The 121,896-nt window shown below is 44.1% G+C and overlaps 3 protein-coding genes across 5 annotated transcripts in view; all 3 read left to right on the top strand.

Moving 5' to 3' along the window:
- Positions 1-209: 209 nt before the first annotated feature.
- On the top strand, positions 210-11,188 carry LOC102282497 (RAD52 motif-containing protein 1). The gene is made up of 7 exons (XM_005905957.2): positions 210-335; positions 720-899; positions 3,586-3,708; positions 4,079-4,250; positions 5,111-5,209; positions 8,017-8,102; positions 10,837-11,188. Exons 1-7 carry the CDS (start codon positions 240-242, stop codon positions 10,936-10,938), a joined length of 858 nt encoding a protein of 285 aa, XP_005906019.2. The 5' UTR covers positions 210-239; the 3' UTR covers positions 10,939-11,188.
- Positions 11,189-11,313: 125 nt separating this feature from the next.
- Positions 11,314-60,677, top strand: LOC102283429 (leucine-rich repeat-containing protein 37A). The gene is made up of 13 exons (XM_070357330.1): positions 11,314-16,241; positions 18,603-18,674; positions 25,615-25,686; positions 30,639-30,710; positions 31,315-31,395; positions 40,544-40,615; positions 43,888-43,962; positions 50,401-50,519; positions 53,023-53,300; positions 53,565-54,830; positions 55,224-55,328; positions 58,871-58,914; positions 60,274-60,677. Exons 1-13 carry the CDS (start codon positions 11,398-11,400, stop codon positions 60,554-60,556), a joined length of 7,383 nt encoding a protein of 2,460 aa, XP_070213431.1. The 5' UTR covers positions 11,314-11,397; the 3' UTR covers positions 60,557-60,677.
- A 23,469-nt stretch (positions 60,678-84,146) lies between these two features.
- The window catches only part of PLEKHM1 (pleckstrin homology and RUN domain containing M1), a 55,450-nt gene continuing 17,700 nt past the window's right edge, over positions 84,147-121,896 (top strand). For 2 of the 3 annotated variants that reach the window (XR_011468010.1, XM_070389982.1), the window contains exons 1-7: positions 84,147-84,281; positions 87,132-87,294; positions 90,779-90,867; positions 94,085-94,329; positions 96,060-96,686; positions 105,739-106,144; positions 119,228-119,492. Coding sequence is in view for 2 of the 3 variants with exons in the window: in XM_070389982.1 (XP_070246083.1) it covers positions 90,820-90,867; positions 94,085-94,329; positions 96,060-96,686; positions 105,739-106,144; positions 119,228-119,492 (1,591 nt within the window). In the remaining variant the exon portion in view is untranslated. The remainder of the gene's footprint in view (positions 84,282-87,131; positions 87,295-90,778; positions 90,868-94,084; positions 94,330-96,059; positions 96,687-105,738; positions 106,145-119,227; positions 119,493-121,896) is intronic. The other variant, XM_070389983.1, reaches the window with a different exon arrangement.

Raw genomic sequence — 121,896 nt, 5'->3', positions numbered from 1 at the left:
CACTGGTGTAGACTCACTAAACTCCAACGTCTCCCCGGCGACGGAGCTGCGGAAGGGGAACTAGAGGCGGAGACCCGCCAGGAGAGGGCGGGCGAAGGAGAGGTCCGAGCACCGCCCTCGTCTCACTCCCCCATAGCTGGCCCCGCCCCCTCACGCGCTCCTTTTAAAAAAGCGCGGGCGCGCCGTGCGCAGGCGCAGTGCGGCTTGCTCTCGAGCCGCGCACGCGCGGTGACCGTAGGATGGCGGAGTTGGTACCTTTTGCGGTTCCCACAGGGAGTGACAAAACCTTGCTTGTGTGGGAACTGAGCTCTGGACCCACGGCCGAGGCCTTGCAAGTGAGCCAGGCCGGGATGGAGGGAGGGATGGAGAAAGTCGCCTCGCGTCCTAGTAATTGGGAGCCCCGGGGGCGCTGCTTCAGCACCTAGCCCGCCTGTGGTCTTTGCTGAGAGGAATCTTAGCTCTAGAGCCGACCGGAGCAGTCAACTCGTCCTTACAGATTTTTGAGAGAGAGCTCCCAGCAGGCCTCACACTGCCTCCTAATGCTTCTCGAAGCTTAGCAGTTCAGAGGGAAACTTGTTTGTGAAATGAGAAGTGTTTGGAGTTGGAGGCTCACCACCGTCGCCTGTGGCGAAGGGCTGGGGGGAATATAAGGGAATGGGCAATTTTGTTTCCTGGGCTTGAAATTTCCTGCTCTTACTTAGCGTGGGACCACCCTACAGCATTCTCTGTTCACAGTCTTCTCCCATTTCGGCCTTCTGTATTCGGTCCGAGTCTTCCAAAACGCAGCCGTGGCCGGTCCTGGATTTTATGCCGTCATCAAGTTTTATTCAGCGAGGGATGCTCACAGAGCCCAAAAGGCATGCAACCAGAAGCAGCTTTTCCAGAAATCTCCAGTGAAGGTGGGTCCAAATGTGGAATTCCTCGCTCCGCTGGGATGAAGTGCTGAATTTAAAACGAATAGGCCAACGTTTGTAAAGCACTCAAAGCATTTACAGAATGCTTTGAGATGCATTGCTCCACTTACCGCCCCCCACAGCTCCCCATTTCTTCCCCTCACCCCCATTTCTTTTCTCTTCTTTTTTAAAGAAACTCGAACTCAGGATGGTTAACTGACTTACTTAAGGTTCATGACAATAAATATGGAAACTAGAGGTCAAACCCAAACTTACTGATGTTAAACCCCATGTCATTTCATGCTGCCCCTTAATTTAAATCTTCACAAGAGTTCTTTATAGTTTTATATGAATTTTAAATATGTGAGCTTGACAAAGTCTTTAGTCAGTTGTAACATAAAGGATGCTTTATCATCATCATCATCATTCTCAAACTGCCTATTCAGAACTCCCTTCAGTTTCCAGAAAATGGTTAAAATATTCTTTAGTGCATGATTATTCTAATAATATGGCTCCATAGTAACATGCCAGCCAGTTTTACTTCCCCAGAGCCCCAGAATGAAAATTTCATTATATCCCTCCACTCAGCCACCATTCCTTTTCCAAGGATTTTTTCAATTCCTCTGAATAAGTGAGTAAGGCTTAGATTTCCCAAGCCTTTCACTTTATAACTGTATGTCTCCTCTGGTTGGCTGCTTCTTCTTTTTAAAAATATTTATTTATTTATTTGGCTGGGTCGAGTCTTAGTTGTGGCGCCGGGGCGTGTGGGATCTTAATTCCCTGACCAAGGATTGAACCCACGTCCCCTGCTTTGCACAGTGGAGTCTTAACCACTGGATCACCAGGGAAGACCCTGTGGTTGGTTTTTTGATCTGGCTACTTCCCACTGACCTTGCTGCCTATTCTTACCCATATTTCTTTCCTCACTGGTTTAACCTTGATAGAATCTGATAACTCTCCTCAGACGTGACTCTAGGTACAGTACTTCCCACTTTTGTACCCTGTTTCATACCCTCTTCAATCTGGGCTCTCCTCACTATGATTGAAGTGATTTCCTGTCAGACATTCTTTAATTTGGAGACTATGATCTGCCTGCTACTGGCTGCGACCATTTCATGTACCCACTTAGATATTACTGGAAAGATTATGAAACGATTACTTGGTATCAGTTGTGAGTAATGAGCTCTTTTTCTTATATTGACCATTAAGACCATTCCGTAAGCTTAGGTTTTGAGATTTGCAGACCATAAAACCCATCACTGATAGAGAAATGAAGAAAATATTCTATAAGTCACTATATAGTTGAGAGGAAAGGGCATTCATATTAGATTTCTTTATGTAATGCAGAACCTTGAGTTTTTACCCCCCTCCCAGTTGTTTCCTAGTTTAATTATATGTTGTTTGCCAGTGAGAACTGTGGCAAAGTTATCCCAGATGTAGACTGTCTCTACTACGCTCAGAGCTCTTCTGAGGCTTCCTTATTGTCCAGGACAGCTGAATTATGACTCACCATACAGGGCCTAGCCTCCCACAAGACACTCAACATTTAACAATTAGTCTTCATTTCTCCTTCCCAGCAGGCAGCTTCAGTTGGAAAAAGTAATTTCATTTTCTTATTTACTCATTCTTTCATTCGTTCACTGAGTCAACAGACCCTCAGCCCTCTATTATATGCCAAGAATTATGCTTGTTCCTGGTAACAAGATATGGTTCCTTCCAGCACTTAAGAAGTTCATAAACTAGTGATAGAGGAAGATCCACAAACAGAGCAATAAAGAATTAATAATGCTTTGACTTTATTTGAATTTTTATTAATATATTTATATACTACACCCTGTTTAAAATGGAAATAGACATTTAACAAAGTGCTAGTGATGTAAAAAATCCACAGTAATGTGATACTGTGTAAGTTATTTGGAGAGTTAATGCTGGAAATATTTATACTCTCAAAGAAGCTTGTTAATGTAGATGAATCTCTAATTCTTTTGGTTACTTATAAAATTTATAGAGGTATGTGTATTCCCTCTTCTAACAGGGGTTAGTAACTTGGGGAGGGGGTGCTACAGATTAAGGTCCTACTTCAGTGGCAGGTCTACCTTATCTCCCCTTCAGGTCATATTCTCAAGCAGGATAAGATGGGGATAAGATGACTAAAAGTTTTCTTCCTTTGCTTACCCACAGCCCTATAATAGGCTTCTGCTGGGCTTCCTTGGTTCCTTTCATCATCACTTTCACCACCAGAGGTCAGGGAAACCTTCCGATGAATCAGGGGTTCTGGAAATGATGCAGAAAAATACTGACTTATTAAAAATAATAAAGAACACTTATTTAGGGCTCACTGTGAACTCATTGCTTAAAATGTCATATATAATCTTTACAACCACTCTGAAATTGGTTGGGGTTTCCCAGGTGGCTCAGTGATAAAGAATCTGGCTGCAATTCAGGAGACGAGGGTTAACTCCCTGGGTGGGAAGATCCCCCAGAGGAGGAAATGGCAACCCACTCCAGTATTCTTGCCTGGGAAATCCTATGGACAGAGGAACCTGGAAGGCTACAGTCTATGGGGTCACAAGAGTCGGACACAACTCAGCAACTAAACAACACAAGAACGTGAAACTGGTATTGACAAACAGGTATATTCAAAATAAGTCTATGTCAGATTGTGATATTTTTAGGGTTCTTATGTCTTTAGATTCGTCTTGGCACCCAACATAAGGCGGTTCAACACAACGCCCTTGCCCTAAACAGCTCCAGATGCCAAGAATTGGCAAATTACTACTTTGGTTTCAATGGATGGTCAAAAAGGATCATCAAGGTAAGCTCTAGATTTTCTTTGACCAGCCAGGCCCCTTTCAACATTGAACTCCTTGACTTTAGAAAGAAAACTAGAACTGGGCTACAGGGAGGAGATGGAAAAGACTTCCATGTGGAAGTATCTGAGCATGGACATGCCACCTAGAATTCGTGATCATCTCAGTGACTTAAATGGCAGTGTCCATAATTTTCTCCAGTATTTGTGTGATGTATAATAAAAAATAGTTCTCTGTACCTAGTAATTCATTTGCAAATCTCACTTGATTTTGAAGCTATATGACACCTCAACTATTAACTGGGATTGATAGGAGTTTTTTAGTTTTCAAAACAGAATATTTTGAAGTATAATCTTTAATTCAAAATCCTAACAGCTTCAGGATCTTTCTGACCCTGAAGAAGAAACGGAAAATGAAGATATGGTGGCACCTCTTCAGAGGCAAAGCCTGAAGTTCTTCTGTGCTTTAGAGGTGGTGTTGCCATCCTATGAGTGCAGAAGTCCAGGAGTTGGCATGGCTGAGGAACCTTTGGATAACTTGGAAGAAGGTCTGTTTTCCTTTCTTTCTGAAACACGCCTTTTCAGATACATCATCACCTTTGCCAAGCAGCTGAAGTCCTGGGCAGAGTTTCTCTCCTTTGCCACATAGGATTTTAACTTAGGCAATACCTGACAGGACCTTAAACTTTAGAGTTTTAGAACTGACTGCCTGCCAGGGAGGAGGGAAAATTAAGGTGTTTTTTTTTTTCCCCATTTTTGGTTAATTGTTTTCTGCTAAAATAGTCCTTCAAATACAGATCTCTTGTGGCCTTCAGTTATCCCAACAAAATCATTGTCTAAAGATTTAAATAAACTCTTGTGTAAAGGTTCAGTCCTTTGCCTCCTATGGAAGGGCTTGAGTGGAGAAAGTCAAATGTAGATCCCTGGAAAGGGGATTCCCATTGGTATGGATTCCCATAGCACTTGGGCTTCAGTCAGAAGTAGGGCTGTTAGCAAAGGGAGTGGAGGAGGCCCCACCATCCACCTAAGAGTGATGCCTGGGGAGAGGCCAGAGCATCTGTCTCACTGTGTGAATCCAGCCCTCTCAACGCAGGAGTCTGCAGGAGCATGGCTGTAGCTTGTCCATGTGGAATCTGTGAGAAATGAGAGATTTGTGTCATGTTCTTGGTTTGCATCTCCCATCCAGTATTTCAGGAACTTCAAGAATAGATGTGAGCAGGGAAAACCTGCCCTGCCGGAATATAACTGCATCGTAGTCATTCAACCATACCCTAGTGTTGTGTTCACCCTTAATCACTAAGATAATGATCTAAGAATCACAGGTGCATTTTAAAATTTTTAAACATATAACCTAGAAATCAGTTATCCAGATAAGCATTTTAAATTCATTTGTTTTGGTTGGATTTAGGGCCATTATCACTCCTTATGAAAAGGAAGAAAACCCAGAAGCTTGCTATTCAGAAGGCTATGACGGATGCATTCCAGAAACTGCAGATTGTGGTTTTAGGTAAGACTTTTTTTGATTCTCCTTAAAGTACTTCAGTTTCAATGAGCAATTAAACTTATTTGAAAAGTTATTTGGATGAAAATAATGGTTATCTAAAACACGACATAGGGATTTCCCTGGTGGTCTAGTGGCTAAGACCCTGTGCTCCCAGTACAGGGGGCCTGGGTTTGATCTCTCATCAGTGAAGTAGCATGTGGCTCCCACATGCCACAACTAAAGATTCTGCATGTCACATAGCTAAGACCTGGCACAGCCAAGTAAATAGGTAAATAAAAAGTAAAAAAAAGAATGTTTAAAAATAAATAAAACACTACATATTCTTTCATTTACCAAATGCTTTCACAACAACAGTCTCAAATTTGTTCTTTGTGGCGTTTATGAGAAAAATGACACAAATATTATTGTCCCCACTGTTTAGATGTAGACTGACTTGCCTCAGTTCATATAGAAAGTGTTTGATCCGGTTCTTGTTTCTCGATTGCTGACATATCATACAGAATAGTATAGTGACTATAAGCCTTGGACACCTGTGTTTGAGTCCTGACTTTGTCTCTTAGATTTTTGTTGTTGTTGCAATTTTAGGTTTTCTAGCCAGAGAGATTTGAAGGTATTAAATATCTCTAAGCTGCAATTTCTTTATCTATAAGTAGGGTTAGTATTTCAGCTTACCTTGTGGGGGATATTGTAAGAGTAAATAAGATGATGAATGTAAAGTCTTAGAACCATGCCTGGAACATAGTAAACACAAAATATTTTGGCTATTATTATTATCGTCATTTTATTGAAGAGTTGATTAGATTATGTTTTTGGAATCAGTTTCAGTTTTCATTTCTGATATATTGGGTGAATACGATTCTTATATATACATTTTTTGTGAGCCTTGAGTGTGATCATGCTATTGAATAGATTGATTATGTACCCTATTGAGTTATATAGGGTGAGAATGTCACAGGCTGTGCCCAAAGGAAAGTTCATGGTTGGTATATCCCTGGAACAGAATTGCTCCCCTGTTTCACAGCCCTGCAGGCTTAGGGACTGAGAAATGCTAGCTAAGTTGTCAGAGACCTTATTTGCTTGTCAGAGACCTTATTTGCTTGTCAGAGTTGGCCTTGGACTGGTGTCAGCCTTCCGGCCTGGGCAGTTGTTCCAGTGAAGTTTGACTTCCCTGGTCACCAGGCAGAATCTCCATCTGTCAATTCCAGTAACAACCTTTGAGAACCAAACTAACTGTCTAGGTTGTTTGCCTATCCCTAATATGCAAATGCATTTGGCTCCATTGCTCAGGGGTTAGAGTTAGAACTGGACATGGAACAACAGACTGGTTCCAAATAGGAAAAGGAGTACGTCAAGGCTATATATTGTCACCCTGCTTATTTAACTTATATGCAGAGTACATCATGAGAAATGCTGGGCTGGAAGAAGCTCAAGCTGGAATCAAGATTGCCGGGAGAAATATCAATAACCTCAGATATGCAGATGACACCACCCTTATGGCAGAAAGTGAAGAGGAACTCAAAAGCCTCTTGATGAAAGTAAAAGAGGAGAGTGAAAAAGTTGGCTTAAAGCTCAACATTCAGAAAATGAAGATCATGGCATCTGGTCCCATCACTTTATGGGAAATAGATGGGGAAACAGTGGAAACAGTGTCAGACTTTATTTTGGGGGGCTCCAAAATCACTGCAGATGGTGATTGCAACCATCAAAGTAAAAGACGCTTACTCCTTGGAAGGAAAACTATGACCAGCCTAGATAGCATATTCAAAAGCAGAGACATTACTTTGCCAACAAAGGTCCATCTAGTCAAGGCTATGGTTTTTCCAGTGGTCATGTATGGATGTGAAAGTTGGACTGTGAAGAAAGCTGAGCGCCAAAGAATTGATGCTTTTGAACTGTGGTGTTGGAGAAGACTCTTGAGAGTCCCTTGGACTGCAAGGAGATCCAACCAGTCCATTCTAAAGGAGATCAGTCCTGGGTGTTCTTGGGAAGGAATGATGCTAAAGCTGAAACTCCAGTACTTTGGCCACCTGATGTGAAGAGTTGACTCATTGGAAAAGACTCTGATGCTGGGAGGGATTGGGGGCAGGAGGAGAAGGGGATGCCAGAGGATGAGATGGCTGGATGGCATCACCGACTCAATGGACGTGAGTTTGAGTGAACTCTGGGAGTTGGTGATGGACAGGGAGGCCTGGTGTGCTGCGGTTCATGGGGTTGCAAAGAGTCGGACATGACTGAGCGACTGAACTGAACTGAACTGAATATGCAAATGGTGTTCCTTATATGCACTCAGAATTCCTTAAACTGAAAAGCCTGGTGGCTGTAGTTTGCCTTGAGGGAAGCTGTGTAGTCCAAAAGGTACATAGGCCAGTAAAATTCTCTCCAAAGCTTTGTTCATTGTATCTGGTAGAATTTTGGTCCCAAGTAATAGACACTTGCCTCGCTTCTAATATGACATTTCCTGTATAGTCCAGTGGTATCTATCCCTGGTTTGAACTCACTTTGACCCCTCCTTAATGCCTTCCTATTGAATCATATTGTGATTGAACAGTTTTGTTTCCACAGCTTTTACTACATCATTCCTTAGTTCTTATTTCTAAGATCATAAAGGTTTTTGAACCAAAATTGATACTTCTCTTACATATTTTTTCACAAATAGTAATGATATGTGTCGAATGAGGGAACTGCTAGGAAAATGCTCTTGTTTTCTGCTTTTAGAAATAAAAAGAATGTCTAATTATTGGATGCTACCATTGTGCACAGGAAGTTTTGGAACAAAATTTCTGAATTGATATTTGTTAACTCTATTTCAGAAAGTGGTAAAATAGCTGTGGCGTATAGATCCTGTGAAGAGGTCACAGATGCTAGAACTGAAGAGGAACTACAGGATTTAATTCAAGTATGTGGAGAGAAAGACTGAAGGGATTCAAAGCCAGGGTAGCCATAATTCAAAACAGCCAGAAGATTCTTGGCATGTCTATGTCTGCTCAGCTCCATCATCCTTAGGGAAATGATAAACTCTGAAACTGCTTTTGAGGCAGGAAGTTTCTAGGAATTTTCCTGATGTCTGAGCCTTCTCTCTGACCCCTTATTTAAATTTGGAGAGCAGGGTTGAGGACCATGAGGTACTTGTACAGTTGTGGACACAGGAGAAGACACAGGCCTCTTAGAACTCCCCTCAAACAGAATTGTGGGCATTTGGGAACAAAGTAATTATGGCTTTAATTTGTTGTGATTATGCTACAGTGTGTGAAAACTGTATTAATGCCTTTCAAATAAGGTGTTCTACCCAGATTTCATATGTATTTTGTGTGAAATATTTTGCTGAAGGACCTTTCTGTAAACCAATTATATGAATGCCTCAAATCAGGGATTAAGTTGTCAAAGTAATTTCTAAAAGAAAACATTAATGTACTGCATATAGGATTTTAAAAAAAAGAGCAAAAAATGTGTTTCATGTCATTGAGAACTTAATTTGGGGCTAGATTTCTGATTATTTAACCCACCCCAATGTTGCAAAGTGTGTTTTGAAGAGAAGAAAGTAGAGAAAGAAAAGGTGGTTATATCCTGAAAAACAAAAATTTTGAAAGTTTTTTCTTTACAAAATAATTATTTTAATTCAATTTAAATCAAATAAGTCAAGGAAACTTCAAACATACCCAAGTTTGGGCTTTTAGAAGGCTAACTTCCTATGAAATGAGAGAGGAAAGGATTCGGTATTGATGCTAAAGATTTTGGAAACCTGATTATAAAAACAAATCTGTTCCCAAATGAGGCCAATCTTTGAATCAGTTCCATTTAAAAAGCATTAGGTTGGACAGTGGGAATAAGATGAAGCTCTGCCGGGAGCCAGCACGGGAGTTCCCACCCTGACAAAGGTCATGCCAAGAGGCCTGATATACAAAGGCGAGTCAGGGCTCAAGGGGCCCCACTGGACCTGCCCGAGCATCTACCCCAAAACCAAAATTTGTCTGTTTTACTATTTCACGACTTTCACCAACTCTTCTGACATTAACAGGGGGCTATCCCCAACCACCTTTCTCTATAAGAAAATCAACTTAAAATTCTAGTTAATAAGTCTCCTGGGCATAATAGGAGTGTTTCAATTCAAACCCCTCTGATGACTTTCTAGCTTGCCTGACACGTTTGTTTGGACTCTTGCAGCTATGCTTGTGATTGTTCACAGCCTCCCAACCACGAGAGGCACAGGAAGCTTAAGATATTCTAACAATGCAGAGCTTCTCAGAGAGTTAAAATCGTTAGAATAGAACTAGTAGAGGATTTCTTTGTTGAGCTAATGCTTGCTGCCAAGTTTCCATATCCCTTACCTACTGTGTCCCTGGGAGTGTATTGATTAATATAGTTGGTATATAGAAATATAAGTAGTAGCTTTAATGTTTGTAACCTTGGACCCTTGAGTTAATTCTTTTCTTGTTATAGCCCACCACACTTTTGCCCTATAGGAATGCAACTTTATCTAATGCTTTCAGAGGGTGGCGCCTGACTTAGAATAATCACCTTTAGAGAAAAATAAGTTTTCTGAAGAAAGGGTCATAAAATGTTAACAGGTCTCCTGACCAGAAGATGATGTAAAGCACCTAAAAGCTTTTGCATATGATAAGTTTGCAGAAAGAAAGCCTGGCTTCGATAAGGATCAAGGACTGCTGACCTTGCATGACTCTACCTGCCCCCCTCCCCCACATTATCCTCTATGCACAACTTAAGGTATAAAAACTACTTTGGAAAATAAAGTGTGGGCCTTGCTCACCAAAGCTTGGTCTCCCCATGTGGTTCTTTCTCTTTCCTTTTCAGGCTGATTCCCTGGAGTGCAGGGGCCCTCTGCGTTCACTTTCCTGCCTGGGCTTCTAAGACCCACTCGAGAAGGTGCCTAAGGTGGGGCACCTTCAGCTATTCGAGAGGGCGCCTGCGGCCTACGTGAACAGAGCAAGTCCCATGCTGGGGCTTTATTGGCTTTCTGCATAAACCAAGGAATATCAGCCTCTTTTCTCTCCTCTATTTTCTTAACTGAAAAATTCTTTCCTTATCTCTTTCTTTATTTCTCTCAGTCGCCGATGCCGTCCTCCCGAGGGAACCCCTGGATCCAATCGGGGCTGAACCCCAGTAAAGCTTTTCTTTTGGAGTTTAAATGTTAGAGGTCTTGCCAAACAAAAAGGACTACATTATTTAAAAGGACTGTGAAGAAAGTAAACTGTGTGCTTAGTTACAGTATTTCAAGAAAATTACTAAAACAGGCTGACTTTTAACATCTTCAGTGTTTTGTCCAGGTGTGTACACAGAGCAGGACTCTATAAAGTGACACTGCAATTTTTGTAGATTAATGGCTGTGTTGAAACGAGGTGGGATGGGGCAAGTTTTCCCATGGTAATGTAAAGGGCCATTCACTTGGTTAGACATTCTTTCCCAGAATGACTTGCTCACTTGCCCAAAGCCTCTCCTACAGAAATTTCAAAGTCATCACTGATTTGGTGGTAACCCTTAACAGCAAAGTGGTGAATTAATGACCAGACTTGAGTACTGAAAGTTTAGAGGAAAGAGCAACATTTTTGAATAACTTAAAAATTATAAGGTGTGTTCCCCTCCCGCCAGCCTAACTTGCCCTGCTCATTTTGCAGGTCAGCTGCTTTTCCCGGAAGCCGTGTGGCCAAGGGGAGGAAGAATGCCTCTCAGACTTCAGCTTTGAGGAGCAAGAGTTCACAGTGCCAGAACTGGACTAGCACTTCTGAATTTCCCAGAATGCTTGGCCTCTGGGGCTTCCTTGGGAAGCTCTGCATCCCCTTCCACTCCTCCCCCAACCCCTGGGCTGTCAGCGTCCAGGGCCATTTACGTCTGCAGCCCAAATCCTGCCTGGTTGCGCAGAGCCAGGGAGGGGCTGGGGTAGGCTGGGGAGAGGGCCCGACCGGAGGTCACTGTGCGAGAGGAAGGACGGCTTGGTTGGCGCCCTGGTGACTCTGGGAAAAAGGCGCACTCAGATAGCGCAGATTGGTTCGAACCTAATAAAGGTGTCGTAACTAAAGGTGTCGTAACTAAAGGGCTAGACGCGGGGCGGGGGAGGGGCGCGCGGTTGCTAACGGTGCGCGCTCGTTGCGGGCTCACATAACGGTTCGGCTCCCGCTCAGGGGCGGCGCCGGCGCCCCACTGGCCTGGGTCGCTGCGCCCGGGAGCCTCCGCATGTCATGTCCCCGCTGCGCCGCTGGCTCCTCCTTACCTGGCAACCGTTGTGGCTTTTGGTTCAGGCAGCTCAGCTTCTGGAGTGGGCCCAGGGCCCTGTCCAGTTGACCTCGGACCCCCCAGGGCTGACTGAGCCCTGGTCTTCACACTCCTCTGACCTCCTGCCCGAATTGCCCCATGCACTCACACCCCTGGCAGAGCCGGGGGGCTTTAATTACTTGACTTCCTCCTCTCCAGACCACATGTTGGCCCTGCCTCATGAGGATTTGAGTGAGACTCTGGTTCCATACCTAGACTCGGATTCAGCCGGAGAGCTGTTGGCAGAGCCAGATAAGTTTGCTATTCTACACGAGGATCTGGATGACAAGCTAACCCAGCATCAAAAGCTCCCAGTAGCAGTTCCAGTGCTAGATTGGGATCAGAATCAAGCCTTGGTTCTGCCTCCTCAACACAAAAGTAAGACTAAAACTATAGATCAGGCTGAAAATCACCAATCATTTGAAATACTTGTTCCACCTCTAGGTAGTAAGAGCTCAAAACCAACGAAGTTTATTGTTTCACCTTCAAACCTGAAGAAAGATCTTGTTAAGCATCGACCTCTTGCCAAAGTTGTTGTTGGAACTACAAGACAACTTGGAAAAAAAAATCAGGGTCTAGAAGAACTGCAGGATGATTATTTAGATTCCAGTATGGATGCCTTTTATCCTGAGGAGAGCCTACCTACGGATTTTCTGGGGAGCCCAGATCAACCTCCAGAGCCCCCTGAGGCTGAAATTTCTTCATCTCAGCAGGTGCACCACACTCGCCGACCGTTGCCCACTGAGCAGTTGGAATCTTTATCCCAAGAAGAGATGCCTGAGGAGGCTGAATCTTTTTCATCCCAGGAGGAGGCCCAGGCTCAGCATCTGGAGCCCACTGAAGAGGTAGAACTACCTCTACTTCAGCAGGAGGCTCTGTCTCAGTCTTCAGAGGCACCCAAGGAAGTGGAAACCTCAAGCCCTCAGGAGGCACTAGCCCAGCCTTTGGAGACACCTAAGGAGACTGTAGCTGGACCAGTAGCGCATCATAAAGTTCAGCAGTCACACTTGCACAATGTCACTGTTAAACCTCTGGATCTGGTGCTTACCTTGACTCCAGAGGTCACTAAAGAGGTGGAACCTTCTCCAGTTCAGCAGGAGATCCTATCTCAGCCTCCAGAGCACTTTGAGGGGTTAGAACCTCTTCCAGCCCAACAGGAGGCCCCATCTGAGTTTCCAGAGCAACAATATGGGGTTGAAACTCCTCCAGTGCAGCCGGAGGATCTATCTCAGCCTGCAAAGCATCCTGAGACGGCTGCATCTCTACTCCATCAAGAGACCCCAACTCAAGCTCCAGGGTTCCCTACTGAGTATGAATTCCAAGTTCCAATTAGCGATGAGGTAATAGTTCGACCTGGCATTGAACATCAGGTTCATTCAAACCTGCACAGTGTTACATTTCAACCTCCTGATTTGGGACTTACCATCACTCCTACGCTCACTAAGCAAACTAAATTTCCTGCAACTCAGCAGAAGCCTCCAGAGACCCTGGGGGAGGTTGAACTTTCAAGTGAGCAGGAGCAACCGGCTCAGCCTTCTGAGGTTACCGGGGAAGTTGAAGCTTTTCCAAGCCAGCAGGAGACCACAGGCCAGGCCCCCGAGGAAGTGGAGCCTTCTTCAAGTGAACAGGAGCAACTAACTCAGCCTTCTGAGCCTACTGGGGAAGTTGAACCCTCTCTCACCCAGCAGGAGACCCTGACTCAGCTGTCAGACTCTCTTGGAGTAGCTGAATCTTCTCCAGTCCAGGAGGAAGATGCTGCTCCGTCTCCAGAGTCCCCTAATGAGGCTGAATCTTTTCCCACCCAGCAGGAGACCCTAGCTCTGTCTCCAGTGGAGACAGAATCTGCTGCAACCCTGGTGGAGCAACCTGGTCAACATTCAGGCATATCCAATATCACTGTCAAACCTGCAGATCTAGAGCTTACCATAACCACAGAACCCACTCCAGTGGCAGGACTTTCTCCAAGTCAGCAGATACCTTTGGCTCAGTCCTCAGTGCCCCTTACTAATGCAGAATTTTCTGCATCCCCGCCAGAGGCCCCCACGCTGCTTTCACAGTTGCCTGAGGAAGTTGAACCTTTGCCAGTTCAAGTGCCAGCTCCAGTCCCATCTCCAGAAGCTGTTACCCAAATTACACCTTCAGAACAACAGGAGACCCCAGCTCAGGATCCTCAGGCTCATGAGATTGTACCTTCTCCACCCCAGCAGGAGGCCACAGCTCAGCGTCCAGAGCTATCTAATGAAATTATAGTTATCTCTCCAGAACATCATGTGACAACAGTTTCTTCTCTAGGTCAGCTTCTGCAGCAGCCCAGCGCCACTATCAAACCTGTGGATCTTGCACTCACCATCACTCCAGCATTCACTAATAAGGTCAAAACGTCTCCACCCCAAAAGGAAACCTTAGCTCAGTCTACAGTGTCCCCTGGGCAGTTAAAACCTTTGTCAGTCCAGCAAGAGGTTTCAAATCAGCCACTGACTGCCTCTGAAAATGAACTTTTTGTGGCCCAGCATGAGCAACCAGCTCAGCCTCCAAAGGACACCGATGATGCTGCTACTCAATCTTTAGTAGAGAATGAGGTAACAGACTCACCTCTGGGTCTAGTGTTGCCTCATATCACTGCAAAATCCGTGGATCTGGCAGTTGCCCTAACTCCAGGCCCCACTAAAGAGCTTGAACATTCTCCAGTGCAGCTGGAGAACTCTGCTCATACTCCAGATCCCCCTGGGGGGATAGAGCTTCCGTTAGCCCAGGGGGGACACCCAGCTCAGTCTCCGGTTCCCCAGGGGAGCTCAACTGTATCTCTCAAGCCCCCCAAGGAGGTGGTGTCTTCTCCCACACAGCAGGTGCTTCAGACTCAGACATCAGAATCCCCTGCAAAAATGGAACCACTTCCAGCCCCTCAGGGGACCCTTCCTCAGCTTCTACGGCCCCCTCAGAATGTAGGGTCTTCTCCAAACCAAGAGGAGTTCCCAGCCCCACCCCTTAAAGAGACAGAACCTTCTCCAGCCCAGCAGGGCGCCCCATCTCAGACTCCAGTGCCACCTACAGAAGTTGTAGCACAAACTCCAATGCTTTATGAGGTGACAGTTTCAACATCAGGACAGGATCAGACTCATCATTCAAACTTAACCAGTGCCACAGTCAAACCTTTGGCCCAGAAGCCTACCATAACTCCAGAACCTACACCCCTGGAGGCGACAATTCCTAATCCAGAGCAGGTTCAAGTTCAACATCCAACCTTGACTGAGGTCACAGTTCAACCTTTGGACCTTGAACTGACCATAAGGCCAGAGCCTACCAAGGAGGAAGAACCTTCTCCAACCATGCAGGAGCTACCACCTCAGCCTGTAAAGCCACCTAAGGAGGTTGTGGCTGATTCAACTCCAGGCCAGTATCAAGCTCAGAATCCAGCACTGCCCAGCATCACAGTTCAGCCTCTTAACCCGGAGCCTACTGTAACTCCAGAGCCTACTGTAGAAGCTGAATCCTCTACAGCTCTTCGCCCCAAACCCCCTGAGGTGACGCTTCCAAATCCAGAGCAAGTTCAGTCTCAGTTGACGGAGTTCGCAGTTCAACCTTTGGACCTGGAACTTACCATAACTCCAGAATCCACAAATGAGGCTGAATCTTCTCCAGCCACGCAGGAGACCCCAGCTCAGCATCCAGTGCAGCAAGAGGTGACTGTTCCAATGCCAGCTCAGAGCCAACTGCCGCCCAGTGTCACAGTTCAACCATCGGACCAGAGGCCTAACACAACTCCAGAACCTACGACAGAGGCTGAATATTCCACAGGCCTGCATCAGACTGCAGCTATTCCACCATACCCCGAGTTAACACTGCCACATCCAAAGCCAGTCCAGTCTCAGCGCCCAGCCTTGAGTGAGGTCACCTTTCAATCTTTGGACCTGGAACTTACACTAACTCCAGAATCCACTGTGGAGGTCGAACCTTCTCCAACTGTGCAGCAGACCCAAGCTCAGCCTCCAAAACCCATTAAGGAAGTTGTAGCTCAGCCTCCATTGTATTCCGAGGTGACAGGTCCAGCACTCGAGGCGGCGTCGCCCGCTGTCACCGCTTATCACGTGGACCTGGAGCTTACCGTAACTCCAGAAACTGCTACATCTGAACCTTCTACTTCCCTGCCACAGACCACAGTGTCTCCTTCAGAACAGCCTGAGGGGACACCTGCCCATCCAAACCTGACTGAAGTCACGGTTCAACCTATGGATGTGGAAGTTAACGTTACCGCAGTGAATAATACAGAGACTGAACCTCCTCCAACCCTGCAGGAGACCCCAAGTAAGGATCAAAGTCAGCCTCCAACATCACCCAGCGTCACAACTCATCATGCAAACCTGGAGCTTACCATAACTCCGGAACCTGCTATGGTGTCTGAATATTCTACCACCCTGCAGCAGACCACGGCTCCCCCAGAGGTGACACTTCCACCACCAAACCTGACTCAAGCCACAGTCCCAACTGTGGACCTGGGAGTTAGCATATCTCAGCAACCGAGGCCATCTGAGATGATATCTCAGGTGGTGCTTTTTCCTTTGACTCCATTTTCGAAACCCAAAAGTCCCCCTGGTGTAAAACGTATCCTAGGAAAGAAGCAACCAGTACAGAATGCCCCCACAACCATCAACGTATGTAAGCTCTGTACCTGCAAAGACGAGACGCTGTCGTGTGTTGGTCTGAGTGCAAAGCAGAAGCTCCACAGAGTGCCTGAGCCAGGGCCCAACTCCTACAATGGCACCTTCACCATCTTGTAAGAATGGCCTTTATTTGTTCTCTGCATCCTGCCTAACATGGCAGCCCCTCTTCCAGGTTTTCCTGGGTCTTTCTCATCTCCCCAACCCATATTGACTGACTTGCTATTTTTAACCTTTCATTTGTCAACGATTCCTTATATTCATTCTCCTCCTTACTATTGTTCCCTCTTCTCCAGTCTTTTACTTATAATCACCCCTATTCTTTTTCCTTCTCTATTTTTTTACCCCATTATTTAATTCCTCCACATCTACTCTTCTCCCATCTTTGCTCCATCCTCTTTACAGCAACATGTCCCTCTCCCCACCTCCTTGGTGGTGAAACAACAAATGGTTAAGAGTAGAGATTCTAGAGCTGAACTGCCTGGGTTTGAACCCACATCTGTAATTTGTTAGCTTTGTGACTCAATTTCCGCATCTGTAAAGTGGGAATGATGATAGTCGTCATCTCATAGGATTGTTGTGAGATTTAGATGAGTTAATACATGTAAAGTTCTTATATCAGTGCCTAACATATATGGGCTTTCCTGGTGCCTCAAATGGTTAAGAATCTGCCTGCAATGGGGGAGACCCAGGTTCGATCCCTGGGTCAGGAAGATCCCCTGGAGAAGGAAATTGCCATTCCCAGTATTCTTGCCTAGAGGATTCCATGGACAGAGGAGCCTGGCAGGTTCCATAGGGTCTCAAAGAGTCAGACCCAACTGAGCGACTTAACACACACAATACCTGTAAAACAAAATACATGCAAAATACATGTAAAACATCAGTGCCTAGCATATATGTTAGTGTTAGCTATTATTATATTCAGTTCCTCAGTTATATCTAGAACTCATCTTTGTCACCTGACTTTCTATGTATAACACCCATTTTGTGCCCAACACAAGGCTAAGTACTCTGGGCACCACAAAAGTATGACATTGTCTACAGAACATGACAATGATAGGTGAGAAGAAAGGGGATGTGCTTTAAAAGGGAGATAATATGCAGTTAAGCATTAAAAGAGATACAGATATCTGCTGTAGTTCACCAGAACCTGTAATCATTAGGGTGTGGAGGTCAGGGAAAGCTGCATGGATAAGTTAAAACTTCAGCTGGGACTAAAACACTGGCTGTGATTTGTTAGAGAAGAAACAGAGAGCATGGTCTAGGCAAATGTATGCCTGTGAGGATGATCAGGATTTCATAGATTAGTCTGGCTGTAAAAAGAAGTGGGTCGGTGGTGGTGGTTTAGTAGCTAAGTCATATCTGACTCTTTGTGACCTCATGGACTGTACCCCACCAGGCACTGCCACCAATGGGATTTCCCAGGCAAGAATTCTGGAATGGATTGCTGTTTCCTTCTCCAAGGGATCTTCCTGACCTAGGGATCAAACACACATCTGCATTGGCAAGTGAATTCCTTATCGCTGAGCCACCAGGGAAGCCCAAAAGATTGGGTTAGAGAACAATGAAAGCTATGATTATGAAAAACCTTGGCTATCCTAATGGAGGTTTGAAAGCAATGATGTAAGACATGCGGAGCCACTGAAAGTTTTCAAGCAAGAAAGACAAATGATTAAAACAAGAGGATTATTAAGGCCAAATAGAATGGTCTAGCAAAATCTAGGGGTAAAGTGAGAAAGGGCTGAATTAGAGTGGTTGTGAGAGGAGTAGAAAGAAAATCATGAGAGCGTGACAAAGGCAAAACCAACTAGATGCAGTCATTGACTAGCACTGGGGGACTTGGGTATGTGGGAAAGAGAAAAATTGCATATGTTGATGGGGCTTCCCAGGTGGTGCTAGTGGTAAAGAACCCACCTGCCAAAGCAGGAGACATAAGAGACATGGGTTGATTCCCTGGGTTGGGAAGATCCCCTGGAGAAGGAAATGGCAACCCATTCCAATATTCTTGCCTGGAGAATTCCATGGAGAGAGGAGCCTGGCAGGTTACAGTCCATGGAGTTGCAAAGAGTTGGACACAATTGAAGCGACTTAGCATGCATGCACGATGGGGAGAATGATGGTGGTATAACAAGTGGAAATATAGCAGTTGGGAAGGAGAGCTAGTTTGAGGAAGATGAGTTCCGTTTTAAGCATTTAAGGTTTGATCCCTGGGTTGGGAAGATCACCCAGAAAAGGGAATGGCTACTCACTCCAGTATTCTTGCCTGGAGAATCTCATGAACAGAGGAGCCTGGCGGGTTTATAGTCCAGAAGGTCACAAAGAGATGGACTAAGCACACACATTGGGAAGCTGTGGGAATTAAAAATCTGTTTTTCTTCTGCATTTGAATATTCCCCATAAGGTGGCCATGGTTCTTTTACATATTTTCTTCATTCTTTTCCTGCCTATTCAAGGATATAACCTCTGTTTCTCCACAGAAATTTCCAAGGAAACTATATTTCTTACATTGATGAAAATATATGGAAGGCATATCGTTGGGCTGAGAAACTGTGAGTATATTCTCTCCAAATGTGAATACAAACTGCTAACTGTCTTATAAGAGTTTAGTATATATCTTTCCAGACTCTTTCATATACATTTGAATACATATATATTTCCAGATAACCAAATAGGTTTGTTGTATGATTTTCTTATCTTTTTTACACAAATGAAAAATCCTGCAACTTGACTCTTTCATTTCATGATGTCTTAGATTACTTTCATTCGTAGTACATAGAGGGTTAACCCATTCATTTCAACTCCTGAATAATATTGCATAGTATAAATGTATCACAGTTTAATAATGCCCCTATGGAAGGATGTTTGTATGTCCAGTTTTCTTGTTGCATGCATTGCTGCAATGAATATCCTCATACAGGCACCTCTGTGAATCTGGTCAGGTATTTCTGTAGAATAGATATCTAGAAATGGGATTATTGGGGCAAAGACTATGTAGATATAAATTTTTCAGTTCAGTTCAGTCTCTCAGTCATGTCCAACTCTGTGACCCCATAAACCGCAGCACAGCAGGCCTCCCTGTCCATCACCAGCTCCCAAAATCATGTCCATTGAGTTGGTGATGCCATCTAACCATCTCATCCTCTGTCATCCCCTTCTCCTTCTGCCCTCAATCTTTCCCAACATCAGGGTTATTTCAAATGAGTCAGCTCTTCTCATGAGGTGGCCAAAATATTGGAGTTTCAGCTTCAACATCAGTCCTTCCAATGAACACCCAGGACTGATCTCCTTTAGGATGGACTGGTTGGATCTCCTTGCAGTCCAAGGGACGCTCAAGAGTCTTCTCCAACACCACAGTTCAAAAGGATCAATTCTTCTGTGCTCAGCTTTCTTTATAGTCCAACTCTCACATCCATACATGACTACTGGAAAAACCATAGTCTTGACTAGACAGACCTTTGTTGGTAAAGTAATGTCTCTGCTTTTGAATATGCTGTCTAGGTTGGTCATAACTTTCCTTCCAAGGAGTAAGCGTCTTGTAATTTCATGGCTGCAATCACCATCTGCAGTGATTTTGGAGCCCAAAAAAATAGTCTGACACTGTTTCCACTGTTTCCCCATCTATTTCCCATGAAGTGATGGGACCAGATGCCATGATCTTAGTTATCTGAATGTTGAGCTTTAAGCCAACTTTTTCACTCTCCTCTTTCACTTTCATCAAGAGGCTCTTTAGTTCCTCTTCACTTTCTGCCATAAGAGTGATGTCATCTGCATATCTGAGGTTATTGATATTTCTCCCAGCAATCTTGATTCCAGTTTGTGCTTCTTCCAGCCCAGCATTTCTCATGATGTACTCTGCATATAAGTTAAATAAGCAGGGTGACAATATACAGCCTTGACGTACTCCTTTTCCTATTTGGAACCAGTCTGTTGTTCCATGTCCAGTTCTAACTGTTGCTTCCTGACCTGCGTATAGGTTTCTCAAGAGGCAGGTCACGTGGTCTGGTATGCCCATCTCTTTCAGAATTTTCCACAATTTATTGTGATCCACACAGTCAAAGGCTTTGGCATAGTCAATAAAGCAGAAATAGATGTTTTTCTGGAACTCTCTTGCTTTTTCCATGATCCAGCGGATGTTGGCAATTTGATCTCTGGTTCCTCTGCCTTTTCTAAAACCAGCTTGAACATCTGGAAGTTCACAGGTCACGTATTGCTGAAGCCTGGCTTGGAGAATTTTGAGCATTACTTTACTAGTGTGTGAGATGAGTGCAGTTGTGCGGTAGTTTGAGCATTCTTGGCATTGCCTTTCTTTGGGATTGGAATGAAAACTGACCTTTTCCAGTCCTGTGGCCACTGCTGAGTTTTCCATTTGCTGGCATATTGAGTGCAGCACTTTCACAGCATCATCTTTCAGGATTTGAAATAGCTCCACTGGAATTCCATCACCTCTGCTAGCTTTGTTCGTAGTGATGCTTTCTAAGGCCCACTTGACTTCACATTCCAGGATGTCTGGCTCTAGGTCAGTGATCACATCATCGTGATTATCTTGGTCGTGAAGATCTTTTTTGTACAGTTCTTCTGTGTATTCTTGCCACCTCTTCTTAATATCTTCTGCTTCTGTTAGGTCCCTACCATTTCTGTCCTTTATCGAGCCCATCTTTGCATGAAATGTTCCCTTAGTATCTCTAATTTTCTTGAAGAGAACTCTAGTCTTTCCCATTCTGTTGTTTTCCTCTATTTCTTTGCGTTGATCGCTGAGGAAGGCTTTCTTATCTCTCCTTGCTATTCTTTGGAACTCTGCATTCAGATGCTTTTATCTTTCCTTTTCTCCTTTGCTTTTTGCTTCTCTTCTTTTCACAGCTATTTGTAAGGCCTCCCCAGACAGCAATTTTGCTTTTTTTGCATTTCTTTTCCATGAGGATGGTCTTGATCCCTGTCTCCTGTACAGTGTCACGAACCTCATTCCATAGTTCATCAGGCACTCTATCTATCAGATCTAGTCCCTTAAATCTATTTCTTACTTGCACTGTATAATCATAAGGGATTTGATTTAGGTCATACCTGAATGGTGTAGTGGTTTTCCCTACTTTCTTCAATTTAAGTCTGAATTTGGCAATGAGTTCATGATCTGAGCCACAGTCAGATCCTGGTCTTGTTTTTGTTGACTATATAGAGCTTCTCCATCTTTGGCTGCAAAGAATATAATCACTCTGATTTCGGTGTTGACCATCTGGTGATGTCCATGTGTAGAGTCTTCTCTTGTGTTGTTGGAAGAGGGTGTTTGTTATGACCAGTGCATTTTCTTGGCAAAACTCTGTTAGTCTTTGCCCTGCTTCATTCCGTATTCCAAGGCCAAATTTGCCTGTTACTCCAGGTGTTTCTTGACTTCTTACTTTTGCATTCCAGTCCCCTATAATGAAAAGGACATCTTTTTTGGGTGTTAGTTCTAAAAGGTCTTGTAGGTCTTCATAGAACCGTTCAACTTCAGCTTCTTCAGCATTACTGGTTGGGGCATAGACTTGTATTACTGTGATATTGAATGATTTGCCTTGGAAACAAACAGAGACCATTCTGTCATTTTTGAGATCGCATCCAAGTACTGCATTTCAGACTCTTTTGTTGACCATGATGGCTACTCCATTTCTTCTGAGGGATTCCTGCCTGCAGTAGTAGATATAATGGTCATCTGAGTTAAATTCACCCATTCCAGTCCATTTCAGCTCACTGATTCCTAGAATGTCGACATTCACTCTTGCCATCTCTTGTTTGACCACTTCCAATTTGCCTTGATTCATTGACCTGACATTCCAGGTTCCTACGCAATATTGCTCTTTACAGCATCGGACCTTGCTTCTATCACCAGTCACATCCACAGCTGGGTATTGTTTTTGCTTTGGCTCCATCCCTTCATTCTTTCTGGAGTTATTACTCCACTGATCTCCAGTAGCATATTGGGCACCTACTGACCTGGGGAGTTCCTCTTTCAGTATCCTATCATTTTGCCTTTTCATACTGTTCATGGGGTTCTCAAGGCAAGAATACTGAAGTGGTTTGCCATTCCCTTCTCCAGTGGACCACATTCTGTCAGATCTCTCCACCATGACCTGCCTGTCTTGGGTTGCCCCACGGGCATGGCTTAGTTTCATTGAGTTAGAAAAGGCTGTGGTCCTAGTGTGATTAGATTGACTAGTTTTCTGTGAGTATGGTTTCAGTGTGTCTGCCCTCTGATGCCCTCTTGCAACATCTACCGTCTTACTTGGGTTTCTCTTACCTTGGGCGTGGGGTATCTCTTCACGGCTTCTCCAGCAAAGTGCAGCTGCTGCTCCTTCCCTTGCACCAGGGGTATCTCCTCACCACCTTTCTTCCTGACCTTCAATGTGGGATAGCTCCTCTAGGCCCTCCTGCGCCCCGCGCAGCCACTGCTCCTTGGACGTGGGGTTGGTCCTCCCTGCCGCCACCCCTGGCCTCGGGCATGGGGTAGCTCCTCCCGGCCGCCATCCCTGACCTCAGACGCGGGGTAGCTCCTCTCGGCCGCCGCCCCTGGCCTCGGGCATGGGGTTGCTCCTCCCGGCCACCACCCCTGGCCTCGGGTGTCGGGTAGCTCCTCTCGGCTGCCGCCCCTGACCTTGGACGCAGGGTAGCTCTTCTCGGCCATTTCTGTGCCGTCGCAGCCTGGCACTCTCGGCCGCTGCCCCTGACCTCGGACGTGGGGTAGCTCCTTTTGGCCGCCGCCCTTCAGGCATGGGGTCCTCCTGGCTTCTGCCCCTGACCTCGGACGTAGGGTAGCTCCTCTCGGCTGCAGCTGCCCGCGCTTACCCTCATGAATGATGGTAAATGGATGATTTGTTTTAAATAAAAGTATCAGATAGTTGATAACCCATCACTTTTTGAATTCATTCAATAAATATTTTTTTGAGTGTCTTCTATGTGCCAGGAACTGTTTTACATGCTGGGAGACAGGCCCCAAAACAAAAAAGACCAAGTATTCCAGTTCTTAGGGGGGTTACAAATATATAAAAATAAGTAAGTATAGTAAATAAATAGATATAATTTTAAGTTTGATGAATACTTTGGAGAGAAAGAAAGCAAAGTCCAGTAAATCACTTCTAGAATGGCCTAGTATTTGCATTATACGTATAGTTGAGTCAAAGAAACACTGAGCCCTCTCAGTTTTCTAGAAGTTGCAGAATGGAGAGAAGGATAATTGTCTATAAATATAGAATCAAGAATGAATGTGAAACTTAGAAGATTGCCTTAGATAAGAACCCTGGTCAGAAGTAAAACATGGATGTTTCTTAAACATTACTTCATGCCTGGTTTTGATATTTTCATGACGTGAGAAAGTTTTCGATCTGGCTTGATTCCCCATAGTTTTAAATTTCTTGCCTCAGAATGAATGTTTGGAGTTCTACAGATCAGTAGATTTTATTTCAGTTAGTTGCTTATTTGAAGCTCTTTTTGGGGGTACTTTTTGGCGACTGACACTCTCAGTCTAAACTTTACTTCTAGGTTGCATTTATTACTGTTATTTTTTAAAATTTTAATATCCTGCCATCCAAACAAGTCCACAAAAAGAAACCCCATTAATTTAAAATACATATTCTTGGTTACTCTCTGTCCTCCCACAATATTCAAACTCCAACTAGTCTGCTATGGGCATCAGCCAATCAAAGAAGACAGTGCAGTGAAGAGTTGATGATCAGCCCCATCTCTTCACTGTCCTGATTGAGTCCTTGTCAGTGTTCAGACTTATAACTAGTACATACGAGTTTCACTTCTGTCTCAACCTTTTTCATATATCATTATTTCCTGTGACTTTTGTAAATCACCTATGGTGTACACAGTTTTTTTACACGATGCGGGGAGGTAGAGTTCTTTCCAACTTTCGAAGTTATGAAAAGGGTTACTATAAATGTCGTTGGGCATATTGATTTGAGCTTCCCAGGTGGAGCTAGTAGTAAAGAACCTGCCTACCAATGCAGGAGACATAAGAGATGCAGGTTTGATCCCTGGATTAGGAAGATCCCCTGGAGGAGGAAATGGCAACTTACTCCAGTATTCTTGCCTGGGAAATCCCATGGATAGAGGAACCTGGCAGGCTACAGTAAGTGGAGTTGCTTCTGTCTTGAACTTTTTCATATATCATTGTTTCCTGTGACTTTTGTATATCACCTATGGTTTTGTTATGTGATGTGGGGAGGTAGAGTTCTTTCCAACTTCTGAAGTTATGGAAAGGGTTACTATAAACGTCGTTGGACATACTGATTTGTTTTTTCTTTTCGAATCATTTCCATGGAAATATGAAACCACTACGTAACCGAGGTGAGGAAAGAGTCAGTCTTAGCACCATCTGTTGACCATTCCCCCTTCACCTGTCCATCACTGCTGTTCTTTCTAACATGGTGAATTTCAAATTGAGATCAGGATCTTTGAAGCATTTTCAGGACTCCGAGAGTTCTTTGTGGAAATTCTGTGGGAATAAAGTCTTCTGTGTTTTTGTTTTAGTGATCCTTTGTATATGCCTTTGAAAATGTATATGCCTGTATTCTATATAATATGAAGCATCTTATAACTGAGTTACAGAGTTTCCAGGTAGTAATACTTTAATTCTCATAAGCTATGAGTAAAGAATTAATTTATGAGATGGAATCAAGCTATGAGGTGGAATTAATATAAATATGTGACCAAGATACACTGTGAGTGAAAAACAATGTTTTAAATGCAGAAATCAGTGAAAATATTCACAAGGCAACATAGCATGTGCTCAGATCCCCAAGACTCTTGAAGAATGTACCACTGTTAATATTGCAAGGAAGGGGATTCTTGCAGGCAAGAGAAACTGACCTCTGATATCTTTATAGAGTTTCTTCTGTACTAAAGTCAGAGAGAAAGCTGTGATTGGAAAGGTCTGCCCAGGGACTCCTCAGATGCTGACAGGATTCTTTTCTGACATGAGTGGTATCACACAGGGATTTGTTTCATAATTATTAAACTGAACAATTGTATATATTTTATGCGTATTTTTAAATATGCAAATAATTTTCAAAAAAGTTTTACTAGAGGGAAAAAATCAAATGGCTTCATTTGCAGCCCTGATACAGTTCTGTGTGGAACTTCCCAATAAGGTTTGGGAAAAGAGAAGAGGGAAGGATACCTTTGCAATGTTGGTGCTGCCCAGAGTTGGATTCTAAGAGAAATCCTGTGATCTAGGGAGTGGGCATTAACTGAATGATCTGTATGATTTGGTGGGAAGAGTGGAAGGAGTGTGTGTGTATGTGTGTGTGTGTGTGTGATGGAGAGAGATGGACACAGCAAAGAATGTGAGGAGAAAGGTTTAAATGGAAACAGAGCAGAAGTTGCCACCCCTAAATTAAATAAAAATTAGGGTGTTTAGATGGCACCATTACTTAGCTTCCTCCGCTTACAGGAGTACTATGTGGTAAATGGTTATAGTTATTCTGCATTTTGATTGAGAACCTTTTCATTTTTCAGAATTCTCAGTGAAAATTCGTTGACTGAATTACACAAGGACTCATTTGAAGGCTTGCTATCCCTCCAATATTTGTAAGTTAATTAGTAAATCATATTTATTTTTGAGATCTTCTCTATAAAATAACTATGGGATTCAAATTAGATAATCTCTTCAATTTCTTCCACCCATACAATTCTACAATTTTGTAAGTCTGTGTAGGGCCCAAGCCCACCTCTACCATTAAATACCTCCTAATCATTTTTTAACTTAATTATTTAGACAAGATATAGATAGGAAAATACCCTTTAGTTGTAGAGGAAAAGTGGTAATGGGATCTGAGCAATTATAGACTCCCATGTCTATAACATTATATATAAATGTTCATATACTATCTGCTTATATTTTGTTCATGACTCAAATCTGACCCATGGTCCATTTTTATACAGCCCATAAGTTTAAAATGATTTTTAAAGGGTTGTAAATGAAAAAAAAGAGAGAGAGAAATAAAGAAATATATGTGACAGAGACTGTGTGGCCTGCAAAGCCTAAGATATTTACTCCCTGGCCTTTTTGGAAAAGGTTTGAAAAATTTGTTTTAGGAAAATGAGAGAAATTAAAGTTAACTTCAAATTGTCACCCATGGAAAGAAAATATAGAGCACTTACATTAGTGTGAATGCCATTAACTCATAATTTTGATAATTTAATCTAAGCTAAAACTGGATCAGTTCAGTTCAGTCGCTCAGTCGTGTCCAACTCTTTGCGGACACGAAAGAGTCCCCATGAATCGCAGCACACCAGGCCTCCCTGTCCATCACCGATTCCCAGAGTTCACTCAGACTCACATCCATTGAGTCGGTGATGCCATCCAGCCATCTCATCCTCTGGCATCCCCTTCTCCTCCTGCCCCCAATCCTTCTCAGCATCAGAGTCTTTTCCAGTGAGTCAACTCTTCGCATCAGGTGGCCAAAGTACTGGAGTTTCAGCTTTAGCATCATTCCTTCCAAAGAACACCCAGGACTGATCTCCTTTAGAATGGACTGGTTGGATCTCCTTGCAGTCCAAGGGACTCTCAAGAGTCTTCTCCAACACCACAGTTCAAAAGCATCAATTCTTTGGCACTCAGCTTTCTTTAGAGTCCAACTCTCACATCCATACATGACCACTGGAAAAACATAGCCTTGACTAAATGGACCTTTGCTGGCAAAGTAATGTCTTTGCTTTTGAATATGCTATCTAAGCTGGTCAAAACTTTCCTTCCAAGGAGTAAGCGTCTTGTAATTTCATGGCTGCAATCACCATCTGCAGTGATTTTGGAGCCCCCCAAAATAAAATCGGACACTGTTTCCCCATCTATTTCCCATGAAGTGATGGGACCAGATGCCATGATCTTCATTTTCTGAATGTTGAGCTTTAAGCCAACTTTTTCACTCTCCTCTTTCAATTTCATCAAGAGGCTTTTGAGTTCCTCTTCACTTTGTGCCATAAAGGTGGTGTCATCTGCATATCTGAGGTTATTGATATTTCTCCCAGCAATCTTGATTCCAGTTTGTGCTTCTTCCAGCCCAGCGTTCCTCATGATGTACTCTGCATATAAGTTAAATAAGCAGGGTGACAATATACAGCCTTGACGTACTCCTTTTCCTATTTGGAACCAGTCTGTTGTTCCATGTCCAGTTCTAACTGTTGCTTCCTGACCTGCATATAGGTTTCTCAAGAGGCAGGTCACGTGGTCTGGTATGCCCATCTCTTTCAGAATTTTCCACAATTTATTGTGATCCACACAGTCAAAGGCTTTGGCATAGTCAATAAAGCAGAAATAGATGTTTTTCTGGAACTCTCTTGCTTTTTCCATGATCCAGCAGATGTTGGCAATTTGATCTCTGGTTCCTCTGCCTTTTCTAAAACCAGCTTGAACATCTGGAAGTTCGTGGTTCACGTATTGCTGAAGCTGGCTTGGAGAATTTTGAGCATTACTTTACTAGCATGTGAGGTGAGTGCAATTGTGTGGTAGTTTGAGCATTCTTGGCATTGCCTTTCTTTGGGATTGGAATGAAAACTGACCTTTTCCAGTCCTGTGGCTACTGCTGAGTTTTCCAGATTTGCTGGCATATTGAGTGCAGCACTTTCACAGCATCATCTTTCAGGATTTGAAATAGCTTAACTGGAATTCCATCACCTCCGCTAGCTTTGTTCATAGTGATGCTTTCTAAGGCCCACTTGACTTCACATTCCAGGATGTCTGGCTCTAGGTCAGTGATCACACCATTGTGATTATCTTGGTCGTGAAGATCTTTTTTGTATAGTTCTTCTGTGTATTCTTGCCACTTCTTCTTAATATCTTCTGCTTCTGTTAGGTCCATACCATTTCTGTCCTTTATTGAGCCCATCTTTGCATGAAATGTTCCCTTGGTATCTCTAATTTTCTTGAAGAGATCTCTAGTCTTTCTCATTCTGTTGTTTTCCTCTATTGCTTTGCATTGATCGCTGAGGAAGGCTTTCTTATCTCTCCTTGCTATTCTTTGGAACTCTGCATTCAGATGCTTTTATCTTTCCTTTTCTCCTTTGCTTTTTGCTTCTCTTCTTTTCACAGCTATTTGTAAGGCCTCCCCAGACAGCCATTTTGCTTTTTTGCATTTCTTTTCCATGGGGATGGTCTTGATCCCTGTCTCCTGTACAATGTCACGAACCTCCATCCATAGTTTATCAGATGCTATTGAAGCAATGCTGTTCAAATGGAACCTTGAGAAAAACTCAGTGAATTAGGCCCTTCATTACTTCTATGAAATACTTTATAAGCTGATTATTTTATGTTAGCATCCATATGCTCATTCTTTTTTAAAAATGCCAATCAATAAAAAAGCTAAAAAGCAATATGCCAAGATTGGGGGCAAGAGGAGAAGGGGACGACAGAGGATGAGATGGCTGGATGGCATCACTGACTCGCTGGACGTGAGTTTGAGTGAACTCCAGGAGTTGGTGATGGACAGGGAGGCCTGGCGTGCTGCAATTCATGGGGTCACAAAGAGTCGGACATGACTGAGCGACTGATCTGATCTGACCTGATCTGAAGCCTAGTGTTGGAAACACAAAGGTGGTTAAGCTAGGATTCCTTCTAGCAATTCATGATCTCACAGAGAAAATAAACATAGAAACTTAAACCATAATGACAAAGTGCAGTAGAGGCACAGAAGAGGGAACCGTGAAGGAATAAAGCTACATTTATTTTAAAACAGTCATTTTCTTCTTATTCACTCCCTACTTGTTGATTTTATAAATATTTGAGTTTGCTTTATGTCCATGTGTTGGCTGCAAACATGATAGACAATGTGCATAAACAGGATCTAACCCATACATTCAAGGAGTTTTATGCTGAGAGAAAATGGGATGCAAAAATAGCTTTCTTTTTTTTAAAAAAAGAAATGAATAAGGGTAATGAGAGCTGTAAGTTGGTGTTGGAGCATAGAAGAGGGAAAAAAGACTTCTAACTGGATCAGGGAAGATGTTGCTAAAGCAATGCTGTTCAAACGGAACCTTGAAGGGCCATTGGTATCATCATCAGATAGACATCTTGGGAAGAGTAAGCTTGCAAAAGAAAATTGGGAGAAAGAAAAAACACAGGAAAAACACTTTGAGTACCCATAGAGTTCCAGTGGGGAGAGTAGGAGATGAGAGCCAGGTTATCAAGGGCACTGGGGCCAAGCCCAGAATATCATGCCAAGCGACCGTGTTACCACAGCAGTACTCTAGGACAGACTTGAGCCTGCAGCAGAATTAGTCACTTGGAGGGCTTGTTGAAACACAAGCTCCACCTCTGTAGTTAATGATTCAATCAGTCCAGAATAGGGCTGAGTATTTGTAGCTTCAGTAAGTTCACAAATGGTGCTGGTATTTAAGGACTACTTCTGGAAATTGGCTCAGATGGTAAAGAATCCGCCTGCAATGTGGGAGACCTTGGTTCGATCCCTGGGTTGGGAAGAGCCCCTGGAGAAGGGAACGGCTACCCACTCCAGTATTCTGGCCTAGAGAATGCCATGGCCCAAGGAGCCTGACAGGCTACAGTCCATGGGTTCGAAAAGAGTCGGACACAACTGAGCGACTTTCACTTTCTAAAGAGTTAAACTAATGATCATGTAGAGGCTGGCTTAGGAATGGAAAGAGCAGAGATAGAAACACCAGTCAGAAGACAGTTATACCCATCCAGGTGAAATGAGACACAAGGTGATATCAATGGAAACAGGATAGTCAGCTATAGTCAAGAGTGGGTATTTTCAAATAAAAATCAATATGATAGAAAGTGTAATACTGAATTAGGTAAAGTTATATATCAATGAGGGGAGTAACTTCCTTTCAGGTTGTATGAAAATATATCTTTTATTTCTGCTAGTACTGAATTGGCCTAGAAAAACAGAACTAAATTGGGAGGTGTGTAAATATAAGAAAATTCCTTTTAATGTTAGAAACTGTAATTGGAGAATAAAAAGTTTGAGCTCACAATCTAGAATTTGAAGAGACTACGAAAGGTGGGAATCTAATCAATTCTGCTGTCAGGAAAGATTACCTCCAAAGTCTATCAAGATCCATAGTTGTAGCTCAAAGGGTAGAGAATCTGCCTGCAAGGCGGGAGACCAAGGTTAGATCCCTGGGTTGGGAAGATCCTCTGGAGAAGGGAATGGCAATCCACTCCAGTATTCTTGCCTGGAGAATTCCATGGACAGAGAGGCCTGGCAGGCTACAGTCCATGGGGTCGAAAAGAGTTGGACACGACTGAGCGACTAACAGTCCATAGTGATACCTGCCTTCCAGGTGATTATGATATAAACTTTAAAAAAGTTCTATAGTTATATATTTTATTTATAGATATTTCTTGAGAGAGGTGAAGGCAGGGTTAGGGACGCTGGAAGGTTCAAATAACAATTCCTAAGGTTTGGAGTTTAGACCAAAGCTATGTATTTGTTACTATCATTCTAACCTCTACTAGTTATTCCTATTAAATAGATATCTAATAGCTAATTGAGGCAATATTTTCCTTTTACTTTTCCTAGAGATTTATCCTGCAATAAAATACAGTCTATTGAAAGACGTTCATTTGAACCACTTCCTTTTTTGCAGTTTATGTAAGTTACAAATATAGCTTCATTATATTTGGAATTTTAGAAAACTTAATTTTTATCAAATTAATTTGTTACTCATTTTGAAATATTATTAATATTATATAACAAGTATTTTTTGTCTCTGGCAAATATGAGTGTGAGAATTATTATACAGATCAGAGTGTATCGTTATAGAACAGTGGTTCCCAACCAGGGTGATTTTGCATGAAGTGACATTTGGCAGTCTGGAGACGTTTTTGGTTGTTAGAACTGTATGTGCTACTGACATCTAGTGGACAGAGGCCAGAGATGCAGCTAAACATTCAACAGTGTACAGGAGAGCCCCAGCACAAGATAGAATTATCCAGTCTCAAATGTCAATAGTGCTGCTTTTCTAGAGAAATAAATATCACCCAACACAAGCATTTATTGAGCATTTACTAAATGCACCACATATATAATCATTAAAATGTAAATCATATTATCTTCCACATTGAGATTTCTTTGGTGTATGGAGGGAGTACTGATGTTATTTTCATCATATATAAGTTAGATTTACTGTCAAAGGATAAGTGTTTTGAAAGAATATATATTTTTCTTCTTCTTTTGCTTGTGTCTTTTTTTGTAGAAATCTTGGTTGCAATTTACTCACAGAACTGAGCTTTGGAACATTTCAGGCCTGGCATGGAATGCAGTTTTTACACAAGTTGTAAGTGAAATAGAAGATGAATACATGTATAAAACTATGTGTTAAAAACATCATACAGTTATTGGTTACCTGGGTGTAAGCCTAGTATGAATCCTGAAAAGTATGTCCTGAGATCCTTTTTTTTTTTTCTCTCAAATGAGGAAACTAAGGTACAAAGAGGTCAAGAGACTTGTCCAACTCCTATGTATGAAACGGTCTGGTTTCCATAGTACCGATCTTTTGCACAGGCAATAAAAGGCACCAAGCAAAAACATTCAAATTAGCACTGTCATGGAATCCCACCGATGCTGCTCCAATATGGGAAGGGTCCATGAAGTTCCATTTTTGAATTTCTTTGATTCCTGCTCGTGTGCAAAGTTCCTAACTGCTTAAAATCTATGCAATGCAAAGCTGCAAAGATCTCAGTTTAGCACACATTTCTTCATGGAACAAAAGGTGTGGATGCTTCCTCAACCATTAGCTTCTTTTAAATGGCAAAGGAAAAGGAATTCCTGAACATCCACCACAGGCTCTCCCCCATCACCCAGATCCTTGTTTTCCAAAAAGTATGCCTCTGAAGTGAATTATCTGTGGCCAGTAGGAACCTTTCAGTTATGGAAAAAGATGATGTTTTTGTTCAGCTGTAGTGTGAAAAATATAAAGAAAATACATTGCTGTAGCCTAATTCTACAGACTTTTCCTTTATACTTGTCAATAACAAGTGTGGGTTTTACACCCCTTCTGCTCAAAAATTCTGTGATTTCTCTGTGACACAAGCAAATCATAGTACATTTCATGACCAGAAGGGGATTTTCAAGTCAAGGTAAAGAGCTTTGTCTATGCCTGGCTTTGGTAAAGACTCTCTTACTGTCTTGTGGCTCAGAAATCCAGTTTCACACAGTTCCTTTCTAGTTAATGAAGGTATTGACGATGTGTCCAGAGCTACAGATTCCTGTCTTGGGTGGCCTCCCCCCCATATCTGCCCCTCATGAGTTTCCTGATGCCTACTTTGGGGAAAGAGCACCCAGGGTCAGTTTTTCTTTGGCCAGAGAGCCAGAGAGCAGGCTCCTAAGGTCCCTCCACCAGGAGGTTTCAGTAGCATCAATACACTGTCTTAAACTCACCACCTTTTCTAAACATTTTATAATGCCAAGAGTCCCTAATAAGAATCAGAGTTTCACTGTGGTTATGCAGGCAACAGGAAAATAAATTGTGGAATCACAGTTGACAAAAATTAATGAATTCATTCAAAAACATTCACAGAGTGCCATGCCCACTGTGTGTCAACACTGCTCTAAGTGCTGTGTTGGGGACACAAAGAAGAATAGGACAAGGACTTTGTCCCCAAGAAGCTTTCACACTGGAAAGAGGAAGATGGATGTTGATGGGAAAATACATGAGAGCCATGCTAGCGTCTATGCAGCTGGGTAACAAGGTGGCAGGGGCAACAAAGTAGAAAGTGGGGGATGGGTCAGAAAAGATTCTTAAGGGAAGAGACACCAACCTGTTCCTTTTGAACTTCTGTGTTTATCATAAATGACAGGAAAAGGTAATGAAAGAATGTGAGCTGTCTGGTGTTGGAAATAAATTAATACTATACTCCTAAAACTCATTCAAAGTTTTACCATCGAAAGATTGTCACAATATAGTAAGTGTGAGTTGGGGGTAAGGCTCTTTGTTTTATGCCAAGTCTTTCTACTAGACAAAGCTAATTTGGTTCAGGCAACATTTGCCATGGTGAGATATAAACTTTATTGCATCTCTTTCCAAAGGCAAGATGCCAAGAGAAGATGCTACCCCTCGAGTTAAGTCATTTTATTACCTATAATGACTAGGGTGTTTATAAGTTGAAATATTTTCCCTTGCATTAAGTAAGTTTGGTAAAGGGCCCCAGTTGAGGTGGATTTATGATGAATTAAATGAAGCTTAAGCTGCAGGGCTCCTTACTTGCATAAGTCCCTTCCAAAGTCTTGGGAGTGGTCCTAGAAATTTTTGTATTCTTATCTTTTTGTGCTTTTATTAAAATTTCCCAAAGTAGATACGGTTCAGGCCCTACAAAAACTTGATTCTTCACTGGCTTTCAGGTAATTATAACTGTAGGTTTCTTAAATGAAGCCTGTATGTTATTGACAAACACCAGATAACCAGGTTAGCAGTGTGGTAGTCTATTCTGAATCTGAAATTCACCTCAAAGTTGAACCAAGGGCTTTTTAATTAAGTACAACTTTGTGAATGGCAGTAATAATCGTATCTTTTTCAGATGAAATCAGGAATGAAATGTATTATGGAAAACCAGCAGTGGTTGATAATCCTAAATGTTAAGTATACTTTTTTTTTCTGACTTTAAAGTGCTTCTCCTTCATTCACCTACACAGGTCCAGACTGATGGCTTTTTTTTTTTTTTTTTTTATTCTTTTAGTCACTTCATTGTTTTTAACAATACAAGCTCCATGATTTTAGAAACTGAAGGACTGTCCAATGTAGAAAGGCTATCTAATTATCCAGACAGAGCATGTTCACATGCTGGCTTGTCTGTGGTACATCAATATTGTACCAAGAACATAAGCATTATGAGAGAATTAGAGGAAAACCAAAGCCTTATCCCTATTGAATTATTTACCCCACTGTTGAGAATATTGATGAGAGGGATGTGGTCATACCATGAAGGCAAATTGAGCTGTGGTCACCAAGCCTCCCAGTCAGCTGGCCTTGGTTTTCTTTAGATAGCTGTGTACACACAAAAGTTAGCACACTGGAGGGTGTTGTCATCACTTTTTGGTATGTACTGGAATCCTGGCAGCTTCTCAGATTCAGAAAGGCATCAACATTAAAAATGAAAAAGAACTCACTTGGGTCTGTCCTCTGGGATGATTTAGGGTGGCTTTTTTTTTTTTTTTTTTTTTTTTGTAATAGTTCAAAAATTTGAGATTGTCACACCTAGCAACTACTCTATTTTTCTTCTCCCAACTGCATCTTATTCTTACCACCTATATTACAACATTTCTTCTGTCTGTCAAAAGCATTGTAATTCTTCCTCTGCCTTATAACATTTCTTTAATACCTACATCTCTTAGATACTTATTATGTTCCAGGCACTATACTTACTATACAAGTAAGATAGTGTGCCTAAAGCTTTTACCATAGTGCTTGATACATGGTAAATACTAAATACATATTACCTCACACTTTTATTCTCCCAACAACTCTTATTATCCCCATTTTGGGGATGAGGAAATTGAAACTCAGAGACATTGGATAATTTGCCTAGATTCACACTGTTAATAAGAGGCAAAACTGCTTATGAGCTTTGCAAGTAATTTTCTACGGAGCTCTTCATTTCCTTGTAGTAAGAACTAAATGATGACAATTTGGCTCTTTGTACCTTGTATCTTGAAGTTGGCTTCTAACTTGAATAGCGCCTTTAGAGCAGAGAGCTCTGGTTTCCCTGTGATAATTCCACACTTCTAGAGCTCTTGGCCAGGCCACCTCTGGGCATCCCCAGGGTTTCTGGCCAGTGCAAATATGACATCATCACTTCTGAGCACCTACTCTGTGCCCAGTCTATGCTGGGTGCTTTGCATATGCTCTTTCACTTAATCCTCAAGCTGCCTTACGAGGCAAATGGTACTAAGACAGAGATGTTCATTATTCAAGTCACTGTACCAGAAAGTGACAATCAGAATTCAAACTCAGGTCTGCCCGATTCCCTTGTTTCTTTCTCTGTTCCTCACTGCCAGGGACTTTTCTTCAAGGCTATTCTCAGAACTTGGATGGAAAGACAGATTCACCACTTCAAATTATTTAGGCTGCCCCCAGCCCACCCGAAGAAAGGGTTTATGTGGTGCAGCTGGAGGTCTTGTATTGAGGAGGTTCACGTGGGGTATCATGTTCTCATGGCTCATGGACCTATGTAGATGAATAAGGGAAAGGGGGTCAGCCCATCCCCAAGTACTTCAAATATATTGGAACAGGGTCCAGGTCACTCTGCTCATTTCTCTGACTGCCTTCCTCCAAGGAACCAGTTTGCCCTGCCTGCCTTGGGATTCTAGCATAGACAGTTGTGGAGTTTGTCCTATTTGAAATCTGTTTTCACTGCCTGCTTTGGACATTTTTTCAGCTAAAGCTGTTAGGATTTCAGTACACTCAGGACAGTGATGACAAGCTTCAGTCCTCAATTCTCCTGTCTCCTCAGTTAATAGAAAGCAAACATAGTCCATCTGTCTGGACCTGTATAGAAGAATTTGGAGAAAAAAATAATAGGTAGGAAATGTTCCCTATTTTGTGTTCTGCAGCAGAAGGCTGATGCGAAAACATCTGAACTTTATTCTTCAAGTAAGATATATTTTTCAAAACCATTTAGGACAGCATTCCTTAAACTTTGACTCTGAGATGGTCTTTGAGGCTAATAAAAACTGTTGCCTAGGGGAATCTGGGTAAAAATATACACATATTCCTTGATCTGTTTGTTTTGATAACATTTTATAAGTTTGAAATTATTCAAATAAAACTTTTAAAAAAGTTGCCCAAAAAAAACTGTTCCCATGTTTTGTTCCATAAAGATAAGCTCATGAATCAAAAAGGTCATGGACTAGAAGTTGGCGTACCTTTTATGTGTAAAAAGAGAGAATCAGGCCAAAATGGAAATGATCTGTAGTACAGTGTCCATTGTGAATCTAAAATCATTTGTCCTTTGGTTTGTGGGAAAGCAGGTGCGGTAGGAGCCCCCACATTGAGTTGTTGACTCATTCTCACTCATTCTCCCCTTTGCCCAGACACAAGCTTAGTGAATAAAAGGCTGCATTAAAGGCAGGAGAAAAAAAACAGGGTAACTTAGAGTGGCCGCACACTTTTATTTCACTAGGGATGAACACAAGGATGTTAATCTCAGAGAAGGGCTGCTTGGTTAAGAAAAAACAGTGAGCCCATGGAACCAAGACCATGGGCAAGCTATTAAGAAAAAGTGAAGGGTTGGAGAATTGAGAGAATTCTGGAGAAGGATAACAAACTTTGCCAAACTGTTTTGGCTACCTATTGCTTTATAACATTCTATTTATATACAGGCATTCGTGATGACTAGGAAAAGTGCACAGGAGAAGATGCAAAAGGGAAGGAATTCACTGTCACAGGATCTCACCAGTGATCTGATAGGTTTTAATGCCAACAGTTTGTTTTTCAGCTCCTCAAAAGCTTGAGGAACTGTGCTTAACCAAACATATGACACTCACATTTTTTCTTTTTCTGACGTGTACACGCTGCTCTATTTATTTCTTATTTATTTATTTTTGGCTATGCTGGGTCTTCGTTGCTACACACAGACTGTCTCTAGTTGCAGTGCACAGGCTTCTCATTGCAGAGGCTTCTCTCGTGGAGCATAAGCTCTAGGGCGCGAAGGTTTCAGTAGTTGTGGAACAGGGCTCATTAGTTGTGGCTCGAGGGCCCTAGAACATGCAGCCTTCAGCAGTTGTGGCTCTAGAGTGTGGGCTCAGTAGTTGTGGCACAGGGGCTTAGTTGCCCACAGGGGCATGTGGAAGCCTCCTGGACCAGGGATTGAACCTGTCTCCTGCATTGGAAGTGTGGACTTTTGGGAAGTGCTATCTTTTTTCACTTTCTTGATAGTGTCTTCTGAAGCACAAACATTTTTAATTTTTATAAAGTCCAGTTCATCTATTTTTCCTCTGATTGTTTATGCTTTGGGTATCAGGTAGCTTAGTGGTAAAGAATCTGCCTACCAGTGCAGGAGATACAAGAGATGTGGGTTTGATCCCTGGATCAGGAAGATCCCCTGGAGTAGGAAGTGGCAACCCACTCTATTATTCTTGCCTGGAAAATTCCATGGACAGAGGAGCCTGGTGGGCTATAGTCCATGGGGTCAAAAAAGAGTCAGACCTGACTGAGTAACTGAACACAGCACATACACAATGCAAGGTCATAAAAACTTACTCCTTTGTTCTCTTCCAAGAGTTTTAGAGCTTTAGCTCTTACTTTTGGATGTTTGATCCATTTGGAGTTAATTTTCTTATATGGTGTGACATATAGAGTCCAGCTTCATTATTTTGTGTGTGGAGGTACAGTTGTCCCAGCACCATTTGAAAAGACTACTCTTTCCACATTGAGTTGCTTGGCACCCTTGTTGAAAATCAATAGACCATAAATATAAGGCTTTATTTCTGTACTGTCAATTCTGTTCCATTAATTTAACATGTCTATTCTTATGCCAGCCCCACACTGTGATTGTAGTAGCCTTAAGCTGGGTTTTGATACCACCAACATTGTTTCAGTTTTTCTTTTTCCTTGAATTGCCATGCAAATTTTAGAATTAGGTTGGCAATTTCTGGAAAGAAGTCAACTGGGATTTTGACAGACATTGCCCTGAAACATGAGGTCAGTTTGGGAAGTGGTGAAATTTTAATCATGTTTCTTTCCTATCCATTTTACTTAGACCTTCTTTAATTTCTTTCAACAATGTTTCGTACTTTACAGTGTGAATCTTGCACTTATTTGGTTAAAATTTTTCCCAAGTATTTTATTTGTTTTGATGCTGTTACTCATGGAATTGTTTTCTTAATTTCATGTTTGTAGTATTCATTGCTGCTTTCACTTTTCACTTTCATGTATTGGAGAAGGAAATGGCAACCCACTCCAGTGTTCTTGCCTGGAGAATCCCAGGGACGGGGGAGCCTGGTGGGCTTCCGTCTATGGGGTCGCACAGAGTTGGACACGACTGAAGTGACTTAGCAGCAGCAGCAGCAGCAGCAGAAATATAACTAATTTTTGTATATTTATCTTACATTCTGTAACTTTGCTGAACTCTTTATTCAAGGCTAATAGTTATTTTTAGATTCCCAAGAATATGTCTTGTGGTCTTCTAGTTTCCCAGGAATGTGTTGGAAGATTTCAAAGTCTCTGTGGGCATCTCATTCCTCAGCTTTTCTTTCTTCCTTCATTTTTGGCAGTGGGTCTTCTTTGCTGTGAAGGCTTTTCTCTAGTTGCAGTCAGGAGCTACCCTCTCGCTGTGGGGCACAGGTTTCTCATTCCAGTGGGTTCTCTTGTTGCAGAGCACTGGCCCTAGGGTGCATGGGCTCAGGAGTTGCAGCTCCCAGGTTCTAGAGCACAGGCTAAATAGTTGTGGCACAGGGGCATGTGGGATCTTCCTGGACCAGGGATCGAACCCGTGTCTCCTGCTTTGGTAGGTGGATTCTTTACCAGTGAGCCACCAGGGAAGTCCCTCAGCTTTTCTTTTTAAGCTTTTTGGTTAGGCTGTTTTTTGCCTCAAACTGTTATCCACGGCCTCATACAACTGTCTTGTTAAAATATTTACCTGAAAATATTTTCCAAAAATACCACCTGAAAAGAGGCCTTTTACATTAGGTAGCTTCCAGTCAGGTCAAAGGCAAACCTTTCAAGTAAGGTCTTCCAGGGAACCACCAAACATATAAAATAATGATAGTGCTTTGGAAGTGAGGCTTTGAAGGCCCTCCCAGTCTGTTCTGCTTCCTCTGGTACCAGAAGTGTGGGCTATTTTTCAAGGCATGGAGAGCAAAGGTCTGGAACAAGTGAACAGTTTCCTCATTTGTAAAGTGGGGCAACACAGATCTCATGATTGTTACAGAAATTAATTTATTTTCCTTGAATAAATGGTTCCCTGGTTTGCTGAAAGCCTGTTGGTTAAATTTCCAGAGTTCAGGAAAAGTTGATTCTGACCATTTTTTGGTCAGTTTTGTTGTCATTACTTTTATTGGGGGATGAATTTTCAGATGTCCTTACTCCATCAGTTTTACTGATTTGCCTACAACATTGTTTAAAATCTCAGTGACCATAGGCTAATTAAATATTTGATCATGGGAGATGATTAGGGAAAAGAAAGAAAAAGAGAACGTACAGTTCTCATAGAGGCTTTCCCAGGTGGATAGATGAAGTTTGGAAAGGTATTTCTATATTTAGTGTTCTCACAATTAAGGTTAGCATAACAGATACTTTAATCCCTCATTTTTTTTCCCACACAGGTTAAACACAGGCTTTAGAGTCAGAACTGAGTACAAATTCCGGTTTTGCTTACTAGGTTGATGACTTAGAACAAGTTATATAACTTCTCTGTGCCTCAGTTTCCTCATTTGTAAAATAGGGTAATAAGTTGATCATGTAAGATTACTATGAGGATTAAATGTTAAATGCCAATCACAGATGCCTAGCAACCCAACAGATGTTAGTTGTGATAATTAGCTTTGTTATATGTTAGCTTTATAATATTCTGATATGTTAGCTTTGTATGTTAGCTATGATATGTTAGCTTTATAATATTCTGCAAAAATATGTTAGTGATTCTTGGGTGAAGTTACCCTAAAGACAGATTTTCTTTCCTTTCTGTTTCTTCTTGGTTTTCCTTTTCCTTATTTGTTTTAAAGAACTAAGAAGAAAATCTATTCTAGTATTTTGGAATAAAACTTTGTTCCAAAAAAATTAATTTTTTCATTTTTTTGATATATACACAAATGTTATTTATTTATTCAACAAACATTTATTAACTACCTAGTAAATATTAGGCACTCTGTCAGGCACAGGGATAACAATGACAATATAGTGTTGTCACTGCTTTCAAATTGTTGACCACCTATGAGACTGACAAACGGGATTACATACATTGTAGCAAAGGCTGTGATCCTAGGATACACATGGGACCACGTCATAGGATGTGACTTTCACCAGTTCCTCTTGTATTTATCTCTTCTTCTTTGGCTCCAAAATCAAGGAACTGTCCTATTTTTGTCTTTAATTGGGTAGTTTAAACTATGAAATATAAAAAAATTTTCTAGAAATGAAAAACACCTTGAATTATGGAGGACCCTAGAAATAGTATTTCTTATGGAGCAAGGGCTTCCTACCAGCATAGTCACTTCTAGGGTTTTTGACCTGAAAGGTTCTTTGGTGTATTTTTTTCTTTGCTATCCACTATTTTTCTATTTTTTCCCTCTTTTTCTCTTCTCCTTCTTACCATCTAGAGACTTGGGTAATTCCCAAAGGAATAGTGCTTTACGGATTCTGAGGGTGATTTATAGGTAAAGACAGAAAAAGATTATTTTTTTACCAAATTCCATATGCCCTAAAAATGAATGTAAACTTTCTTGGATGTCATTGAAAATGTGGACAATTTTAATTCCATTCCATTTTTCAGAATTCTCAATCGTAATCCTTTGACAGCAGTGGAAGATTCGTATCTTTTTAAATTGCCAGCATTAAAATATTTGTGAGTATTGCAGCATTTTCATGGCCCTTGAGAAGATTTCTGCTCTTTCTTACTTTTGTTACAGGTTGAGTATTTTGGGTAAAAAGTCATACTTTAAATTTTAACTAGGTTATTGATATAAGAGTTATTGGCAAGGAAAAAAGTTAAAGAATGTGTATGAGTAAGACAGCCAGCAGAGGAAGAGAGCAGTGTTGAAGAACACACATAGATATGGAACATGGAGATGCATGTAGGAATATTATTTATCCCAGAAAGCAAAAAGGAATAAGGGGTACATTATTTAAAAAAAAAAAAGTTATCACGAGAGGTAGATGCAATTGAAAATGAGAAGTCAGGGTAATAAAGATTTTACTGTTCAGCACCAGGGTCATTAATTTGATGATGCAAATTTAAATTTCTCCAATAAGAGTTCTCTAGAATTATCTAGGACATATCAGTCAGTTCAGTTCAGTTCAGTCACTCAGTCATGTCCGACTCTTTGCGACCCCATGAATTGCAGCATGCCAGGCCTCCCATCACCAACTCTCGGAGTTCACTCAGACTCACGTCCATCGAGTCAGTGATGCCATCCAGCCATCTCATCCTCTGTCGTCCCCTTCTCCTCCTGCCCCCAATCCCTCTCAGCATCAGAGTCTTTTCCAATGAGTCAACTCTCTTCACATGAGGTGGCCAAAGTACTGGAGTTTCAGCTTCAGCATCATTCCTTCCAAAGAAATCCCAGGGCTGATCTCCTTCAGAATGGACTGGTTGGATCTCCTTGCAGTCCAAGGGACTCACAAGAGTCTTCTCCAACACCACAGTTCAAAAGCATCAATTCTTTGGCGCTCAGCTTTCTTCACAGTCCAACTCTCACATCCATACATGACCACTGGAAAAGCCATAGCCTTGACTAGACGGACGTTTGTTGGCAAAGTAATGTCTCTGCTTTTCAATATGCTATCTAGGTTAGTCATAACTTTTCTTCCAAGGAGTCAGATCAGATCAGTCGCTCAGTCGTGTCCAACTCTTTGCGACCCCATGAATCCCAGCACTCCAGGCCTCCCTATCCATCACCAACTCCTGGAGTTCACTCAGACTCACGTCCATCGAAGTGATGCCATCCAGCCATCTCATCCTCTGTCGTCCCCTTCTCCTCCTGCCCCCAATCCCTCCCAGCATCAGAGTCTTTTCCAGTGAGTCAACTCTTCGCATGAGGTGGCCAAAGTACTGGAGTTTCAGCTTCAGCATCATTCCTTCCAAAGAAATCCCAGGGCTGATCTCCTTCAGAATGGACTGGTTGGATCTCCTTGCAGTCCAAGGGACTCTCAAGAGTCTTCTCCAACACCACAGTTCAAAAGCATCAATTCTTCAGCGCTCAGCCTTCTTCACAGTCCAACTCTCACATCCATACATGACCACAGGAAAAACCATAGCCTTGACTAGCCGGACCTTTGTTGACAAAGTAATGTCTCTGCTTTTGAATATGCTATCTAGGTTGGTCATAGCTTTCCTTCCAAGGAGTAAGCATCTTTTAATTTCATGGCTGCAGTCACCATCTGCAGTGATTTTGGAGCCCAGAAAAATAAAGTCTGACACTGTTTCCACTGTTTCCCCATCTATTTCCCATGAAGTGGTGGGACAAGATGCCATGATCTTCGTTTTCTGAATGTTGAGCTTTAAGCCAACTTTTTCACTCTGCACTTTCACTTTCATCAAGAGGCTTTTTAGTTCCTCTTCACTTTCTGCCATAAGGGTGGTGTCATCTGCATATCTGAGGTTATTGATATTTCTCCCAGCAATCTTGATTCCAGCTTGTGTTTCTTCCAGTCTAGTGTTTCTCATGATGTACTCTGCATATAAGTTAAATAAGCAGGGTGACAATATACAGCCTTGATGTACTCCTTTTCCTATTTGGAACCAGTCTGTTGTTCCATGTCCAGTTCTGTTGCTTCCTGACCTGCATATAGGTTTCTCAAGAGGCAGGTCAGGTGGTCTGGTATGCCCATCTCTTTCAGAATTTTCCACAGTTTATTGTGATCCACACAGTCAAAGGCTTTGGCATAGTCAATAAAGCAGAAATAGATATTTTTCTGGAACTCTCTTGCTTTTTTGATGATCCAGCAGATGTTAGCAATTTGATCTCTGGTTCCTCTGCCTTTTCTAAAACCAGCTTGAACATCTGGAAGTTCATGGTCCACGTATTGCTGAAGCCTGGCTTGGAGAATTTTGAGCATTACTTTACTAGCGTGTGAGATGAGTGCAATTGTGTGGTAGTTTGAGCACTCTTTGGCATTGCCTTTCTTTGGGATTGGAATGAAAACTGACCTTTTCCAGTCCTGTGGCCACTGCTGAGTTTTCCAAATTTGTTGGCATATTGAGTATAGTACTTGCACAGCATCATCTTTCAGGATTTGAAATAGCTTAACTGGAATTCCATCCCCTCCGCTAGCTTTGTTCATAGTGATGCTTTCTAAGGCCCACTTGACTTCACATTCCAGGATGTCTGGCTCTAAGTCAGTGATCACACCATCGTGATTATCTTGGTCGTGAAGATCTTTTTTGTACAGTTCTTCTGTGTATTCTTGCCACCTCTTCTTAATATCTTCTGCTTCTGTTAGGTCCGTACCATTTCTGTCCTTTATCGAGCCTGTCTTTGCATGAAATGTTTCCTTGGTATCTCTAATTTTATTAAAGAGATGTCTAGTCTTTCCCATTCTGTTGTTTTCCTCTATCTCTTTGCACTGATGGCTGAGGAAGGCTTTCTTATCTCTCCTTGCTATTCTTTGGAACTCTGCATTCAGATGCTTATATCTTTCCTTTTCTCCTTTGCTTTTTGCTTCTCTTCTTTTCACAGCTATTTGTAAGGCCTCCCCAGACAGCCATTTTGCTTTTTTGCATTTCTTTTCCATGAGGATGGTCTTAATCCCTGTCTCCTATACAATGTCACGAACCTCAGTCCATAGTTCATCAGGCACTCTATCTATCAGATCTAGTCCCTTAAATCTATTTCTCACTTCCACTGTATAATCATAAGGGATTTGATTTAGGTCATACCTGAATGATCTAGTGGTTTTCCCTACTTTCTTCAATTTAAATCTGAATTTGGCAATAAGGAGTTCATGATCTGAGCCACAGTCAGCTCCTGGTCTTGTTTTTGTTGACTGTATAGAGCTTCTCCATCTTTGGGCATATAAGAAGTCAGAATTGAAGTAGTCACATGTTAAAAATTTTAAGTTTAGAATTTGTGTTTATATTATACGTTTATATCTTACATGTTTGGGCTTCTCCTTCAGAGACATGGGAACAACACAAGTGTCACTTACAACAATTGAAAGCATTCTCATGATGACCCTTGAATTGGAAAAACTGTAAGTTGATTTTTATTATATTTATTTTCACTCTATTGTGTATTTTTAGGTTTATTTTATTATTTTTTAAAGTTTATTGATGTATCATTTTCATTTAATAAAATCCACGGTTTAAAAATATAGTTTGATGTGTTTTGACAGACTTATAGTTCTGTAGCCACCATTACATTTGAGATATAGAAAACTTCTGCACCCCCCTCAAAGACCCCTCATGTCCCTTTGTAGTCAGTCTCCTCCTCCCACTACCAGCCCCTGGCAACCACCAATCTGATTTTTGTCTTTATAATTTTGCCTTTTCCGTAGTATCTTGTACATGCAATCATGTGGTATGTGGCCTTTTTGTTTCTGACTCCTTTCACTCAGCCAGTGTCCTTGGAGATTTATTGATGCAGTTGCACCTATTGGTAGTTCATCCCTCAGCAATAATGCTGAGTGGTATTCTCGTTGTGTGGGTATATAGTTTGTTTATGCATTTATCAGTTGATGAACATCAGCTGAGTTGTTTTGTTTTTTGGCTATTATGAACAAAACCTCTAAAAATATTCATATGCATGTGTGAGCATATGTTTTGTGCAAATGTATATTTTCATTTCTTTGGGATAAAATACCTAAGGGTGGGATTGCTACATCATATGTTAAGTGCATATTTAACTTTTTAAGAAACTGCTGAACTGTTTTCTAAAGTGGCTGTTCCATTTTGCATTCCCACTGGCAACATCTGAGAGTTGGGATTGCTCCACATCTTCACCTGATCCTTATAGTTGTTTTAAAAAATTTAAGCCTTCCTAGTAGGTGTGTGGTTAAATCTCATTGTGCTTTAATTTGCATTTCTCTAATAGCTGATGCTGTTGAGTGTCTATTCATGTGCAGATATCTCTTAAAATGAAGTGTCTGTTCAAATCCATTTTAATTGGATATTTATATTGAGTTTTAAGAATACTTTATAGAGCACTGAAAAATAAGTCCTTTCTCTTAGATATGTGTCTAGTAAATATCTTCTCTCAGATTGTGATTTACTCTCATTCTATTAAAGTGTCTCTGAAGACCAGAAGTTTAAAAATTTTGAAGAACTCTAGCAATTTTTCTTGTATGGTTTGTGCTTTTTTGTGTCTTACCTAAGAAATCTTCTTCTGAGATCCCATTGCCTAATCCAAAAATCACAAAGATTTTCTCCTGTGTTTTCTTCCAGAAGTTGTATAGTTACATTTAGGTCTATGATCCATTTAATTTTCATGTATGGTATGAGGGAAGGGGTCAGGTTTTAATTTTTTGCAGTTTAAAAAAACGATTTCTGTAGGTCTTTATTGTGACAGTTTATTACACACCTTCAGCTCAGTTCAGTCGCTCAGTCATGTCCAACTCTTTGCAACCCCATGGACTGCAGCACGCCAGGCTTCCCTGTCCATCACCAACTCCCAGAGTTTACTCAAACTCATGTCCATAAGAGTCAGTGATGCCATCCAATCATCTCATCCTCTGTGGTCCCCTTCTCCTCCTGCCTTCTATCTTCCTCAGCATCAGGGTCTTTTCCAATAGGTCAGTTCTTCGCATCAGGTGGCCAAAGTACTGGAGTTTCAGCTTCAGCATCAGTCCTTCCAATGAATATTCAGGACTGATTTCCTTTATTTGGATGGTGTGTTCTATAAATGTCAATTAAGTTAAGTAGGTTGATAGTGTTGTTCACGTCTTCTAGTGCTTTCTGATTTTTTATCTACTTGTTCTGTTAATTATTGAGAGAGAAATGTTGAAATCCCTAACTATAATTGCAGATTTTTAATTTGTTTCTCCTTGCCACTCTCATTTTTCATTCATATATTTTGAAGCTGTTACCAAATGGATAACTTTTTAGGTAATGTCTTCTTCATCAATTGACCTTTCTATCATGGTGAAGTAACATTCTGTATCCCTGATAATAATCTCTGCTTTGACACTGACTTTGTCTTAAAGTGATACATTCACTCCAGTTTTCTTTTCATTAGTGTTAGCATAGGATAATTTTTTCTATCCTTTTAACCTTTTATTTTCTATTGAAGATGGTTCTTGTATATAGTTGGCTTTTGCTTTTTTGTCTAGTGTGATGATTCTTTTAATTAGGGTGATTAGAGCATTTACATTTAATATAATTACATTTAAATCTATTGTCTTGCCATTTGCTTCCTATTTGTCCCATCGTACTTTCTTTTTCCTTTTTCTTCCTACTTTCAGACTGAGTAGATTTTATTATTTTATTTCCTTTGTTGGCTAATTCATTATAACTCAGGTTTTGTTATTTTAAGATTGCTTTATAGTTTACAGTATGCATCTTTAACTTATCACAGTCTATCTTCGAATGATATTACACAATTTCATTAATACTATAGGAATCTTACAATAGGGCACTTCCATTTCTTCACTCCTGACCTTTGTGGGATTGTTTTCATATATTTTACTTATGTCATAAACAGCACACTATATTATTTTTTGGTTAAACAATAGATTATCTTTTAAAGATATTTAAATAATAATAAAAATCTTATATATTTACCTATGTGAATACAATTACAGTGTTTTTATTCTTTTGTGTAGATCCATGATTCCATCTGGTATCATTTTCCTTCTGTTTAAAAATACTTTTTAACATTTCTTACAGTGAAAATCAACTAGTGATGAATTCTGCAGCTTTTGTATGTCTGAGATAGCCTTTATTTTTGAAAGATCTGGGTATAGAATTCTCTCTTGATAGAATTCAATTCACTCCTTGAATTGTTATTACGTTAATCCACTTAGTATTTGTTTACATTGTTTCCAACAAGAAATCTGCCGTCATTGTTATCTTTGTCCCTCTATATGTAGTGAGTAATATTCCCTGGTGGCTCAGAGGGTAAGGCGTCTGCCTGCAATGCAGGAGACCTGGGTTCGATCCCTGGGTCAGGAAGATCTCCTGGAGAAGAAAATGGCAACCCACTCCAGTACTCTTGCCTGGAAAATCTCATGGACAGAGAAGCCTGGTAGACTACAGTCCATGGGATCACAAAGAGTCGGACACAACTGAGCGACTTCACTTTCTATATGTAGTGTATAGTTTTTTCTTCTAATGGCTTTAAAATTTTTCTCTTTATTGCTGGTTTTGAGCAATTTGATTATTTGTGCCTTGGTGTAGTTTTGTCCATGTTTCTTTTGCTTAAAGTTCACTGATCTCAACTTTGTGGGTTTATAGTGTTGAGCAATGTGGGAAAAATTTGGCTATTATTTCTTCAAATTTTTGTATCTCTCCTCTCCTTCATGGACTCTACGTATACATATATTAGGTCACTTGAAGTTGTTGCACAGTTCATTGATGTGCTCTTCATTTTTTTTGTTTTGTTTTTTTACTGTTTGTGTTTCATTTTGGGTTGTTTCTATTACCATGTCTTAATGTTTTCTGATCCTTTCTTCTGCAGTGTCTAATATGCCATCAACCTCACCCAGTATCTTTTTCATTTCTACATTGTTTTTATAATCTCTAGAAGTTCAATTTGGATCTGTTTTACATCTTCCATGCCTCTACTTAACATTTTCAGTCTTTAGTCTGGGTTTTGTAACAAATGAAATACAGTTGTTATAACTGTTTTCATGTATGTTGTTGTTGTTGTTGTTCAGTCGCTAAGTTGTATCTGACTCTTTGTGACCCCATGGACTGCAGAATACCAGGCTTCCCTGCCCTTCACTATCTGCCAGAGTTTGCCCAAATTCATGCCCATTGAATCAGTGGTGCAATCTAACCATCTCATCCTCTGTCACCCTCTTCTTTTGCCTTCAATCCTTCTTTCCCAATGAGTTGGCTGTTTACATTAGGTGGTCAAAGGATTAGAGCTTCGACTTCAGCATCAGTCCTTCCAATGAATATTCAGGGTTGATTTCCTTTAGGATTGACTGATTTGATCTCCTTGCTGTCCAAGGGTCTCTCAAGAGTCTTCTCCAGCACCACAATTCAAAAGCATCAATTTTTCAATGCTTAGCCTTCTTTATGGTCCAACTCTCACATCCATACATGACTAATGGAAAAATCATAGCTTTGACTATATAGCCCTTTGTTGGCAAAGTGGTATGTCTGCTTTTTAATATGCTGTCTAGGTTTGTCATAGTTTTTCTTCCAAAAAGCAAGCATCTTTTAATTTCATGGCTGCAGTCACTGTCTGCAGTGATTTTGGAGCCCAAGAAAAGAACGTCTGTCACTGCTACCGCTTTTTCCCCTTCTATTTGCCATGAAGTAATGGGACCACATGCCATGATCTTAGTTTTTTGAATGTTAAGTTTTAAGCCAGCCAGCAGTCAGCCAGTCAGCCAGCTTTTTCATGTTATAATTTTTAAAATGTCCTTTTCTACTAATTCTTATATCTGTATAGATAATGAGTTAGTTTTGATTGATTGCTTTTTTCTCCAATATAGGTCACATTTTCCTGCTTACTTGCATGCCTGGTAATTTTCATATGATTCTAGACATTATGAATTTTTAGCTCATTGTATGCTATATATTTTTATAAAATGCTTGGGCTTTGTTTTGGGTAAAGTTAAGTTACTCAAAACAATTCTATTCTTTTAGGTCTAGCTTTTAAGATTCATTAGGTAGCACTTCAAGTAACCTTTAGTCTAGAATTCATTATTTGCAACTACTGAGACAAGTCCTTTCTGCGTACCATGAGGTTTTGTCTTCTGACTTGTAGGAACACCCAACCCTGTGTGATATCCAGTTAATCTTTTTTTTTACTTTTAAAAAAATTTATTAATTTTTTAAAATTTATTTTTTATTGAAGGATAATTGCTTTCCAGAATTTTGCAGTTATTCTTATTATTAATCCTTTCCTGTGGTTCTTTTCCTGGCATCAGTTAATTCCTCACACAAATGTTGTGTGACCAATACTTTGTTGAATACTTAAGAGCTCCCTCTGCATATCTCCAGAGTTCTTTGTCTGTGTATTTCTTTACCCTCCATTACTCTGCTTTGTGAACTCTGATCACCTTGGTTTTCCCAGATTCTCAGCTCTATTTCTTCATCTGGGGAGTCTACCAGTCTTCCTTACCCAGGGAAGGGTTTCTCTTCCCTGTACCATGACCTGGAAATTCTCTTAAAGAAGTAAGCTACGGCAATCAAAGGGGTCACTTCATTTATCTCCCATCTCTTGGGGATCACTGAATTTGATTGCCTGAGGTCCAGTTTCTTGAAAACTGTTTTTTGTATGTTTTGTTTTTCGTATGTTTTGTTTGATTTTTTCATTGTTTCAGGTAAAAGGTTAAATTGGTCCTTGCTACTTCATCTTGACCTGAAGCCAATAATATTCTTTAAGTCTGTTTTGTTTTGATATGGAGTCCAATCGAAGACTAGGCATTGCATGTCATGTCTTTGTTTCCCTTAATGTAGAATGTTTCCCTGCTATTTTTTTTTTTTTTTGGTCTTTTATGACGTTGGCATTTCTAAAGAATCTAAGCCAATTGTTTTGTAATTTGCCCCACAATCTGGATTTGTCTGTTTCCTCATTAGATTCAAAGTAAACATTTTGGAGAAGAATACTATATAAGTGATGTATCCTTCCTACTTCATCACTTCAAGTGGCCCAATGCTAAGTCTGATCACTTGATTAAGGTGATATCTTACATATGTCTCCATTGTAAAGTTATTTTCCCCCTTGGTAATTGATAAATAATATGTGGGCTGAACTTTGGGATCAGTGAAGATCCTACTTCCAGACAACTCTTTACCCAGCTGTGCATCAATGATAATCCTTGTCTGAATCAACTATTACATTGATAGTTGTAAAATGACACTTTCCTAATTTTATCATTCCTTTCTCATTTATTACCTGTTATTATTCTCTAAAGCAGAGCTCCCTCACTTTTCTTTTTGAATATCATTATAAACTCATGTACTCTAATTATAACTTATTATAATGATAATGTCATTCTTTTGAATGTTCACATTGTCCAGATTTGGTCAATGAGATCTCTATTATTGTTTTAACCACACAGTGTTTTTTTATTCCTAAAGTAATTTCTAATGTATTTATTACTCATAAATAGGAATTGAAAAAGAGACTAAATAAGGGGACTTATTCAGATTCTTCTTAGAAGTCTGCCTACTTCTGTGTACTGTCAACCCAAAATGAAGTTTTTGGGTTGGAAGGAGATATTTCTGAATTAAACTACAGATCAATGTCACCCAATTCTAGTCCCTATTCCCTTTTTTCTAGGCATACCATCCCCACTGCCACCCTAATCCTTCTGTTGGGCACCTCTGGCCTCTATATTTATTTTCAACAGTCAAGAGCAGCAACTGGCCAACTGATCTGTATCCAGTTCTCCAGTCCATATGCCCCAAGAACTAACTCCTTTATGCACTGGCCTGTGGTGGCCTTGGCCTGCCTCTTCAGCCTACTCAAGTAATTCCTTTACCACAAATTTGATTCTCTGCATTTCCATTTATAGGATCTTACCTATTCGTATGGCCTGCTGCCTCTGCCAATTCAAAAACACTATCGAGGTTGTCTGCAAGACAGTCAAACTGCATTGTGACAGTGATTGCCTGACAAACGTCACATTTTGTGGTGAGTCTGAATTTCCTGATGGTAATTTTTAAATTTTCTTCTAATTCTTTAATTTTTATTTTTAACCAGTGATGATAAATTTTAAAATTAATAATGTAATTGCATTATTTTTATTCATTCAGAGTTCCACATCCCTAAATTTCTAAGAACTACTTTTACTAAAAATCAGATTCTTGGTTACATTATTAAGCTAATAATAGCTTAGTTACATTGTTAACTTAATAAGGTAACTGATATACATACATAAAAGAACAAGAAAAAGGAATGAAAGGGGGAAGGGCATTAACACGAATGGCCACATAATGTATTCTGTGCTGTCTGCAAATGAGAACTTACTCATACAGTGCATCAGTTTGTAAACTGATTCTATATACCTTAGGTCTCAAGTATCCTTTGTCTTATAGGATAGATGTAAACATATTTTTGATATTTTGTCTATTTTTATAATATTATAAAAGAGTACAAGTGATGCTGTCTTACGGCGGAGCCTGAGAGTTTCTGGTTCCACCACCAGAAGCTGCCAGCTAGCTCTTCTAAAGGGGGGTGCACTGTGTGTGTGCTAAGTTGCTTCAGTCGTGTCTGACTCTTTGAGATGCTATGGACTGTTGCCCACCAGACTCCTCTGTCCATGAGATTCTCCAGGCAAGACTACTGAAGTATGTTACCATACCCTCCTCCAGGGGTTCTTCCCAACCCAGGGATCGAACCTGCATCTCTTACATCTCTTGCATTGGCAAGTAGGTTCTTTACCACTAGCGCCACCGGGGAAGAGCAGTTTTATTCTTAGACTGTCCAGCTCTGAACTTGTTCTGAATCTCAAACTTTTCTATCCACAAAACACTCAGGTGCTTCTGACTATTTTTCTATATATTAGATTTGTTGGCACTAACTTGATAACCTCCAAAATGTGCTTTGATACCCAGATAGCTTGAATACAGGTGTCTATCAATGGTCTGCTGCTGCTGCTGCTGCTAAGTCACTTCAGTCAGGTCCGACTCTGTGCGGCCCCGTAGATGGCAGCCCACCAGGCCCCCCTGTCCCTGGGATTCTCCAGGCATGAACACTGGAGTGGGTTGCCATTTCCTTCTCCAATGCATGAAAGTGAAAAGTGAAAAGTGAAAGTGAAGTCGATCAGTCGTGTCCTAGAACACATCATAAATAATAACACTTTGTTACTTACATAAAGACAATTTTTGATTTTTTTTTTTAAATTTTATTTTGGCCACTAAGTTCCCTGACCAGGGATAGAACCTGAGCCATGGCAGTGAAAATACCGAATCCTAACCATTATACCTGGAGAAGGCAATGGCAACCCACTCCAGTACTCTTGCCTGGAAAATCCCAGGGATGGGAGCCTGATGGGCTGCCATCTATGGGGTCGCACAGAGTCGGACACAACTGAAGCAACTTAGCAGCAACCATTATACCACCAGGGAACTGCTCAAAACAATTGTTTTTACCAATTATATTACTCCCTTCTCCCTGAGAAGTGGGCCAGAAAAGGCATTTTTAATCTCCTTTTGCAGATGAGGAAAAGCAAGGTCCGAGGTATTCAGTGCAATGGCCTAGTACCCAGATCTCCTGTCTCCGATTTTAGGCTCTCTGCACACCCATGCCCCTCCTCTCTCATGACCCTTATGTCCTCCTTTGACCCTTGCCACCACCACTAAAATTTTTAATCCTTTTGGAAGAGAAGCCTAGCTACACAACGATACATATACAGTCAGAAGCTTTGGGTGGTTTCCCAAAACACTGGAAATATTAGAAGTGAAATGAAATGAAAGCAAAGTAGGCAACTGACGGAAGTTGCTTTTCCCTTCTGCATTATAGTACTTCAAGTATTATTCTATTGATCTGTTGAACATTCCACACTGGCATATAGGCTGGCAAATCTGTTAGCTCATTGATCCCTGCCTGAATGTCAGCAAAGAGCCAAGGGGACGTAAGAGTTTTGGACATAGAGCCCTCTCTTCTAGAGGCTGAATATATGGAGGCAGGGACTGAGCAAAGGACTCAGTGGGTGGGTGGAGGACACGTTCGGATGATGACCTGTCGGCAGCAGTTGTGGTCTTCATCATTTGTGATAGTGGTAAGAACGCAAGTGCGCTGGAGAGGCGAAGGGAGGAGACCTTACACTCCTCTGCATCTGAGGCAGGACCGGGTGGGGTATGTGACTGTGAGGAGTCACAGTAGATCTGAGTAGAGGAATCTTTGTCTTCCTGCCAGTCCCTTGGGAGCCAGGCGAGTGATCCTAAATATAATTACTATATTTCATGCCACAGAATCTTCTGAGTGGATGGTCATTTTTTCAAAAGATATCTTTTTTCACCTTTTATTGTTGTCAATCATTGACTTATGTTTGGGTTTCTTTCTCTCTCTTCCAAGTGGCAGTCAAACATTTGCTGATGCCTAATTTATTTGTCTGGGATACATGATTATGGACTGACAAAAAGCTCTCCCATCAGTCTTCAGTTATCAAAAGCAGTTTCTTCTCTTTTGACAGATGAAAATACATCTATAGGGAATGCAGAAGGATCGTTCATGAAGGTGTTACAAGCCCGGAAGAAGAACACCAGCACGGAGCTGACTATTGAACCCGAGAGGGCGTCCTCAGACAAAAGTGCTGTCAGTCTGTCAGCCTTTATGAATGAGCAGCTGGACTTTAATGATGAAAGTGATGTGATCAGCGCACTGAATTACATACTGCCTTATTTCTCAGAGGGAAATCTAGAAGATGTTGAATCAACATTATTGCCCTTCATTCAACTTCTTTTTACAAATGCCCATGAAGGAGATATGCCAGTGGGCCATTTCAAAAACAATACAAAAAAACCTTCTGTTAAGCCTATAGACAACAATTCGACTTATAAAAATAAATTGAGGAAACTCTATTTTCTGGAAAACTTGTTAGATGCAGAAATTCAAGAAAAAATTGATGAAGTTAAAAAGAAAGAAAAAACGGCTATGCTTATCCATGCCAACCTTTTGGGTCCCAAATTTAAACGCCAGATGTTTCCGAAGAAACTGGAAAAAGCCCAACCACAGGAAAACAGCCCAGCTGAGATTGACAGCCCAGGGCAAAGGCTGCTGAGAGTGAACAGGGTCCTCAAGCACCCAAGGGGCCTACAGAAAAGGCACTTCAAAGATGCGGGAGATGAGAGCAGCGAGAAGAAACAGAATGCCCAGCCACTTGTGGAGAACACTGCCAAAGAAAGAAGGCTCAGGAGGCCATCCCCAAGGGAGCTGGATGAGCTGGACATGGTGCAGAGGCCCAGGAAGTTAGTGGGGAACTCCTTCAACACAGAGCCTTCGTTCATGAAGGAACACAAGGCAGCCGTCTCTTCTTTCCTGAAACAGTACTCTCGGGGCAGGCCTTCTGACCCCCTCCCTCCAAAACCCCAACCTGAGGCTAAAAACAAATCAAAAGACTTGTCCTACACCATTTTCGTTTTAGAAGATGCTGATGCTAGAGTGAGAAACATGAAGTCTTCCAAACCAGTCTCGCATTCCGGAAAGAAATACATCTTCCATAAAACTCGCTCTCGGATGCCCCACAGAACACTAAAGGCCAAAGTAAGTCGAAAGCTGAGAAAGAAAGGTTCACTCAATAGAATGATGCTGGCCAGAAGGCCTCTGTTCTCTGCAGTGAGGAGTCTCATCAATTCCCCTCCACGAGAGGCATTTTCATCTTCAGGATTACTGGATCCTCAGGAAAACCGTTTTTCAGAATTATATTCTCTTTCAAACCCTCCTAAAGAAAACTCTAGTTCAGTGAACAATACTCCACATGTTTCTGAAGCAGTTATCTCTTCGGGAAACATTACTCGGCCAAAAGAAACCAGACCTGGAATCACTGCTCAAATTAATGTCTCCAGTGCACATTCTACTGTTGCTGCGGACTTCATGCCACCTGTTAAGCACACCAATGAAACACAATGGGAGTACCACAATGTGGGCATTGAGTTCGCCTCTAAGCCCCCAAGCGTCAGCTTCCCAGTGCTCTCATCCCCAGGCGATCAGTTTGAAAGTCAGCTTAACCAGCAGCTACGGTCCCTCATCCCCAACAATGACGTGAGAAAGCTCATTGCTCACGTCATCCGGACTCTGAAAATGGACTGCTCTGAGACCCACGTGCAGCTGGCGTGCGCCAAACTCATCTCCAGAACAGGCCTCTTGATGAAGCTTCTCAGTGAGCAGCAAGAAATAAAGGTGTCCAAGGCAGAATGGGATACGGACCAGTGGAAAACTGACAACTACATCAATGAGAGCACAGAAGCCCAGAGTGAACAGAAAGAACAGGAGCCCAGTGAGGTGAGGATCACGCCTGAAACATGGGACCTTAGGACATGCCATTGAAGTGCCCAAGCAGGAAAACCTGGGGCTCCTGGTCTGTATCTTGTCTCGGCCAAGCTGGCTAAGACAATGACCTCCCACTCTGCTCATTCAGAGAAGGTGGCACTATTCCTGGGGTAGATGAGAAGAGGACATAACACACAAGATAAATACATTGTAGAAGAAAATGCTAACGATGAGATCAATAACTTTAAATATGGTTTTTTCTGATAAAAGCTATCCATCTGAAAAGGATGGAGTCTTCTAGTAGTTTAAGAATAGTTAGCTATTATTTAGAATAGGTTTAAGAATACTCAGCTTTCATCCTTTCCAGCTCCCTGTTTTTAAAAACTTGTTATTATTTATTTTTAGCTCGCAAAAGAAGTTCCAGGTTACGGCTATAACAACAAACTCATCTTGGCAATATCTGTGACTGTAGTAGTGATGTTTTTGATTATAATGTTCTGTCTCATTGAGGTAAGGATGATTATTAATTCAGATTCAGAACCCCCAACCCGAAAATTCAAAGCCACCTTTCCGCCTGCTAGTACTTGATACTCCTCTTCAGTCACAAGACTGAGATGTACTTCGTTCTTTTACTGAAGGGTGTGTTCCCAGGGTTTTCATAGGAGCTCCACTCCCAGGAGATATCTGTGGAACTGAATCCAAGATAACAAGCCATTAGACTATTCTGACCAGTTAAGTTTATAAGAAGCCAGAGTTGACACGATAGTAACATTTCTTGACTCAGAACACCATGTGGATTTGATGTACTCACAGTCATTCTCACGCTACCTTGATTTCTCTCCTTGGTGGCTGCAGTGATGAGAGATACATCATTTCCACCCTCACGTAGCTGTCGGTCACCCTAGGAGGGCTAAAAGGATCCCGCTGATAGATAGAAGTGCGATCTTATCAGTCCCTTAGATCTCCTTAGCAGCTGTCTTCTCCAGTGTGTTAGGCATTGTGTAAACAGGTTCCATGAGAGCACTACAAGTAAGAATCCTGCATTAGGCCACCTTGAAGTATGTCCTGTTTAGAGTAGCATCTTCCTGGAGCTAGCCTCCTTACCTTTCCTTCAGTTACATAATGGCTTATTACTTTCCCCAACAGGCAGTTGCTAACATTCAGAGGAAGATTTTTTTTTTATATAACCTTAATTATTGATTTATTTTTGTGGCCCTGGGTCTTTGTTGCTTTGTGTGGGCTTTCTCTGGTCAAGACAAGTGGTAGGGCTACTCTTCCTTGCTGTGCACAGGCTTCTCATTGTGGTGGCTTCTCTTGCTGCAGAGCACAGGCTCTACGTGTGGGAGCTGAGTAGTTGCAGCATACGGGCTTAGTTGCTCCATGGCATGTGGGGTCTTCCTGGTCCAGGGATCAAACCCATGTCTCCTGCATTGGCAGGCGGACTCCTATCCACAGCACCAGCAGGGAAGTCCAAAAGTGCAATTTTGATGAGCTGACCATCTTGATTCTACTCTACCAAGTCAATCCACTTTATCTTTTCTTCTGTCCCGGCAGCCCTCTATTCCAGCCAAAGCAGCCCCTCACCACGTGCTCATTACACCGTACCCATTGCTGCTTTTACGTGTGGCTTTGCGCAGACGAATTCCTTTATTTTACTCTGCCTGTGGGAGTCCTGACTCTCAAAAGCCAACTCAAGTTCATCTTTCTTCAAATAGACTTCCCGGAATAATCCAGCCCTCTTGACCCTAGTCCCATGAGGCCTGTCACCAGTTCTTAGGGGCCCCAGCAAAGCAGTCCTCTCACCTCAGAACTTACAAAAGTGGTAAACAGTTCTTTAGAAGGTGGCTCCATAAGAGCCTCATGGAGGGGAGCAGAGCGGTGTAGGGACCAATGGCTTCCTGGTCTGTCAGACTTGAATAAAACCTGACATGATGTGTTACCTGCTAAAGAGAAATGTGTCCGTCTGCAGGAGGGATGGTCAGTAGTGAAAGTACAGAAAAGGTGAAGAGGGACCGGCAGTGCCCAGCCTCACCTTGTCCAAGAGTAGAGATGGCACCTGAGGCAGCGTAACTGAAGAGTCAGGCCCATCGCCAGGCAGCACCTGTTGAGAGCATCTGGCTACCGCAGGCCTTTCCATTTAATGTGGGATTCAGCTGATTGCTTTGGTTCTAATTCTGTTCTCACCAAGTAGCCTTTTGAGTGTGTGGTTGTGCTTTGGTGTGCTTTGGAGGCCTGTCTCTACAGAAGTTTAATTCTCTGGTTGTGTAGACAAAGGTGCCCTGTCTGTAGAACAGATGTATTTCTCATTGTCAAGTAAGAATTTGGCATTCTTATTTTTGATCAGTCCTGTGATATTATTGATAAAGTGAAACTGCCGCAAGAGGAAGATGTGAGTTCTCTCTTCGTGGGGAAGGAAGGAAATCAGCATGAGGCCCCAGTGGTCAAACCAAAAGCAGGAGCCAGTATCACCTGACTGCAAAGCCTGTGCTCCCTACTCTGCTCTTCTGTCTTGTCTCCTTAGAGCCAGAGACAATGCTGAAATTCAATGAAAGCCAATGTTTGTTTATTATAAAGAGGTTTGTGGTGGGGGGTTGTTTTTGTCTGTTTGGCCGTGCTGTGCTTGCAGGGTCTTCGTTCCTGACCAGGGATCAAATCCAGACCACCACAGTAAAATCACAGAGTCCTAACCACTGGACCACTAGGGAACTCCAAGGGGTTTTATAAATCACCAGGAAGAAGATAGACAATCCAGGAGAGAAGGGGGTGAGGGCTGAGAAGAGTAGGAGAGGCACTGACAGCCTGCCACCACACTGGGCCGTCCTCGCCTCCAGGCTCGTGTGCAGCAGGTTTTGTTCGCCAAGCCTTTGTCACCTCATGATGTAAAAATCATCTCTAATCATCATTTTCAAGTACTTTTATAATCTGCCTAGAACTTGCTGTATTTGATTTTTAGTGTGGTTGAGGTAGGGAATCTAACTTTTTCCCCAGTACGAAATGATTCATTCTTTCTCCCCTGTCTAAAATACTATCTTTACTTGGATTCTATTCTGTTGATCCAGTTATCTTTTCCTATTATCTTTTCAATATCACACTGCTTAACTCCAGTTACTCTATAACATGTAATTTTATATCTGTTGGGGTAAGGCCCTGCTCTTTGATCTTCTTTTTCATACATTTCATAAGTGTTCTTGCATATATTCTCTACCAAATGTCAGCTCACCTGGTTTTGTTTAAAAATTTCCTTGGATATAAATAAGGTTGCATTGAATTTGTAGGTTAATTTGAGGAGAATTGACATCCTTACAGTATTCTTGGAAGATAGAATCCCATGCCATGTATGTATTGCTTCTCAATGTCCTTCAGGAAGGTTTTAATATTCTCATTACATAAGTCTTATGCATTTTTGGTTGAGTTTATTCCTAGTTACTTTATGCATCTTATTAATATTATAAATGGGATCTTTTTTCTATTTTTTTAGCTAGTTACTTGTGCTATATAGGAAAGCTATTAAAGCTTATATGTTGATTTCTTGATTTTATACATAAGCCATCTTACTGAATTCTTGTATTACTTACAGTACTTAAAATTTTGGTTGATTCCTTTGATCTTCTAAAGTCCATCATTCATATGCAGATATGTTTATTTCTTCCTTTCCAATTCTACCGTTTTCTTACTGTACTGATTAGGACCCCCCTTCTCCACAGTGATCAATAGTAACAGTAATGATAGGCATCTTCCCCCTGTTCTTGATTTTTAAACAGTGCTTAGGTTTCTGGTCAATACTTCTGTTTTCTTTCCCTACTTCTGAAAGTTTTTTGTTAGGAATTATCTGTTGAACATGATCTAAAATGGTCCATAAAATGTATCACCAGCTGCATGCAGCACCCAAGGTTAGGTACTGTGGGAGAGTCAAAGAATTCTTAAACAGGATAGAATTCCTGTCCTTAAAAATGTTATCAACTCACTGGGTACATAAGACTGAAAATAAAAAGTAATGAATAAAGATTTGGAAGTGGCTGTCATGATAGTGATCATGTTTTCTTTTAAAACAGATCTATTCTCATAGAACAACATCAGAGGAAGAAGGAAGCAGAAGGTAAATATTGGTCTTTTAAAGTAGAATTTTAGAACTAGAGGAGAGCTGAGAACTCATCTGTTTTAGTCTCCTCACCAAAGGCAGGAAGAAGCTTTATTTACCCTAATGCTTTACGCTAATTTATTTATCAGCAGAACTAGCTCCCCAACCTCCCTCCCAAATCTGGCCTAGCACAGGACTGGGATGGATTCATCTGGTTTCACTTGTTCTCGAAGGAAAGAGGGTAGACGGAGAGAGGTTTCGGTTGTCCTGCCGGTGGTAGGCATCAGGCGAGGTCAGAGGTGTTCTTGGAGGTTCTGGGGTAGGGAAGTTAGAGATTTGGGGGCTAGCCTTACTCAAAGCTGATGAAAAGTAGAACAAATTATGTGTTCTTTCTGTAAAGGGGAGGAAAGCTTCCCTTCTCATCCTCCTGGTTTTCAGCCCCCAATCCATATTCCCTTTATCCAAACCTCATAAAGTTTTAACTGGAAGAAACTTTAGACAGTAGTTTGTCTTTTCCTTTTATAACAAAAAAAAAAATGGAGAAAGAGAAAACATCTGGCCCCGTGGTCACGCTGATAGTGATTATCAGAAAGAAGGTGGTGCCTTTCCAACGAAGCCCCTCATGATCACATTGTGCGTGGACTGTGAGCTGCATTTTATGTCACAGCTCAGGACACCACATACTTATGGACAGAAGTGGTTTCTGATACAAACTCATTGTGCACTCCGTTTTGTTTTGTTTTTTTCAATTCTCTTTGTTTTCAAAAAGAATACTTTTGTGTTTTCCTGCTGGTCATAACCTTTAAACTGATTTCACAACTCACTCACACCTCAGTGACAACCTGCCATATGCAAGTCAGAGTGCTACAAAACTTTGCTAGTTGGACTTAGGGGTTTACCTGCTGAGATGCAGTTTGTCAGATAGAGCAGCTAAGAAAACAGAAGCACCTCCTCCCCTCCCCCACCCCCACCCCAGCAAATGCTGCACGTGAGACTAAGTCCCAGGGGCTAGTGTGGAATGCTCCTGGAAGAAACATGCCTTTGCCCGGCACGGTTGTGCAGCGTGTTCACTGCACGAGGGCAGTTGGCTGAGGGCCGAGAAATGTGAGTGGGGTTGCAGTCATGCCTGTAGGCCATGCTAAGCCACATGCACAGGTCTCCCCAGAGATGTGGGTGGGGGGGCCATTTTGGACAGACCCGGAGAGCTTCTGGAAGGCCGGCATGCATGGAGTGATTCTCAACACCGCAGGTCTGTGGTGACTTTGCTCATTGTGGTTGCTGACTGAAGTCCCATTTAGCCCTGGTGAGACCAGAGCAAACACACTGTGAGAGACGGAAAGCAGCACGTGACACTGACTGTGTGTGCTTTCCTCCAAGGGGCTTTTTTGGATTTCTGCTGCATAAGAGAAGCTCAGGGACAAGTGAGAGTCAGGTAGGTTTGGGAGAGATAAAGCGCTGTGGCCAGAGGAAGCAGGGGAGAAGCAGAACTAACATGTCGCTCTCTGTGTCCCAGGAGGGCTTTTTCTGGAGGCGGCGGCCACTTTGGCTTCAGGACATGTACAGGCCTCTCAACGCCACACGCAAGAAAAACATGGCACAGAAGCTACATGACAAGGAGTCTTCAGAAGAGGATGAGATTTTCAATAAGAATGCAGGGTAAACGATAGGGGACAATTTCTACTTCTTGCCTCAGATGAGGAAATAATGAAAAGTGTAATTGCCCCTTTCGAGACTAAACGCTTTGGCGCTCTTTCTTCTTATCCCAGGGGGGCCCCTGAAGCACCGACAGAGGAGGCTCCTCCGGCTACAGATTCGGCTGCTGAAGAGCCGACGGGTGAGGAGAGCGAGGCAGCCGCCGACACCGCCACAGAGTGAGCCCTGTCCTGCCACAAGCCACCTGCAGGTTTTATTTTCTAATACTGGCTTCTCAACATCACTTGTAAAATACTTATTTTTCTCATATTAAAATGTATAAATCCATAACCAATTCTAACCATGTGGTAAGGAATTAAAATGTCAATAGTTGAGTATTTATGTATCACTATCAAGGGCCTGCAAGAAAAGAGCAGAGCTTTTTTTTGAAACTAGACTCCCTCAGGGCAGCCAGAACTTCCACCAGAGGAAACGCGGGCAGAAGAGGATAAATACAGGGATGGAGGGGGCCTTCCATCCCTTGTTTCCCCAGTATAACCAGCCCCTGGGAACTGGAAAACAGGTCATCCTCAGGGGGCATAGATCATTAAATCAAATAATGATTTCTCTGGTGCTCGCTCTCCTGGTTCATCAAGTACAAGTATTTACAACACACTTGACCTCCTGCTCATGGAGGATCATCCCCTTCCGACCCCTCTTGTAAGTCACTGGGGCTGACAGAATATTTGGATCACTGGGTCTCCGTCCACCACGGGACCAAGGCCTGACTTTCTCCCAAGCTCTCGAACTCATGTACAGATGTGCTCCCTGTCTTGGTAGGGGGTTCTCCACCCCTTCAAGCTGGTGGAAAATGCACATTGGGTTGTATTTTTTCTTTAAAAAACAAAAAATCTGAGCCTTTGAATAGCTAGCAGGGAGGGGCCCAAGGGACAGGATAAAGAAAAACATGTGAGAGCACCCAAGATGGTCCTCCTCAGGCCCCAGCCTCTCTTGACCCCTTTGAGGGTCAGTCCTGTGCTGCTCGGCTCCCTCCAGCACCAAACCCAACCCACTCCTGCCTCACCCAGCACGTGCCCAGGGCTGCCTTGACTCCAGGTGATGAGGTAATGACAGTGCTGTCCGGGGAAGGTGCAAAGGCTCTTCCAGTCCTTCTGCAAAGAAAATCGTTAATCAATCGCATTTAGTAAGTCAGGGAGACAGAAATATATTAATAAGCAAAAGAAATTCCGAATGAACAAGATTTGATAATCTACCAGAATGACCACAGATAGCGCTGGAGCTTTAATAATACGAGGTGAAGAACGGTGCAAAGCACGGGATGAGAGCGCACAGTCCCCCAGAGGAGCAGTGGGCCGGAGAGACAGCCCAGCAGGTTCTGCTAGCTGGGTGGGGTTTCAAGCAAAGTGGTCAGCCCACCCGTTTCTTCCAGTTTATGAGTTCCCTGGGGCTTCATGAAGACATCTGTTCTCTCAGTGCCTGCCCAGGTCATCTCCCAAAGTTTCTCACCAAGAATGAAAAGCAAATGTTTTCTCCGGGCGGTAACTTCAGCCAACGAGTATTTGCTTTGTTTAAAATGCATGCCCAGTAATATTAATAATAGGAAGCAGCAGCAGCTAGCATGTTCGATTTGCTTGTGTGGTCCCCAGCCCTGGGTTGGGCATTTTATGGTCTTATCTAGCCCAACAATCCATGGAAACATATCTTGTTATCCTTGTTTGACAGATAGGAAACAGGGTTTAAAGGATGTAGGTAACCTGGACTTCCCTGAGGGTCCAGTGGTTAAGAATCCACCCCTCAGTGCAAGGATCGCAGTGCAAGGATTCTGTGGCGGATTCATTTTGATATTTGGCAAAACTAATACAATTATGTAAAGTTTAAAAATAAAATAATAAAAAAATAAAATAAAATAAAAGAATCCACCCCTCAGGGCAGGGGGCACGAGTTTAATCCCTGATTCGGAAAGATTCCACATGCTGCGGGGCAACTAAGCCTGTGCGCCACTCAATTACTGAAGCCCACATGCTAGAGCCCGTGCTCTGCAACAGGAGAAGCCATGCACCTCAACTAGACAGGGCTCATGTGCAGCAACGAAAACCCAGTGCAGCCAAAACCAAAGAAAATTCAACAAAGAAGAACATAGGTTACCTGCTCAAGTGCCCCAGGCCACACATCCAGAGTGGGTTAGGGTTGTAGCGCAGAACTGCTAGATTCCAATAGGGTGAGAGAAGTACAGAACCTTTGGTTGCCACCAAAGAGTCAGTAACAGTGATGATAATAATAATTAGGGGGAAGAGGTGGCTGCTGTTTATTGAGCACCTGCTATGCGCCAGGCACCATATACTAGGGGCTTTGGTTTCACGATTAGTTCATAAGAGCAGAAAGTCCCCATGTCTGCTCAAAACTCTGTAATGAAAGGGAGGTTGATTTCAGTAAGAGAGGTAGACACAAAGTCAGGGAGTTGACAAGACCAGGGGCAGCGATCCTTGCACTGCTGGGCTTCCCAAAGCATGGACCAGGATTCCCAGGAGCTCCGGTTTCCTATCTGGGAACATTTTCATTATTTAAAAATTGGTACATAAAGTGAGGTTTAGATACCATTTTTTTTGTATTATACTACCTCAAATTTGCACAATTTTATATTGGTCTCACATGCTACCCTACCAGTTTTCTTAATTAAAATTCCCAAAAGTTAGTCTGTTTTGCCCAACTTGACCTAAAGGTTGCTGTTGTTGTTCAGACACTCAGTCATGTCTGACTCTTTGTGACCCCATGGACTGCAGCACGCCAGGCTTCCCTGTCCTTCACCCTCTCCCAGAGCTTGCTCAAACTCATGTCCATTGAGTCGATGATGCCATCCAACCATCTCGTCCTCTGACCTAGACTGGGCAGTGTTTTTGCCAGAGCCCAGAGACATCACCTGGCCAGCCTACGAGTGAGATGTCTCTCCTTGGATCAGGGACACATCCCCGGAGAGAACCTGAAAGTGAGAAGAGTGCCCAGGGTCAGGTGGCACAAAGCTTGTCTGCCTAGGGCTGCCCCTGTCCCCATCACATGATGGACAAGCCAGCGCAGAGCCCAGCTCCTTATTGAGAGCTGAGTGACAGAAGGAGAGAGGGAGACACAAGGCTAATAGCTACCAAATGAATGAAAAATCTCACTGATTCTGATTAAATCTGTCAGAGAAATTAGCCATTTTTTAAAAGATAATGAAATGAGACAGTGTATGATTAGGGCAAAAATGATACAGAAAAGTTGTAAGACTCAGAGGAGGGAAGATTAGGAAGCTAGGGAGAGTCCATGAAAAAGGGAGAACTTAAGCTGGGCCTGGACTATAAGCCAGACACTGCTCCTGGTGCTGGGGAAAGAGTTGATTGGGACAAAGTCACTGCCATGAGGGACCCTAAACCCAACAGGAGGCCCAGACACCTGAGGACGCACACAGAAGACAGTGTGTTGGCGAGACAGTGGCAGTGGACCAAGAAGTGGTTCAGTTCCTGGTTGACTGGGAAGGAGTGAATGCGAAGGGCGGCTTGGAGGAGAGGAGGAGGAAGAAAGCCACATAGAAGCTTCTTAGGAGGACGAGACGAAGGAAGGGCATTCTCGACAGAGGACAGTACAGAGGTCAGAAGCATGAAATCGCCGGTGGGCTTGAAGCATGTGCCGTCTGGTGTTCCCAAGCGTGGAGCTCAGCGGGGAAAGGGCAGCAGATGAGGCTGTGCAGGTGAGCAGGGAACCAGTCCTGAAGGGCCTGGCAAAGGCACGTGGACCTGACCAAACAGAGCACATACTATAATGTTTTAAGCAGAGAAGAGAGACACGACCAAGCTTGAGTTCTATAAAGAGTACTTTGATGGTGGCCTAAAAGTAGTCAGGCCAAGAGATCAACGTGGGGATGTAGACCAAGTAGGAACCGGAAGAAAATGGGGCACCAGACCAGAGGTTTTGATGCAGCTGAAGGGCTTGTGCAGTGGGTGCAGATGAGTAAGAACTGAAAGGACAAGAGCTTTTTTTTTTTTAATATAAGGAGCTTATGTTTTAAGGATGAAAGATTGGTCTTGTATGTGAAACCCACATGTGCTGGCTAACTGACACTTATCAGAGGTGGGCTCCGACCCTGTCCCAGCAGCTGGGAGACAAAGTCCCTAGCTTCAGGTGTTGCTGGAACAAACAGCAAATTCTTTAGGCAGCCTGGAGTTTTTCCAGGCAGGCACTTTAAGGGGGGCTAGAGGCAATGGCACCCCACTCCAGTACTCTTGCCTGGAGAATCCCATGGATGGAGGAACCTGGTAGGCTGTGGTCCATGGGGTCGCGAAGAGTCTGACACGACTGAGCAACTTCGCTTTCACTTTTCACTTTCACGCATTGGAGAAGGAAATGGCAACCCACTCCAGTGTTCTTGTCTGGAGAATCCCAGGGGCGGGAGAGCCTAGTGGGCTGCCGTCTATGGGGTCACACAGAGTCGGACACGACTGAAGCAACTTAGCAGCAGCAGCAGCAGAGTCTTCGTAGAGCTGCAGCCTTGAACTGGTAGAAACTACATTGGGGTTTGTTCAAGTCTTTATGGGCCAAGGTTGAATCTAGAGGGAGGTTCAGAGGAGCCTGGCTAGAATTTAGTCCAGGAGAGAGTCTGTCACTGTCCAAACCCACATGCCCACCCCTGCAGCCTCTGTCACACTCTGAAGCAGGGGGACCCCTTCTTCTTGTGTTCACTGAAGTGCTGAGATATGGAAGCAAGGGGGCCAGGGAGGTGTGGGATGCAGAGGTTCTCTGGCTTCTTCAGGGCCAGAGGTCAGCAGGAATTTGAGGGTAGGAGAGGTCGGCTGCAAGGATGACTGGGAGGCAGAATGGACATCTCTGTTCACCCCTCCCACTCCCCAGGAAGGTAAGGACCTCTCACTCCTGGGGAGCACCAGGCCTGGCTTCTGGTGAGAGTGAGATGCTGTTGAGACCCCCTAGGGGAGGGCAGTGGAGCAGCAGCTTGCAGACATGGTGGGAGCACACCCATCCAAGAAAAAGACAGGCCCCGAGGCCTGGAGCAGAAGTGGAAACATGGTTCAGGGTGAGGCTTCAGATGTTGGAGGGTGAAGTAGGAAAGAGGGTTTGGCGCCGCGCTGTGGCGTGCAGGAACTGATCTGTGAACGAAGGCTGTAGGTGGAAGAGGGCTACAGCGAGAATGGTGGAGCCTGGCTCTCCAGCACATGAGCCGCCAAACTAACCCTGGCTGCTTACCCAGATTCTTACACAAAAGATCAATAAATGTCTTTCTTATTTAACTCACTATGGTGTAGGGTGTCTACTGCAGTGGCTTAACTTGTAATATAATAAAGGAGTGTGCACATGTATTGGTTAGTTATTGCCATGATAATGCTATGTAATAAACTGGTCCCAACCTCAGTGGGTTAAGATAGCAATTCTCATGAGTCTGCAGTTTGGCTGGTGCAGCTGTGGTTTAACCCTCTGCTGGCTGGGTCCACTCTGCTCCTCACTGCTGATCTGCAGACCAGATGAGGTAGCTTTTTTCCAAGTGTGTTTATCCTGGGGCCCAGGCTGAAGAGGCAGCAGCAGCCCAAGTGACGTATATGAAAGGAAGCATCACCTGGCCTTCTCCAACCTGGCACAGAACTGCCACACTCTCATTTTTGCCCATTCCATGGGCCAAAGTAAGTCACATGACCAAGCCCAAGCCCAAGGACTGGACAGTCCACTCCGCCCACAGTGAGATGAGTATAGATGTAGTGAGGGATAAGGGATCAGGGTTAATGATTCTATCCATCCCGGGATATGGTGAGTCTTGGTTTGGGATGTGTGCAGATGATTGCAATTTTGTTCTGCATCAATAAACAGCTGCCATAGGACCTGTTGGTAAGGGTAGTCCTGGTTCTGTAGCAGAAGGAAGGGTTTTGCAGAATGCACACCTTCCACTCTTGAAGGTGTCACCTATAAATGGAGCGTTGTGAAAGTCACTGTCCAGACCCATACACTTTCTCTATTATGTCAGGAACCCTGACAAGGCAAGAATCACATCCTCTTCCCATCCCCAGTGTATAGGAGCAGGCCCTGCCCCGGCAATGACTCAGGGATATTCTTGAGTGACTTTTAGGTCATTTCTTCATTCTCCCCATATGATTCCTTGTGAAACACAGACTGAGCTCCTGAAGGGCAGCACGTGACGCTATGTATTTGTTCCACAAGCTGCAAAGGGACTATGCCATTTGGAGGTGGGTTTTGTACCCAGATCTGGCTGAGACTGAATTCTGTATCCACTGCTGCCCGAAGAGACCTCACAGAAGAAAGCGTTTGTACAGAGTAAACATCAAAACAGGGTAGTGAAATGTCTTTCTCTAGATGCCATTGGAAACTGGGTAGATTCTCATTGCCTGAAATATCCTGAGAGGAAGACTGTCTAAAAGCACAATCCTGGGGATTTCCCTGGTGGTCCAGTGCAGGAAGTAATGTAGGAAATCACCTTCCAATGCAGGAGGTGCAGGTTCAATCCCTGGTCGGGGAGCTAAGATCTCACATGCCTCAGGGCCAAAACATAAAACAGAAGCAATACCATAACAAATTCAATACAGACTTGAAAGAAAATGGTCCATATCAAAAAATCTTTAAAAAGAAATAAAACAGTACATTTCTAGTTATGCCTGAGCCTTGGTTAAATTATGACGCAGATTGAAAAAAATAAAAATAGCACAACCCTAGGGAATTCCCTGGCTGTCTCGTGGTTAGGACTCAGTGCTTTCACCACCATGAGCCCAGAGTTCAGTCCCCGAGTGGGGAGCTAAGATCTTGCAAGCCACGAGACATGGCCAAATAAATAAATAATACAAAAGCGCAATAATACAAAATACTACAAAAGGGATCCACATGGACTTAAGGACCATTTTAAGAACAATGAGGTGGTTCATCAGAGCCGCTGTGGCTTCGATGTCACCTGTGGCTCGCGGCTACCATACTGGACACCACAGGTAGACTGTTTTCACCATCATGGTCTATTGGACGATGCTGGGACAGAATGTGTCCAGCACACAGAGGAAACTGGCAATGGTAGTTGCTTTCAGAGGAGGAAACCAGGAGGCTGCAGCACCATATTCCCTCTGGTACCTTTTGAATTTTTTGTCATGTGTTTGTATGAAGTACTTGTATTATTAAAAACAACAACATCAACTGGGGATTAGAAATCTCCACATAGAGTCACCATACCAGGACAGTGATTCTCAGGATAGTACTTTGCAATCAGCATAAAACAAAGTAAGCTAATAGATGTTGTGATTTCACATTTAATTTTTTTTCATGGTGTAAATATTTAGCTCCTGCCACCATTTCTCTGCTCTTGTGAACTCATAGACAACAACGTGAAGTAGCCAGGGGATGTTAAAGGAAAAACAGCCTACTGTCAAGCACTGGTTGGCAGCATTATTTTTCCTGAGAAATAAATTTGGATGATCATGATTTTATTCCGCAATAAACAGCAGCCATAGGACCTGTTGATAAGGTCATTCCTAGTTCTATAACAGAAAGAATTGTTCTGCACAATGCACACCTTCCAAGTGAGCCAGGAAGGAAGAGGGCAGGGCACAGTCTCTAAAAGAACACCATAGTCCTTGAATATACGACACAAACTGGCTAGAACCAGTGAGGTCCAAGATGGCAGAAGATTTGACTGCTGGTAGACCTCAAGCCTCTTGCCTTCTGAGATGGCCCGCACTCTGTGTGGGGTTTTTCTCCCATGGTCGCTCTCGGTTTCCGAGATGGCCCCATGCCCTGGGGCTGCTCTTGCCAGCTGAAACTACACAACTCAGATGGGACTTGAACCCACTGTCTTTGAGTTGAGTTCACAAAACTGGCCTTAGGACTTAATGAAGCTCAAGTTCTTGATGTTTATCACAGAAAGAATTCAGTGAAAGGCAAAGTGATAGGTAAAAAGTAGATTTATTTAGAGAGATACACATTCCATAGACAGAATGTCTCAAAAGGCATGAACTCCCCTCCAGGACATGTGGTCATTTCGGAAAATAAGTCCTCAAAGAGCTATGTCATTCTTCTAAAGGTTGTGCCCTGCCCCGTCCCTCCTGTTTTACAAACACCCTGCCTCCTGAACGAGTTTGAGAACTGGTGTAACAGGGAACAGGGAACAGGGATCCTGCTTGTAACCTGTATCCAGGTCAGTTAAGGAGGGAATGGGGGTAAGACAGGAAGAGGGCAAGGAACAATCTTTAAAAGAATGACATAGTGGGAGGACAGGACATGAACTGGTTAGAACCAACTAGGCCCAAGATGGCTGGCAAATTGACTTCCACTGGAACTTGACCCTCACTGCAACACATCAGCATGCTAAATGACACACCCACAGGCACCATGACAGTTTCAAGGCTGACCATAAAAGTCAAAAAGTGGCAGTGGCCTCGATCCTGGAAATCTCCACCCCTTCCTCAAAGTAGCCGGAATACTCCTCGCACTCATCCTATGAAAGTACCCAGCCCTATAGAACTGACAACCCGTACTCCACTGCCACTCTCCCCTTTGAGACGGCCCTGTTTGCAGAGTAGGTTTCTCTCTAAATAAACTCACTTCTTACCTATCAGTTTGTCTCTCACTGAATTCTTTCTGTGATGACATCAAGAAACTGAGCTTCATTAAGTCCTGAGATGAGGTGTGTGATACCAGTTAAAAGACTGTGAGTTCAAATCCCAATCTGAGTCACATGGTTTCATGACCAGGGATTGAACCAAATCTGGGCAGTGAAAGATCTGAGTCTTAACCACGGGGCCACCATGGAATTCCCTGCAAAAACTATTAGTTATCTGGAGACAGTGATGTAACTAAGTCTCAAGAATAGTTTGGGGGTGGCAACTCCTTGCCAGTGCCAACTAGGAATTCAATAGACAGGGTCTAAAATGGATAAATCAAGAACTAGATATGCAAAGAGAAATGGAGAAAAGCAGCAGAAGATCCATCTAAAACCTGCTCCGTAGAGGTGCCTAGGCCCACTGAGCAGGCTCGGGAAGGCAGGCAAGGACCTGGTCTGGGGCAAGGAACTGCTATGAGTCCTTGTGTTTCACCCCATTTCATTTCACTTGGTACTATCTGAATGTAAACTGCATGTAATACAATTTTTTGTTGGTTTTTGTTTATTTTCCAGTTCATTACTTGGTGACTTTTTTTTTCCAATAAGAGGTATAATTGACAATTTAAAAATTTAAATCCATTTTTAAAAAGAATGGGACGTGGAATTCCCTAGTGGTCTAGTGGTTAGGGCTCCATTAGAAGGGTCACAGGTTTGATCCCTGGTCCTGGAACTAGGATCCGGCAAACCATGCCATATGGCTGAAATGAAGAGAGAGAGAGAGGGAAGAAGCAGTTCCCTACTAAAGAGCCTGGGAAAACACCAGCTATTCCATTGTTGAAAGAAATGGTTGCAGTAATTATCTGTTTCATGATTTTAACCTGATGCCGAGTAAGAATATATCTGGGATCCAAAGAAGAAAAGATCTCACTCCAGCACTCAGAAGAGCAGTGAAAGGCAGGGGCCTGACTGAATTGGGAAGGTAAGAATTGCCTTGGGCTTCCCTGATAGCTCGGCTGGTAAAGAATTTGCCTGCAATGCAGGAGATCCTGGTTCGATTCCTGGGCCAGGAAGTTCCCCTGGAGAAGGGACAGTCTACCTGCTCCAGTATTCTGGGGCTTCCCTGGTGGCTCAGAAGAATTACCAGAATTGTAATAATAATAGTCAGCTTTCAGTGCTTCCTACAGACCAGAAACTGTCTTAATGATATTATCTTATTTAATCTGATGTTTTTCCCAATTTACAGATGAGGAACTGAGGCTCAGCGAGTTTTAGGAACTTCCCTGAAGTCACACATTCCGGACCACTCTGCCTGAGGCTAAGGGGCCAGAGGATGTTGTGACTTACTTCTCTTTTCTAAACATCAATAAAACTCAATTTAAAAGTTTCATTTTCAGTGATATCTCAAGGGACCCATGAAAATTAACAACACTGTGGCAGTTGTCCTAGCTTCATACTCACTGGATGGCCCTGAGCCTGGACTGTTTTAGGGAAAGCTTAGCAAACACCTGGGCTTCCCAGATGGTTCAGTGGTAAAGAATCTGCCACCAGTGCAGGAGACATGGGAGATGTGGGTTCGGTCCCTGGGTCAGGAAGATCTCCTGGGGAAGGAAACGGCAATTCACTCCAGTATTCTTGTATTCAGTATTCTTGCCTAGACAATTCCACGGACAGAGGAGCCTAGCAGGCTACAGTCCATGGGGTCGCAAAAAGTCGGAGATGACTGAGCACACATGTCCATCCATTTACTATCGGCAAACAGTATGGGATTCAAAACTAAGCATTCCTGTCTCCAAAGCTCACTTGCTCTGCCACTGAACTATGCTTCCTCACCAACCAGAATCAGAAAGAGCTGGGTGAGAATCCTGCTTCTGCTGTTTATTCATTGTGTAGCCTTGGGCCCCAAGTCACTTAACCTCTCTTAAGCCTGTTTTCTTATTTGTACAGTTGTTAGGGGAAGCACTGACCAAAACCATCCTCCCTGGCCAGACCCAGTAATAACCACTTGCATGTGTTATCTTACAACAAGAGGTCCTGGGAAGGAACATGAAACTAACAAGCTACCACCAACCAGGAGGAAGTTGGGAAAAGTCAAAAGGAGAGAGGAGACGCCAGTCCATATGTCCTACCGACCTCCCAGAATCCTTCTCACTGGAATCCATCTTGGCTGAGCAATGTGCATGCCATCAGGAAGGACCCTGAGTCAGAATGATCAGCCAGAGGGACTTCCCTGGTGGTCCAGTGACTAAGATTCCATACTCCCAAAGCAGGGGGCCCGGGTTCAGTCCCTGGTCAGGGAAATAAATCCCACATGCTGCAACTGAGATTCTGCATGCCACAACTAAAGATACCACATGCCGCAACTAAGACCCAGAGCAGCCAAATAAATAAATAAATAAAAATAATAATAAAAAAAATGACTGGGTGGAGACAACCCAGAAACTAACACCATCACCATAAAACCTAAGACTGTGAACTGCATGGCAGAGTTCTCCTGGATTCTCTTAGCCTACTGCTCTCTGCTGGAGCGCCCCTTCCCAATAAAGTCTCTTGCTTTGTTAGCATGTCTTCTCCTTTGGACAACTCATCTCCGAATGTTAGACAAGACCTCACTCTCAGGCCTTGAAAGGAGGCCCCCTTCCTGCAATACCGTGGGCGTACCAAGGACGCCTACCTCCCAAGGGCTTGGTAAGGGCAGATCACAATTCCATCCTGGCAAACAGTAGGAGCTTCTATTTTCCACAAATGTCAAACCCTTACCCTTCATCTCCCAGGTTGGGGCAAAGATTCTCACATTGTATTATGCTTCACATCCATCAGAGGTGAGGGCAGAAGACAAGAGGGATGATCAAGCCCAAATTTTTGGACCCTGTCTTGTAGTGACTCTTTAGAGTAGGGGCGGAGTTCAGGATTCTATATGTTGGACCTGTCCCCCGGGAATTTGGATGGCTGCAGTTCTCCTATCTGGCCTCAGATAACTCTGGATAGTGCTAGAAATCTAAGCTTTCAGACCAGTAGGAGATGAACTGCCTTTGCAAATGTTTTGAGCCCTCCTTGCCCTGGTCTCCAACTGTGTCTGTGCCTCCTCCCTTTCTCTCTGGTGGAACCTATCTTTATCTTCCCTTTTATCCTGACCCCCTGCTCTGACTTTTCCCTTTCATTACTTCCTTGCTTCCCCTCCCCATCTTGGTCCACCCTTCCCGGAGCTCAGCTTGCATTTCTACCCACCAGCCATTTCTTCTTCTCCTTCTTCTTCTTTTAATATTTATTTATTTGGTTGCAACAGGTCATTGCTTCAGCATGCGATATAGTTACTTGTGGTATGTGGGATCCTCTATTGACAAGAAGGCCCAGATCAAAAGCCAGCTCCTCCAGGATGCCTTTTGAGCTCTCTTGTCTAACACTTTGTGGATGCCCTTATTATTGTTCAAATTATGTGGTGATGTGAGGTTCCTTTTCTGGCTGGAGTCTACCTGGTGCACTCATGATCCACATAAAATTTTTTGTGGGAATGCACACTCACCTTCATTCTCCAACCCTCCAACAACCCCCCAACCCCTGCCAGGATTCAAGGCTTTATTCAGTTTCACAAAGGCTTGTAGAACAAGAGGAAGAGAGGAAGACAAGCCCGCAGACTTTGCACAGAGGCTGAGAAGCCTGGGAAGAAGGAGAGGACTGAGAGATGGGCATGCTCCTGAAAAATCAGACAACAGATTATTCCAGGGGTTTCCCACAGCTTTTGCAGATGGCAGTCGTGCAAAAATTCACTGAAATTGAAATTGGTGGGTGGCATTTCAGGGGGCTTGAAGAGCTCTGGTTCTTTATGTCTCGGAACAGAAAGAATTCAGCGAGAGGCAAAGTGATAGATAAGTGATTCATTAGAATAGGGTGCTTTTGAGGTGTACAAGCGGGCAGTGAGAGGTTGCCTTGCCCCAAGAACTTAGTGGGTTACAGATTTCTAATCAAAGGAAAAGTAGGGAGGGGAAAAGACCATCTTCTTCCTCACTCATGAATAGACTTCCACCATTAGCTCCTCCTCTATCTCGTGGCGGGATGGGGGGGGGCGGAACATAGTTTTCTTGTCCCTGTGTGGTCAAGCTGGGACTGTCATGACTATGGAGAAAGTATTTCAGGTCTCATTACAATGAGTGCCTTTCACTTTGAAATGTCACATTTCCATAAATTCTTGTTTTTTTTTTTGTCTGCAGAGAGTATGTCCAGGGGTCATTAAATTACTGAGCCCACTGGGCAGGCTGCGGGTCGTCTGTCACCACTGTTTCATTGTTTGGGGCATGTCTTGTGCTTCTGTTGCGCGTTTTTCTTGCTCAGCGAGCCTGCTTAGTTTTGTGATTAAGCAAACCCCTGCTTTCTTACAGGGGTCTCCCATGCTATTCTTTCTCCTTACAATGCCCTAGTGGAAATAACTGTTAAACACCTATCTTGTCCCTTTACTTGTCCCTATCAGAATAACCAAGGGACACTGAATGCTCCATTTGAGGGGAGGGTATGCTTGTGCCAGTTATGACCAAAAATACTGCCCTTTGGCCAAGGTGACCAGATTTCCCTAGTAACTCTCTTACTTTCCACCTTGTTTAAAATGAAGTTAACACTGGGACTTCCCTGGTGGTTCAGTGGTTAAGAATCCGCCTGCCAGTGCTGGGACACAGGTTCGATCTCTGGTCTGGGAAAATCCCCTGTGATGCAGGGCAGCTGGCCCCATGTGCTGTAACAGGAGAAGCTACCACAAGAAGCCCTCTCATAGCAACTAGGGAGAAGCCCTCGCTCACTGCAACCAGAGAAAGCCCGTGCACAGCAACGAAGACTCAGCTCAGCCAAAAATAAAAACATTAATTAATTTTAAAAAGGAGTTTAACAGTGAGAATACTTTGCCTCTATATCCTTCTTTCTAATCTTCCTGATCAAAAATTAACTCTGGTGAACGCATTCAGCAGTCAGACTCATCAAGCCCAAAGCCAAAGATGGGGTGGTTCTCACTGCTGGACAATTTCAAAAGGGGCAGACCACAATGCCAACAGCCAGGTAGGTTGGTTATTATTTTTTTTTTTTTTTTTGAGAAGAGAATAGAGTTTTATTAGAGTTTATTAGAGTGGGAGATGCAATTAGAACAACAGGCCAGCTCAAGAGAGAGCTGACCCTTTTCAAGGGTTAGTTGCAAATCTTTATAGCCTTAAGAAGTGAGTGAAGTGAAGTCACTCAGTCATGTCTGACTCTTTGCAACCCCATGGACTGTAGCCTACCAGGCTCCTCCATCCATGGGATTTTCCAGGCAAGAATACTGGTGTAGGTTGCCATTTCCTTCTCCAGAGGGCTTCCCAACCCAGGGATTGAACCCTGGGTCTCCCCCATTGTAGGCAGACACTGTACCATCTGAGTCACCAGGGAAGTTCTTAAACAGAGACAAATTCTACTGGAAGGGTGGTATTGGGATGGCTAGGATGTTACGGTGTGGGTGATCAGTGCAAAGCAATAGAGGAAAACGACAGAATGGGAAAGACTGGAGATCTCTTCAAGAAAATTAGAGATACCAAGGGAACATTTCAGGCAAAGATGGGCTCAATAAAGGACAGAAATGGTATGGACCTAACAGAAGCAGAAGATATTAAGAAGAGGTGGCAAGAATACACAGAAGAACTATACAAAAAAAGATCTTCAAGACCCAGATAATCACAATGGTATGATTACTCACCTAGAGCCAGACATCCTGGAATGTGAAGTCAAGTGGGCCTTAGGAAGCATCACTGCAAACAAAGCTAGTGGAGGGGATGGAATTCCAGTTGAGCTATTTCACATCCTAAAGGATGATGCTGTGAAAGTGCTGAACTCAATATGCCAGCAAATTTGGAAAACTCAGCAGTGGCCACAGGACTGGAAAAGGTCAGTTTTCATTCCAATCTCAAAAAAAGGCAATGCCAAAGAATGTTCAAACAATTGCACAGTTGCACTCATCTCACACACTAGTAAAGTAATGCTCAAAATTCTCCAAGCCAGGCTTCAGTAATACATGAACCATGGACTTCCAGATGTTCAAGCTGGATTTAGAAAAGGCAGAGGAACCAGAGATCAAATTGCCAACATCCGTTGGATTGTCGAAAAGGCAAGAGAGTTCCAGAAAAACATCTATTTCTGCTTTATTTACTATGACAAAGCCATTGACTGTGTGGATCACAACAAAATGTGGAAAATTCTTAAAGAGATGGGAATACCAGACCACCTTGCCTGCCTCCTGAGAAATCTGTGTGCAGGTCAGGAAGCAACAGTTAGAACTGGACATGGAACAACAGACTGGTTCCAAATAGGAAAAGGAGTACGTCAAGGCTGTATATTGTCACCCTGCTTATTTAACTTATATGCAGAGTACATCATGAGGAACGCTGGGCTGGAAGAAGCACAAGCTGGAATCAAGATTGCCGGGAGAAATATAAATAACCTCAGATACACAGATGACACCACCCTTATGGCAGAAAGTGAAGAAGAACTAAAAAGCCTCTTGATGAACGTGAAAGAGGAGAGTGAAAAATTTGGCTTAAAACTCAACATTCAGAAAACTAAGATCAGGCACCTGGTCCCATCACTTCATGGCAAATAGATGGGGAAACAGTGGAAACTGTGACAGACTTTATTTTGGGGGCTCCAAAATCACTGCAGATGGTGACCGCAGCCATGAAATTAAAAGACGCTTGCTCCTTGGAAGAAAACTTATGACCAACCTAGACAGCATATTCAAAAGCAGAGACATTACTTTGCCAACAAAGGTCCATCTAGTCAAGGCTATGGTTTTTCCAGTAGTCATGTATGGATGTGAGAGTTGGACTATAAAGAAAGCTGAGCACCAAAGAACTGATGCTTTTGAACTGTGGTGTTGGAGAAGACTCTTGAGAGTCCCTTGGACTGCAAGGAGATCCAACCAGTCCATCCTAAAGGAAATCAGTCCTGAATATTCATTGAAAGGACTGATGCTGAAGCTGAAACTCCAGTAATTTGGCCACCTGAGGAGAGGAACTGACTCATGTGAAAAGACCCTGATGCTGGGAAAGACTGAAGGCAGGAGGAGAAGGGGACAACAGAGGATGAGATGGCTGGATGGCATCACCGGCTCAATTAGTTCCAGAAAAACATCTATTTCTGCCTTATTGACTATGCCAAAGCCCTTGACATCTCTTGGGCTGCAAGGAGATCAAATCAGTCAATCCTAAAGGAAATCAACCTTGAACTCAATGGACTCAATGGACATAAGTTTGAGTAAACTCTAGGAGTTGGTGATGGATAGAGAGGCCTGGAGTGCTGCAGTCCATGGGTCTCAAAGAGCTGGACATGACTGAATGACTGAACTGAACTGAACTGAATAGGGTGAGTATTTTACATAATGTGGGGTCAGGGAACTGCCTGGTTTAAACCAGGAGGATCATGGTAACAGTTGCTATGGGGCTTGGTTAATTCTAGACATTTTTTTCCTGGGACCTTGGTAAAAGGCTCCACACCTGTGACCTTTGTATGCTGCTGCTGCTAAGTCGCTTCAGTCGTGTCCGACTCTGTGCGACCCCATAGATGGCAGCCCACCAGGCTCCCCTGTCCCTGGGATTCTCCAGGCAAGAACACTGGAGTGGGTTGCCATTTCCTTCTCCAATGCATTAAAGTGAAAAGTGGAAGTGAAGTCATGCAGTCGTGTACGACTCTTCGCAACCCCATGGACTGCTGCCTACCAGGCTCCTCTGTCCATAGGATTTTCCAAGCAAGAGTACTGGAGTGGGGTGCCATTGCCGTCTCCGGTGACCTTTGTATAGGGCTCCACAATTCCCCTCTTCATTTATGGGCCAATATCCTGCTCATGACTAAGACTACCTATCCCTATCTTGGCCCCAACAGCCACTTATAAGTGGGAACAGTCACCAGTGTTCCCTAAAAGCTGGGTTCACCTCTTGGGTGTTGAGCCAAAAGATACAATTATTATTAAGGCTGTTGCTCCAGATTCATACTGCTGCCTCTCCCTCAAATGGAAACTAGTTGCTCTTACCTAAGTTTCAGGAGAAAGTGCAAAGAGAAAAACAAGAACTAGTTATAACCAACTAGGTCCAAGATGTTGGAAGATTTGACTTCCAGTAGACTTTGAGCCTCATTATATACTCACTGTATGGACTATTATACTAAATGACACACCCATCAGCACAAGGACAGTTGACAACTGCCATGACAACTGGAAAAGCCATTTAAGGACTGAAAAGGTGCGGGAGCTGCCCGTGAGAATGGGGGTCCTTTGTCTGAAGGACACAGCTCTGGGAGCTGCCTCAGTCCTTGAGGGTTTGCTTGCAAACATAGCTCTCTGTCCCGCCACCCCAGAGATTAGGCGCTTATTTACTGCAGGCACCTGGAGTTCTGTGCAAACTTCTCACGCACAGAGAAATGTTATCTGGTGTAAGAAATAATGACAGGGAGCCATTCCCATGCTCTCAAGATTTCTTGTGACTGTTTGTAAGATGTATAGGCTAACCAAGAGAAAAAATGTCAACTGTTTTGTCTCTCTCACGCTTTTCTGTATAATTATGAGATGTTGAATAAAGTTGGTGTCAGACTCGTCCCTTCGTGGTGATGTGTCTGAACCTCTCGACCCCATCTTTGTAGTCTCTTGCTTTAGTTTCTCTCTTAGCCCCGCGTGCGTTCTCGGGACCTGATCGACTTTGCCGGCTGGCTCCGCAAAAAAGGAGCACTGCATCAGTTACTGGCCCAAACCACACCCTTGTACTGGATAACTCATGGCTATTCCTCCCTCTCTTTCCAATTTACTCCCTTTAAACTGGACCCTCCTATACATATGGTGTCTCCACCTGAAGTGGGTTGAAAAGGTGACTTGAGAACTAACTTCTGCTTCTCCATTCTTTGTTGTTGTTCATGGCTCAGTCCTGTCCAACCCTTTGTGACCCCATGGACTGCAGCATGCCAGGCTTCCCTGTCCTTCACCATGTCCCAGGGCTTGCTCAAACTCATGTCCATTGACTTGGTGATGCCATTCAAACATCTCATCCTCTGTCATCCCCTTCTCTTCCTACCTTCAATCTTTTCCATCATCAGGGTCTTTTCTGACGTATGGATGTGAGAGTTGGACCATAAAGAAGGCTAAGTGCTGGAGTGTTGGAGAAGACTCTTCAGAGTCCCTTGGGCTTCAAGGAGGTCAAACCAGTCAATCCTAAAGGAAATCAACCCTTAATATTAATTGGAAGGACTGATGCTGAAGCTGAAGCTCTAGTATTTAGGCTACCGGATGTGAAGAGCTGACTTACTGGAAAAGACCTTGATGCTAGGAAAGATTGAAGGCAGGAAAGGGGGATGACAGAAGACAAGATGGTTGGATGGCATCACAGACTCGATGGACATGAGTTTGAGTAAGCTCCGGGAGTTGGTGATGGACTGGGAAGCCTGGCATGCTGCAGTTCACGGGGTGGCAAAGAATCAGACACAACTGAGTGACAGAACTGAACTGAACTAGATTGGTCATCGTTTTTCTTCCAAGGAGCAAGTGTCTTTTAATTTCATGGCTGCAGTCACTGCCTACAGTGATTTTGGAGCCGAAGAAAATAAAGTCTGTTACTGTTTCCATTGTTTCCCCATCTATTTGCCAGGAAGTGATGGGACTGGATGCCACGATCTTCATTTTTTGAATGTTGAGTTTTAAGCCAGATTTTCACTCTCCTCTTTTATCTTCATCAAGAGGCTCTTTTATTCCTCTTTGCTCTCTGCCATAAGGGTGGTGTCATCTGCATATCTAAGGTTACTGATATTTCTCTTGGCAATCTTGATTCCAGCTTGTGCTTCATCCAGCCTGGCATTACCCATGAGGTACTCTGGCTCAGATCATGAACTCCTTATTGCCAAATTCAGACTTAAACTGAAGAAAGTAGGAAAGACCACTACACCATTCAGGTATGACCTAAACCAAATCCCTTATGATTATACAGTGGAAGTGAGAAATAGATTTAAGGGACTAGATCTGATAGACAGAGTACCTGATGAACTATGGACGGAGGTTCGTGACATTGTACAGGAGACAGGGATCAAGACCATCCCCATGGAAAAGAAATGCAAAAAAGCAAAATGGCTGTTTGAGGAGGCCTTACAAATAGCTGTGAAAAGAAGAGAAGCAAAAAGCAAAGGAGAAAAGTAAAGATATAAGCATCTGAATGCAGAGTTCCAAAGAATAGCAAGGAGAGATAAGAAAGCCTTCCTCAGCGATCAGTGCAAAGAAATAGAGGAAAACAACAGAATGGGAAAGACTAGAGATCTCCTCAAGAAAATTAGAGATACCAACGGAACATTTCATGCAAAGACAGGCTGTATAAAGGACAGAAATGGTATGGACCTAACCGAAGCAGAAGATATTAAGAAGAGGTGGCAAGAATACACAGAAGAACTGTACAAAAAAGATCTTCACGACCCAGATAATCATGATGGTGTGATCACTCAGAGCCAGACATCCTGGAATGTGAAGTCAAGTAGGCCTTAGAAAGCATCACTACGAACAAAGCTAGCGGAGGTGATGGAATTCCAGTTGAGCTATTTCACATCCTGAAAGATGATGCTGTGAAAGTGCTGCACTCAATATGCCAGCAAATTTGGAAAACTCAGCAGTGGCCACAGGACTGGAAAAGGTCAGTTTTCATTCCAATCCCAAAGAAAGGCAATGCCAAAGAATGCTCAAACTACTGCACAATTACACGCATCTCACACGCTAGTAAAGTAATGCTCAAAATTCTCCAAGCCAAGCTTTAGCAATACGCGAACTGTGAACTACCAGATGTTTAAACTGGTTTTAGAAAAGGCAGAGGAAGCAGAGATCAAACTGCCAACATTCGCTGGATCATCGAAAAAAGCAAGAGAGTTCCAGAAAAACATCTATTTCTGCTTTATTGACTATGCCAAAGCCTTTGACTGTGTGGATCACAATAAACTGTGGAAAATTCTGAAAGAGATGGGATTCCAGACCACCTGACTTGCCTCTTGAGAAACCTATATGCAGATCAGGAAGCAACAGTTAGAACTGGACGTGGAACAACAGGTCAATTCAGTTCAGTCACTCAGTCGTGTCCAACTCTTTGCGACCCCATGAACTGCAGCACGCCAGGCCTCCCTATCCATCACCAACTCCCAGAGCTCACTCAAACTCACGTCCATCCAGCCATCTCATCCTCTGTCATCCCCTTCTCCTCCTGCCCCCAATCCCTCCCAGCATCAGAATCTTTTCCAATGAGTCAACTCTCCGCATGAGGTGGCCCAAGTACTGGAGTTTCAGGTTTAGCATCATTCCTTCCAAAGAACACCCAGGACCAATCTCCTTCAGAATGGACTGGTTGGATCTCCTTGCAGTCAAGGGACTCTCAAGAGTCTTCTCCAACACCACAGTTCAAAAGCATCAGTTCTTCGGTGCTCAGCAGACTGGTTCCAAACAGGAAAAGGAGTATGTCAAGGCTGTATATTGTCACCCTGCTTATCTAAATTATATGCAGAGTACATCATGAGAAACACTGAGCTGGAAGAAGCACAAGCTGGAATCAAGATTGCTGGGAGAAATATAAATAACCTCAGATATGCAGATGACATCACCCTTATGGCAGAAAGTGAAGAGGAACTAAAAAGCCTCTTCATGAAAGTGAAAGAGGAGAGTGAAAAAGTTGGCTTAAAGCTCAACATTCAAGAAACTAAGATCATGGCATGTGGTCCCATCACTTCATGGCAAATAGATGGGGAAACAGTGGAAACAGTATCAGACTTTATTTTTCTGGGCTCCAAAATCACTGCAGATGGTGATTGCAGCTATGAAATTAACAGATGCTTACTCCTTGGAAGGAAAGTTATGACCAACCTAGATAGCATATTCAAAAGCAGAGACATTACTTTGCCAACAAAGGTCCATCTAGTCAAGGCTGTGGTTTTTCCAGTGGTCATGAATGGATGTGAGAGTTGGACTGTGAAGAAAGCTGAGTGCCGAAAAATTGATGCTTTTGAACTGTGGTGTTGGAGAAGACTCTTGAGAGTCCCTTGGACTGCAAGGAGATCCAACCAGTCCATCCTAAAGGAGACCAGTCCTGGGTGTTCATTGGAAGGACTGATGCTGATGCTGAAATTCCAAAACTTTGGCCACCTCATGTGAAGAGCTGACTCATTGGAAAAGACCCTGATCCTGGGAGGGACTGAGGGCAGGAGGAGAAGGGGATGACAGAGGATGAGATGGCTGGATGGCATCACTGACTCGATGCACATGAGTTTGGGTGAACTCTGAGAGTTTGTGATGGACAGGGAGGCCTGGCATGCTGCAATTCATGGGGTCGCAAAGAGTCGGATATGACTGAGTGACTGAACTGAACTGAACTCTACATAGAAACTAAATAAGAAGGGTTGACATACTAAATAAGCAGGTTGACATACAATATATAGCCTTCACGTACCTTTCCCAATTTGAAATCAGTCCATTGTTCCAGGTCCAGCTCTAACTGTTGCTTCTTGACCTGCATACAGGTTTTGCAGGAGGCAGTAAAGTGGTCTGATATTCCTATCTCTTTAAGGATTTTCTACAGTTGTTGTGATCTATGCAAAGAGTAGACACGACTGAGCGACTGAACTGAACTGAACACAGTCAAAGGATTTAGCATAGGCAATGAAGCAGAAGTAGATGTTTTCCTGGAATTCTTTTACTTTTTCTATGATCCAATGGATGTTGGCAATTTGATCTCTGGTTCCTCTGCCTTTTCTAAATCTAGCTTGTACATCTGGAAGTTCTCAGTTCACATACTGTTGAAGCCTGGCTTGAAGGATTTTGAGCATTAGTTTGCTGGCATGTGAGATAAGTGCAATTGTGCAGTAATTTGAACATTCTTTGGCATTGCCCTTCTTTAGGTCTGGAATGAAAACTGACCTTTCCAGTCCTGTGGCCACTGCTGAGTTTTCCAAATTTGCTGGCATATTGAGTGCAGCACTTTCACAGCATCATCTTTTAGGATTTGAAATATCTCAGCTGGAATTCCATCACCTCCACTAGCTTTGTTTGTGGTGATGCTTCCTAAGGCCCACTTGAATTCACATTCCAGGATGTCTGGCTCTAGGTGAGTGATCACACCATCATGGTTATCTGGGTCATGAACATTTTTTTTTTTTACAGTGTTTATTCTTGCCACCTCTTCTTAATATCTTCTGCTTCTGTTAGGTCCATACACTTTCTGTCCTTTATTGTGCACATCTTTGCATAAAATGTTCCCCTTGGTATCTCTAATTTTCTTGAAGAGATCTCCAGTCTTTCCCTTTCTATTGTTTTCCTCTGTGTCTTTGCATTGTCCACTTAAAAAGATTTTCTTATCTCTCCTTGCTATTCTCTGGAAGTCTTCATTCAGATGGGTATCTTTCCTTTTCTCCTTTGCCTTTTGCTTCTCTTCTTTTCTCAGTTATTTGTAAGGCTTCCTCAGACCATTTTGCCTTTCTGAACATGTGTATTTCATGAAGGGGCTTGGATAGTGTATGCACCTTCATGAAGGGGCTTCAGCAGAGGGATTTAACGTAGAATAAGGAAAATGTTGACAGAGTTCAAGTTTTAGTTGATTGAAGTCCCAAAGTCAGAAAGGTCAACATCATTCCTTATTTTTCCTCCAGGCTGGTAACTAAGCATGCAGTTACCACCCGCCACCTGGTGGGAGGGAGGGTGGGGATGTGGGGGGTGAGGGGGGCAAGGGAGACTTAGTTCCTGTAACAAAACTCAAAGATGTGTATCAGATTGTTATGTCCAGCCCTTGAGGAGGAACTAGGATTCTTGTTTCATAGCTGAATTATTGTTTCCTGATTGCAATCCTTTGTTCTTTTCAGATCATTAATTACTGAGAACTGTTCAAGGGCAAGCATTGTGGCCAGGCTTAGAGCACAAAACAGCTTAGGCGGAAAATGGCTTCTCTTATGTCAAAAAGCTATATTGAGTTCTTTTCCTCCTAGGACCTCCCCATCCCCCCATCCTATCTGCTTACACTGGGACCTCAACCTTCCCAGAGATATGAGGGACACCTTCCCTGAAGAGGTGGATGGAGCATAAGATTCCAGCAGGGATCAGTGGAGCTTCCTCCCAAGAACTGGTGTGTCCCCCATCCCCCAGTCCTGTAAAGCCACCCCAAAGTCCCACGGCCCTGCATGTAGTGGTACCTCTTCCACACGCAGGCCCTAGTCTCACTAGATCGATACCTGCGCGTGGTAAATGTCTCAAGTATGTCAGGACCCACCCCCCCCACCCCCACTTTTGACCTTTGGTTCTCAATACCCCCCCTTTTAAAAAATATTTGGCTGCGCCAGGTCTTCACTGGGTTGTGGGATCTAGTTCCCTGAGCAGGGATGGAACCTCCTTAATTGGCAGCATGGAGTCTTAACCACTGCACCACCAAGTAAGTCCCTATTCTGATTCCATTTGAAAGAGAAATATCGCTTCTACAACAGAAAGCAAACAACTACAAGGCTACGTGAGAATAACTGCTTGAGCGAGTGTGGCGCAGGCATGATGGTACGTTACTAGATAATGCCCAGGGGACCTCAAGGTGTTTCCTTGATACAAGCTGTGCTTAAAACACACTCTTTTCCTGAGAAACGCCAGGCGGGACAGAACCTCCAAGTTGGGCCTGGGCTCTGCCCATCTGGCTACACTGATGCCCTGGGGGAGGCAAAAATAGGGTAGGCGTTGGTCCCATTTTACAAACGGGGAACCTTCGCTGGAGGCCAAGTGACGGCCCCAGTTCTACGCAGATGAGGTCGGGAACTCAGAAGCCAGGATCTCGTCTGACACAGATCCAGCGGAAGGCGGGCAGTGAGGACGCATTCCGCCGGACATCGGCGGCCTTGCTTCTCCGCGCCCCGCTAGGGTACGGTGACCATGAGCCTCCCAGACCACGTATCTACCTACACCCGGGCTGGGAATCCTCCGGCACCGGAGAGCGCTGGCCCCGCCCCGAGGCCCTCCGGGCCCCACGATTGGCTCCACGGGCAGGGGCGGGACCGGACGCAGAGCTGACGTGACGGCGTCAGGCGCCGCGGGAGCCGCTTCCTGTTGTCAGTGGCCGGGAGGCCGCGGCGTCCCATCCGAGGCTTACGGGCTGCAGCGGCTGGCAGTGCCCCCGCCCCCTCGCTTCGCCCTTCGGTGAGTTGAGGATCCGGGGCGAGGCGGGCAGCAGAGGGGCGGCGAGGCCGGGACGCATATGGGCAAGGGGACACCAGCCCTCTCCGTGAGCCCAGACCCCTGGTTGCCTTGAGACTGCCCTGCTTCTGAGCCCTCACCCTTCCCAGCCCAAGCTCCGCGCCCCACTCCGACTGTAGCCTTCGGCCGCACTGCCGATGCTGGCCTTTCCCCTCCATTTGCCACTCGTGACCTGACCCTAGGGCTTACCACCCCACCCCACCACCACCGGTCTTGCGTAAATGCAGCCTTATCCTTGACCTCACTGTAGCCCAGTTCCACCCCTGACCTTGACCACATGCCTCTGCTTACCCCCAACACATGTCGTCTTTACCTCTCAACCCCTTTGGCGATCCTCATACTGCACACTGGCCTCGATTCTGGTTCGGTTCGCCCTTTTCCTGAGCAGCCTTCTTATCCTAATCTTCCACACCCTCTGCTCAGCTCCCCAAGGTATGCCCATCCTGAACACCCCATCTCTGTCCCACTGTCGTTTAAGACCCACCACCAAAGTAGACGCCCTGTTGAGCACACGCTTTTCTTTTTGATAACTCTGATCTCAGCCCTTTCTCAAATTTTACATGCCTCTTGTCTTCACAGACTCAACCCCTCACTTCTTAGCCCACCATAGACTTCCTATCCATCTCCAACCATCAGAGGACACTCCTGTCCCTAAGTCTTTGCTAAACTGCCCCCGACTCTTGGTGCTCAGTTCTTAGCATTCTCAGCCAATCTTATTAAAAATGAGGTCTCCTGCTCTCTCACCTCTGCTGTCCCCATCTCAGTTCTACACCCATTTTTCCCTTAACCCAGTCCCCACTCAGTCTGAGAATTAGTGAAGAGTCCCCCCGCCAACCTCACTAGCTGCCCTTCAACAGCCAAATGTCACTGCTTGCCGGGAACCCAGCAGTTAGACACTGAGGGGCTTGATGGGTGCAGGCAGGGCCTCAGGTGGCAGGTAAGTGTGGAGAAGTAGAGCTCCCTGCCTTGGGTCAGGGTCAGGGATTTTTTCCCAGATGTCTGGTCCCCTGGACTTGCCCCCTGAAATTGTATGTCTAACATTCATAGTGAATGACTTGTGCTGCCGCTGGAATGGTAGGTGTCACCAGATACCTGGAAGGTGAAGAATGGCCACTCACCTGGCTCCCACATAGCCTGGGGCAGTGGAAGCCATCACTTCCTGTTGGTTGGTTTTCTGGCCGGGAGTGAGCTCAGGGAGCACCACTGTGTGGCAGTGTTCACAGAGCCGTGTCCATGTGTGTGGTCACTTGTTATGCGCCCTCGCCTGGTGCTCCTGCCAGCTAGAGCTGAGAGCAGGCCTGTCCTGACACTGAACGCAGGGCACGCAGTGGATGCCAGAGATGATGTAACACGTTGTGAAGAGCGTAGGTGAGAGGGCTCCCAGGAGGCTAAGGCTCAGGCGGGTATAGCGCTGTTGAATCACTTCCTCTTTCTGCAGGTGCTGGATCTTTGAGTTTGGGCCATTTGGTTACCCATGAACATGAGGAGCCCAGATATCTGAGTAGCTGAGGCAGAGGGACATTCCTGAGGCCCCACTTTCATCCTTTATCGTTGCCTGGGCTTTGGGGATACACATTCTCTTCCAATTCTGACGACCTAGCTTTAGAGGCCATTTGGTAGCAATTTTAAAGGGTCCCCAGTAGGACCTGTTGTCTTTGTGTGCCATTCATGGTCTCTTTTTTTCATATTTATTTACCTGTTTGGCTGCACTGAGTTCTAGTTGTAGCACGCAAGATCTTTTTAATTGTGGCATGCAGGATCTAGTTCCCTGACCAGGGATCAAACCTAGGTCCCCTGCATTGGGAGCATGGAATGTTAGCCACTGGACCACCAGGGAAGCCCTCTTGCCATTTATAGTCTTGTTCCTTTGAAAAGTTGAATGCTCTTCTCCCTTCAGTGTCTACCCCCCACCCTATTAAGGTGGGATATATTGAAATAGTTTTAGCCAGCTGGCAGGGTGGTTTAATGGAAGGTGTTCCATCCTGGCTGAGAACTGTATACCTCAGCTTCCCTCAGCCTGTGAAATGGAGATTCCTGCCCTGAGCCTTATTTTTGTTTTATTCTTCGGTTCATCCAGTAGATATTTTTTGAGCACGACTGTGTGCTGTGTGTTGCTCTAGGCACCAGAAATGCAATGGTGAATGAGTCAGACAGAGTTCCTGTTATCATTCATTCAGAGTTGGTCCTTGCTGGAATCCTAAGGATGGGACAAGAATACGGGGGAGATGGGTGTTATTGATGGAAGGAAGGAAGGAGGAAAGAAAACTGCTCTGTCTTCACTGACTTCACATTTCTGGCCTTACTCACTAGCCTTTGGTTTGGGAATCACAGGGCTAGAAATTTCTCTCCCTCTAGCTGGCATCTGGTGACTTCAAAGCCTGTTCCACTCCCTTCTCCTGCCTCAAGACACTTGTCCAGAAATTCAGCTGTCTTCAGGTGGAAAGAGGTATACTTTACTCACCCAGCACTCACATGTCTGAAAGATCAGCTGCCCTTCTGAATCAGAAGATAACTTTGTCCTTCTTTTCCAACTGTAAACCATGACTCATCAGTTCATACAGCAGCTGGATGGCTTAAATGCCAGACTGTTCTCAATAGCCCGGTACAGGGTTGGATTCAGGCCGTAGAGAGCAGGCTGTTGGGAATAGCTGAGAAGTCTCTAAGGAGAGGGGCTGCTGTTTACTGATGGATGGAGTGTTTCAGAACTGAAGAAGCCCGGCAGTTCTTTTCTTCCTTTACTGCAAGTCTCATCTAAGCCATTCTTTTCTTTTCTTTCTTCCTTGGTCTCTGGAGGAAGTGATATTGGACATACATAGAAGGCCAGGCAGCATAAGAAAGAAAAGCAACCAGAACAATTCCTTCCTGTGTGTTGGAACATTTAAGAAGAGACAACTGTGAAACCTGGGTACCATGGAAAGGACTTGGCCTCAGCTGGTTGGGACTACAGACTTGATGGGTAAGGTTGTTTGAGTTTCTGAGTGCAAAGTTAATTATTACTTCGTTCGAAAGTAATAAGTTTTGCCTGAAGCTCTTGAAATCAAAGACCTGAAACACTTTGGCGAAAGACACAAGACTTAGAATGAGGAAACCAAAGAGTTCTATCCCTACTGAGCCTCTGTTTTCTCCTCTGTAAAATGGGGATAATCACCCTTCTCTCACAGGATTGATTTAAGAGTTACATGAGATTAGAGAAGTTAAAGCGTTGAGTCTGGGTGAATTGATACTTAGGGGGAGACATAGACTTTTCAAGGTTAGGATTTGCCTAAGGGGCAGACAGAAGTCATCTGTTCTGCCAAACTCCACCAGTGGTGTTTGAAGAACCTTTTAGCAGCGTTCCCCACATTATCCCCTTACTCTTTTTAGCCTAGGTCTCTTTGCAGCCCCGCCCCCGCCCTTTGGTTTGGTTTTTGGTGTCAGTGAAGAGTGTTCTGAGGACAGGAAGTGAAACCCGTCCCACGGGAAGGTAGACTGGGGGGGCCTGGAGAATGATGGAGTGCTGACCCAGCAGTCAGGAGACCGAGCCCCATTCTGGTTCCATCAGCAAGTTCTCATGTCATCAACCATCACATTCCTGCCCCTGAGCTGATTCCTGCCTCCCTGAGGCATGCCGGGGCAGACCCACATAGGCGGGGTGCTGTGGCTTCTTGCAGAGAAAGGTGTGCCCTAAAGTGTGGCATGAACCCCATAGCCTCAGTCCTGTTTTGTGAATTGTCAAGTGGCCATTGCCTTCTGAACTCCTCTGCGCTGTCATTCTGTAGCTTTTCTGACAGTTGGTTTTAAAAGCGACAGGTACTTGTCTGGCCCTGCTCTGACCTCAGCATCAGTCTACTTGTGAAGAGACCCTTTCTGGCCTGGAGCACCTGCTTACTAACAAGGCTACCAGCCCCCCTCCCCGCCCATGAATATTATTTTCAGTTAATTCATTATGAGGTCTTAATGAACCCAGGCTATTGTTCGGGTTGCTGAGGCCTAAGCCTTTCCTCTCCCGACCTGTGGCTGGTTGAGGGAAGGGCAGCTGTGGGGCTTGAGGCTCCTTCCAGAAGAGGCAGGCCCGAGGGGAGGCCTGTGGCCTGAGGGGAGGCCTGTGGCCGCTGGAATTACTGAAGGGGATTGGAGCCCAGGGTCTTGGAGCCAGAACACCTGGATTTGGCCTCCTGAGCCACACAAGGTGTCCTGGAAGGAACGTTGTCCAGAGGGACTGTCTCTAACACCGGTCCTTCCGCCTGGGGTGCTGGTGGCCGGAGACTGGACGAGGGCCCGAGAATCCCTGTAGGTGGGAGGGGGAGTGAAGTGAGGGTGAGGTAGTAAGACAGTGCCTGAGGTCAAGGGTTGCATCCTGTGGTCCATCACGCCCTGACCAGGGCTGGCTCTGCAGGGGCCACCCTCCAAACACCCCCCTCACTCCGTGTGTCTTTACTGGGGGAGGTCAGCTCTGGGTCCTGTTTACCCTCTGCCAGCTCCAGGGACCAGGGTCTGAATCAGACCATCTCCCACTGTTAAGGCCACACTGCCTCTGTCACTTCCAAGTGTCGCGCTCCTGTCCTCCTGTAAACCTTTCCCACCAGGCTGACCTCAGTGTCCCACTGCAGCCCCTCACCTGGACCCCCAGGTCTCCCTGCCCCCTTGTCCCTCCCTGCCTCAGCCCTTGCCCACACCCACCTCTTCCAGAAGGGAGGTGATCACACTCCATCAGTCTGAGGATTTCCCTTGAGCAGGGGTGACCCTTGTGCTGGCAGTGGGTGGTAGAGTTGGCCACTTACCCGCCTTGGAATCTTGGGAATTTCCTTGACCTACATCAGCTTCTGTTTCTTATCTGTCAGACTAAGATAATAAAACATTCCCAGGGTGGTTATGAGAAATGAATGAGGCGATAAATGTAAAAGGTACAAAACCCCATTGAGCGTGCCTTGGTTTTAGTAACATCTTTGGGCCGTGAGTTTCGGTTGATTGTTTTTTTTTGGCTGCGCCACATGGCGTGTGGGATCTCAGTTTCCCAACCAGGGATTGAACTCACAGCCCCTGCAATGGAAACATGGTCTTAACCACTGAACTGCCATGGGACTCCCATGGGCCATGAGTTTTTGAGAGCAGAGACAGCAATAACCCTTTTTTCTTTTCTTGGTGTCCCCTCATGCTCAGCTGTGTGGCCACTCGAGATTTGTTTAGATGTGAGTGTGCCTCTCCGGGCCTGGTCTGTACAAATTGCTGCGGTGGGACCAAGCAGCAGCCCCCTCAGGTTCAGGCCAAAGTCCCCACCATCCCCCACCATGCCACCCTGGGCCTGGTTGCCTCAGGAGAAAGCCAGCTACCCCAAGAGATGTCTCTGCGTACTGACTTGAGCTGCCGCACACGCTTACTTAGGCAGTGGCATTCTTTGCCTGTAAATTTGGACGGCCACATCCACTAGGGTTAGAGATACCACTTACCCTTGGTAAATATCAGGCCCTGTGCTTGGCGCTATCCACACTCATAGTCTCCATCCGAGAGGTCTGATACATGCCCCAGTGTGCCAAGTTGGTTAGTGGCAAATTAGGACTAGAACCCATGTTGTTACCCTTTAGACATGTGCCTGTGCTGTTTAGGCTGGACCCTCATGGCCTGAAGGAGAAGCAGCAGCGTGGCAGGAGTGCCATTCCGTCTGAAGCCATGTCAGTTGTACTTTTCCCCGCTGAGCTGGCCAAGCCTGGGCTAGGAGAGGAGTCAGGGGACAGTTTCAAGGCCCAGGCCCTGAATGTGAATTGTGAGCTCCTGTTTCTCAGCCCCTGTGGGTTCTTGGCGCCTTCAGCTGCAGCAGTCCCCTTGCACCCTCAGCTCTGTATCAGATCTGCCTTTCGTCCCCTGCCTTTTTGTGCCAATGTTTGGTGTGGCATGAGGGGCCCTTTCTGGGCTTCCCTGGTAGCTCAGCTGGTAAAGAATCCACCTGCAGTACAGGAGACCCCGGTTCGATTCCTGGGTCGGGAAGATCCCCCAGAGAAGGAATAGGCTACCCACTTCAGTATTCTTGGGCTTCGCTGGTGCTCAGACAGTAAAGAATCCACCTGCAGTGTAGGAGACCTGGGTTCAGTCCCTGGGTTGGGAAGATCCCCTGGAGGAGTGCAGGGCAACCCACTCCAGTATTCTTGCCTGGAGGATCCCCATGGACAGAGGAGCCTGGCAGGCTACAGTCCATGGGGTCACAAAGAGTCAGACATGACTGAGCAACTAAGCACAAAGGGCCCTCTCTACCCACCTTTTGGGACAGACCCACCCTTGGCACCCAGGGCTCCTCTCCTCATGAGGTCCAATCCATCAGCCTTTTTTTCCTTCCTTAAAATCCACACTCAGTTTTCATGTTTGTATTCAAAGTCCTTTCAGTTGCAGTTTGCATAAGATGGGGGTGCGGTGGGGTGAAGAGGCGGGCCGGCGCAAGGATTATTCATATGGCCGTGTCTTCTCTGCAGGTGTCATGTGATTCTCCTGGGGAGCTGCTGCTGGAGTGGAAATGCTCTCAGGGGTGGAGAATGGACTGGACCCCCGGGCTGCCATCCCGGTAGGCAACAAGGGAAGATCAGGGTGGGGGAAGGGGTGCCTGGGACAGCCATGTCTTTGTCTTTTCTCACTTTGAAATGAATTAGCACTGTTTAGAAAGAGAAGCCTTGGGTTGAGAAAAAGTTGCTCCCAAAAGATCCTGCCCAAAATCATCTTATTGATGATAAAATGGGGATTTACATAAAACAATGGGGATTGACTATAGGTTACCTGAAGACCAAGGATTTCTCTGAAGAAGATATACAGATGACCAATAAATACATAAAAAGATGCTCAATATCATTAGATGTTAGACAAAGACAAATCAAAACCATAATGAGGAAAAGAGAAGTAAAGTCACTAGTGTAGGAAACAAACTTATGGTTATTGGGGGATAAGGGTCGGGGAGGGATAAATTGGGAGATTGGGACTGATATACACACTGCTGCTGCTGCTGCTAAGTCGCTTCAGTCGTGTCCGACTCTGTGCGACCCCATAGACGGCAGCCCACCAGGCTCGCCCGTCCTGGGATTCTCCAGGCAAGAATACTGGAGTGGGTTGCCATTTCCTTCTCCAAAGCATGAAAGTGAAAAGTGAAAGTGAAGTCACTCAGTCGTGTCCGACTCTTAGCGACCCCATGGACTGCAGCCTACCAGGCTCCTCCGTCCTTGGGATTTTCCAGGCAAGAGTACTGGAGTGGGGTGCCATTGCCTTCTTCTTCTCTTCTCTTCTATAGTTATCTATCTATATATAACTGATTCACTTTGCTGTGCCCCTGAAACTAACACAACATTATAAATCAACTATATTCCAACAAAAATTTTAAAAATAAAATAGGAAAAAAAAAAGCCATAATGAAGGACTTCCCAGGTGGTCCGGTGGTTAAGACTCTGAGTTTCCATTGCAGGGGGTGTGGGTTAACTCTCTGGTAAGGAAACTAAAATCCCACATGCTGAGCAGTGGGGGAAAAACCATACTGAGATGCTTCTTCATACCTACCAGGATGGCTGTAATGAAAATGGCAGACAACAGTAAGTGTTGGTGAGGTTGTAGAGAAGTTGAGATCCGCATCCCTTGCTGGTGGGGGTGTAAAATGATATAGCCGTTGTGGAAAACACTTTGATAGTTCCTCAAAAAGTGAAACAGTGTTAAATACAACCCAGCAATTCCATTCCTAGGTGTATACCCAAGAGAACTGAAAACATGTCTACACAAAAACTTGTACGTGAGTGTTCATAGGAACATCGCAGCCAAAAAAGTGGAAACAACCCAAATATCTATTAATTGACGAATGCATAAATAAAATGGATATATCCGTGCGATGGCATATTATTTAGCAATAAAAACGAATGGACTACTGATCCATGCTACAACACTGACAAACTTGAAAGCATACTAAAGTGAAAGAAGTCAGACACAAAAGGCTGCATGCTGTATGATTCCATTTACATGAGATGTCCAGAAAATAGGCAAACCCACAGAGACAGGAAGTAGATCGGTGGTTGCCAGAGGTTGGGGGAAGAAGGGAATAGTGAGTGATTGCTAATGGGTACAGGGTTTCTTTTGAGGGCAATGAAATGTTCTAAAATTAGATAGTAGAAATGGTTGCACAGTTCTGTGAATGTACTAAAAACCACCGAGCTGTGTGTTTTAGTGAGCGGATTTTATGATATGTAAATTATGTCTCATTAAAGCTGTTCTAACAGAAGAACATTTAACTTTTCAAAGACCATTAACATGGATTGTGTTCTCTAAAATAAAAACCAGTGAGATATTTGTCCATAATCCTGTCACCTAGTAATTCAAACCAGTTTTTCTGTAATCCCTTCCAGTCCTTTTCCAAACCCTTAGGTAATTTTGACATATGTACTTCTATTATGCTAGAACACTCTTAACTCTGTATTTCCAAAGGACTTTATATATTTTAAAACAAAGGCTTTCTCTAGTTACAGCGTGCGTGGGCTTCTCTAGTCGTGGCTCACAGGCTCTTTAGTTACAGTGTTTGGGCTTAGTTGCCCCACAGCATGTGGGATCTTAATTCCCTGACCAGGGATCAAACCCTGGCTTCTTCCCCTGAATCCAAAGGTGGTTTCTTAACCACTGGACCACCGGCGAAGGCTCCTATGTATGTTTTATGATTTATTCATTTAGCAAACATTTACTAGTACCCATGCCGAGAACCAGGACCATTGTTGAGGGCACGGGATGAATAAAAAGCTAGTCCTGCCCTCAAAGAGTACTCCCGCTCCAGTGCTGTAAATCACAAGGTATTATTTCTGTATAACAGATAGGAAATTGAGGCTCAGAGAGGATAAGTGGAATATCTGAGGTGACCCAGCTGGTGACTACCAGAACTGAGACTAAACCCAGGCTCTGACTGCCAGGTCTAGGATCTTTCTTCCTATAAACCACTCTTCTGTTTCTGGGTGTTTTTATTGTTCTAACACAGAGCTTTTTGCCTCTTAACTTATTGACTCTCTGTGGAATGTTGGTCATATGATTAAGATGGAAAAATCTCAGTCCTGCCCTAGATGAATTACTTCAGCTCCCATATCTGTAACTATGGTGGAGTCAGAACTTAAACACAAGTTTTATACAGCTCACTGAAGTTTGGTTTAAAAAACAAGCAAACAGGCAGTTCCCTGGCAGTCCAGTGGTTAGGACCTGGTGCTTTCCCTGCTGTGGCCCAGGTTCAATCCCTGGTTGGGGAACTAAGATCCTGTAAGCCTCGCAGCATGGCCAATAAATAAGTAAATAAATTAAAAAACTGAAAACCAAGCAAAAAAACCCCACAACTATCTTTGCAATAATAATAATAACAACACTTCACAGTGTGATTTTTTTTCTTTTTCTTCTTTCTCTTTATTTTCTACCATTAGCCTGTACTAAATTTTTTCTTTTATTTTTAAATTAAAAATTTTTGATTTTCTTTTAAAAAAATTTTTTAAAGAAAAATTTTTAATTTATTTATTTGGCTGCACTGGGTCTTCGTTGCTGCATGCAGTATATTTAGTTGGGGCATGTGGGCTCTAGCTCCCTGACCGGGGACCCCTGCATTGAGAGCGCACACTCTTAGCCATTGGACCATCAGGGAAGTCCCGGCCTGTCCTAGTCTTGTTGCATAGATACACGGATTTGTGCTTGCATGGGGACCCACGTGTTTGGCGACAAGCAGGGTGACATTGCAGGGGTCGCCACAGGAGCCTCTAAAGACCTGTGTTGTGTCTGGCACCGCCCAGGTCATCAAGAAGAAGCTAGTGGGCTCCGTGAAGGCGCTGCAGAAGCAATATGTGTCCTCAGACACGGTGGTCACGAGCGAAGATGGAGATGCCAACAGCATGTGCAGCGCCCTGGAGGCCGTCTTCATCCACGGCCTGCACGCCAAGCACATCCGCGCCGAGCCGGGGAAGAGGAAAAAAGGCACCCACCAGAAGCCTCTGCCTCAGCCCGTCTTCTGGCCTCTCCTGAAAGCTGTCACCCACAAGTGAGAGCCGCTGGGTGGGGGCGGGGTTCACGTCGGGGTGGAGCTTCAGAATGTGGGGCTCCAGGTTCTTCCTTCCAGGGCTTTTCTGTGGAAAGCCACAGGGAGCCCCGTGTCGTGGAGAGGAGATGGCCAGAGGAGGGTGGTGGTAGACTAGGCCTCAGTGGGCCCCTCAGGCAGTGGCCCGGCACAGTGTTGAGCCCCTGGGCTGGGCACCCTGAGTGGAAGCAGGAGCCGGCTTTTTTCCATCCTCTGGCAAATTCTGTAGTTGCAACAGAAGCTGTGTGGCCTGCAAAGCCTAAAATCTTTACTGTCTGCCCCTTTCCAGAAATTTGCTGACCCTGCCTAAGGATGTTTGCGTATTTGTGTGCTAAGTATCATACTTGTAAGGAGGTAGGGCTTTTTTTTTTTTAATTTAAGAAGAGCAGCCTCTGGCCAGAGCATCTGAATGTGTGCCCTGAGACATTTGTCTTGTCTGCCCTGCCCTGAACCGCCTGGGCTTTGGAGCAGGCAGCTGGCATGGAGCCTCTCTGGCCTATTAAATGCCCCTGGTGTCTTGTCAGTCCTGCCCCAAGGTGGCATGTCAGTCTCGAATCTTCCTTTTTGTGCCTACTGCCACTGCTCTGTCTCAGGCTGTTACCTTAATTCTGGGTGGAAGTGCCTTTCTCAGTGTCCCCCTTATCTCCTTCTGTCTTTTCTTCGGTCAGTCAGCCAGCCTTTAGTGAGCTTAAGCTGACCAGAGCTCCATCCCTGGGTTCTGCAGAGTATGGTCAGTGCTCCCGTGGAGGAGCCACGCACCGGGGATGGTGCAGTCAGAGGAGGGGCATTTACAGCAGACGGAAACATTTTAGGAGCTGAGTTTGGTACACGTGGGGCCCGGATGGAACACCCTACCCTGAAGTCTGCATAGCTGTGGGCGTGTAGCTTTCCTGAGCAAAACCCTGTAGCCATAGGCTGCCATTTGTCAGGCTGGGGTCTGATTCACTTGCCTGGGGCCCCGGAACCTGTATCCTGGTCTCATTCTCTACAGAGTTCTAATGCACAGCCAGGTGTGGGTACCATTGCCCCACTCTGCTTCCCCCATTTGATACTCAAGACTGTGTTATTACCTCGCCTTGCAACCCGGTCTTCCACTCCTCCTCCCCAAGCTGTAACCAGAGCACTCCCCACTCCTATTATAGTCTGTTGCTTTTCTCCCCTTTATGCCTTTTTCTCTATCAGTCTCTTACGCCTTGAAAGTTCTCCTTCCATCTTTGCCTCTTGAAATCCCTCAAGGCCCAGCGCAGAGACCCCCTTTCTATGGCATTTTTCTTACTCCAACCCAGAAATGATTGCCTGGCCCCCACCACAGTGCTGCTAACAATAGGGCTTACCTCAGTATGCCCTTGAAAAGTCATTACCTGGACCGAGGGTAGGGACCATGTCTTGACCCCGTGTCTTCACAGCTCCAAAGACCTTGCCCTGGCGGCTCAACAGACGTGTCCCAGATGAGCAGATGTTGTCGGGCCAGACAGATAGTTGTCATGAATGATCCTTCATGATACCAACCTAAGAACATTGGGGGTGATAGCTGAGTCTTTCTGAATTCCCCTTCAAATGCTGTTATCCAAGAATTCTTCATGCCTGTGTATACTTGCAGTCCTTGTTCTCGGCTCTTGCTAGCCAGTGGATAAAATGACATCTCGGTGACTGGCAGTCATTTCTTGAAACGTGTCTGTTCTCTATCTTCCCAGACACATCATCTCGGAGTTGGAGCACCTGATCTTTGTGAGCACGGACGTGGGCCGCTGCCGGGCCTGGCTGCGGCTGGCCCTCAACGACGGCCTGATGGAGTGCTACCTGAAGCTGCTGCTACAGGAGAAGGCCCGCCTGTGCGAGTACTACCAGCCCACGGCCCTGCTCCGCGACGCCGAGGAGGGCGAGTTCCTCCTGAGCTTCCTTCAGGGCCTGTCGTCCCTGTCCTTTGAGCTCTCCTACAAGTCTGCCATCCTCAACGAGTGGACGCTCACCCCGCTGGCCCTCTCGGGGCTCTGCCCGCTCTCAGAGCTCGACCCCCTCACTATCCCTGGAGCTGAACTGCAGCGGAAGGAGTCTCTGGACTCCATCTCCCATTCCTCGGGCTCAGAGGACATCGAGGTCCAGCACTCAGGCCACAAGATCCGACGGAACCGGCAGCTCACCGCCTCCTCCCTCAGCCTGGACACGGCCAGTTCATCCCAGCTCTCCTGCAGCCTCAACTCTGACAGCTGCCTCCTCCAAGAGAATGGCTCCAAGAGTCCAGACCGTTCCGAGGAGCCCATGTCCTATGACTCAGACCTGGGGATGGCCAATGCCGACGACTCGGACATGTCTCTGCAAGAGTGAGTTCCCCTCCCCCACGCCTTCCCCTTCCTTCCTGCTTCTCTTCCTCTTGTCCTCCCGCCCTTCCTGGAGCACGTGATTGCGTCACTGAGCTCAGGACTCTGTTAGGACAGAAAGACAGACAGAGGTCATAAACTCTCCCTCAGGGAGCAGAGTTACTGGGAGCTGTACCTGGAGGCAGACTGGGGCTAGTGGGGAGAATGCATAGAATGCATTTTAAAAATATATTTATTTATTTATTTGGCTGTGCCAAGTTAGTTGCAACACTTGAGCTCTTCCATCTTCGTTGTGGTATGGAGGATCTTTAGTTGTGGCATGTCAGATCTAGTTCCCTGATCAGGGATCAAACCCCAGCCCCCTGCATTGGGAGCATGGAGTCTTAGTATGGTCCAGCAGGGAAATCCCTGGAATGCCTTTAGATGGGGCTTAGAGCTGGTTCCAGCCCCAGCTCTGTCCTAGGTGACCTGTGACAAGTTAGTTAGTCTCTCTTTCAGTGTCAGATATCATTGTCATCTTCATCTAGAGAGAAGGAAACCAATAGTTCAGAGCTCTGTGTACAACTTCCAAAAAATACAGTAAAACACAGTGCCCAGCGTGATCTTCTAGGACCTCACAGAAGGTCTTCTGGAGGACATAAAACCTGGGTGATGCCCGCACGGGAGTGGCAAGCAAATGGGGACGAGCAAGTGTGTGGAGGAGGAGGACATGGAGGGACAAACTTGACTGGAGACAGAAGCCTGGGCAGAGCCTTCCTTCATTCAGGCTTTTTAACATTGATTTTTGATCATCTATTTTTATAGTTAAAAAAAATCTAAAATGTGTACAGTGAAAAATCTCTCCCACCCCTGTAACCATAAATATTAATTTCTTACATATTTTTCCAGTGTCTCTAAATCCAGCTATACCATGTGTGAATATATAGATTTGAACTTTTTCTTTCTTATTTTTTTAATCAAGTATAGATGATTTACAGTGTTGTGTTATTTCAGATATATATATATATATACATATATATATCGTTTTATAGATTCTTATTATCTTATTTCTTTTTTTGGCTACGCTAGACTTCGTTGCTGCACATGGGCTTTCTCTAGCTGGGACACACACAGCTTATCTGGTTGTGGCACATGTGGCTCAGGGGCTGTAGAGCGCAGGCTTAGTAGTTGGGGTACGCGGGCTTGGTTACCTCGTGGCATGTGGGATCCTAGGTCCCCAACTAGGGATTAAACCCACGTCCCCTACATTGAAGTCAGATTCTTTACCACTGGACCACAGGAGAAGTCCTTAATCTCTTGTTTCTTATTTTCCCACTTCTTTCCACAAAAGCTAGTATAAATTATAAATATACCATTCTATACCTTACCAGGGCTTCCCTGTGGCTCAGTGGTAAAGAATCTGCCCGCAATGTAGGAGACCCAGGTTCAATCCCTGGGTTGGGAAGATCCCCTGGAGAAGGAAATGGCAACCCACTCCAGTATTCTGGCCTGGAGAATTCCATGGACAGAGGAACCTGGTAGGCTACAGTTCATGGGATTACAAAGAGTCAGACACGACTGAGTGATTAACATACACACACATACCTTATTTGGAAGATCTTGTCATATCGGAGCTTCTTTTTCTATTACATATTTGTCCACTGTATGAATGTACCTTAGTTTATTGAACCATCCCTGAGTTTAATGGACATTGGAGTTCAGGGCTTCTACAAATAACCTGTGAATGTGGTCCTTTAGCTCTATGCGAGTTCTCTCTGTTCAGTAAATTCCCAGAAGAAAAATTACTGAACCAAGGGGTAGATTAATTAACAATTTTTGTAGACGTTGCCTATCTACACTTCATCAGGGGTATGCCTGTGTCCTCTCAGCCTTGACAACAGAAGGTATTAGCAAACTTTTGGATGTTGGCTCATCTGATAGGTAAAAACGGTAGCTGTTTATGAAGCATTCCCTCCCTCCAGGTAGGACTCATTTTTCCATCAACTGTGTTAGGACCTTCTTTCCACAACTGCTGTCCCCACCCTCACCGCCACCTTGGTTCAGGTCTTTCCAGGGCTTGTGGGAATCACACCAGGACTGGGTGTCTTGGACTGGCCCGGAAGCAGATCCAGTTTCAAGCCAGTTCCACCACTTACAAGCTCAGTGGTGTCCTGCATATTACTAACTCTCTTGGAGGTTCTGTATGTCTTTTTTTTTTTTTTTTCCAGAGTATAGCTGATTTATAATGTTGTGTTAGTTTCCGCCGTACAGCAAAGGGATTCAGTTGTACATATACATCCACCCACTCATTTTTATATTCTTTTCCCATATAGGTCATTAGAGTATTGAGTCGATTTTCCTGTGCTATACAGTAGGTCCTTATGGTTACTGTAGTTACTATTTCATTGTTTCTTTATCTTTAAAATGGAAATTCCCTCACAGGGCCGTTTAAAAGTCAAATGAGATGCCCATCAATCAGTTGCACACGTAAGAATGTGTGGTAGTTCCCAGAAACGGCTTCTGAACTTTGAGCACATCAGGTGGAATTTTCATGTGTCCAAATGGAAGGATTAGATATAATGTTCTGAGAAGGAGCAACCCCTGCCCCAGAGATGGCAGGGCCCGAGGCGTGCCTGACCGTCAGCCACCTGTCCTGGCCTTTGGTGCTTCTCCCCCCGCAGACCAGCCAGGCTTCTCTCTGTCATGTGTCTTGCCTTTATCTTTCATGTGTCTTGTGATTGGAAAATTCCAGCTTAAGGTTGTTGAATCAGTGACCGTCCGCCCTCCTTCAGGGGAAGTGTTGTCCTGGGTATTCTGGGGGAACAAAAGGGCAGATGAGGTCAGGAAGTATAGACCCAGGCTGGACAGTGATGTGGGGACCAGACACCGCACGCAGCCAGCACCAGTGTTCTCAGAGCATCCACAGAGACCAGTGTTTCTTGGAGTGTATGTTTTAAGGGAGATTCTCACCAACACTTAAAGAGTTTACTTAATGTGTTACTTAAATGTATGTAACTTAAAATTGGGCATAAACACATTGTGCTTAAACTCTTAGAACTATAAAATCAGAACATCTGCAAACTGGGAATTCCCTGGTGGTCCAGCGATTAGACCTCCATGCTTTCACTGCTCTGGGCCCAGGGTTCAAGCCCTGGTAGGGGAACTAAGATCCAGCAAGCTGGGCTGTATAGGAAAAAACAAAACAAAACTACAAATCAGACATGAAATGCAAAGCCCATTTCAAATGAAATTTATTAATGTTTGGCAGAAACCAGTTTACAGTTTACCTTGTGCAGAGAGGATTAACTGGCTCTCACAGCTTCTTTTGCATTCGTTAGCTCTGAGTTATAATTATCGCTGAGAAGCGCAGGTAGTCTAGTGGTAAAGAGTGTGGACTCAGGAGCCAGACTGCCTGAGTCCTGCATCAGCCAGCTTTGCCAACTCAGGCAAGTTAGTAAACCTTTCTGACCTTGATGTCCTCATCTGCAAAATGGGGGTGAGAATGCTTCAAAGGAATGCTGGGGCGGTGCAGCGAATAGAGATCTTCAGGCGCTTAGAACAGTGTCTGACTCAGCACGCATGCCGGCCACATGGTGGTGTCATCTTACTTTGGGTACCTGTGACATCAGCTGTGCTTGTCCCCATATCCACTGCTGAAAAACCTTGCTTAGTAATATTAGTCAGAGGTCACTGTCATGAGGCCTTCCCTTGGGGGAGAAATGATTCTGAGTATATGCAGCCCACCTCTGTGCTTTTATTAGTGGCTCTTGACTGCCAAATAGTACCGTGTATCACCACCACAGTTGGCATGTTCAAGAAAACCACAGGCTCAGAATTGCTTATCAAGGGTCCTTTATAAGGTGACCATTCAGATTCTTGAATCTTTTTTTCAGGCCATGCTTTTTATTTACTTTACACGTATAAGTGCTCATAATACATATATTTTCCCACCAGATTGCTCTCTAAGTGAAAGCACAAAGTTAGAAACTTTTCACATAGAAAGTTTTGGGTAAACAGGGCCTTGCACCAGACCCCAGTGGAAGGACTGTAGCATTTTCAGTTTCATTTCTTGGTTTTTCTTTTTTTCACTGTTTCATTTCTATGTTGTATTTTATAAATACAAATATAAAACTGTCAAAATGTTTGACAGTTTTCTTTCTTTGCCTTTGCTTCACGATCTCCTGTCTATCCCTTTATCCCACTTGATGTACATGTCTCTCATTCTCACTGGGTCCTGAAGACTGGTACCAGTTCTGGTGAAGCTCTGTGAACTTCATTTCACCTTGCCTTTAGTTTTGATTTGACAGAACCTCTAATTGATCACACAGGCTTCTTGCCGTTTGGTGGCATTTCTCTAGGCATTAAATCACTAACTTATTCTAACACCCCATCCATTCTTGTCATTAAAATCTTTCTTCTAGATCAGGATTCATGTCTATTTGATAACCATTTTGGCAATGCTAGTGAGTGTTTCAGTAAATCTTCTCCTTTGCTTACATTTTTGCATTTGTGTACAGGGAGGCTAAGCAGCCTTATCAGTGATAATGAGGTTAGTGTTTATTGAGTACTTACTTTGTGCCAAACCCTGTACTAAGCACTTTACCTGTATTATCTCATTTAATCTTTGTCAGAGTCATAAAAGATGGATGCTGTTACCACATCTGTTTTTCAGATAAGGGAATTATGTCCATGAACTTCATGTTCATATTGTGGGGCCCACAGCCACATGCTGACCAAGGCCAGGTGAACTCAGGGGCCCTGCTCTTAATCACTCACCACACCACCTCCTGGGAGCCCACAAGGAGTCGAGACCTCACAGAGGACCTTGTCAAAAATCTGCCTCGCTAGTTCATTTCAGATGAGGTCCCATTCTGTCCCAGCGGTTTGGACACATACAATTGGTTAGCAAATGTTCCTTCTTCCTTTGCTGGTGGAAACTCCCCTTTTCTCTCCAGAACTCATCATTGCCTTCTTCCTACAAGCTGCACTCTTGGATTTCTCATGGGTCTGTTTTTATTTTATTTATTTTTTTTTTGACAGCTTTAATTTTTCAGCACTTTATTATTTTTTTTATTTGATAAATTTAACGCCTTTTATTGCCATACCTCATTTTACTGTGCTTTGCTTTAGTGAACTTTATAGATACATGTTTTTTTTTTTTTTTTTTTCCTTGTTAATTTTCTGTTTAGTTGATCTATCCATAAGTGTGAGTGGGGTATTAAAGTCTCCCACTATTATTGTGTTATTGTTAATTTCTCCTTTCATACTTGTTAGGATTTGTCTTACATACTGCAGTGCTCCCATGTTGGGTGGATATATATTTATAATTGTTATATCTTCTTCTTGGATTGATCCTTTGATCATTATGTAGTGACCTTCTTTGTCTCTTTTCACAGCCTTTGTTTTAAAGTCTAATTTATCTGATACGAGTATTGTGACTCCTGCTTTCTTTTGGTCCCAATTTGCATGGAAAATCTTTTTCCAGCCCTTCACTTTCAGTCTGTATGTGTCCCCTGTTTTGAGATGGGTCTCTTGTAGACAACATATGTAGGGGTCTTGTTTTTGTATCCATTCAGCCAGTCTTTGTCTTTTGGTTGGGGCATTCAACCCATTTACGTTTAAGGTAATTACTAATAAGTATGATCCCGTTGCCATTTACTTTATTGTTTTGGGTTCGAGTTTATACACCATTTTTGTGTTTCCTGTCTGTTTTTAGAGTGCAGCTTTAGAGCAGGACTGAGCCCCCACCTGCCTTCCCCCATAACTCTCCCACAAATACAACTGTACCTTTCTCTGACAGGTCATCCATTTATTTGCTGTGCTGTGCTTAGTTGCTTAGTCATGTCCGACTCTTTGCGACCCCATGGATTTCTTTGTCCATCAGGATTCTCCTGGCACGAATACTGGAGTGGGTTGCCATGCCGTCCTCCAGAGGATCTTCCCAACCCAGGGATTGAATCCAGGTCTTCCACATTACTTATTGAGACAGAATTCACATAGCTTAAAATTCACCATTTTAAAGTGTAGTTTTCAGTGGTTTTCACTAGAGTCTCAAGGTTGTGAATTCAGCATCTATTCTATCTTTTTTAAAAAATATTTATTTGGCTGCATTAGGTATTAGTTGCGCCACACAGGATCTTGTATCTTTGTTGCAGCCTGCGTGATCTTTAGTTGCAGCATATAGGATCTAGTTCCCTGACCAAGGACCGAACCCAATCCCCCTGCATTGAGAGCGCAGTCTTAGCCACTGGACCACCAGGGGAGTCCCCAGCATCTGCTGCCATCTAATTCAAGAATATTTTCATCCCTTACCCATTGGTTATAATTTCCCTATTCTGGACATTTAATATCAATCAAGTCATGCAATATGTGGCTTTTTGCAACTGTCTCCTTTCACCCAGTACCATGTTTTCAAGGTTCCTCCACGTTATAGCACCTGTCATGGCCAAATACTGTCCATTGTCCATTGTGTGGATACACTACAGTTTGTTTCTTTATCCATCAGTTAATGGGCATTTGTTTTCTTTCTTTTTAGCTATCATGTTGCTATGTGTATTCATGTACAAGTGTTCTGTGTGGACATGTTTTTAATTCTCTTGGGTATGTACCTAAGCAGAGAACTGCTGAGTCCAGTAGTAACTCTATGTTTAATATCCTGAGGAACTATCAAATCATTTTCCACAGAAGCTAGACCATTTTACATTTCCACCAACAACGTGTAAGAGTTCCAATTTCTCTGCATCTTTGCTGATGCTTGTTATTCTCTACCTTTTTTATTATAGCCATCCTACTGGGCATAGAGTAGTATCTCATTGTGGTTTTGATTTGTATTTCACTATTATCTAATGATTTTGAACACTTTTTCTTGTCTTTGTTGGCCATCTGTATGCTTTCTTTGGAGTTATATCTATTCAAACCCTTTGCCTATTTTTTAAGTGGCTTTAAATTGGGTTATTTATTATTAAGTTGTAAGAGCTCCATATTCTGGGTACTAGACCCTTAGATACTCATTGGAAAAGACTCTGATGCTGGGAGGGATTGGGGGCAGGAGGAGAAGGGGACAACAGAGGATGAGATGGGTGGATGGCATCACTGACTCAATGGACGTGAGTCTGAATGAACTCCAGGAGTTGGTGATGGACAGGGAGGCCTGGTGTGCTGCGATTCATGGGGTCGCAAAGAGTCGGACATGACTGAGCGACTGAACTGAACTGAACTGAGACCCTTAGATATATGGTAATATTTGCACATTTTGTATGCAAATATTTCTATTAGATATATTTTTTGTTAGTTGCTTATGCATTAGATGTCATATCTAAGAAACCATTGCCTGATCCAAAGATATGAAGCTTTATGCTTGTTTCCTTCTAAGAGTTTTATAGTTTTAGTTCTTACCTTTAGGTCTTTGATCCATTTGGGGTTAAATTTTTCTTTTTTGGCTGTGCCACGCAGCTTGTGGGATCTTAGTTTCCAGACCAGGCATTGAACCCGGGCCAAGGCAACGAAAGGGCCAAATTCTAACCCCTGGATCACCAGGGAATTACCTGGGTTAATTTTTTTTTTTTTTTTTGCTATTCATTCATTTATTTAGCTTCATCAGGTCTTAGTTGTGGCATGTGGGATCTTCATTGCAACACACAGATTCTCTAGTTGTGGCCCATGGGCTCAGTAGTTGCGGTACACGGACTCTCAAGTTATGGTTTGTGGGCTTAGTTGCTCTGTGACATATGGGATCTTAGTTCCCCAGCCAAGGGTTGAACCCATGTTCCCTGCATTGCAAGGCGGATTCTTTACCACTGGACCAACAGGGAAATCCCCTGGGGTTAATTTTTTTTTATGTGGTGTGAGATAGGGGTCCAACTTCATTCTTTTGCGTGGAACTATTCACTTATCCCAGCACCATTTGTTGAAAAGACTGTTCTTTCCCCACTGAAATGTCTCAGCACCTATGCTGAAAATCAGTTGCCCAGAAATGTGTGGGTTGGTCACCTCTTCTTGACTAGAATGCTTTAAAATGTTGTTTGGGGTCATGATGGTATAAATAAGAGCAGAGCTCACCTAGAAGGCAGTCAGATGAAAACTTGAGATCTGAAATCCTTGTTTCCATGAGCCCACACACAGGGGAGCTTGATGTGTCTTCTGCACCCACTCTAAGCCTTTAAGGCAGATATGTGCGATGTCTTGGGCTCCAGACAGCTCTTTTGACACGAGACCCTGCATTTGTCTATGGCATCCTCACTGGATTCATAAGCAGAGGTGGAGACAGCAAATAGGTTTACTTCAGAAACAGAACTCGGATTCTCTGAAGCCTCACGAGAGGGAGGGAGGGAAGAGCAGCCACTAGCCAGTGCACATTCCAGAAGGTATAGCAGTGTGTGTGTGTGTGTGTGTGTGTGTGTGTGTACACACACAAAGGCAGTGACATTGGCCCCCTTGGCCCCAGACGTTGCCACTGAGAGGCAGGAAGCGCCAGCCCCATCAGGCACACCCCCATGGACGTGGGCACGCATACCACATCGCTTGTGTGCACTGTTCTCCAGCAGCAGCTTCTGAAACTGTGAGGCTTCTCTGGCTCCAAACCCAGCCCATCACCCCAACCCTGCTGCCCAGTTACTGTTCCAGGGACAAAAAGGATCCTCACTTCACCCCACCCCACATCCCAGGGAGTAGAGTGCTGGAGCCCAGCCCGGAGACACCATTCACCAGGGCTCTGCCAAGGTCGGCGAGGGGCGGGACAGGCCACACGGCCATTTGGCTGAGCAGACTCGCCAGACCCACAGTTAGCCTGCTCAGAGGGTAAAAGACAGGCAGTTCCCATTCGCCTCAAGTCCTTTTCTCTGCTTTATGAGCTTTGTCACCTGACACCCTGGGCTGCACAACTCACCTGGCCACCGAACCTGCCCAAGGCCCAGCTGGAGAAAAACTTTGGTGGGAGGGTCTGTGTGTGGGAGCTGGGAGCAGCGCCATGACTAAGGGGGTTATTTTGTTCAATCACAAAACGGCAGTTTTCCACTTAGCCTTGGGCATTCCAGCTGACAGCCCCATCACACGGGTTTCTTTGTTTAAAAACTTCTAGGGTGTTGTCGGAATTCAGCAAAGCCCAGGTAAACTCTGTGCCAGCCAATGGACCGATCCGAGAAACGGAGGTTCCCACGCTGCAGGCCCCGCTCCCCTTCCCTGGCCTCGACACCAGCACGTCCCTGCACTCAGAGGAAACAGCAGAGCCCCGCCATGCCCAGGCCTCCCCTGGAACTGGAGATGGGGACCACAAGCGGGAGCCGCTTGCCCAGGCGCCCGGCCCCCTGGGCTGGCCGCAGCCGGGCCCTGCCCAAGCTGTCCTTTCGGGGAGTGCTTCAGGCCAGCAGCCTCCTCGTCCCGTGAGAGACGCCACCAGAGCAGCCAGCCAGGAAAGCGGCCAGCAGAAGCCCCCGGAGGATAGCGGACCTCGGCTCAGTCTTGCGGTTCCGTCCCCCACCAGTCCGGTGAGTGGTATAAGCTGAGTCTGGGGGGAAGGGACGGGAGGAGAGGGGGTGTTGGTGCATGTCTCAGAGCCAGTGTAGGGTTTCCCCAGCTAGTGACCCAAGTGGCCTCTGCCTTCTCCCTCTGAGCCCCCCTCGCCTTGCATGGTTCGGTATTAACACAACATCGTGGTGATGGAGCTAATGTTCTGTGGGGTTGAGTAGTGGATGGGAGCTGGGCTCTTGGCCCATCACCTCCCACGGGTGTCTCCTATCACCAGCACACCCACGCCATGGAGAAGGTAGTTCTCTCCCGACCACAGGCTCTGCTCTTCACCACGGACACTCACCAGCTTATGCCTCACTGAGCTTTGGTTTCCTCCTTGGTGCTTGTTATTATTTATTTACTTAGCTGCGTCAGGGCTCAGTTGCGGCACACAGGATCTTTTGTTGTGGTGCAGGGATTCTCTAGTTTTGGCTCATGGGCTTACTTGCTCCACAGCATGTGGGATCTTAGTTCCCCAACCAGGGATCAAACCCGAGTTCCCTACATTGCAAGGCAGATTTTTTTTTTTTTTGCTACCGTGTGTCTTTTTTTTTTTTTTGAACTTTTTATTTGGTATTGGGGTATAGCTGATTAACAATGTTGTGATAGTTTCAGGTGAACAGCAGAGGGGTTCAACCATACATATACATGTATTTATCCTCCCCCTAACTCCCCTCCCATACAGGCTGCCACATAACATTGAGTAGAGTTCCATGTGCTATATGTAGGTCTTTGTTGGTTATCCATTTTAAATATAGCATCCCAAACTCCCTATCTCTTCCCTTCCTCTTGGCAACCATAAGTGTGCTTATTGATCACATTAAAATGAAAGCATTTTAAATACGTATTTTAAATAAAATATAAAGTTCTAATTAACTTTAAAATTAAAGTTATTAAAATTAACTTCACCTTTTTTTTTTAACTTTCTTTAATGTGGGTCCTAGAGCATCTAAGATGACCTATGTGACTTGCATTGTGTTTCTGTGGGACAACACTGTTCTAGAATAAGCTATTCCAGTGTGTTGATGACCCGAAGAAGCCAGCCCTGGGACTGTCCTGGAAACAGCCCTGAGAGTAGAGGCTGGAACTGGGGGGCCCAGCGAAGCAGTAGTCAAACTGTGAACTCGAGTTCTGGTGCCATTTCACATTTGTTCTTGGGTCATGAAAAGCAGAAGTAGGAACTGGAGTGCACAAAACCCAGAGCTCATCCCAGCTGTGTCTGGGGCTCATGTTGAGCATACAGTCTTACTCTTTCAGCTCCATCCACAAACGTCCCTTCTTTGGCCTGTAGCTTCCAGATTCTATAACTCAGGATGGGCCAGGGCCATGAAATAGACTACAGGAGGCACCCCCACCCCCTCTTTTAACAGCTTTATTGTGATATAATTCACATACCATACTATTCACCTAATTAAGTGTATAATTCAAGGTTTTTTTTATTCACAGTTGTACAACCATCACCACAGTCTAAGTTTAAATATTTCCATCTTCCATAAAAGAATCCCCCTACCCATTAGCAATGACTCCTGTCCTTTCCTCCCACTCTCCTGCCTCTCCTCACCTTGCTCAACCCCAAGCAACCACTAATTACTCTGTCTATGGATTTGCCTGTTCTGGACATGTTACATACATAGAACCGTATAATCACATTTGTGATTGGCTTAGTTTCAATTAGCAAAATGTTTTTAAAGTTCATCCATGTTGTGGCATGTATTAGCACTTTGTCTTTTTTTTTTAATATCCCATTGTAAATTCCGTCATATGGATGTATCACATTTTATTTATCCATTCATGAGTTAATAAACATTGGCATTTTTCCTACTTTTTGACTGTTGTGAATAATGCTACTATGAACATTCATGTATAATTTTTTGCTCGGACATATATTTTTAACTTTTTTGGGTGCATAGCTTAAAGTACAATTTTGGGATCATATTGCATCTCTATATTTAATCTTTTGAGAAACTGCCAAACTATTTTCCAAAAGCAGTTGTCTTGTTTTATATTTCAACCAGCAGTATATTTCTCTACATCATCACCAACAGTTCTTACTGTTTTATTTTTTTTATTATACAAGTGGTATCTCATTATGGTTTTGATTTACATTTGCCTGATGACTAATGATGTTGAGCATCTTTTCATGTGCTCATTATCATTTGTGTTTTTCTTTGAAGAAATGCCTATTCAAAACATTTGCTCATTCTTGGGAATTCCCTGGTGGTCCAGTGGTTAAGACTCTGTGCTTCTAATGCTGGGGGCACAGGTTCAGCCCCTGGTCAGGGAACTAAGATTTCCATATGCCACATGCCACGGCCAAAAAAGATTGCCTAGACTTAAATAGGGCTATGTAATAAATTACAGTTTTTTTCTGTATTCTAGATGCTAGACCTTTCCTAGATAAATGATTTGCAGATTTTTCTCCCATTCTGTGCATTATCTTTTCACTTTCTTGATGGTATCATTTAAAGCATAAACGTTTTGAATTTTGATATAGTCTCTTTTTTGTTGCTTGTACTTTCGGTTTCATCTCTAAGTACTCCTTTTCTAATCCAAGGTCATGGAAAGTTACTCCCATGTGTTCTAAATGTTATGGTTTCATCTCTTACTTTTAAATCTATGATCCACTTAAGAGTTAATTTTTGTATTTGGTAAAAGAATGGTGCCTGACTTCATTTTTTTACGTGTGCTTATACAGTTATACGAGCACCATTTGTTGGAAAGACTTTTCCCACATTTTTATTTATTTATTGGCTGTGCTGGGTCTTCACTGTGGCTCAAGAGCTTCTCTGGTTGTAGCACATGAGCATGGTTGCCCAGTGGCATGTGGGATCTTGGTGCCCCAACCAGGGCTCAAACGCACATCCCTTGCATTAGGAGGCAGATTCTTTACCACTGGGCCACCAGGGAGGTCCCTGGTGAGATGACTATTTGCCCGTTGAATTGTCCCACTTTCCCCTTTAAACATTTTTTTGAGGAATGATGTATTTAAAGCACCCAGATCCTCAATGTACACCTCAGTGGATACTTACATATCACATACACTCTGTAACCACCATCCAGATTGAGATATAGAACATTTCCAGCCACCAGAAGTTTCGCTTCTGCCCTCTTCCACTCACTGCCACCCCCACTCCAAAAGAAACCACAGTTCTGACTTGTATCCCATAAAGTCTTTCCTGTTGTTGAACTTTAGAATCATATAGTATATGCTCTTTTAGTTCTTTCACTGAACATTATATATGTGAGCCTCATCTACAGCCTGAGATTCTTTTCCATTGTTCTGTAGTACGCCACCATAAGAATACAGATTCTTTACCACTGGTGCCACCTGGGAAGCCCATAGAATATATTACAATGTCCCGTAGAGTCAATTCCTGTAATGTATTCACTGTCCCGTAATAGACGTTTGAGTTATTTTCAGGTTTGGGCTATTTTGAAGAAAGGAGATATGAGCATTCCTATACTTGCCTTTCAGTGAACCCATGTATTCGTTTCTGCTGCTGCTGCTGCTGCTGCTAAGTAGCTTCAGTCGTGTCCGACTCTGTGCGACCCCATAGACAGCAGCCCACCAGGCTCCCCCCGTCCCTGGGATTCTCCAGGCAAGAATACTGGAGTGGGTTGCCATTTCCTTCTCCAGTACATGAAAGTGAAAAGTGAAAGTGAAGTCGCTCAGTCATGCCTGACTCTTAGCGACCCCATGGACTGCAGCCTACCAGGCTCCTCCGTCCATGGGATTTTCCAAGCAAGAGTACTGGAGTGGGGTGCCATTGCTTTCTCCATTTGTTTCTGGGTGTGCATCTAAGAATGGAATTGCTAGGTCACTGGGTAGCCATGTGGTGAGCTCTAGACAGGGAAGCCTGGCGTGCTGCAGTCCATGGGGTCGCAAAGAGTCGGACGTGACTGAGAGACTGAACTGAACTGGACTGAACTGAGATACTGCCAGTTTTCAAAGGGCTTGTACTAACTTATACTCACATTAGCAATGTGAGCATTTTCATTGTCCTTCGTCATAGTCAGTGGTATTGGCAATCTTTTACATTCTGGCTACTCTGGTAGGTGTATAGTGGGGTCTTGTGTGGTTTTAATTTGCATTTCCCTGATGACTAATGATACTGATGCCTTTTCATCTGCTTTTTGGAAGCATTCTTTAAAGTCATTGTCCCATTCTTGAATTGAGTTGTGTTTTCCGTATTTATTTGTAGCAGCTCTTTATATACTATGGATGTGTCTTTTATTGGAGAAAAAAATACATATATATATAATAGCAAATATGTTCATATAATCTATGGCTGGCCTTTCAGTTCAGTTCAGTTCAGTTGCTCAGTCGTATCCGACTCTTTGCAACCTCTCAATGGTATTATCTTTTTAGTATTAATTATTTAGCTATGCTGGGCTTTGACTGTGGCACCTCATCCTCTGCTGCCCCCTTCTCCTTTTGCCTTTATTCTTGCCCAGCATCAGGATCTTTTCCAATGAGTTGGCTTTTCACATCAGATGGTCAAAGTACTGAAGCTTCAGTTTCAGCAGCAGTCCTTCCAATGAATGTTCAGGGCTGAATTCCTTTAGGATTGACTGGTTTGATTTCCGCGCAGTCCAAGGAAGTCTCAAGAATCTTCTTCAGCACCATTATTTGAAAGCATCAGTTCTTTGGCAGTCAGCCTTCTTTATGGTCCAGCTCTCACATCCATACATAACTACTGGAAAGACAGTAGCTTTGACTATACAGACCTTTGTTGGCAAAGTGATGTCTGTGTTTTTTAATATGCTGTCTAGGTTTGTCATAGCTTTCCTGCCAAGGAGCAAACGTCTTTTAATTTCATGGCTGCAGTCGCTGTCCAAAGTGATTTTGGAGCCCAAGAAAATAAAATCTGTCACTGCTTCCACTTTTTGCCCTTCTATTTGCCATGAAGTGATGGGACTCGGTGCCACGATCTTAGTTTTTTGAATGCTGAATTTCAAGCCAGCTTTTTTACTCTCCTCTTTCACCCTCTTCAAGAGGCTCTTTAGTTCCTCTTCACTTTCTTCCACTAGAGTGGTATTGTCTGCATATCTAAGGTTGTTGATATTTTCTCCTAGCAATCTTGATTCCAATTTGTGATTCATCCAGTCCAGCATTTCACATGACGTACTCTAAGTTAAATAAGCAGGGTGACAATATACAGCCTTGACGTACTCCTTTCCCAATTTTGAACCAGTCAGTTGTATATCCTGTTCTAACTGTTGCTTCCTGACCTGCATACAAGTTTCTTGGGAGGCAGGTAAGGTGGTCTCATACTCCAGTCTCTTTAAGAATTTTCCACAGTTTGCTGTGATCCACACATTCAAAAGCTTTAGCATAGTCGGTAAAGCAGAAGTAGATGTTTTTCGATCCAATAAGTGTTGGCAATTTGCTCTCTGGTTCCTCTGCCTCTTTGAAACCCAGCTTGTACATCTGGAAGTTCTCGGTTCATGTAGCTACGTTGAAAGATTTTGAACATAACCTTGCTAGCATGTGAAATAAGCCCAGTTATATGGTACGGCAGCGTACAGCATCACAAAATCCACATCTGAGTCCTTCCCTGTTTCCTCACCCCACCTTTGTTATTTTACATTGAAAACATTTGGATAGTCAAGATTTATTCCCTCATCTTTTTGGGTTTTGGGGGGGACCATGCTATGCCTGTGACTTGTGGGATCTTAATTCCTCAACTAGGGACTAAACCCTGGGCCCTCAGCAGTGAAAAGCACCAAGTCCCAACCACTGGACCACCAGGGAATTCCCACCGTATCTTTTTAAAAAATATATGTTTATTTATTTTTGTACTGTGTTGGGTCTTAGTTACTGCATCGGGTCTTAGTTACTGCATCGGGTCTTAGTTTCAGCATGTGGGATCTTTCGTTGTGGCATGTGGAATCTAGTTCCCTGACCGAGGATCAAACCCAGGCCCCCTGCTTAGCGGGTGCAGGGGCTTAGCCACTGGACCACTAGGGAAGTGCCCCTCATCTTTCATAACTCTGTGCCAGGCACAAAGAATGACCATTCCAAACAGCTTTGTAGGTGCTAGGATGGAGGTAAGCGTAAAATGCCATAGGCGCGCAGAAGGGATCTCAGACCTACCTGGGGGTGGGTTGGAGGGGGTGTAGGCTGAGGATGAGTAAGGACAGCTTCCAGGAGGAGGTGATGAATGACCTCTGAGCTGAGTCTTAAGGAAAAGTGGTCTCTCCCATAAGGGTTTCCCAGGTTGTGTGCGCCAAGCTCCAGGAATTTCCCTGGATGGCCACGGGATTGCTCCTGCAGCCCATTTTCCTTAGGGAGTTCCCCTGGGTGTTGATGACTTAGACAGGCTTTGTTCAGGATCCTGAGTTGTGAGTGGTCCCTGGCAGTCACCCTGATTGACACATTGTCCTGTCACTGGCAGAAGGAAGCACCTGCTGGTTCTGAGGGTTTTGGAAGAAGCTTTGGAAGCCAAGTTCTGTGAGCCTCCCTGCCACCAAGCTCCTGACTCAGAACTCACCACTCTTGGCTTAAGGAACTTGACAGCGTCTGAATGGACGAAGCTGTTCAAACCAATCCTTCTGACGTTCTGGGCAGCTCCAGCCCTGCTCCCCTTCCCTGTCTGCGGGAGTGGGGAGGGCAGTCTTAATTTAGGGGTTGGAAATAGCAACATCAGAGTGAGGTTTTTGGCACTTAACACAACAGCTGGGCTGGTTGCAGCCCTTGGGTGACTCACTTCCTCTGTGTAGACAGCCACTGAGGGCATCCAGCCAGCTTCCCTGCCTCTGCTCTCCCATGACGCTTAGGCACAAAAAGACAGGGAGCACTTGAAATAGTGAAGAAAAAGAGCCAGAATTCATTCCCACGAGCCTCCTGACCCCCACCGCACTTCCGTCAGCCCAGTGAGCAACATCAGATTCAGGGAGATAGCAGAGAAGGAAGGGGCATGGCCTGGCTGCCTGGAGCCTTGGGGACCTGCTCAGAAATGGGACGTAAATGCAGAGGAGCTAGTGATATCTCTGGGTCTTGTCTGCCCATGCCTCCTCCATCTCAAACCCTACAAGCAGTGCTGAAAAATTCAACATCCCTTTAACAAATGGTGCTGGGACAACTGGTTATCCACGTGCATAAAGGTGGATCCTTTCCTCACACCATATACAAAAATTAACTCAAAACTGATCACAGATCTAGGCATAAAAGCTAAAACTGTAAACCTCTTTGCAGAAAACATAGGAGTAAATCTTTGTAACCTTGGCTTAGGCAATCTTTTTTTTTTTTAATGTTTATGTATTTATGTATTTGGCTGCATCGAGTCCTAGCCACAGCACGGGGAACCCTTTCGTTGCCACGTGCAGGCTGTTCACTGCGGCATGGGGGCTCTCTAGTTGCGGCATGCTGCCGTAGTTGCCCCGTGGCACATGAGATCTTAGTTCCCTGACCAAGGGTTGAACCCGCGTCACCTGCATTGGAAGGTGGATTCTTAACCACTGGTCCACCAGGGAAGGCCCCGGCAGTGGGTTCTTAAGTGTGATACCAAAAGCATAGAGACAAAAGAAAAAACAGATAAATTGGACTTCATCAAAATTTAAAAATTTTCTGCCTTAAAGAAAGTGAAAAGTGAAAGTGAAGTCGCTCAGTCATGTCTCTTTTCGACCCCATGGACTGTAGCCTACCAGGCTCCTCTGTCCGTGGGATTCTCCAGGGAAGAATACTGGAGTGGGTTGCCTTTCTCTTCTCCAGGGGATCTTCCTGACCCAGGGATTGAACCCGGGTCTCCCACATTGCAGGCAGACGCTTTAACCTCTGAGTTGCCAGGGAAGCCTTAAAGGGCACTATCAAAAAAGTTAAAAGGTAACTCACAGAACTGGAGAAATTATTTGCAGATCATGTATCTGATATGGGCCTAGTACCCCGAACTTAGAAAGAAACCTTGCAACTTGTATTTACTTCCTAGGGCTTCTTGTGAGAATTAAATGAATTAATATATATCAAGCTTTTAGTCCAGTTCCTGGCTCCAAGCGTTAGCTTTCATCATCCTCCTCATCATTATTTTTTAAATAGACTTTTTAAAATATCTTAAAATTTTTTTTTCAACTTTATTGAGTATAATTTACAAAGTTGTAAGATATTTATAGTATTTTTGTGATGGTTTGATATATGATTGATTATTCTGTGAACGGAGAAGGCAATGGCACCCCACTCCAGTACTCTTGCCTGGAAAATCCATGGACAGAGGAGCCTGGTAGGCTGCAGTCCATGGGGTCGCTAAGAGTTGGGCACGACTGAGCCACTTCACTTTCACTTTCATGCATTGGAGAAGGAAATGGCAACCCACTCCAGTGTTCTTGCCTGGAGAATCCCAGGGACGGGGGAGCCTGGTGGGCTGCCCGTCTATGGGGTCGCACAGAGTCAGACACGACTGAATCGACTTAGCAGCAGCAGCAGCTTCTGTAACAAAGGACTATACACTGGATGGCCTGCAAACACAGAAATGTATTATAGTGGTCACCCCTGATCCACAGGGATATGTGCTAAGATCCCCAGTGGATGCCTGAAACTGGATAGTACCAAACCCTACATATACTATATTTTTTCCCATACACACATACCAATGATAAAGTTTCATTTATAAATTCGGCACAGTAAGGGCCATCCCTAGTGGTCCAGTGCTTAGGATTTCACCTTCCAACACAGCGGGTGCAGGTTCAATCCCTGGTTGGGAGGCTAAGGTCCCACATGCCTGGTGACCAAAAAATCAAAACAGAAAACAGAAGCAATATTGTAACAAACTCAATAAAAACTCTGAAAACGGTCCACATCAAAAAATCTATTAAAAAAATTAGGCACAGTAAAAGATGAACAATAATAAAATAGAGCAGGTATAACAGTGTTCTGTAATAAAAGTTACGTGAATGTGACCTCTCAGCCCCCCGAATATCTTACTATACCAATGTAATGCCTTTTCCATCTTAACTTTAAGCACTTATTCATGTGCTGTGGGTATAGCTTCTGTAGTTTGAGGTGCAGCAACAAAGCTGGCACAAATTTATTTTTCCTTCTTCATAATCTCACAGATAGAAGACCCTTTCTTACCGTACATCTTAACAACTTTTGAATATCCTTTATTTCTTTCCTTATTTAGTCAAGAACTTTTACTGTGTTACTTAAAGAAAGCACTTTACGGCTTCTCTGGCAGATCCGAATTGCCAGCATCACTCATCTTGTGCTTTGGGGCCCTTATTAAGTAAATCAGGGTTCCATGAACACAAGCAGTGTGATACCACGGTGGACGATCTGATAACCAAGAGGGCTACTAATGAAGTGACTGATAGTGGGATAAAGGGGTGATTCACGTCCCAGGCAGGATGGAGAAGGACGATGAGAGGTTTCATTACACTACTCAGAAGGGTCACAGTGCAAAACTTGTGAATGGTTTATTTCTGGAATTTGCCACTTAATGGCAAATTAAGTTGGCTGTGGGTAACTGAAACCATAGATAAGGGGCAACTGGTGTATCTGATGGTTCTGGAGGCCAGAAGTGCACGGTCCAGATGCTGGCAGGGTTGGTTCCTTCAGGAGATTCTGAGGAAGAATCTGTTCCACGCCTTTCTCTCAGCCTGTAGTGTCGCCAGCAGCCCTGGGCACTCCCCGGCTTGTAGACACATCACTGCAGGCCCTGCCCCTGTCACCACACGGGGCTCTCCCTCTGGATCTCTGGCTTGGCTCGGTGTTCTCTGCGTGTTCTCTTTTCTCCTCTTATAAGTAGATCGGTCACATTGGGTGAAGGGCCCACTGTACCCCAGTATGACCTCATCTTAACACATTTGCAACAACTCTACTTTCCAGATAAGGTCACATTCTAAGGTACTGGGGGGTAGGATTCCAGCATATCTTTTGCAGGGTTGTCGGGGGGACACACACAGTTCAACCCATAACACGACAAAAGAACAAATAAACCAATTTGAAAATCGGCAAAGGATTTGAATAGACCTTTCTCCAGAGAAAATATACAAATGACCAATAAGCGTATGAAAACATGCCCAGTGTTTTTAGACATCAGAGAAATGCAAATAAAAAGCATAAGTGTGCACTGCATATTATAGCCATACACTCATCTGACTATAATCAAAAATACAGATAATAATGATGGAGAGGATGTGGAAAAATTGGAACCCTCATACATTGCTGGTGGGAAGGTCAAATAGTACAGCCACTTAGGAAAACAGCTTGGAAATTCCTCAAATGTTAGACGTAGTTATCATCAGTTGAGTTCAGTTGCTTAGTTGTGTCCAGCTGTTTGTGACCCCATGGACTGCAGCATGCCAGGCTTCCCTGTCCATCACCAACTCCCAGAGTGTGCTCAAACTCATGTCCATTGAGTCTGTGATGCCATCCAACCATCCCATCCTCTGTCATCCCCTTCTCCTCCCGCCTTCAATCTTTCCTAGCATCAGGGTCTTTTCTAATGAGTCAGTTCTTCACATCAGATGGCCAAAGTATTGGAGCTTCAGCATCAATCCTTCCAATGAATATTCAGGATTGATTTCCTTCAGGGTTGACTGGTTGGATCTCCTTGCAGTCCAAGGGACTCTCAAGAGTCTCCTCCAACACCACAGTTCAAAAGCATTAATTCTTCGGCACTCAGCTTTCTTGCTTTCTTTATGGTCCAACTCTCACATCCATACACGGCTACTGGAAAAACCATAGCTTTGACTAGACGGACCTTTGTTGGCAAAGTAATGTCTCTGCTTTTTAATATGCTGTCTAGGTTGGTCATAGCTTTTCTTTCAAGGAGCAAGCGTCTTTTTTATTTCATGGCTGCAGTCATCATCTGCAGTGATTTTGCAGCCCAAGAAAATAAAATCTCTCACTGTTTCCACTGTTTCCCCATCTATTTGCTAGAAAGTGATGGGACCAGGTGCCATGATCTTCATTTTTTGAATGCTGAGTTTTAAGTCAGCATTTTCACTGTCTTTCACTTTCAAAAAGAGGCTTTTTTAGTTCCTCTTAGCTTTCTGCCATAAGGGTGGTGTCATCTGCATATCTGAGGTTATTGATATCAGCAATCCTGATTCCAGTTTGTGCTTCACCCAGCCCAGCGTTTCTCATGATGTACTCTGCATATAAGTTAAATAAGCAGGGTGACAATATACAGCCTTGACGTACTCCTTTCCCGATTTGGAACCAGTCTGTTGTTCCATGTCCGGTTCTAACTGTTGCTTCTTGACCTGTATACAGGTTTCTCAGGAGGCAGGTAAGATGGTCTGGTATTTCCGTGTCTTGAAGAATTTTTCACAGTTTGTTGTGATGCACACAGTCAAAGGCTTAGCATAATCAATGAAGCAGATGTTTTTCTGGAATTCTTTTGCTTTTTCTATGATCCAACAGATGTTGGCAATTTGATCTCTGGTTCCTCTGCCTTTTCTAAATCCAGCTTGAACACCTGGAAGTTCTCAGTTCACGTACTGTTGGAGCCTGGCTTGGAGAATTTTGAGCATTACTTTACTAGTGTGTGAGATGAGTGCAATTGTGCGGTAGTTTGAGCATTCTTTGGCATTGCCTTTCTTTGGGGTTGGAATGAAAACTGACCTTTTCCAGTCCTGTGGCCACTGCTGAGTTTTCCAAATTTGCCGGCATATTGAGTGCAGCACTTTCACACATCATCTTTTAGGATTTGAACTAACTCAGCTGGAATTCCATCACCTCCACTAGCTTTGTTTGTAGTGATGCTTCCTAAGGCCCAGTTGACTTCGTATTCCAGGATGTCTGGCTGTAGGTGAGTGATCACACCATCATGGTCATCTGGGTCATTGAGATCTTTTTTGTTATTATATTATCCATCAATTCCACTCCTAGGTGTGTACCAAGAGAATAGAAAACATGCATCCACAGAAAAACTTATACATCAAGGTTCTCTGCAGCATTATTCATAATTGCCAAAAAGCACAAAACTACTCATATGTCCATCCTCTGAGGAGTGGATATATAAAACATGATAAATCCATAATTGGAATATTAATTGGTAATAAAAAGGAATGAAGTAATGATACATGCCAGGACATGGATAAACCTTGAAAACATCATGCTAAGGGAAAGAAACCAGTTTCAAAAGACCACATGTTGTTAAATTTCGTTTATACATATTCAAAATGGGCAAACCCAAGGAAACAGAGGGGGTTTCCCAGGTGGTGCAGGGGTAAAGAATCTGTCTGTGATGCAGAGACACAAGAAAGGTGAGTTTGATCCCTGGGTTAGGAAGATTCCCTGGAGGAGGAAATGGCAAGCCACTGCAGTATTCTTGCCTGGAGAATCCCATGGACAGAGGAGCCTGGCAGGCTACAGTCCATGGGGTCACAAAGAGTTGGACACAACCGAGTCCTCACACATGGAAACAGAAAGTAGATTACTGACTGCCTAGAACTGGAGTGGTTGAGGGTAAACAGGGAGTGGCTGCTGATGGGGCTTCCTTATGGAACAATGAAAATGTTCTAAACATAGATTGTGCTGATGGTTGCACAACTCCATGAATATGCTGCTGCTGCTGCTGCTGCTGCTGCTGCTGCTGCTAAGTCGCTTCAATCGTGTCCGACTCTGTGCGACCCCATAGATGGCAGCCCACCAGGCTCCCCTGTCCCTGGGATTCTCCAGGCAAGAACACTGGAGTGGGTTGCCATTTCCTTCTCCAATGCATGAAAGTGAAAAGTGAAAGTGAAGTCGCTCAGTTGTGTCCAACTCCTAGCGACCTCATGGACTGCAGCCCACCAGGGCCCTCCGTCCATGGGATTTTCCAGGCAAGAGAACTGGAGTGGGGTGCCATTGCCTTCTCCGATGAATATGCTAAAACTACCGAATTACACACTTTTTTTTTTTTTTTTTTTTTTTTGGTCACATCATGCTAGATCTTAGTTCCCCAATCAGGGATGGAACCCACTCCCCCTGCAGTGGAAGGGCAGGGTCGTAACCACTGGACTTCCAGGGAAGTCCCTGAATTATACACTTTAAATGGTTTAATCTTATGGTGTGAATCGTGTCTCAATAAAGGTGTTTTTAAAAACAAACGAACCTGCCTTTCCTTCTTTCCCAATAGAAAAGCAAGAGCTGGATCTCAGAAGATGACTTCTACCGGCCTCCCCGGGAACAGCCCAGACAGAGTCCTTCTGATGCTGCCACAGCTTCTCCCAGAGAGATTCCTGAGTCAAGGCCTGGCCTCCTTGTGCAAGAACCAAGACGAAGCTGCTCCATGGAGGCCTTAGACAAAGCTTGCGCACCTTCCCCAGGAAGCGGGAGAAGCAGGGCCGCCCTGCCGCCACCGGAACACAGGAACTTCAGGGTGGTGCATCGACGGCAGATGGGTAGGCAGCTTTGCGGGCTTCCGGTGCCGCACTGCGCATGAGCAGTGCCTTTCGGACAGCAGTTCTTTTGCGTTACTGATTGGGTGGTATCTTCTCCCAAGAAAAACCTCATCCCAAAATGTAATAAGGAGCACCCTTGCAGAGTAATTCAGGAAGGCATTTCGGGAAGAGTACTGTATTTTCTCATAAAATCTTTTTTTTAATTTTTATTGGAATATAGTTGATTTACTATGCCGTGTTAGTTTCAGGTGTACCGCAAAGTGAATCAGCCACACAGATACATCCACTCTCAAACTCTTAAGACAGTAATGCTCAAAACTGCCTGCAGAGTACACGAGTACTGTTTCATACATGAGAATGGAAAATAACTTCCCTGAAACTCTCCTGTAAATCTTAATGATTATCCATAGATTATATGTAAGATACATAAAATAATCTTAGGAGTATGACCCCAGAAGGAAAGCCCCGCCCGCCTCTTGAAGGCTCAGATGTTCCAGCTGCTCCTCCCTAAGGCCCTTCTCGCAGATGGTTTATTTAGCAGCTCTGGTGGGGTTTTCAGATCTGCCGTTTGTTCAGTGTCCTCTGTGTGCAGTTCACAAGGAGGCCAGCTCGACCTCCACATCCTATGAAATTCCGTAAAGCATTGAACAACCATAACCTAATTTTTCTGTAACCCTCAGAAACAAACAAATGTGCAAGTGTGTGCTAGGGTCAGTCTGTTTGTCGCCTCATTCTCTGTTTGCAGTGACCCAGCAGCAATGGCACCCCACTCCAGTGCTCTTGCCTGGAAAATTCCACGGACGGAGGAGCCTGGTAGGCTGCGGTCCATGGGGTCGCTAGGAGTCAGACACTAAGAGTCGGACTGAGTGACTTCACTTTCACTTTTCACTTTCACGCATTGGAGAAAGAAATGGCAACCCACTCCAGTGTTCTTGCCTGGAGAATCCCAGGGACGGCGGAGCCTGGTGGTCTGCCGTCTATGGGGTCGCACAGAGTCGGACATGACTGAAGCGACTTAGCAGCAGCAGCAGCAGCAGCAGAGGATGCTGGCTGGGTTTCTGGGGCCCTGGTTCAGGGAGTCTGGGCACAGCCCTGGTTTCCATGCCACCTCCTCTTAGGTTTTTCTTTCAGCGCATGTGATGGTTACAACCATACCAGAGAAGGTGTGCTTTATGCCTGTATCATCAGGTACCCGGAAGGATAGGAAGACCCTACACAATGATTTGAAATCTCTAAGGCTAGTCCAAGCTGGGAGAGAGAATTGTGTGTCCTTTGGACCCCCTTGTTCAGGAAGATGGCTAGCCCCCAGGGATCAGGGAGCCTTGGGCTGTGTGTGGTACACACACTCCCTACTCAACAGATACTTATTGGGCACCTGCGATGTGCCAGGTGCTATTCTAGGTGCTGGGGACACAACAGGAAACCAGGCCAGGTCCTTATCTTCATGGGAGTTGTATTCTAGTGTGAGAGACAGGAAATAAGCAGATGAACAAGTAAACATATAGTGGGGCGGGTGATCATTCCTGTGGGGAATAGTAAACTGGGAGGTGGGCAGGGTACTGTTTCATAAAGGATGGCCAGGGACTTCCCTCATGGTCCAATGGTTAAGACTCCACACTTTGACTGCTGGGGCCCACGTTCAATCCCTGTTCAGGGAATGAAGATCCTGCAAGCTGCACAGCACGGCCAGAAAGTGAATAAATAAAGGCTGGCCAAGGGAGGCCTCACAAATTAGGTGACATTTGAGGAGACTGGAAAGGTGGGGAGAGAGGCACAAGGCGATCGTTGTATTTCAAGCAGGGAGAACGTGTGCAAAGGCCCTGCGACAGGAACATGCTTGATGTGTCCAGTAAGCAGCAGAGACCAGAGTAGCTGGAACAGAGGAGATGGGAAGGGGGTGGCTAGAGATGAGGTCAGAGTGATGGGGGCCTCGTGGGCCACAGTAAGGACGTTGGCTTTTGCTCTGAGAGAGACGTGATCTGACTCTGGGGACTCTCCAGGGGAGTCATCCTGGCTCATTTCTTGAGGGGCTTCAGGGGGACATAGACCAGTCAGGAGGCCACAGCCATAAGCCCAGCCAGAAATGATGGTGGACCAAGCCCCTGTGAGAGTGGTGGAGGCGGTGAGAAGTGGAGAAAGGCTCTGGGTATACCAAGAGGATTTGCTGATAGATTAGATGTGGGGTGTGAAAGGAAAAAAAAAAATCAAGGATAGCTCCCAAGTTTTTGGCCCAAGCATCTGGGAGGATGAAGTTTGCCATTTTACTAGACGAAGAACATCAGGAGAGAAGTGGGTTTGGAGTGGGAGAATCAGGAACACGTTTTTGGACGTGTCAACTTTGAGAAGCCTATTAGACATACACGGAGCAGATGGAGATTGGAATCTAAAGCTCAAGGGCGAGGTC

Source organism: Bos mutus, chromosome 19 (genome assembly GCF_027580195.1).
Source record: "Bos mutus isolate GX-2022 chromosome 19, NWIPB_WYAK_1.1, whole genome shotgun sequence".
NCBI lineage: Eukaryota > Metazoa > Chordata > Mammalia > Artiodactyla > Bovidae > Bos > Bos mutus.
The sequence above is the reverse complement of the archived record's forward strand: the minus strand, read 5'-3'. Positions and strand labels throughout refer to the sequence as shown.

What these genes read in the sequence shown, in the direction of transcription:
- LOC102283429 (XM_070357330.1), top strand. Translation starts at nt 11,398, where the DNA reads ATGTCCCCGCTGCGCCGCTGGCTCCTCCTTACCTGGCAACCGTTGTGG. An exon ending in TTCAACTTCTTTTTACAAAT is followed by an intron (nt 53,301 to 53,564) that starts GCCCATGAAGGA and finishes GCCCAACCACAG; the next exon opens with GAAAACAGCCCAGCTGAGAT. An exon ending in AAGAACAGGAGCCCAGTGAG is followed by an intron (nt 54,831 to 55,223) that starts GTGAGGATCACG and finishes ATTTATTTTTAG; the next exon opens with CTCGCAAAAGAAGTTCCAGG.
- LOC102282497 (XM_005905957.2), top strand. Translation starts at nt 240, where the DNA reads ATGGCGGAGTTGGTACCTTTTGCGGTTCCCACAGGGAGTGACAAAACC. An exon ending in TCCAGAAATCTCCAGTGAAG is followed by an intron (nt 900 to 3,585) that starts GTGGGTCCAAAT and finishes TTATGTCTTTAG; the next exon opens with ATTCGTCTTGGCACCCAACA. An exon ending in GGTCAAAAAGGATCATCAAG is followed by an intron (nt 3,709 to 4,078) that starts GTAAGCTCTAGA and finishes AAATCCTAACAG; the next exon opens with CTTCAGGATCTTTCTGACCC.